This window comes from Myripristis murdjan, chromosome 4 (assembly GCF_902150065.1).
Source record: "Myripristis murdjan chromosome 4, fMyrMur1.1, whole genome shotgun sequence".
Lineage (NCBI taxonomy): Eukaryota > Metazoa > Chordata > Actinopteri > Holocentriformes > Holocentridae > Myripristis > Myripristis murdjan.
In genome coordinates, this window is record NC_043983.1 from 30,084,317 (window position 1) to 30,228,495 (window position 144,179).

The 144,179-nt window shown below is 41.6% G+C and overlaps 5 protein-coding genes across 15 annotated transcripts in view; 2 read left to right on the forward strand and 3 right to left on the reverse strand.

The window, feature by feature from the left end:
• Positions 1–6,538: 6,538 nt before the first annotated feature.
• Positions 6,539–49,079, reverse strand: LOC115358260 (AP-1 complex subunit mu-1). Its single transcript, XM_030050153.1, has 12 exons — positions 48,867–49,079; positions 47,008–47,164; positions 46,281–46,348; positions 44,824–44,954; positions 44,056–44,203; positions 42,929–43,055; positions 42,655–42,797; positions 41,556–41,627; positions 41,237–41,395; positions 40,225–40,350; positions 25,100–25,175; positions 6,539–7,973 (listed from the first exon to the last, which is right to left on the reverse strand). Exons 1-12 carry the CDS (start codon positions 48,906–48,908, stop codon positions 7,951–7,953), a joined length of 1,272 nt encoding a protein of 423 aa, XP_029906013.1. The 5' UTR covers positions 48,909–49,079; the 3' UTR covers positions 6,539–7,950.
• Positions 49,080–50,107: 1,028 nt separating this feature from the next.
• On the reverse strand, positions 50,108–67,740 carry cherp (calcium homeostasis endoplasmic reticulum protein). 5 transcript variants are annotated; one of them, XM_030049955.1, is made up of 20 exons: positions 67,552–67,740; positions 65,486–65,659; positions 62,686–62,724; positions 61,347–61,516; positions 60,083–60,220; positions 59,338–59,489; positions 58,483–58,594; positions 57,762–57,851; positions 57,414–57,663; positions 57,028–57,188; positions 56,318–56,578; positions 55,662–55,857; positions 55,315–55,553; positions 55,001–55,134; positions 54,410–54,496; positions 53,675–53,821; positions 52,785–52,898; positions 52,570–52,664; positions 52,201–52,386; positions 50,108–51,329 (listed from the first exon to the last, which is right to left on the reverse strand). In XM_030049955.1, the coding sequence occupies exons 1-20, from the start codon at positions 67,574–67,576 to the stop codon at positions 51,292–51,294; spliced, it is 2,808 nt and encodes a 935-aa protein (XP_029905815.1). In that variant the 5' UTR covers positions 67,577–67,740; the 3' UTR covers positions 50,108–51,291. The 5 variants fall into 5 exon arrangements, with proteins under 5 accessions (XP_029905815.1, XP_029905813.1, XP_029905814.1 ...); XM_030049953.1 differs by having other exon boundaries at positions 55,650–55,857; XM_030049954.1 differs by having other exon boundaries at positions 57,028–57,191.
• Positions 67,741–72,016: 4,276 nt separating this feature from the next.
• On the forward strand, positions 72,017–80,945 carry LOC115358305 (eukaryotic initiation factor 4A-II-like). Its single transcript, XM_030050217.1, has 10 exons — positions 72,017–72,060; positions 73,795–73,929; positions 74,758–74,895; positions 75,740–75,908; positions 76,735–76,844; positions 78,301–78,444; positions 78,985–79,122; positions 79,318–79,407; positions 79,585–79,664; positions 80,274–80,945. The coding sequence occupies exons 1-10, from the start codon at positions 72,037–72,039 to the stop codon at positions 80,416–80,418; spliced, it is 1,173 nt and encodes a 390-aa protein (XP_029906077.1). The 5' UTR covers positions 72,017–72,036; the 3' UTR covers positions 80,419–80,945.
• Positions 80,946–81,612: 667 nt separating this feature from the next.
• rfc4 (replication factor C (activator 1) 4) lies at positions 81,613–90,708 on the reverse strand. Of its 3 annotated transcripts, none has more exons than XM_030050219.1 (11): positions 90,523–90,708; positions 89,399–89,522; positions 89,034–89,112; positions 88,187–88,266; positions 87,853–87,972; positions 86,910–87,053; positions 86,702–86,822; positions 85,221–85,346; positions 83,747–83,827; positions 82,432–82,545; positions 81,613–82,032 (listed from the first exon to the last, which is right to left on the reverse strand). In XM_030050219.1, exons 2-11 carry the CDS (start codon positions 89,512–89,514, stop codon positions 81,937–81,939), a joined length of 1,077 nt encoding a protein of 358 aa, XP_029906079.1. In that variant the 5' UTR covers positions 89,515–89,522; positions 90,523–90,708; the 3' UTR covers positions 81,613–81,936. The 3 variants fall into 3 exon arrangements, with proteins under 3 accessions (XP_029906079.1, XP_029906080.1, XP_029906078.1); XM_030050220.1 differs by having other exon boundaries at positions 89,399–89,525; XM_030050218.1 differs by having other exon boundaries at positions 89,399–89,528.
• A 33,315-nt stretch (positions 90,709–124,023) lies between these two features.
• mcf2l2 (MCF.2 cell line derived transforming sequence-like 2) overlaps positions 124,024–144,179 on the forward strand; it is a 146,561-nt gene continuing 126,405 nt past the window's right edge. For all 5 annotated transcript variants that reach the window (XM_030050508.1, XM_030050507.1, XM_030050510.1 and 2 more), the window contains exon 1: positions 124,024–124,547. In XM_030050508.1, the coding sequence (XP_029906368.1) occupies positions 124,382–124,547 (166 nt within the window). In that variant the 5' untranslated portion in view covers positions 124,024–124,381. The remainder of the gene's footprint in view (positions 124,548–144,179) is intronic.

Sequence of the window (144,179 nt, forward strand, 5' to 3'; positions counted from 1 at the left end):
GTTTTCTCAGAGCAGAGCAGTGAACGCACCCTGATACTGGAAGGTTTGGGGGGTCATAACCCGGCTGAGTCACAAACAGGACCTGATGTATAGACGATTTCACTGGGCTTCAATAAAAGTAACAGAAGAGGAGCTCCAAAAATGCACCACAATGCACAAATGTAATGTAGTTAAAAATACAATATTCTCAAATGTCTCCAAATTTACAAATGCATGTTTTAGTGAAGTTATCCAAAAGTCAGTTGTCACATTTGTCTCATTTTTCTGAACCACCGCAGGACATTTTATTGTAATATTTGCTTTTTGTTCGTCCTATTTGTGCATCTATCACATATTTGTTAGTTTTATTTATGAGTGAGGGTGAAGATTGTGAGATTGACAGCCTGTTAGTCAGATTCGTTGACAGGGACCGTGGTGGTGAAGACAGCGCTGAGCCACAAACCAAAGATCTCAGTTTTAGAGGTAAAACTTGGTTGCGAGCCTCACCTGAGGTCCTGAACTTTGGGTGGCGACTGAACGAAAGAGATGAGATGGTGGAAACGAGAGATGTGACTTATCTGCGGTTTGCCGCTGCACACTGAGAGGAGCCGTTTGGGTTCACGCAGAAAATGATCTTTAATACACCTGTTTGATGGAATGACAGCTTAAGTGACATTTTCCTCATTTCACAGCAGAGAAAAAATGTTCTTTTATAAGCGTCATTTGCTTTTTATACCAAATCTAGGGTAGATTATCAGCGGAGTCGTTTGGATTTTGCCCCCATTTTATTTTTTGTTTATGATCGCAAATGTTTTCTTTTGGCTATGTGATAGAGGTCAGCATGAGCTTTCCAAACGCCGTATAAAACTCATTTTTATGGCTTCACGGGGGGGAATAAAGTCGGTTAAATTAGTTTGCTTTGTGCTTGATGAGTCCACTCACTCGCAGCGTATCAAAGCGCAGCCGTGACTGCAGCGAGGAAATCCTGCAAAGCCGTGGCTTGTAACGGCATGAGGGGGAAACAATTTGAGTTTGCTAATGGACTTAACGGACTTACTCGCTAACGAATCATAATTCTGACATTTTATGCCGGTATTACGGCTTTAACGTCGGCTTAAGTCGCAGCAATTATCGTGACTTCCGCGATGCGATGCTGTCAAAACAACCCGCCGCTCATCTGTCGCTACGTGGCTTCGGGCCTGCAAACGTCTCGGATAGACGGCGCATTCATCAGAGCAAATAAAAGCACAAAGACTGGATTTTCGGATTTCACAGGGTTTTACATCCAAGGTTTTTCTTGACAACGTGGCCCAAAAACCGCCGCTGCCTCAGTGAATTCAATGATTCAGTGTTGGCTCTGTGGTTTTGTGGGACAGGCTCTCGTGGAACTGAATGACGCTGCGTGAGAGGCCTCGGTGCCAGCTGCAGGGAAGGGCCGCTCGCCGCTCGGTAAACAATGACACAGCCGCCGCGCAGGGGGACCTTGACACGGCAGATAACGGCCAGAAACATGAAGATAGTGATGCATTTTCAATAAGAGGCAACACACACACACACACACACACACACACACACACAGCGTCCCGGGCCAGAAACTGACGGAGCTGGGACATAAAGATAAGAGCAGATCTATAAATACATGCACTCAACAGCTCATTTACCACGTGACAAAAAAAATATAGCTTTAAGTTTCAAAAGGCCAGCAAGGAATGAAAACGAGGACTGAATTTAAATCATGTGCTGAAATCAGGGTGAAAAGGATCAGGAGATTTTGAATTTCGTTTTTTAGCAACTTTTTTCTCACCAGTTATTTTCTGTAAAAAAGCAAAGTCCTTCCAATTACTGATGACCTGACAAAATAAAATAAAATAAATAAAAAATAAAATAAAATAAATAAAAATAAAATAAAAATAAATAATAAAAAAATAAAAAATAGTCCAATGCAAAAATCCAGTCATTCAAAATAAATAATAAATCAGAATAATTAAATAATAATAAATTAATAAAATATAATAAATGGACAAGTTTATTATTGTTGATAATATTGCTACTACTACTACTACTAATAATAATAATAGTAACATTAACAATAAATATTATAAATTACTAAAATTAAAGAAAATAATAAATTACACAGTTGGTTTGTGGATGAAAATAAAAAAATGGTTTTAGTTTAAAATCAGCTGCAAACACACTGCTCTTGCAGCTTCTCCATCTTTACCATCCTCCTCCTCCTCTTCCTCTCCTTTGTCTTCACGTTGCTCGGTAAGAGGTTTTCATAAAGTCCGGTGTGAAATATTGATCATGCGTCAGTGTTTTTACACCGTCTGGCAGCTGGTGTGTGTGTGTGTGTGTGTGTGTGTGTGGACTTTATTTAAAGGCTTACCTTCCTCGGTCCCGTGTGGCTCCACATTACCGCCCCGTGGAGGGCCGGCAGGATGGAAACAATATGTCGGGACCGTAAAGTGTGTTTTATGTGCCACCGGGCCTTTCGGGCAGGGCAGGGTTTCGTGCCGAGGCGCAGGTACAGTTTCACATGGTGACAGGCGTTTAGTGTCACTGCAGGTGAGGAAGCTGCTTCATATTTCCCCGCTGATGTGATTCTGCCCTTATAAACAGCATTCGGTGCGATCACAATGCCCCCATATTCCCCTGAGGTTCATGATTGTGTACATGAACATAAGAGCAGGTGGACGAGCCGTCATGTTCCTAATATAAAAGACCCTGAAGCTCTTGTCATTTCATTGTGTGAGGCTGAGAACAATGCGGCGCTATTCAAACAGCCACACAATATCGCACTTAATTGCAGCGCTGAGGTCTAGGAATGCCTGAACACAATGCAATCTACTTTTAGCGCTGACTTTTTGGTGTGTGTGTGTGTATATGTGTGTGTGTGTGCATGTCTGTGTCATTGAGTCCATCAGCCTCCACGCTGCGGCCAAACTTAAAATCACTTCCTGCGTTAAATTCCACTGCTGGTTTTCCAAATGCTGTACATTGGTGGCTCAGGATGTGAATACACACACACACACACACACACACACACACACACACACACACACACACACAGTATATTATGCTGTGAAAATAGCATTCAAAGGGCAACTGGCCGACTCTGTGGAAGGCTGGCTGACCTTATTCCTACACAGTATTCACTCTGGGGACTGAAATTAAAATTATTTTTCCAGAAAACCATTTAGATGCAGGTTGACAAGAAGAGCACGGCTCCAGCTCTTTGTCAGAATGTAAAGTTCCCTCATTTGTCCATGACCTTACATGGATAAAATGTAGAATATCCATTAAGTATAAAAATAACACGAGTTTTTGCTCTCCTTAACTACAAATTTAAAAAAGGTGCATCTGGTAAAAATCGAGGCTCAGTTGACCCAAAATATAAGCATGAAATTCATCAGCCAAGTTGATGATGAGAACCATGAAGTTCTTCTTTTTTATCAGTTGAATCTAAAGGGTCCTCACTTCAGTGCATTTTTAAATAGAGCACCTTTAAAGGACTACTCCAACATTTTGAGTGAAATTTCTTTTTATCAACTCTCCAGACTGAGACAAGATGTTTGACACCATTTTCACCTCCTTATGTCCACTGGTTCAGTTCCCATGGGTGGCATTTTGTGTTAGCTTAGCATAAAGACTTGAAGTCTATGGGAGTCGTTAGCCTAGCCCCTGTTAAAGTGAAAAAATAAACCTTACCGTAACTCCGAAGCTGGCTTATTTACACAGTGGATCATGTGGAAGTATAACGGCTGAACATATTTATCCTTCCGTCTATTGCACTGATCCGGCAGAAATTAACAAATTAAAAGCCTCAGAATAGCTGTAAGGTTTTTTTTCCCCCAGTTTGACAGATCTAAGCTAACGACTCCCATACACTTGAAGTCTTTATGCTAAGCTAATAGGAAACACTACCCATAGAAATCAAAACACTGGATTTCAGAGGTGAAAATGTCTCAGTATTCCTTTGAACACACTTAACATTTCGTGTAGAATGATTAACTTGAAGAAGACCTCTGAATGTGAACACAATGGAAAATAAATATTACGTTTGATGAATAACTAGTTGATTTTTTTTTTTTTTTTTTAAACTGAGGCTGACCAAATTCCATAATATCCCAGGACTCGTCCCAAGAATTGATTAAATCCCCTCATTTTCTCTGTCTGGAGAAGATTCTTCAGATTCCACGACTTCCATGAAACACACACACACACACACACACACACACACACAACACAGCTACAAACCCAAGATCGATTCCATAAAACTACTTTATTGACGTTTGATTTTACAGATATGATTTACAGACAGGGTAGATTGGCGGCGTCCGCTCTGCTGGCTCGTCGGCGTCGCCCCCTGGTGTTGCTGTGCGACGTCTGCACGCGTAACTCGGGGAGCGAGAGCCGCGTGTGTCTCGGCGGCTCCGCTCCCTCGCTAACACTGATGAAGATGCACGGCGTGAAATGATCGCTGGCCACCAGCCGAAGAGTAATAATTTCTTTTTCTATTTTTTTTTTTTTTTTTCAAATCTCTACTCTGTAAATTATTTCATCATTCGTTAGCCAGTGGCCACTTGGCATATATAGATTATTTTTTTTCAGTTTTGTGCCTTGAATACTATGAACACTGTCAGATATAGTAGCTCTTTCTGAAACATCCATTCTGTAACACTATGATGTTGTAAACGGCAACGTAACGCTGATGAAAAGCTGAGTTTGACGACAGGGAAAAGATTCACCATCTGCACTTTGATATTTTGAATTTTAGTCTGCTCTTTCTCCTCATCAGGAAGAAAAAAAAACTACTTTTCCTTCAGCTGTTATTTAAAAAAAGCCTCTGTGATGTTGGCACGCCTCATTAGACGCAAGGCGCAATCTAGCATGTTGGGCTGCGGCTCGTGACGCCCATGGGCTTCAATGAGGAATGCTAACAATGCTAAAGAGGCTTTTTTTTTTTTTTTGTTGATACAGGAACTGACCGCATCGAGGCAAATGCCGGGCAGGTAACAGACCAAAACACAAAACGGGAGGAGGTTGCTACTGCAGATTGTTCGAAGCAGCTGGTAATCGCTGCCATCGCTGCTGCTTTGTATCCGGATGGCGGTTCAACTTGAGCTGAGGCGACTCGACGTGAATTCGGTGAGATTGTGCCGTCATGTCGTGCTGCAGTGGCTAAAAACGAACGCTCAAGCTCGAGACGGAGAGAGACAACGATCAAAGTACGCGTATTTAACAAGCGACACGATACCAAAAAGCAAAAATAAATCAAGAACATTTAAATTAAATTGACGTGCAGACGAGAAAATGGGATTTAAAAACGTTCCTTTACGAGACATTCAGAGTTTGTCGCTTTGAATGTTTTTAACAGTCGACTGAAGGAGCGAGGTCAAGAGGTCGCTGTTTGGCGGGAAACGCGAATGAGGCGAGAGACATTCACAGGTACACTCAGTGCCTGGCGTACATTCAAGCTTCTTCCTGCTCGGGATTTACACACACAACGGGAACATTATCTGTCAGAGGCCGAAAGAGCACCGTTTATTCTCCACGTATTCGTTTTTGTTTTTTTTTTTTTACCGCGGGTGAATTTATGAGTCGGTTTAAGGGAATATGGTCATTTTTCTGCTTCTGATCGCATGAGAAAATTGGTGCAATTTGAGAAATAACCAGCGCAAACAACTGAACGAATGCAGCAAAAAAATGTTGTGTTCACTGGTGACCATTTATCTCCCAAGCACGACAGGAAAATGATAAATCCATCGAGTGTCTTTCACTCTCTGACAAACAATTTTGCTCTTCGGTGTAAATTCCACCTAACAAGTTGCTCTGTCTGGTTCAATACTGCCTGAAAGAGTTAGTGACGCTTTAAAACAGTAAAATCTAGTAACCAGTGCATGATATGTCTAAGTACTGAAGCAGTTTGCTGTTTGTTTTACGCTGAAGGAGTGACCATGTTGATAATGCAAAAAAGAGCAGATATCAGATTCTGGTTATGTTTCAATCACGTGGAAACAAACCGGCCAAAATTTAAGCCAATTGACCAAAGTGGACGCTTTTGACGATACACCGGATTAACGGCAACACACAGAAAAAACGCCGGATTATTTGGATTCACATTCACTTGAAATGTAACACTTGAGTTTGTGAAAGATCAGACTTCCAGTATGAACACTGCAAAAACTCAAAATCTTACCAAGAATATTTGTCTTATTTCAAGTCAGAATGTCTTATTTCTAGTCAAAATATCTCATTACACTTAAAATAAGACATGATCACCTCAGAAGTAACTTGTTTTTACCACTGGCACATTTTGCCAATGAAACAAGCAAATTTTTACTTGAAACAAGTGAAAACTGACTAAAAACAAGTTACTTCTGAGGTGATCATGTCTTATTTTAAGTGTAATGAAATATTTTGACTAGGAATAAGACAAATATTCTTGGTAAGATTTTGAGTTTTTGCAGTGAAGCACCTTAGAAACCGCCTGTTCTGCCTTGTAACACTTTCATTTCTCTCTTTCATCATCAGTTTGCACAGTTTTGCTTCGTAACCGTTTTTTTTTTTTTTTTTTTTTTTTTTTTTTTTAACCCAGTGTGATCGTCTTCACCAAAACAAAGTTAATCTGGATTTTTATCGTGTAACACTGTGTCATATTCAGGTTATTTCTACATCTGATGGATTCAAGATGTAGTTTTTATTGTACTTTAATTTAGAACAGAAACTGGACCAACACTGGGCTTTCCTCTGTCTTATCGCCCACCTTTTCTCCTAATTTCTTGACATATTTACAGACAAACTGACGCTGGGTCTGCTGCACCTTTTCAGCAGGTTAGATGCTCTGTGGAAAGACGACGTTAAGCACCTCTGATACTGGAAATTTTGAAATCATGGACGTGCCAAAGAGCTACATGAGTCTCTAGACAAACTGATTTAAATATCAAATTACTCCTGCAGAGTCGGGGTTAAGAGAAACCAAACGGCCTCAAGATGTCGCTGCAATCCAATTTGCATTTACTTGAATCTTTGAGTTGGAACAATTCAACACCTTGGAGGAAATCTTGACCACATTTTGCGCGGCAAGAAGCGCCTTTTCCTGCGACTCCTTCCTCCTTGAGGCAGATATACCCGTCCACGTCAAAAACACAGACGCTCAAAAAGTTCAGAGTGGATCCAAACGTCTGAGTTACTGATTCTCAAACGTCTTCGACAAGATTCCTCCAGAGGTTTTTGCGAGTTTTAACTTCAGACACGAGTAAATGTAAAGTAACTGCAGTGACAACTTAAAGCCGTTAGTAGAGAAGTGCTAACATCCTTAGTTCAGTGTTTGAGCTGATGTGAATCTTTCACTCCAGCCAGTTAAAAAGGTTTGAGAATGTATTCAGCCTTGAGGTAAGCGCAGTGTGGGGAATGCTTGTCGGCGACTGACCTAATTTGACCTGCAATCGAACTAATAATAATAATAATAATAATAATAATAATAGTAATAATGGCATCACTGCGTTTGGCGGTGAACTGTAACAAAACACAAGTCACAATAAAACGGATTCTTTTTGTTGCCACTTTCAGTAAATGTAAGTGCCTCGTGGTGTTTTGGCACCAAGGTTTTAAAACTCAAATCATGTGTAAAAAAAAAAACAGAAAAATGCTAATAAAACCGGTAAAAGAATGCTGATCATAAAACGTCCATAAAACACAGCAGGAGCCGGAGCAAAATGTGCATCTACGCTTCATCCATCCATCCATCCATCCAGGAACAGGAACAGGAACATGACATTTTTAACCCGACGTGACCCACATCTGATCTTTTTCCAAAAGATCAATACAGCCTCTTTAAAAATCTGACATCCCTGTTCCTGTGTGAACGCAGCCTGAGGTCCGTCCAAGGTTTTCATCCACCGGCGCCTTGCAGTTTCTCCAACCGTGTGTCCAGCAGAGGGTGACTGAGTCCGGGCCGGCCCGTCGTCACTACTGGGTCCTCAGCTGGTAATCTGAAACAAAACACAAAGAGTCACTTTAACGTCACCGTGCAATGACATCTGGTAACATTAAATGTAAAGAAAGTACATATAAATAAGATTACACTTGGAACCAGTTGCAGAAATCCTGTCCTGACGTTATTTACCAAAACATGAAGGTGCTTTCCAGGTTCATCACCACCTATTTGTCCACATCATTTGATTGTTTTTTTTTTTTTTTTTCTCTGTTTCACTTTCCTTGCGTTTTTCTAGAGTGAAAAACGAGCACTGGAAATGAAAGCATGTTGACAGGAGTAAGACCGTGAGGAGGAGAGAGGGGATGATGTGATTTTGTCGAGGAGAAGGGAAGGGAGAGGTGAGGTGGAGCTGCCAGCGGAGCCTTGATAAGAACTTCCATCACTTTTTCGTATCCAGGCCACTAAGAGCACTTTAATGACCTGAAAACGTTCTTCCTTCCTGGACGTTAATGTTGTTTTTTTCAACGACCTCTAAAGAGCTGAAAACAGTTTGGTTCCTATGTTCGCTGGGCTCCATCTAATGAACTCAAAGTGTCAAACAATCTCCTGCACTCCTATAATGTGACCCATTTATGAATTAAAAAAACAAAACAAAACAAAAAAACATATTCCCTGGCTTTCCCCGTGAATTTATCAAATTCCCAGTACGCCTCTTAAAAGTGGATACGTCTGAAATCCCACGTCATGAGAAGTCGCTTCCATTATCAACACCAGGAGCCAAATACAAGAAGACATTTACGATTCCCTGAGGACTGAGACCCACCCGCTGTTAAACCAACAGATCTGCACAGATAAGTAAAATAAAAAAAACAAAGTACTGATGAGACGAGGACAGGACGTAACAGGAGGAAACAAAGATGGAAACGGGAGCAATAAAACTCGCATCATGATACCAGAATCTCAACTTTTATACCAAGTCTCTTTCGTAAAAACTGAACTCTACGGTGATGCCGCAGTAAACAAGAAGGTCGATCGGGCAAAGCGAGCCTGACAGCTTTGTGGCAGATCTGTGGCCGGGTATTTGCTGGTCAACGCAATACATCCACCAATTTTGGTCCATTAAGTCCTTCCCAGTTCACAAGTTTCACAAAGTAGATACAGACCGGAGAACATCATGGTTTTCAGCACAAAGCTGAAAATTTGTTTTTGAGGATGTACAACAATGCACGTTTGTCTTGGTTTCACTTTTAACCAGTGTTGGGACCAATTACTCACAAAACTAATAAGTTACAATTACTAATTACTTCTGTAAAAAAGTAATTTTGATTACTACTCAATTACTGCTGCAGAAGAGTAATTCAATTACTGGGGAAAGTAATTTTTATGATTACTTTTTTCTTTTCTTAAATCCTCTTATGAATGCACATATTTTTGCGTTGCTGTTGGAGTGTGGACATTGCTGTCAAATTTCATCTATCATTGTCAGTGTTGGGCACGTTACTTTGAAAAAGTAATACATTACAGTTTAAAGTAGTGATGCCAGCTTGTCCAGGTGGGGAATTGAACCCCCGGTCTTCCGTATGGCAGGCGGAGATACTATCTGCTCTGCCGTCGGGGAACACATGCGTTCTTTGTAATTTGTGCTCGTTCTCTATGCATGTTGATAAGTTACAAAAAACTGCAAAGTCCGACCGGTTTGAAAATTGACACACCGCTTTTTCTCCACAAGACGAACATTTTTCGATTAGAATAATAAAATAATAATAATTATTAGTAGTAAGTAACAGCTAGTAACGGTGCATTTTATTGTCAGTAACGGTAACGGCGTTGTAACGGGGGAAACAGTCATTTCTTTGATTACTCGTTACTGATAAAAGTAACGCCGTTTCTTTGTAACGCCGTTACTCCCATCACTGCTTTTAATGCTTCTTCCCAGCCTCCATGGCTTTCAAAACTATTTTTTAGGGCTGCACCGGTGGCTCATCGGTTAAGAGCGCGTACCATGTACCAGGGCTTAGTCCCAATCGCAGCATCCTGGGTTTGCTGCACGTCATCCCCTCTCTCTCCCCTGCCTCTCCTGTCTATCTCCACTGAGACTGTCAAATAAAGCAGAAATGCCGAAAAAATAATCTTAAAATAAAAACAAAAACTATTTTTTAGCTTTGTGTCACCGCTCAAAATCATGTTATTTTTGGTCTGGCTCTACATTGTTCATTTTGGAGTTAATGGACCAAGCCTGGTGGATGTATCACAGAACAGATTGGCAAAGCTTTCTACAACTCTCCTTCATTTGTCTTTTAGTTTGTGAAATCACATGATCTAGATGGAGATTTGTGTCTCTGCAGCTCCTCATGTCATCTTCTGAACTTTTCCACTCTAAGTTGGTCATTTCCAGACAAACAAATCAGTTGCGAAAGTGAGTTTGTTTGACCTAACGTGGCGCTGTGTGGTATTCCACGCCAGTCATATGACGCCTCCTTGTTACGGTGTGTGTTTGCACGATCGGTCATTTCCACGCTTCCCGTTCGCTGTGTGTGTATTATTGCAGCGCTACGTTGTGTTTCAAGAGATGGGGTGTCACGTTGGCGTCTCCTGCGTTGCATTAAGTTGAGGTCTCGGCTACTTTATACAAAATACGGGCGTCCAGCGCGATTTGTCATCTCCGGAAAACTCCGGAGAAACTTTTAAACTAACCATCATCGATCTGGAATGAAAGCAGATTCAGCGACGGCAGGGTTCATTTCTCGCCTCACTGCAAAAACACAAAATCTTACCAAGATTATTTGTCTTATTTCAAGTCAAAAATGTCTTATTTCTAGTCAAAATATCTCATTACACTTAAAATAAGACATGATCACCTCAGAAGTAAATTGTTTTTAGACAATTTTCACTTGTTTCAAGTGAAAATTTACTTGAAACAAGTGAAAATTTGCTTGTTTCATTGGCAAAATTTGCCAGTGGAAAAAGTGAAAATTCACTTGAAATAAGTGAAAATTAGCTAGAAACAAGAAACAAATTTTGCCAATGAAACAAGCAAATTTTCACTTGTTTCAAGCAAATTTTCACTTGAAACAAGAGACAATTGTCTAAAAATAAGTTACTTCTGAGGTGATCATGTCTTATTTTAAGTGTAATGAGATATTTTGACTTGAAATAAGACAAATAATCTTGGTAAGATTTTGAGTTTTTGCAGTGCTCAAGTTTTTTCAGAAACACTTTTCTGTTAATTATTTCTGTAATATTAAAGAGTTTCCAGAAGAGCTGCCGTGTTGGTCCGGTTGGAAATCCAGGAGAGGACAGCCCACTGGTGAAGTGTTTGTCCATTCCAGTGAAGCTTGGAAGTGTTTACGCCGTTTTAGGAAAGAGGAAAAGTCAAACATGAGGAAAGGCCACGCCCATCGAGCGTCCAAATCTGGGAAGCAGAGGGACACCTAACGTCAAATACATGCCCCAGTGGACACCTACCAAATTTATCTTTTGGAAAAAAACAGATTCCTTAGGAGAAAAGAAGAAAAGTTCCTAATTAGACAAACCCGAAAACTGGAATTCAGTCTTTTGTGCGACACGTCGAAGGAGCAGCAAAACTTTTACAGCTCCTCTGGAAACGAATGGAAGTTGTGTGTCCATAAAACTTTCAGATGCTGAAAACTTTGAAAAGACCCGAGAAATCACAGACAAGGAGAGAGACAGAAAGAGAGAGAGAGACAGAGAGAGAGAGAGATCATCTCAACACCGTGGATCCATCTCTCCTCTCCTCTTCCCTCCACTGGTGTGTTTGTGCTGGAGCGGAGCTGCGTTGCCCTGCTGCTTTGCTTGGCGCTGGTGCTGGTAAATAAACATTTTAAATGGACAATAAATGTACAATAGGAAACGTAGTACAAACACAGACACACACACACACACACACACACACGTATATATACAGATCCAGCTGGGTTGAGTTTGGTGGCTGCTTGCCCTGGCCAAGATCTGACTGCCTGCTTATCTTTTGAGGAATCTAAAAGTTTAGAGTGAGGGTTAGCTCGACATCCGCACTTCCTTACACCAACACACTCTCTCTCACACACACACACACACACACACACACAGGTGTACATTAACACAGAGAGAGAGTCTCAAGGCAGGTTAAAGTATGCAGAACGGGCCAGATTTAAACTAAGATCAGTATGGCCTGTTAATGGAAACTGTTCCAAAGCCGCACTCCCCGGCCTAAAGAACACAAGCTATGATTTCTGTAATGATAACAATAACACACACACACACACTCACACACACACACACACACACACACACACATGGATTTTGTTATGGAAACAGAGTTGTGTGTGCTTAAGGTTAGGCAGGGGAGTGGTGAAACTGTTCGCCCCGTAAGCCCAGCGTATCTGGATTTCATTTGCCTTAAATCAGATCTGCTTTAAGAGCAATTAGAGACAGAGCCGATGGCGGGCCGGTGTTTCTGGGGTTGCTACGGGCAACCAGGGGCACTCTGGGAAACAATAGCACAGCTGTATAGTAAAATGTGCTGGCATATCTGTAATTCAGCTAACATGCGAAAGTGAGTTTACAGAAATTACCTGCCAAATTCTGTTAAGCGTGGCCTGTTGCATGCCAGATACCATATGCTGTTGTTGCTGCACGCACACACACACACTCACACACTCACACACACACACACAGACACACACACACATGCAGAGTACTTCCATGCTTATGAGGACCTTCTATTGTCTACACAGGTTCTGTAACCACTAACCCTAAACTACCCTTGAGTAATCTTAACTTTAATCAAAGAGAAAAGAAATACAACACACACACACACACACACACACACACAAACTCATCAGAGCGCCTTTGTGCCAACAGAAACTCCTGTTCGCCTCATAAAAGCTGCACCCAAAACACAATCTCTTCTTATTTACCAAATGTTCACGAAGCGGTCCTGTGCAGAGGACGGACCTGTTCGAGCTCACGGCTCTTCACCAAGAGAGCCAGCAGTCAAACATGGAAAAATAATTCACTCAATCACAGTGTGCTGCCTGCCAGAAACCATGTGGTGCCGGTGCCAAGAACACACACACACACACACACACACACACACACACACACAAACTACATTCAAGCACAAACATATCTGCACATTTTTAGATGGCAATTCTTGTTTGTTTTTCTAAGCAAGAATAAAAAAAAAAAAAAAAAACAAAAGATTTTCGTGACGGTTTAACCGCTGCTGCTGAGCGCTGACTCGCGTGGACCGGGGAGACACTTTGGACGTCCCTCCAGATTTTGATTCATCTCTTCCTGTGTGGAGGATTTTGCCACCAGTGGAAATGGAGACGCAACAACCGATACTGCCGACAGGGCCGGGCGATATATCGATGCTCGATCGATATTGTGATGTGAGACTGGTTATCGCCTGAGATTTTGGATTTCGTCATATCGCGATCTGACACCAGTGTTGTCTTGTCCTGGTTTTATAGACTGGAAACCAGTAAAAACGTGGCTTTCCACCGATCTGATCGGCTATATCGGACACAGATTGCATTTTATGCAATCTGTGTGATCAGCTGTACAGTTGTCCCTCGCTATAACACGGTTCACCTTTCGCGGCCTTGCAGTTTTGCAGACTTTTTTTAGTGCAATTTTGCATGCTTTTTTTTTTTTTTTTTTTTTAACACAGTGCATTGTGTTCTGCGTCCTGATTGGCTAAGGGACTGTAGACCATTGTCAATCAATCTCCTCCGTGCCGTGTCTCCTGTACAGTACAGAATGCGTTCATTCTATAATACTGGACTTATTTTTCTACAAAGGTTTGAACTTTGAGAGTTTAAACAAGAGAGAAAAGTGAGAAAATGTTAACGCCTGTCTGAGAAAAGTGTATAAAGTGTGTAGTGAGGGGTTTTACAGCCTTAAAACATCTATTATAATTGTAAAAAATAAAGCTGACTACTTCGCGGATTTCGCCTATTGCGGGTTATTTTTAGAACGTTACTCCCGCGATAAACGAGGGACCACTGTAAAGTCTTAATTCGCCGATCCGATCAATGACGTCATTGTCGTGTTGAAACTTTTTGCTCCCGTTGCTGTTTTATCTGTCTCATTTACTCCGAGGAAGTTCCACACCACCGCCATGTTAGTTTGGAGCCCTGCCACTATGGGACGGACAATAAAGTTTTTTGAATCTTGAATCGTTCGCTGTCGGATTCAAACATGTCGGTGGTGTGGGATTTCTTCAAAGTGTCTGAGACAGATAAAACTCAAGCTCAGTAAACGGTACATAAGTATATACAGTAAATAAACAAGTTATTTAAATAGACATATTGCGCCCTCATGTGATTGGATCGGTGATCGGTTTATTTAAACTCACTGATCAGTGATCGGCCCCAAAAATCCTGATCGTGTAAAGCCTAGTAAAAACATGATATTTTCTGAATTTATTAAACAGTTGTCGCTTTTCTATTAATCACCTCTACCTGCTTGGTCATCATACACACATTATATTAATGTTTATCAAAAATTGCTTGTGTTTCAATATCTTCTGAAAAGCACCAATAGTCAGCCCTACAATATCGACATCAAAGTATTTGGTCCAACATATTGTGACATTTGATTTTGTCCATATATATATATATGTATATGTATATGTATATATACTGTCGACCAACATGAGAGAGTGGAACGAGCCAACATGGTGAGCAGTCGTCCTTCTAATGCTGCATCAAACTCACCGACAAACAAGAAAACGAAAAGTTTAAAAACTAATTTGAGGAAATATTCTGCATCCCAGGCAGGTGGACAAAGCAACATAACAGACAAACAAAATCCAGCAGCAGCAAAAAGTTTCGCTCTTTTTCGACTAAAAGCATCAAACTGAGCCAAGCAGCTGAAAGACAGACATCCTGATCTATTAGACGAGTTTAGTTTCAATTAATGTCGTATAACAACGAGCATCATAACCTCTAAGTATTTTTATGAAGTACAATATCTCTGATGACTGTGCATTACAAAGCTGGTTGGCTGTATTTTGATAAAACTATTAACTTGACTAACTGCCGGTTAAATTGATTCTGTGTATTCTTCATAACAGTTGCACATAAAAGGTGTATCGTGAATGAATGAATGAATGAATGAATGAATGAATGAGTGATACTTCATTAATCCTTTGCAGGAAATTACATTGTCACGGCATCTTCATCACTTCATCACACATACAATTACACACTCATGCTGCACTAATTGGCCACTTTAAGTCTAATGATAATGAACAGAAAAATAGGGTTGATGAGTGGGTGAATGAATAAATAAATAAATAAATAAATAAATATGTACATCATACAGGAAGCAGAGATTAAAATCTAGGGTTTGGGTTAGGGTGAAGTACATAAAATTTATTCTTTTGGTGGTAGTGAGTATTGGCAGCAGCTTCCAAAACGGGACACTTTTCTCTGTTGTGGCCCCATGTTGTCGTCTAGACTGATGGCTCTGCTTTATGTTCACATGAAAAGTCTCAGAGAAGTCAGTGCACCAGTCAGAGGGCTAATCTACCTTCTTTTGTTTTAACCCTCCTGTTCTGTTCAAATTTACGAACATCTTTTATGTTTAGGGTCAATTGTTTTTATTGTGATATGGATCCCCTGGGTCTGAAATAAAGGGATAACTAACTAACTAATTTGACCCCAGCAGTTTAAGCCTCCACAAAATTATTTTAACTAAAACTGTTACCCAAGTTTATGAGTCAGGTACTTTATGTTTCTTTGTTGACGACCTAAATAGCCCTTTAAATAAAACATAACTCACCCCCACCCCCACTTATACATCCAGTATTTATATTACGCCACTATGGAAAAATATGCAAATCACCATAAAATCTCACTAATTGACCTAAAATTGGAAAGAAATATTAATTTCTGGTGTTTTAATGGCTTTATATTATTTCTAAGTTATTTATAACCAATGCGTTACAAAGTGTGTACAGGACATTGAAAACATATCATCATGTGAATTTCATGTTTACCCGGTAGTACCCATTACATTAGGAAAACTCATTAAATATGAAGCAAAAAAAAAAAAAAAAAATGATGTTAATCATTTATGTAGAGATGTTAAACACTGACCCCAAACATAAGAGGAGGGTTAAGATCATCTGGGCGACATTTCTGCTCATCTGGCTCAAACAAACAGAGAGAAGCGACAGGAAATGCGGAGGTGACACGACCTGCCTGCCGGCCCACCAGCGCTCTCTCTCCCCCCAGACTGCTCGTCTTTCTCTAATTGCAGCGTAGCGTGCCGTGCACACTTTGCTTTGCCGCGCCAGACAATGAATGGACCGCGGCGCTCTCCCCCCTCCTCTAACCGCCGCTTTAAAACTGCCTGTCCTGTAACCATCAAACACAGCGGCTGGTTTCCTACAGGGCTTTGGAGCGAGGGAACATGAAAGGGAGCGGAGGAAGACGGCTTGAGGTCCCCGCTGCTCCTCTGGATGTGGTAATGGACGGGTACAGCTGAGGGCTGCTGGTAATTGGTAGCTTGGTGTTTAAAGGGGGGTCCTTCGACTGAAAAACCTCACGGGAGGTCTTTAATTTACGCTACTAAATACGCCCCTCTCCCCCTCCGCTCCGAGTGCGGACGCATGCGATGCAGACGCGCGTGTGTGTGTGTGTGTGTGTGTGTGTGCATCTCCAGTTTGCTTTAGAGAGGCTTTGCTGACTCAAGCTGCTGGGTTTGGTATTGTCACACAGCTGCACACACACTCACACACACACACACACATAGAGACAGATGATGTGCCATACATGTGTACAACAAAGTCTCGACGGTTCAGGGGTGAAACCACGGGTTCACTGGAGTGGCGTCACCATGTCACACACACACACACACACACACACACACCGTCTGCCACGTGCCTCCAGCAGCAGCATGGCCCATTAGGCAGCTCGGCCACATTAAAGACGGACGGCCTCTTGGTGAATGTCCAATCAGACCGCTGGACTGTCTGCTGATTAAAGGGACAGTTTCTCAACTAATCAAACATTTCAGTGCGACAGGCTGGAAATAAAACAACATGTCAGATTACTGTGGATCAACTGCAGTAATCCACACTGTAATCCTAAATTCGAGCAGTCCTCTCTACGGCTCAACACATCGAATTTTTCCTTTTTTTTTTTTTCTCTCTCGGGTTAGTTGGATGATGACTTTACAGACGTTTCACTGTAACTTTCTGTTGGGCCGCCTGGTGGAGGAAACCTGATAAAAAAAAAAAAAACAGACTCTGCAGCGAGGTCACTGGGGTGAACCAGGAACAAGTGAACGACAGATATGAAAAGCAGCTGATCGGGAAGGCTGAGGCCACCCTGCACCGTCCTGCTCACCCACAAGAGGCCGCCGCTGAGTTCCTGCCTTCAGGACGCCGCCTTAAAACGCCAATCATTAGAGCAAAAATGAATAAGAAACATCCTGCAGTGTTTCCAATGATAAACTGCAATCAGTGCAAACTCCTCGCACAGCCACAGGTCGTCAGGTGCTGGAGGGCAGCAGGAACTCAGACAAACAGATCCTCCGCACACTGACGCAGACTTACTTAAACACTTTATTTAGAGGGAACAACGCGTTTCGCCTCAGCGTCTTCAGGTTCACCTCAAGTCTGACCTCATCATATCCAGGTGTGTTTTTTTAAAATGCTTATTGGTCACCTGACCAATCTCACTCTTAAAGCCCGACTCAGGCAGAGAACACACCACAGTGTCCCGTGGAAAATACAAGGTATAATACAATAGTCTGGAGCACCAAGCAAGAAGCAGAAAAATACTGACCATACTGTAAAGTTTCACAACATAGAAAAATATTTACATATAGACCATCAATGATATATTTGGCGAGGAAAAAGAATAGAAATATTAGAGAGTACTAGAAAGCACTATATCAGCTAGAGACCCCATATTTAGAAAATGATCAGGTCAGACTTGAGGTGAACCTGAAGACGCTGAGGCGAAACGCGTTGTTCCCTCTAAATAAAGTGTTTAAGTAAGTCTGCGTCAGTGTGCAGAGGATCTGTTTATCTTAATGAATAAGAAACACTTTTGTTCCTAAGGGTATTGAACTTGGTTAATTTGTGCATGAAACATTGTTCAGCTCTTTTTATTCCCACATGCACCTCGTCCCAGCAGATTTGCAAATTTACGACCGTACAGACGGCCCGCATGGCGAGTGTGTCGACTGCGCATGCTCCAGATGGATTATGAAGATAATTACCCCCCGACACACACACACACACACACACACACACACACGCACAAACACAGCATGCAGGGGCAAGGTGGAGGAGCACAAGGTGATTGTTTATGCTGAAGCAGAGTGAATTTTTATGGACTGTAGATTGCTGTTTATGGGAAAATACACTTAAAGCTGCGAGAGATGTAATCAAGATAGCGGCATTCCCAACGACGCATTAGCCTATGGTTTTGGAGGCATGCACACACACACACACACACACACACATGCAAACACCCTCTCTCTCTCTCTGTCATCACACACATCAGACCGGGAAATGTGCAGGCATGGAACGCCAGAGCAACACGGACCGTAAACTGTTATATAAATGAAAACGTGTGTGTGTGTGTGTGTGTGTGTGTGTGTGTGTGTGTGTGAGCGGTAAAAGTTCGCAGCTGTCCACGGGCTCAAAACGTGTTACGCATGTTCACGTCCTAAGCAGGAATGATGGCACTTGGCACAGCAGACCTCTCTGTTTACGCCACGTTTGATTGACTGCGTTGTGGATCTCTGCCACGTTTTATAGATTGTGATGATTTTATACTTTACGGTTCTGTGTTTTTAAAACGCCTCGCTGCAGACAGAACCCTCCTCAGGTCTGAGCCGAGCTACATTTAGCCGACAGTGTGCACGCTAAGACATCTGCTTCGAACCTGTGATTTCATTATGTTCTCTTCCATTAATTGATTTGTTGTATTATCTTCAATCATCTATTTTCTTGTCTGTGCAGCTGCAACGACCCAACTGGCCCACGGCGATCATTAAAGTTTCAGCTAACAAAATGTAATCAAAACAAAACAAAAGAGAAAAGAAAAGAAAAAAGACTGTTGCCGGAGAATCTAGCAGGATGAGGCAATATTTTAAGGGATGGTTATTATCATTATTATTATTATTATTATTATTATTGAACCTCTTAACACCCCTTTTCCACCAGGGCTGGTTCGGAGCCGGTGCCTGACTTAGCACCAGTTTTTTGGTTTTCCACCGCCCAAGCACTGGCCAAACTGGTGCCAAACTGGTTCCAAATTGGTTCCAAGCAAGCACCGACTCCGAGCAGGGGCTAAACGGGAGCCAGACAAAGAACCGATGACGCGACCCACCGCTTCATTGGTGGGCGGGGTTACAGACTCAAACGGGAGCAGCGATCGCTCTAAACGTAAAGCTAAACATATTCACCGTTCGTTCCGACCACGAATACGACGGGTAGCCGGCAATAATTGCGTTTTTCGCCTCTGGAGCGCAATGTAGGCTTGTAAACACACGAGCAGTATTTGCATCGCTACGGTGGGTCGTCCATGTTTGTTGTTGTGTTTCCGAGCGAGCGTCTCGCACACCGACGTGATCACGTTTTACGATGACGTCATGACGTGGCTCTGACTTGGCTCCGCTTGGCTCTTGGCCAGTGGAAAAGCAAACCGGTTCTTTGTTGGCACCAGTTAAGAACTGGCTCTAGCACCAGCTCCGAACTAGCACCAGGTGTTTTCTGGTGGAAAAGGGGCATAACTGAGGCCTCGTCCACACCACGTCAGGGAAATCTGAAAACGCATCTTTTTCCTCTGGTTTGACCTTCTGTCCACGCTGAGCCGGTGTTTTCCATCCACAAGATGAATGGGAAGGCCTGTTCTTTATTTATTTACAATTAACCAGTGGTGGGAAGTGACCACAACCTCACCTGCAACTTCAGGTAGGAGAAAGCACAAACTCACTCACAACTCAACTTCAACAGTCCAACAGTCCCTAAGGTCATCGGATCTCTCGCCTCTGGAATGCACTCCCAGTGACCTTATGTAGCACAGAGTCCACTGAAGGTTTTAAGAGAGAACTTAAAACTTATCTTTTTAGACAGGCTTTTCACTGTTGACGTCTCTGGGGCCTCTGTGAAGCTGCTTGCTGTTGTGCCGTTGTGTGTTTTTCTGTTGTTTATCCCTGTATTTTATTGCATTTGATCTATGCTGTAAAGCACTTTGTATCTAGGAAAAGTGCTCTAGAAATAAAATTTACTTACTTACTCACTTACTTATTATAAATGCCCTTTCTGAAAACGACTTGGACCTTAGAAAATGTGCTTTATACATTTTTGACCAGCGAGATCACGTGGTTCACGTTCAAACTCAGGAGAAATTAATTCTCTCATGAAGCAACCACCCTGAATTTTCCCCTACAGGTTAAAGACAGCGTCCATTTTCATGAATTGACAACAAACGCCATGAAATTTTGCAAATGATGCTCTGATTTCCACTTTCCAGTGAACACATTATGAGCTTTTGACTGATTTTTTTCTTTTCCTTCTGCCCATTTGTAACACAATTTTCCTTTTAAGTAATGGTCACTTGAAGTTTGAATTTGAATTTATTTAAACATGATAAGTTAATGGTAACATGCAGATTTTAACGTGCATATTAAAATCGTAAACCCCATTAGGGCAAAGCTAGTGCGACCTGTGAGTCTCAAGGAACTGAGATTTACCTCCAGACCTCATTTGCCATGATTTCTGCTTTATTATGATTAAATTTGAGATAGCTGCAGATTGGACCGGAGTGATCCACAAAACGAAACATGTTTAACTCTGCGTGGAGGGTCTTATGTCAGCGGGCGGCTCCACAGCGCCAAAGGCAAAGCAAACTATCGCGAAAAAGTTAAATAAACCGCGGGAGAGCGGCAGTCGTAGTTCAAACAATTAAAGGAACTTCTTTCTGAAACAAACCGAATCTCCGTGACATTCTAGCGAGGTAAAAAAAACAAGAGGAAGTGGCTAAATGTGCAACTACAACGCACTAAAACAATTTTTCATCGAGCTGCACCGTTTCCAGAGAGGGCTTTGAAGTCCGCCTCGCACCTGAAACAACACTTAGATGTCTTTCAACCTGGATCTTCACGAGCGACTTTGATCATTACGTCAATTGTGGTCTAATCTGTAATTTACACATCACACAAGTGTCAAATATGTATGGAATTAAAATAACCAGTCAAATTATTGCAGATAAGTGGACATCCAATACTAACAATACCAGTCTAGAGCAAAGAGAGCTCTGCATTACTCTCATAATAGAGAGCAGATCAGAGTATTTCTACACCAGTTTTCCCTCCTGGAGCTCCTTTTACTACCAGAACTGATAGGCGGAGTGATACATTAACAGGCTCCAATGTGTAATAGTTCAATTAGCAAAGTAGTTCCAAGACATAGCGCCTTTCCTAATGGGAGCGACAAGCACTGGAAAGCATTACTGTTGTTGCAATTTGTTGCAGATGGTTAATTTTTTTGGCTTCAAATGTTTGACTTTAGCTGACCCTTGTTGTTATTTATGTTTTTAGCTGCCTGCTCGCTCGGACTAAGACCCCGCCGTCATCTCCAAGCTCAGATAACGTCCCGCGTCGATATCATGAGCAGCACGGAGGGAGCAGGGAAATCATACCAACCTTGTGTCAATAACTCCAGACTTTCACTTTAAAATCATTAAAATGAGTAAAGTAAAAGAACACAGCAGGTTGGCAACTTCCTCGAGCGGTAATTACAATCTGCGCTGGTCTTTATGGGATCTTTCTGCGTTTACGGCGCAGCCTGTAAGGCCATCTGCTGAGCTGCGATGTGTCCAGAGATCCACCCACTGTTATACAGGCCTCACCTCCCCTGCATGAAACCCACACTCCACAAAATATTACAGGCATAAGTCATTTAGCAGGCTCACTTGGTGCTTATTTTACTAGATCTTATCAAATACTCGGAGCTAAAGAGAGAGAGAGAACGAGAGAGAGAGAGAGAGAGACCATTAAAAATGTGGCCTGTGTGTCCTGTTCGCCCCAGGTCCCGATTGGCCGAGGCAGAATTCCCCTTCTCACATGTGTGAGCATTCCTAAATCATTCCTTGGCCCAGCGCTCTGGCAGCGGCCCCGAGATGAGAGCTAACATAAACATTTAGGAGCAGGGCCGTGCACGGCCTCCGCAGGCTGTGCACGTGGTGCTCCCGGCGGGCTCTCCTACCTCCGTCACTCGCTGACCTGCGAGCGGGAGATTGGATGAAATTGCTGGCGGGGGGAAAAGCCGAGGAGTTAACAGAGCTTCACTGGCGAGCTCATTCTCTTCCTCTCTCCCTCCCTCTCTCTCTCTGTGTCTTTCGGTGGTATACGCTGCGTATTTTGAGCTGTTTCCTTGTGTAAAGCGTCACTTTTTAAGTAATAATCCCTGACATATTTGTGAAAACACACGTCCGCTCTGCTGCTCTTTTATCACTGCCTGATATAAAGCACAACGGCGATTCGACCAACATCCAGGTCACGAAATCTTTGACACGCCGCACAGGAAGAGACGCGTTTTACATTTCCGTTTTGTTTGGAATAAAGAGGAGGAGGAGGAGAAGAAGAAGAAGAGCTGGTTAGCATGAGCAGCCGCAAAGCAAAGAGCGCCACCTACGGAAACTCAAACTCCGTCAAGAGAAAACCCACAGGAGAGCGACGTCACTGTCCCGCCCACGCTGTTTGATTGACAGGTGATCTCTGGGAGGTGCCGTGCAGAAACACAACAGTCAGTTCTACGTCTACTTAGTCTGTTTTTTAATCTGTTTAATCCGTTTTTAATCAGTGTTTAATATTCTGCAACTTCACTTCCAGATCTAAGAAATTAAACTGTTTGGTGAACATTTGATTGTGTTTGTGTTTGCAGGTTGAAGAAAAAAAAGCAAATTTTATGTTCTGCCTCTTTAAAATCGGGGAAAACCGTCTTTACTCCCTCGCTTTGTCTCTTTTTTCTTTTCATTCTCTCTCTCTCTCTCTCTGCTGCTCAACATCCCTCACTCTATCGCTCTTGTCTTTCCCGGTGGACATGCAGACCTTTCCCCCCCTCCTGCGTTATATTTTTCTCTAATGTTTTTTCCTTTCCTTCAGTCTTGCAAAAGATTGTATCAATGTCAGAGTTGCAGCATCATTCTTTAACTACTTCAGCATGTGGAGAACCGAAGACTTATTGGCTTGGCTATATAGTTACACACACACACACACACACACACACACACACACACAACAAATGGAGCTGGCTTCTTCTTCTTCTTCAGCGATTTAAAACGTGGATTAAGGCTGCCATGCTTAATGACGGCTCTGCTCGATAGATATCATTAGAAACATCGTCTCAGTCAGTTTTTTATGATGTTTTTTAAAGTGAATTACATGGGGTCATCGACATGAGGTCGAGCTGTTTTTTTTTTTTTTTTTTAAACCGTTGACTCGGGTCCAAGTTCACTTCATTCTGGAGCTGAGATTTGATGGGCCAGGCTGGCTCTTTAACCCGCAGAGATCTGGCTCAAGCGCTGTTTGAAATCCTAAAAACATTTGGCGGGCGCTGAGCACCACATGGGACGGGTTTGCTGCTTTAAGACTTTATTCCAGTTTGGTCCAGTCGCGCCGGGGATCGCATGTAAAGCAAGACGAAGCCCGCAGTTGATTAAGTTCCTTTTTATGATGCAGTCGTTGGCCTCAGGTAGGACTGGCTGGTATGATGGCACACGATGGAGTGCAAAAATCTGTTGTACTTGAGTGTTTATAAGCTATTTTTTTTTTTCAGTGTTACCACTTTTGAGAAGAAAGTAAAACACCGAACACATCAGCTAGTCCGCCCAACTCGGGAAGAGGAAAGGGCCGGATTACTGCATGTAAACTGGGATTTTAGAGTCCGATTTTATCTGATTTCCAAGATCCACAGTGTGGATAATGTGTTATTGTCACTTTTTTTAGTAATCAGTCTGTGTGTGCAGTGTGTGCCCTCTCTCTCCTGTATGCACTTCTGTCATCAAGACCAGTTTAGACTGGAAAAGGCTTCCCAGCTAACAGGATCGCTGGTGTAACTCAGGATTCAGTGTTTCCTCCGCACACTGAAATCCGTCACAGCATCACGGATATTTTTGTAGATGCAGTACGAGAAGATGCAGGAGTTTGCTGAAACGTAGAATTAGGACGACTCGTTTTAACCCAGCTGCCATTAGAGTGTAACAACAGGTTATTTTTTATGTGTTATGTCTCTCACGCACTTTATTTTATCTGTTTTATCAATTTATGTACCAACTGTTGCCTAATGCTGCTGTATGAGAAAAAAAATGTTCAAAAAAAGTGTTCACTCCATCCCTTCATCCTCATATCAGGTATCAGGAATTGCATTAAGTGTGCAAAAACACTGAAAATCCACTGCTTAAGGTAATGATAGTCAAAATTATGAGTTCAAAATCTCAGCTTACATTTATCCTGTTTGATTTCCAAAAGGTTAAGCTCGTGCACGTTTTCAAGAAGTCGTCACGTGAACACACACGTGACAAAAACGCCCCCGCTCGAGTCAGTAAGAGCTCCTCGTCACGGCCCGACGTCACGGCCGAACATCAACAGCAGCGACCCCTGACCTTTGTCCCGCAGTCTGACCCGTGATGCAGACACAATACGCCGCTCTCGGACGCCACCCTCTCCGCTTTTTCGACGGAGAGGCCAAACAAAGTCACCGTCTGTCAAGAATCTGTCTGAGCGCGCAGAGTAATGTCTTCCTCTGCCTGATAGAGGGAGAAATGATTCGACCCAAAACACAAGTCACAGCCTGACAGAGTACAATGATGAAACTGTGTGTGTGTGTGTGCGTGTTTTTTATACGTATGCATTCATGTTTATGTGTGCGCAATCGACGGCAGGGCCAGCAGCAGCAGAGCCAAGAACAACGCTATTGCCTGTCTGCTTCCTTCCTGCCAATCAGGGTCGAGAAGGGGCGGGTCCCGGCGATAACCTGATCAGGAAGCCCCCCGAGAGCGGCCAATCACGGACATTATCACCGCCAGAGATGTTTGGATTCAAAACAATTTCAAACAATGATACTGAAAAGAATAGTGAGCGATACTGAGAGTACAGAGGGGGAGGTGTGTGTGTGTGTGTGTGTGTGTGTGTGTGTGCTCTCACCTCCATTCTGAGTGATGTACCTCACCCAGGGCAGAGCCTGGTAGCCGCTCTTCTCAATGATCTTCAGGTAGCGTACCTGCAACAGAGGCAACAAGGACAGGTGAGCGTGCAAATGCAATGCTTTTCTTTCCTTTACAACATTTTGAGAATCAACACACATTAACGTGGATTTAGCTGAAATTGTCAATGGCCCAATTTTGCGAGTGTTAACTGCTTCAAGATGGCTAAAAAAAAAAATAAAAATACATCTCTCTCTCTCTTTTTTTTTTTTTAACAAAGTGATTACATGTTTTTGCACCAAAGCAAGGCTGTGCAGGTGCAGGACAGATGTGCTGGAGTGAAAAGTGAAATTTTAAGGGGTAGTGAATTTTCAGCTACCTCAGAAATGTAATCGAATACGTCCTCGAGTAAAAAGGCACATCAGGGAGTTTCACACCTGCCCCGTTCGGCCCGTTCCGATCGAGCCAAAGTGCATTTTTACTCGTTTGGTCGTTGGTTCGTTTAAAGAGGCGAGAACACGCATTTAACCTCCAGTGTGGACCAAACAAGTGAACCATGGTCTGCATGAAAAGTCAAGACTCGATCTGCCTCTGAGTGAGCAACCATATGGTTTGCTACAAGCGAAAATGTAATCCGGCCCCAACACACACACACACACGGTGCATTGTGGGTTTAAAGTGGATGCTGACACCTGTAGCTGCTGGTCTGCCAAAATGAGTCTGGGATAAAACGTGGAGTAACAACAACGAGGCGAGGGCTGACGACGGCATCTCGCAAAATGCCTGTAGAAACACACTCTCGCGTCGCTCGTTAACGTTTAAACTGTTTTCATTTGGTAAGAACACCAAAGCCCTGTCGTAAAAGCCAGGACGTTCTTTCAGTCCTGCTTGTTGTTGTTGTTGTTGTTGCTGTTGCACTGATCCAGGATCGCCCCGTTGTTGTTGTAACACACTGTTGTCTCCGAGTTTCCCTTGTAAAATTTCAGTCTTCTGACCACATGCTGTTTCTTTACGGTTGATTTAACACAAGACCCTGTGAGTGAAAAATGCACAAAAAGTAGCCTGAATCACACTGAAGAAGGCAAACCACAGGTGGGAAAACCCTGTAAGGCCTTCACCGTACCTGGACGTGGATTATGAATCAAACATTTCACCTGTCAGCCGGCTGGTAAACTAAAATTAAAAAGCATCCAAACAGCTGAAGGTGGATTCATCTCACCATCTGGTTGTCCTGACTGTATGAAAGTAAAAGACCCACTGCAGAATAATGTCAATCAGTAGCCAATCCCATTCAAGTAATTATCTGCAAGATACCGTATTTCACCAATTAATCGCCCGGGCGTTTAATACGCAAAATCAACTTGGACCCCGGGCGTTTAAAAGAACCAGGCGGCTATTCGCTGCAGGCCTTTATTTATTTTTACACAGACCTGCAACAGGCCATTATTGTGATCACAGCTGCTGTCCAACATATTTATAGTCGGGCAATTTAAGATTACGGTGCACCCTTTTTTTCTAACGTTAGCTAGCTCTCTTATTTTGACAAAAAAACAAAAGTGCCGCACAGTTATTGTGCGGTTAACTGTTTACTTCTGCATAAATAAGGTGAATAGCCTTATTTTGGGTTACCTCATTATGATGCAAATAATCGCCTCGGCGGTTATTCGGGTGGGCGTTTAATACGCAAAATGGGTGCAGACCCCAGGCGTTTATAAGAACCCGGCGGCTATTTGCGGCCGGGCGATTAATTGGTGAAATACGGTAAATAAATGTCTGCCTTTCTATTCCCTATCAGTAGCTGCATTTATATGGACCCTAATATTCCACTAATAATCAGAATAAGAGCACAATCAGAATAAAAATTCCTCATGTGACCATCTCAATCACAAGAGACTGGAAGGAATTTTAAATCCGGTTGAAAGGGCTGATATAAACCTTTGATAATCTGTTCAATATGAAAATTTTAATGCCAAACAACCATGTAAAGTCTTAATCTGATGGTTTCTCTCTGGTTGGAATAAATCTATTCTCTCGGCACATGTTTGGCCCACATGGAGGGAACATCAGGCGATGGGACGAGTTTCAGGGTTCAGCAGAAACACAACTGGACTGTGGCTGATAACAGCTTCTTTGTTGTAAAGATTAAATCTTGTTGGATTGTTGGACTGGTGAACACCTCCACGGTCGAAAGGCTCAAAACCAAACAAGCTGTTTGAAATGACGAACAAAGCCGGGATCCACCGAACCATCAAGCAAATCAAAAACCTGCTGGAAAGGTTTGAAGGCTGCCTGGTCCAAGGCTGAAAGTCAAAATGACCCAGCCAGTTTTCATTTTTACAGCCGGATGTACGACCTGATGGGAGGAACCACCGCTGGCCAACATGATTTAGCCTGGATTATGTTTATATTTCTGGCAGATTAGACACTTACCAGCATTTTGCACATGTTAAAAAAGTTATAATCTGATTAAACACACATCGGAATCTCTAATCAGAATAATTTCAATCAGGTTGAACGAATGTTATCCATGTAAACGCAGCTACTCACTAAAGTACTCAGCCAGGTGCTTAGTTAGCATCAGCATCGATAGCCACCACGGCTGAACAGACAAGAGCGCCACCTACAGAGAGACACAAACTCCATCGACATGAAATCCAAAGAAAAAGACGGTCACAGTCCCGCCCACACCGTTTGACTGACAGGTGATCTCTGGGAAACGCAGAGAGAAAACACCACAGCCATGAGCCCTGAGCACCAATGTGTTTTGCAAATCCCAAAATTAGTGATCTTGAGGATTAGCACATGACGTTTTTCCCTTGTTTGCGCCTGCTTCGAGCCAGGTTTCTGGGAAAAGTTTAGAAAACTGAAAGGGGTACGTCACGTTATGCAACAAGCAGACGGCAGCAGAAACAAGAGTCTTTTCCCACGGAAGAAGCGGGCAGTCGGGCTGGTATGAAGAAGTGATGAAGAAACGAAATGATATTATTAAACCTACAAAAGGAACTGGCGTTTCTCAACACATTGGGAAATTTCATCAAGCGTCCTCTTGCAAAAGGATCATAAATTATCACCCGGCGCACTCAGCCCTCAGAGGGTACACAAACTGACAACGGCATAATGAACCATAACACATTTTTTTCCTTTCTTTCTTTCTTTCTTTTTTTTTTTTTATTTGCCAAATTGCACCAAACCGCAGGCTAAAACAGTCAGCGCTAGCACAAAGTAAATATCCCCAAGCTCACATCAATCTTCGGCGTGTCTCAAGGCTGTTGTGCCAAATTCAAATTGCAATGAAAACGTCACCAAAAGACAATAGAGGAGAAACACGAAGAGGGTAGGCCTGAGAAACACAGAAACACAGAGAGAAAGAAAAGGAGTAAGATACTGGAGATACCAGAGCGGCATGAAATACAAAAGAGAGAGAGATCAAGAAACAGATACAGAGAGGTTAAAAAAAAAATTGAACAAAGACAAAGGAAAAAGATACAAAAACACTGAGACAAAGAAAGAACGTGGTGAAAAGAGGGCTCGCGTCCTCAATCTTCACCAAAGTGAAAACTTAACCCGCCGTGAAAACATCATCAGTTACACCGAGGGCAATAAAGACAACGCAGACGGAGCGCATAATCACAGAGGGGAGATCGAGGAAGAGAGGCAAGAGAGAAAGAGGAACTGCGTCCTAAATCTCTGCCAGAGATAAAACGCTGGAACCAGTCGGTCAGGAAGTTACGGCGGTGGAGAGATGTGACATTATGTATAAATGGCCTCGGTACTCCCACAGCACAACTCGCATCACATAAATATAGTTGATATTTTTATCCGTTCCATATGGGGCCGGATGATTTTCAGCTCTGGGAAATGAGGCTCTTTAACGCCAGGAGAAACATCCATCCAGACACCGAGTGTAATGAAGTCACAAGACAAAGGCGAGATAAAGACTTATATAACATCTTCTTTATTATCTCGGTTCAAATCCATCAGCGATTATCAACGGCGTGCTTCAGAAAGAGCAAAGAAAAACACTTCAAGAGGATTTGTAGGTAAAAATTTCCTCATGTAAAAAAAAAAAAAAAAAAAAAAAAGAGGCAAACATGGCTGGAACTGTGAGAAAGTGTCGGTGATGGTACTGGTCTACATGGGGAACGCTGTTGAACCGAACCAGTAAGAGTACTGGTGCAAAAATACACATAAAGTAAAAGTTACAGTTAGTTTTCACAAAGGACAGTGTAAAATGGGACCACTCCTATGCAATATGAAAAAGGACAGACTATTAAGTTTTGAAAAAGTTCTCAAAACTTACAAAAGTTTTACAAAACTAGTACAAAATTGTAAAATCTGAATTAAAAAAAGAAGTTAAAGTGTGCAAAGTAAAGCCAGGTTACTCCTCTCTACCTTGCATTTGTACACTGTAATGAACATGATGAAAAATGTAGTGCAGAACAAAACTTGAGTGAAAATGAACTTATGTAAAAAAAAAAAAAAAAAAAAAAAAAAAAAAAAGAAATTATTGACGTTAAAAATATTCGAAACAGAACAAAGTCGTTAGTTATTTGATGCTATGAGCCGGGAGCCTACCTGCACGAGGCTGAGTGACTGAATGTCTAACGATCATTTTATCAAAAGTGAGAAAATGCAAACTTGTAGCAGCTTTAAAGCCAAATGGTAACTTTAAAGGTGTATTCCGTAAAATGTGGACGATGTAAAATCAACCATGATACAATTATCTTACATCTGTCCTACATTTTTCAAGTTGGCAAATTACCGTTGAACAGTTTTTATCTTGATGCTGCATGTCCTACAATCTAACCTCTGCTGAGTCTGTCAGTTTTTAAAGAAGTAGGATACAAAATATTGCCATATTGTATTGTTTATGTATTGTTTACCTGTTGTTTAAGCCTTGTTTTGTCCTCCATCAAGGACAACACCGGAAACAAGGGTAAGTATACTTTTAAGTGTTATCCTCTGGTAGGGCTGACCAATTAATGAAAATATGATCAAAATCTATACATCAATATGGTCAAGTGCAACATCCACATCGCAGGAGCTGAGATTTTTTGATAAAGCTAAAATGGGTGTAAATAAAGTGTCATGGTGCTGCAGAGACGCCCTGGCCTTATAAATTACTTTCCAGAAACCTAAGAAAACATGTTTGTTTTGACACCACCGTCATTTTGATAGCGTCTTCAGTGAGAATGAAAATTGTAATGCAAAAAAAATGATCATTCTGCTAAAATTGTTCATCGTAGCGCAAGTGCAAAATCCGCAAAATTAGTCACAATATGACTTAAGCATATCGTTCAGCCCTATCCTCCAGCATGAATATGTATTTTTTTACCCAATAAATCAATAAATCAGTCAATCAATCAATTCAACAGTAAGTGCAGCTGGCTCGCTACAGCCATAATCGTAAAAAAAATAAATAAATAAAATAAAAATAAATAAATGCACAGACGTTGAATACACGACTGCTCACCTGAAACAGTTTCAAAAATCCTTCACTACGTTAGTAAAAAAAGTTTTGGGCGCAACTCCTGTATTTTGAGCGTCTGAGTCTGAATCCGGTGTATAAACTGGTGAGCCCCCCCCCCCCCCGCCTCCCTCCACCCCCCCCTCCATCAAATCACATCACCGGCTAAAGCAACACATCATACATTCAGATGCATAAACACACACCTCGTCCTCCCTTTGCTTTCAGAATTAAAGCCGCGCCGGCTGTCTGGCCTGAAGCTGCCCTGCAGAAAGACAACACGAGGCTGACAGGCCGCGAGGATCGGCTGGCCTCGTTTAAGGGAAATATAAAGGGGCTGCAAACCCAGAGCATAAATCTGTCAGGGGTTCTGAAATATAGACCCGGTCATGGAGGCACTGATGTATCGTCCATATTGCTCAATAAATAATCCAGGATATACGCGAGCTGGACACCCAGAGCTGGACGGAGACTTGGAGTCCGTGAGATAAAAGTTTAAATAAATGTGACACAAACGATGGTGTGATGGAGCGATATCGTACAGCCACACACAATGTGGACGCAAAAGAATAATGCAGATACAAATAGACATGGATAGGCACATTTATATATCTATCTACACTACTCACAAAAAGTTAGGGATATTTGGCTTTTGGGTGAAATTTCAGGATGAAACTAAAATACATTATAACTTTACAGGTGAACTTAATGTGACCGTCTGTAAACTTTTGAATGCACATGTCCAACTGTTCAGTGTTTCAGTACTTTTTGCACAAGTTGCTGTTCTCTAACAAGGAGCTTAACGGCAAAATTCACATCAGGTGTTTGATGCTCCAGCTCATCGAGGTCGTATCATTAGGGAACGGCTGCTGGAGACTGGGGTACCTCAAATGGAGTGGCCTGCACTTTCTCCAGACCTGAATCCCATAGAAAACCTATGGGATCAGCTGAGTCGCCGTGTAGAGGCTCGGAGCTCTGTACCCCAGAACCTCAATGTCCTGAGGGCCGCCCTTCAAGAAGAGTGGGATGCCATGCCTCAGCAGACAATAAGTCGACTTGTGAACAGCATGAGACGTCGTTGTCAAGCTGTAATTGATGCTCAAGGGCACATGACAAGTTATTGACACTGACATTTTTTGTTGTGGTATATCCACCACTGTTGTTGGCTTTTGTTTCAAGAAATGAGATGAGGAAATCACCAGTGCATGCTTCTACTTAAATGCCCTACTTTCATGATATAATATCACTGTAGCGTGAACATTTTATATTTTCCATAAATTTCACCCAAAAGCTAAATATCCCTAACTTTTTGTGAGTAGTGTATATGTATATACACACACAAACACACACATGCACGTTAACAGATAAAACAGACCCTGCACGGTGATGTAAACACACAAAGCAAAAGTCAAACACAAACAAAATAGAAAACTGAAAGACTGACGTGCACTTACACACACTCACACTCACACACACACACTCCTGCACGCCGAGTGATGAGAGGATTATGAAGCATGTGAACGGTGGGGTTTGGTGAAGACAGAAGCCAGTTTACAGTAAGCCATCCGAGCTCTCCCTGTCAGCGGCTCTTTGATGTTCTCGGCAGGAGGAAGAGATTTGCCGTGTTGCTAAAAACAGAAACTCCCTCTAATCTAATCTACCAGATTCTAATGTGTCAGCCGTGGAACAATTACACAACTGTTTTGCTTCTTCTAATGACTGAACCCCTGCAGCGGCGGCCGATACGGGGTTTTTCAGCGCGGATATTTTTGGACTTGAAGCGGCCGACAATCCAAATTTACCACTGATGTTTGAAATGTTTGACCGTTTAAATGAAGTGGATTCTGAGTTCTGGGGGGGCTGTGACACATCTGCAGCATCATGGGACACTAAAACTCTCCACTGAAACCCAGATTAATAAACTTCTCGCAGGTGGGGATGAAGCTGATTTTACAGCGGCGTTTACAGACCAACCCTCCTGCAGCTGCGGACGAACATCAGATTCTCTCCTCCATGATATCAGCAGCGATCGACGTTGGTTTCAAAACTTCACATCCCCTTAAAAATAACTCTGATAAACGTACATCCTGATTTTAACAAAACTAGATTGTTTCAGGCAGCAATCACCAGGTCTGATTGTTGAAGCCAATGCAGAAGACCTTAAAGGAATACTCCAACATTTTGGCCCAGACTGAGACAAGATGTTTGCTTCCCCTAGGGCGGCGATATAGAGTACATATGGCAAGGAAAAAGATATACAAAGACTCTTTTATCCCAAATGCAATTTCCAATGTCAATAAATTATGGAAACGCTAGATGAAGGGGAGATGTAGACAAGGGCGCTATAAATGGGCTGGAACTGGTGCTTGTTGCCTCGTATCTGATGTGTATATTTGTGCGGGTGGGCTAGAGGGAGGGGGTACATGTGATGTGCTATATCAGCCTCGTGGATACATGTCTATGTTTAATGGAATGAGTGGGTCTTTTAATGTATTCGCTGTGTTTTATTTGTGAGACCAAAAACAATTTTCATGCAGGACATGATAATAAAGTATATTCTATTCTATTCTGTACCACGTTCACCTCTGTACGTCCAGTGGTTCAGTTCCTATGAATGGCATCGCCTGTTAGCTTAGCATAAAGACTTGAAGTCTATGGGAGTCGTTAGCCTGGGTCCATCATGGTGAAAAAATAAACCTTACACCAACTCTGAAGCTGTCATACTTACACCGTGGATCATGTGGATTTGAAATACACATCCTGGAAAGTTTTTTTTTTTTTTTTTCCATTTATTCTTCCATCTATCACAGTGATCTGCACGACGCTGAAAGTAGAGGAGGATCCACCACAAACTAACTTCTCCTAAAACGACTCTTATTAACAACTTTGGTAACACTTTACAATAACAGCACAACAATTGACGTTAGTTAACATTATTTAATGCCGTAATGGTTAATTAACTGTTAGTTACTGATTATTATGGCATTTACTAATATTAATAATATCTACAATAACCCTTAAATAACATATAAATTAATACCTTAGCATGAACAGCATTAGTACATGATTCTTAGACACATTAGTTAACGGTTAGTTAAACTGTTACTTAATGTTTATTACCTGTTACTTAATGTTTTTTACGGCATTAACTAACGTTAATTGTTGTACTCTTATTGTAAAGTGTTACCACAACTTTCATTTCAAATACACGTTACACTGTCCAGAGAGTTTATATTTTTACCCAGCTTTATCAAAAACGGTAAGGCAAAACTCGAAAACAGCTGTCCATTGTTTTTGTCGCATTGTTTTGTATTAATCTAAGAGCACACACACAGGACAAAGAAACAAAGAAAAACATACACCTCTAACACCTGTATTGAAGATGTTGTAATACTTTTTCAGGATTTTATAAAAAGCGGTAAAGGCTTTCGAGGAAGCGGCGGCTCCCTGCTGACGGCGAGAGAGGAGCCGCCGGGGAGACGGGAACGATTACCACCTGGGGGGACAGGGGGTCAAAGACTGGGGGGGACGGACCTGTGGATGAGCCCTGATGTGGCTTCTAACATACCATCACATAACCTCACACACACATGCAAAACATAATCACACACACACTTTCAAAAACACACATGCACTGCTCAAACCGCTGTTGTGGTAAACTTCCCTTTTCTATCACCGAAGGTTACATCTGGGGAGGGGGGGGGGCTTAATGCACATCTGCTGCTGCTTGTGGCTGTGTGTGTGTGTGTGTGTGTGTGTGTGTTTGAGCGTGTGTGTGTGTGTGTGTGTGTGTGCCCAGAAAGCAGCTCTTTTGATATGCTCAGATATACTCTCCTGTGTAATTAACAAACTATGTGGTTCCTCCAAAGTACATTAATACACTGACTGTGCTGAGTGTGTGTGTGTGTGTGTGTGTGTGTGTGTGTGTGTGTGTGTGTGTGTGTGTGAGGATGGAGGCACATGTGCATGGCAGGGAGGGTGAAGGCTGATAATCCCAGTAAATTAATTGAGTGAATACGGCGGAGCGACAGAGGAACATACACACTTGTTCACAACACCACCAGGAGCACTGAGTTCCTTAACATCACACACACACACACACACACACACACACACACTAACACACACTTAACCCACCCCTCTCTCCACACAGTTAAATGGCGTGCTCCCTTTAATAAGCGCAGCCCGCTTAAAACGCTCCCCTCACTCACTGGGTTGCGACCAGATCTCTGTGGCATCGTGTGTGTGTGTGTGTGTTTTTGAGTGTGTGTGTGTGTGTGTGTGTGTGTGTGTTTGTGGTGTTACACTGTGGTCTGTCTCTGCTGATTCAACCACGGGGGTCCCGATGCAGTTCAAGCAGCCCGAGAACACCACCAGCGATGAAGTGGTGGTGGTGCGTGTGTGTGTGTGTGTGTGTGTGTGTGTGTGTGTGTGTGTGTGTGAGGCCTTGGGGGTCTTGCCTCAGGCCACATAATAGCTGCTCATCACAAGCGCTCTCCCAGTAATAGCAGGCCTTGCAGCAGCTAATGGTAGCATCTCTCTAATGATGTCTCCATTGATCCAAGACGGTGCAGCTATTCTGGGACGTCCTGCGGCTTCCTCGCCTCCTCCTCCTCCTCCTCCTCCTCCTCCTCGTCTTCACAAGGTGCCATTACTTGAGGTCGATCCGGTGAGGAGGGGAGCGCGGCCGGCCGGGTCACAGAAGCGGATCGGGGTTGCGAAGCCCGTCCCGTAAACGACTCGAAAGCCTCCGAGCTAATTGAAGGCTGCTCCTCCGACTTTGTTCTCACAACGCGTCCCGCTGGGCTGGCGAGGTTTTGCGGGTTCGGCGCTCAAAGACAATCGACTCCCTGCAGTTTATTTTTACTCGCGTCCAAAAAAAAAAACCCAAAGAGCGAGACAATGGGTGTCTTGTTATCCCGTTTCCCCTAAACAAAACCTGAAAGCTAAATCATGTTAGCCCCCCGAAAGAGCGTGGCAGCAAAGCGATCCCTCCGACCGCCGAGGAGTCTGAGTCTCGAACCAACACAGCTGCTGGTGTCTAACCCTCTCTGGAGTGAAGTCATACCCAAGCTGCTCTTAGTGGAGTCATTTCCATTTAGCACACGGTGTTCCTAACTGGGATCGGCCAATTCCCGGCTAAAGTTAAGGAGTCTTGGTCGTGTTTGACCTTTGGCCGCGGCGGGTCTGCGAGTGCATTTCAGCCGGAGCCGGAGGAAACTCCAGGATTTCTCGAGCTCATGGAGAGCCTCAGTTGCCTTGCCAGGAACCAGCACCATGAATTGTTCAGTTTTTCTTTGTTTTTTCGTGAGGAAGGAAGCCCCGAACAATCTGTGCATTGCGTAACTCCAACTGCAGACGCGCTTAAAAAGCAAATATGAAAGAAAATTGAGGAAAAGAAAAAAAAAAAAAGAGCAATTCAGCAGGCTCTGGATCTGCTGTGCATCAAAAGCCCCAACGTGAAAGTCAAAGATCCCAAAGGTCCGGGACTTCGTAAGAAAGCCTTTGTCACGACCTCATGCTTCAGAAATCCTCAGGCACAAACAATATTCTTGGATCCCTCCGGGTTTCACATCTGGTTCAAGGTCTAAGTCGGGGGTTAGGTCTACATTTCAGCTCCTCTCGTCGTGGATCTTTGGCCTGAACTCAACTTTGATTCATTCAAGCTCCAACAGTCGCATTAGTTAAGAGGACAGTACGTCCTCATGTTTATAGATACGTTTTAATGTTGACACGCTTGAGACACAGTTTATCCTTTATATTGTTTCAGGTGTAAAGTTAATACAGTGTCACAAATCATGCTCACATATTGTAAATTATTAGTAAACGCTACACTTTGATGCATGCGTTCATAACGTTTTAAAGGCCATTTCTTATGAACTGAAATGTACAGGACTCTGACTTCTACCCGCTGCATAGTTGGCTGCAGCCCATTGGTTGAGAAAGCTTTAATACAAGCGAGGGGACTGGCCAGAACAATAAGCCAAGGACGCTGGGTATTTTTAGAAGAGTACCCTGTCATTTGACTTCATTGACAAAAATGACTGTGACTGAAATGATTCGAAAGTGCCTTTGACTAAATCCTGACTAAGATTACTGTAAAACACATGACTGAAATCTGACTAAAACAAAAACTATTTCAAGGGATGATGAAACGCAGAGCAAGTTTTTATGTGGCCCGATTACATACAAAGCCAATACAAAGACAAAAATAGACACAAATTTGCAACCGGGCGACACAGAAGATGCAAATATTGGCATCGCAAATGCATCATTTGCATGAGTTTACAGTATCATGTGTTGCAGCGGTGTAATAACATCCTTTTTCTCCTCACTTTAAAATGACATCGAGTCGCAACCACAGTAACGTCGCGTCTTGCTTTGACTGTTCTTGCTGTTCTGTTTGTCTCTACCTGCTTGGTCATCATGTCCACATTATAAATGACTGTCAAATATCTGTTGTCTGTAAATATCTTATGAAAGCAGCAACAGCCCATCCCTACAGGATCATCATAATATTGATAATGGAAGTGCTCAGTCAAAGATATGATGACATTTGATTTCATCCATATCGCCAAGCCCTAGTCTATGTTGTCTATTTAAAAATGATGTGGTAATGTGGTAATTTCACACATCAGCATATCCAATCAACTGTGAGAAGTTGGTGCAACTATCCATAAACGACTGGGGCCATGGTCCAGAAGATTTGTAGCCTCTATCTCATGTCTGGTGTGAATGATTTCTCCAAATTAGGACCACATTTTCCAAAAACTTTATGTCCTCCTCCTCCTCCCTGGTGTCTTTCACTTTACAAGACAAACATGTGGGAAGTAATCGAAGGGATTTAAACGATTGTTCCCACTGACCTTTCACTTCTTCAACCATCTACCACTGCCAGAAACTGTTAAAGCCGTAGCTGCGTTTGCTCTTAGGAGGCACGGCCTGTTTTTGTGCCGTAAAGCAGTGCAGCTTATTTCACGCCCAACATGACGAATCACCGAGCAGAGGCAGATATACCGTAACTACGTAATATCTCAAATGTCTAATGTCTCAAAAGTGAAATGGCAGGGAGTTATGTGAATTGATTTTCTTACAAATGGCATTTGATATATAAATGATATTAAAAAGATAAATAAAGTGAGCCTATTAAGGAAACGCTGAGGTGAATTTTCACTGCGGTCGTCAAAATCTGTGTGTAACGGCTTCATCTGGGCCGAGTCCAGCCAGGAAATTTACAGTGTGTATCTACTCCTGGTACCCGGCGGACACACAGGTGCTAGCTGCTGGGGTTGTAAAATATTATTACCAGCACATTACGGAGCTGTGGCTCGTTCCAAAACTCTCAATGCAACTCTTTTCCAAAGGTTTAATGGCTCTCACACGTTACAAGCAATCGCCTTGTGCCCCGAAGAAGATGAAATGTGTGTGTTCCCACAGTATGGCAGTTTTTGGACGTTACGCTGACGATTCAACTATTAGATGATCCATCAAAGTGTTTTTTTCCCCCCAAACCATGCGCATCAAAATGTCAGATAACCATATCCAAATCAAAATGTCATGCAAAATATCTCCACTGACAGGAGGAGTAAAACTTGTATCTCCACATTACTGGCCAGCACGAAGGCGTACAATATTATGGTTCACGTTAGACATCCCAGGTGCAAATTCGGACTCTGGAAAGGCTGCCTTACGGTATTCTGCACTTTACAACTGGAATGATTGAACGAAAACTTTAAAGTTTAAATGTCTCATTCCATTAGATGATTTTTTAAACATGTGACTGATTTATGTTTGTCTCTTCTATTGGAATAAAACAGCTGGGAAAGCATATCAAGCATAAAAACAGACATTATTTCCTATCAGCGGCGCTATAAGTCACAAGAAACCTCAAAAGTAAAAAAAACGGATGGAAAACGGGCTCGGAAAAGGCAGCCGACAGGTTACAACGCATTTCAGACTTGTCACTTTTCCTGGATGCTGCCCACCTGCTCTATTTCATGTCCACGAAACACACCGGGAGCCACCTTTTTCCCCCACTTTCTTTTAATGTGTCAGTGTTTTCTACTGTACATGATGTTGCTCTGCTCAGGTCTATCTTGAAAAGGAGATTTCAGTATCAATGAGATTAATGACATAAAAACATAAATGACCTCAGAAAAGCAGCCTTGTTTTCAGAGTGTCGATGACTGTACTTTTAGTTTATTTGATAAATTATGAAACTGTTTCGTAATCCTGCTGCTGTGATGCAGATTTTTTTCTGTCCATAGGGGACGAAGTAATCTTTCTTTTCTTTTTTCAATAAAAACATGAAGATCACTAAAATGACAGTTACATTGTTTTCTCGTGACACGGCGTTTCTCCAGAAGATTAGCTTTGTCAGCCCTAACCATAACACTTGAATCATTTCTAATAATGTATTTCTGCTGGATACGACTGGGCTGTGGGTAGTGACGTGTGTGACGTCATTAAAGGTTGATGCTCCTTTAGTGAGTCATCGCATCCCTCCTCTCTCTCTCTCTCTCTCTCTCTCTCGCTCTCTCACTTTCTCTCTCTTTCTTTCTGTCGAATGCGATGGTGACTCAAAGCTGTTCAGACCCAACCGGCCATCAGCTCATCACACAGACGGCAACAGTGATCAGATTAGATCCTGCACTTCTCAATCCTCTGCTGGCCGCTCACTACACCGCTGCCTTGACTTTGCTTTTCATTACAGTCTGTGGGTCGATCCTGCTGGGGATCAAAACTAAAAAAAAAAAGTATTTCTGCAAAAATACTTTGCTGAAGCATTCACTGTGTACAATTTTGGGAGAAATAACTACTTTAACTGCACTAAACATGTCAGCGTGTTTTTGCTCTGTTACATTTGTCAGCACATGCAGTTTCTGGTTATTTTAACGCACTAAGTTCTCATATACACACTTAGAAACTGTGCGATTTGTCAGCTGCATTTAAGAAGATTTGCCCCTTATTCAGTCACTGGTTAACAGGCATTCATACAAACACCAAAGAACTTACTACAAGTGAAGACATAATGAATCCCATACTATTATTCATAACGAACATTTTGCACTTTCCTTCATTATTTCTACCTTGTGCAAAAGCAGCAGGATAAACTTTACGGTTCAAAATGAGGAGGTGAAAAATGCTTAGCTGGGCCATCTGAGAGGTTCACATACATGGAGACCTCTGCCTGAGCCGTGCCTCTCCTAATCTATTTCTTTAACGCCAGCAGCATCCTGTGGCAGTGTTGAGTCATTACAGAGCCATTTATACTGATACTAGAGTGACACCTGCAGGATTACTAAGGAACTGCAACCCTGGCTATTTAGAAAGATACAGTAACGCACACTCTTGAGCTATTACAAGCTTTTTAAAAGGACCTCAGACCATTTATTTTCTCATATAGTGCAAAGTCAAAAGAACAATGTGTTTTTCCATGTAGGTTTCATCAGGTTAGATGGACTGACCTGACAAGTAATGCAACATCTGGACCGCAACTGCAACATTTCTGGTTTTCAACTTTTAACACGGTGCTTCTTCTGTCCCATAACGAGATATCTGCATTACTTGAGTCTTCAAGAGTTGCGTGACTACGATGGATTTGTGTTAAAAAGGGCCAAAATCTGGTACCAAACCTGAAAGTGAGGACTGTTCATTACCTGGATGCCAGAGGTGGTGAAGTAGGGAATCTCAAACTTGACGCTGATGGGAGGTTTGCCCTCCTTGTCCTCCGCCTCCACACTGGGCAGACCGAAGTGGGCTCTCATCAGGTATTCCTTACCACCCTGCCAGAGGAAAACACCACCGTATTTACGACAGTTTTTTATTTACACAAGACCTGTCTTTTGGCATAAACGTCCTTTGATCTAAGTCATATCATCAGTCATGTCAAACTGATTTAATCAAGGACTCCATGCATGAGATGCCACAACTTTGGTTGGTGAAAAGTTCAGGTAATAAATAAAATTCAAAATAAAAAGGTAGTTATTTACAGCCGCAGGTGTCAAAGGGCCTGCAAAGCCCTTCAAGACTGTAAACAATCTTTAAGGGGTGCATTTTTTGGGAATGTCCTGATGCCTTGGTGTTGGTTTCATGTCTGAGGTAACGTCTGGATGGTTTTAAACCACGGCTCCAGTGATAAGCACATGTCAATAACTCTGCCACAATGAATTTTGAGAACTGGATATGAAAGTTTCTCCTTTCTCTTTTAGCAAAACAGCTGCTTTTTTAAGGATTATCACCATCAGTGTTTTACAATTCATTAAATTAATCATCGGTAGCAAAATGAAACTAAGTATTTGCTAATTTTGTCATGGTAGAGAATTTCTACTGTTATAAATCGTTGTAGACTAATTTGTCAGTCAACAAGTGTTTTCGCCATTACATTGATACAAACGCCAATAGAAAAAGGTAACATGAGTTCATCCACCAAATCATATCTTATTTTTATTTTAGCTTTTATTTTAACTTATCTACACCATGTTTTTATTCAATTAATTTATTTGAACTATGTATTCCATGTTTTTACTTTTGTCTTGTGTTACTTATGTTTTGCATGTTTTTTGTCTTGTGCTGTTGATGTTTTACTTGACCTGACTGGATTAAATTTAACATTTAAACTGGTTTACTAGTGCTGTTTCATTTCACGAGCTGATCTCGTGTCTGACGTACCGGGAAAGACTTGATGGACCAGACGATCTCGCTGTTCTCTGGGATCCACTTGACGCTGCCCACGGTGGTCTTGAATTTCGGCGAATCGGCGTCGGTGGGCACTGGGATGTGGATCTCCACGTTGTTGGCTGTGGATCTCCTCTTGAACTGACTCTTGGCCTGTGGGAAGGGAGGAAAGAAATGGGTAAAAGAGAGAGGGAGAGGCAGCAGGCAAAAAGTGAGAAAAGGTAGAATCAGACGGAAAGAGAGAGAGGTGTGTGTGGAAGTCTATTTATTATTTTGAATGAATCTTTAGAAAAGACAAGGCCTGTTAGTTTACCTTGATCATGTACTCGATTCTGCTGTGTGAGTGTTTCTCTATGACGGACTCGATCCAGATCAGAGGCTTCACCTGAAGGCGGCAAACACAAACATCAGTTTATCTGGTCATAACGGGGCTGGGTGACATGGACAAAATCAGACATCACATTATTTTTGACCGAATACCTGGATATCGATATTGTGACATTATAATGTGGGAATACATGGGTATGAATGGATATGATGACCAAGTATGCAGAGAAAAAAAAAAAAAAAAACATTTATGGCACCATTTACTGTAATTCAGCTTTTAAAACAAGTGAAAGGCAACATTTATGTCGCATCACCGTATTACGATATCCAAAATCCCAGATGATATCTAGTCTTATATCACAATATCAATATAATACTGATATATTGCCCAGGCCTCAGTCATAACCTGTTCAAAAAGCCGCAGACAGACAACAAACACTGTCACTCTCACCAGTTAAAATGAATGGAGCAGGCAGCAATACGTGGGTTATCGTTCATAGTTTGGAAATCAAAATGCATTCAAAATATATTCCCCAAAAAAGACTTTGCATTTTAATATTTTTCACAATAAACTGGGGGTGCAACTTTCCTTTAATAGGCCAATAAAAAATATTACTTGTTTTACTCCTGTTTTACTTACTAATAACAATTATGATTTTGTTTTAATAACTTAAGGTTGACCTTGTCCTTTATAAGGCTAAAAATGACTACTAATTACTGCATAATTATATGGCCACAGCTAAAACTGTGTTCATGATGTTTTTGACATGCCATTTGACCCATATGAGTATAAAATACCGTGGATTGTGGATATTTGCACCATAGCTATAATGCAGTACTCAATATGTTCTTTGCTGGTAAAAATGAGAAATACTTGATCCTTAACTGAGAACCCGTCTAATCGATTAGTCTTACCTGACAATAAATATTCAACAGTTTGAGGTTTTTAGACCGAACGTGATCCAAACGTTCTCGTTCAGCATTACGAAATGAAACACCTGTGGTTCTGGTGTGTGCTCATGGCTCTCGGTGCAGGGAGAACCTGCCAACGGGGCGACCCTCGGTGTGTGTTCCTGTTAACGTACGTGTGTGTTGAGACGGTAGGACATCAGCTCAAACTCTCCGTCCGGGGGGATGAAGGAGATGGTGCGGTCGTTTTCGAAGCGCGACAGACGGACGCACTGGTGGAACTTGACGTCTTCCAGCTCCACCGACTTGCTCTTCCCTCCTGGAGAGACGGCGGCGGCGGCGGCGGCGATGGATGGGTAAAGAAAACGAGGGAAGAAAAGAAGATGAGTAAACACGTGTCTTCTGACGTCTGATCAGCTACTGGACGTGTGACTGCGGCGGGTGACTCACGTCCGGTGTTCTCAAACAGGACCTTGTCGTTGAGGCCCAGCCTCAGCTCCGGCATCCCGGACAGGAAGACTCGCATCTTGATGGAGCCGACGATCTCGCTGCGCAGCACGTTCCCGTTCGCACTCACCTGAGGAGGGCGAGGAGATGCAGGAGGAGATTTATCAGAACAGCTGGGAGCCAGATTCCTCATGTTACAATATGGTCAAAACTGCATCTCTTTTACTGTATTTAGTTTACTAACTTCTCTGTGATTTGGGTTTATTAGACGGGTTTATTATATTTCATTATGGACATGAGTCTACTCCACCTTTTTTCCCATGTTTCCCTTTTACCGCTCCTTTATCAGAGCAGGTAATCAGTGCGAGAAAAGTGACAAACGGCACTTAATTGTCAGTTTATTGTGTTACTGAATCTTTTTGGTTTGTTTGCTTCTAGTTAAAGCAAGCTGTTGTAACAAATTATACTTTGCTTAAAAATAAGTCTTTTTTTATTTTATGCTGGATCTCTATAGTCTTTCTTTGTACTGCAATTCAGAGGGTGTCTGACTGCACTGAACCTTTTCTTGCTATAAGGCAGGTTTGGTCTATGTCTGTTCAAAGCCTTTAGGCCGATTGGATATTGGGTAGATTTCGATTAGCACCAGTTTAATGTAAACAATGACATGGATGATCAACTGATTCAGTAAAAACACTAGTGCTGAACAATTAGTTGACTAGTTGATTAGTCGACTGAAAGAAAGAGAATTATCTGAATCTAATTTAGGCGATTGATTTTTAGTCATTTATTGAGTGAAAAAATCCCAAGGTAATCTTAGACCACTACATAGCTAAGGTTGTCTTCTTTTTCTCCGTTCAAATCACTATAAACTATTAATACTTTGTTTTATTTTGGTTTTTTTTTGGCTGCTGGTCAGACTAACGAAGAAGTTTTAGGACTTCACTTTAGGCTCTGCCGACTAACCCATGAGCTTTTGTCATTATTTATGATACTTTAAAGGCTATATGACAATTTTTTAATCAATTTGATTACATAATTGATTCATTTACCAGCATTTGGCAACTGCGAGTGTTAACTTTGGACCCTGCCTTGTAAAAAAAAAACACAAAAACAGGTCAACATGTTCTCACCAGCAGGTTGACAGACTCAATGACATCGAGGAAGACTTCGTTCTTCCTGTACTTGATGCCCTCGGACCTCCAGGACACAGCGTTGGTGACGGTGGCGGGGGGGCGGGGGGCGCCGGTGTCCAGCTTGTGGCCCTCCTGGGTGATGTACCTGACGGACGAGGACATGAGGAGGAGGAGGTGAGCTGAACTGAAAACCACAGACAGGACTCACAGCTGGTGTACGGCTCCAACAGTAACAGTGTCGGAGCTTTGATTCCCACTCAAACTTTATGTACTAAAAATTTATATTTGGATTAAAGCAAAGCATTTAAGATCAAAGTAGGGCTGTGCGATTTATCACTATTATACCCATATTCTGATATGAGACTGGATATTGACAGGGATTTTGGATATTGTAATACAGTAATATGGTGTAAATGTTGTCTTTTTCTGTCTTTTTGAAAGGCTGCATTACACTGAAGGGATATTTTTTCTGAGCTTGACAGACTGGTCTTGCTGTTCTATTATTTGCCTTTACCCACTCAGTTATTATATAAGCATTACTGATGATTATTTGCCAAAAATCTCATTGTGTGTTGTGAAAGCACCAATAGTCATCCCTACTTTGTCGCCACAATAATGATATCAAAGTATTTGGCCAGAAATACTCTGATATTTGATTTTGTCCATGTCATCCAGCCCTTGATTAAAGCCTTTGTGATCCATAATAACTACAACACTTTAAAAAAGAAAGAAACAGAGGTTATGAAGCAGCTGTGAGCCTCTTACTCCTGCAGGATCTTGCTGTCGGTGGTCTGAGGGTAACCAAAGTCCATCAGCTCGTCCATCAGCTCGTAGATGATGACGAAGTTGTCTCTGATGCTCTCCTCCTCCAGCTCTTTGAAGTACTCGGAGAAAACCTGAGGACATGAGAAAACAAAACAAAACAAAACGATAAAAATCACTCTGAGTCACGCAGCAGTGCAGCAGGTCAGAGCAGCTCTCCCTCTCCTGTGGATCAAACCTCCACCACCGCAGAGCAACTTCGGCTCATCTGGTGAGTTTGTTACCGACACATTTCCATTTGAACTGAGGTCACTAAAATGTTTTGTGCGGATGTTCAAGTCTTTATTCTGGGTTTCAAGACCTATTTGCCATTTAAACTCCCAAACTCTTCCATTCCTTTGCATAACTACCTGCCATATTTCCATGACTGTACTTCTGTGTTATAATGAGAACAGCAAACTTTGACAAATAAGGAGGTGAAATGAAACTGCAAGAAAAACATCTCTCAACTGTGACCGGCTGGTTGAAAGCAGGATTTTTGAGAAAATAAACATATCTTAACTGTTGTCAGTTTGTCAAGATTGTGGTGATTATTAAAAGATTTCCATGATTTTTTCCAAAACTTTAGGGATATTCAATCAGTTTTTAAACACTTCCAGGCTGAAAAACACATTCTCAAATTGAATGACTTCAATGGGTTCATAGAAACCCTGTGTATCTATAACAATTATGATATCTAATAGATGAAAACAATAATAATAATTGTAAATAAAAATGAAAAAATACACATATTTAAAGGTTTTCGTGTATTTTTATGCTTGGTTAAGCCTCTGAAGCAGCCGGTAAGCCATAAAGCATTAAAATCATCTTCATCTAAAGCCAATGCAGTGAAAAAAAAACCACATACTCCTGTATATTTGTCTGGAATCTGATCAAAATGAAATCAACAACAAAAATCAACTCAGGTTAACGGTTTCCCATATATGATCCATGCAGCACTGAATGAACTGGCTTCCTGAAAAATAATAATTATTAGTCACCCCGCAGGATAACTGGAAAGATTTCCTCGACCATTTATTACATCGGGCAACTTGTTATTGTTCTTTAATGTCTGCTAATGGCGGTCATTTGTCATCCTGTCCAAAGATACAGAGAAGTGGACAGGCGATACTCTGATGCAGAAACTTATTGTGCACTAATGATCATTAGTGAATGTTGCAAAGGGTATTTTTCTATGTCAATATGTCATTATTTATTTAGCTGCCACAGCTATTCATTACTCAAATTCCATATCAGCGCATTTTCCAGTGATTTCTACAGGAGGGTCGAGTCGCTGTAATCTCACCCCGACGATCACGGCACCGCTGCTGAGGACGAACACTCATTTAAACACATTTAAATTATTGCAGCTCGTTTCTCACGCCGTTAAGAAACACAGAAGCCTGAGGACTTTTGCTCACCTGGATAATTTTATAGAGGAAAGAGAAAACCAGAGAGACACAGGCGTTCTTCTTAGATGTCGCGACCACTGGAGACACACGGGTTAAGGTCAATGACCAGCTGATACGACTGAACATCAGATGTCATGGTTGGGCCGACGATGCACAACCAAAAACGCACCAACCGCTTAAAACCGAAGCTGTCAGCAAAATCAAGAAACGATGATGTGGCTTTAATACATTTCCAGGCCGAAAAACAGATTTTCAAATTTCAACAACACCAAAATCAAGAAACGACGATGTGGCTGCATTCCCCAGGATGAGTTTAGGAGGAGCTTTCACCAAACTGGTTTTTGCTGAGGTCATTTTCATCAAACATTTTTAACCAAATTACTTCTCGCCAAAAGGTGGAAAGAGGGATGTTTCAAAACAATAATTAATAAAAAATAACGGCGTTCACAAACACACAAACATGCATCTGTGTCCTCTGCGCAGAATATTCACTCTATTCAAGTAATACTATAAAATAAAAAAAATAGGTGTTGTGGTCGAACCAGAAAATCTCACAGTGATCACAAATCCATAATATCTGTTGGACTTTAGGGGACAGGAAAAAAAAAACTTGTTGATGATGCCTTTAGCTACTTTTTTTTTTTTTGTAAAACATCAAGAAGAGCATTTCTCGCATCCTGAATCACAGAAAATCTGAAATCCTGATCATAAAAAGTGCATGTGGTGTGGAGGATACGGTAGAGGTTGTTGTGCTTGATCCACATGAAGCGCACGGCTCCGTGGGCCAGGATGGGAGACAGGTTGCCCTCCTCCTCCTTGTCCATCAGGATGGGCATGAAGTGCTCGATCTCCGACATGTCGACGTCGCCCCGGTAGTTACGGCAGATCAGCACCTGAAACATGCAAGAGGCAGGGGTAGAGGGGCTCTTTATACGTCTTTCTTTCTTACTTCTTGGAGATTTTTAGGCCGAGGTCATGGAGAGAGAAGTGGAAAAGGCTGAACAGGGTCGGACGTGAAGCTGGGACGGTGAATGCAATTAAAAAACAAACAAACAAACAAAAACTGGCAGGACAGAAAACCAGAAGCTCTTTGAGTCCAGGACTGGACTTTACAGAATTAAAAATAAAAAAAAATCAAACTCAATGTGGCACCATGCAGCTTTGATATCATCCTATTGGTTTTTAAGAGGTTTTAAGTCATTAAGATAAGATAAGATATCTTATCTTATCTTATGTTATCTTATCTTACCTTAAGATGTTTTAAGTCATTTGTTCATTCAGTCCTTCATCACAGTTTGTCTAAAATCTGCACAACTCTCCTAAATCTTAGGGATTATCACTTGAAGCTTTTCTCTGCACTGACATGACCAACTAGGTTTTCTCTACTAGCACACTGATAACGGTTTTCATGTGAGTGCAGTGATACTGATTAAAAGATAACAAATCAAAATAAGCCATTCTGCAATACAGCTGCCTTGCCTCGTACACTTTGTTTATTAATAATCTAGGAGTGATTTTTGCCTCAGATCTTAACTTCATCGTACACTTTAACCACCTAAGACTTTTTTTATCAACTGAGAAAAACTGCAGATGTTAACTGCACCTGTAAATGCCCTTCAAAGACTAGACCACTGTAATGATCTTTTCTCTGGCTTTCTCAGAAGCTAAATCAAATTATTATTCACATCTCATTCAAACGCAGCTGCTTGCAAAATCACCACGACTGAGAAAACCTCATATGACCTGATGCGTTTCTGCCGTATCTGATTTATCATAACACATACGTCACGATACGACAGTATTGTGATTTTAAACATTCTGCAATTTGCTGACTGTTGCGATAACATATATTTAACTTTGTCAACATCAGTTTTATCTAATGAGACAAAGTTTCCATACTGTTTATCTCATGTTAATCACTTTTTTATTGCAGCAAATTGGGCCAGTCATAAAAACCCTGTCATAAATGCTGCATTGATACTTGGTGATACAATATTGATACTTCTCCGTCTATCAATACAATATTTCCACACAAACTATCACAATACTATGCTGTATTGATTTTATCCCCACCCCTAGCTGATTTTTTTTTTTTTTTTTTTTTATAGCTGTAATGATTACTTTAATTGCAAATACATCTGAAGACAGGACAGTGGCAGATGTCCAGTTTTATGGCAGATGACCATTCACAGTGCTCAAATATGTATTTATTTGGAGGTGCTTTGATGTGAAAATATGAGACCCCTGCACCATCATCATCATCATCATCATCTCCATCATCTATGATTAAAATGACCAGGTATTCTCTGTTTATTTGACTGATAAAGACCGGTTATCTCCTGGAATCAGACCAAATGTCCTGAAACAGCGTTGGGCTCCTGTGACTCTTTGATTTTCCACCGGATCCTGATGAGACTGAGGCTGATTCACCGCTGCTGTCAACTAACGTCACTCCTTCATTTATTAAACCCTCACGTCTGCCTCATTCACTGTAGCACTCCAGCTGCTGGTAAACAACAACAACAACAAACACAACAACAATCACTAGACAGGCTGCATTAGCATCACCCTGCTACCTGTGCGCCGCTAGCTTACCTTGCCTTTCAGGTCCAGCACGTACACCGCGCTGGCAGACATGTTGGCCCCAAAACGCTCCTCGACCGCTGCAATACGGGTTTAGTCACCCTATTTTAATACTGTTATTAAAAATTAAATGTATAACGGTATGATTTGCGTGCAGCTACGCCTGGTACGAGCTGCTGTCTGCCGCCGGACCGGCTGTTTGTGATGCATACGTCAAGAACAGGAAGCAGGATCGCCACCTAAATCCCCGACTTCCGGGAAAGGAAGGAAAAAAAAAAAAAAAAAAAACCTCTCCAAAGATCGTCTACTCTCAAAGATTGAGCCTCATGCAAATATGTGAAAACGGGTGGGATGTTGGGTCAAAATGAGTTTTCCCACGGAAAAAAACATGAATACTACGAATGATCATAATACATATAACTACTACTACCAATACTACCACTACGACTACTACTGATAATAATAATTAACAAATATATACTTGAAATTTTATTTCAATTTTTAGCCTTTTCTTTTTAATTCCACCCTGTGCTGTTTTATTCTTTTTAATGTTTTATTTAATGTGTTTTCAAATGTTCTTCTTTTTATTGTGAAGCACTTTGAGCTGCAGTTCTTGTATGAAAGGTGCTATACAAATAAAGTTTATTATTATTATACTAAAAACATAAAAAAAAAAAAAAAAAAGAGGAAATAACTGAACTCATTCCATAGATAAACAATTTAGAACATGGCATGTTAGAAATAACATTGGGAGTAAATACTAATACTGGTAATAATGGTAATAATAAATATACTATTGCTACAACTATTACTATCACTGATAATAATAATGGATGAAACTAATACGAGTATAAAAAAATCATTAAAAAAAAAAAAAAAGAATAGTTGAACTCATTCCTTAGGAAAAAAAAAAAACATGTAGAGCTAAATATGTTGACTTATGTGTGAAGGCCAGTATTTACAGATATGTGACAGTCTGCTGCAGTCATTACTTTGTGGTATGTGCTTATGAGCTGTGAGATGAAGCCCCTAATTCTGGTCACAAGTCTGAATTTGACTGAAACAGATGAATACTTCAAATATTACTGACAGTTTTGTCCAAGTACGAGCAAAAAAGTAAAGAAAAAAATGTATCAATGCTTATTGACTGGAGTTGAAACTATAAATGGAGAGTAAAAATCATAATATTGACCGTCTTTCTTCCATTTCTGACTGAAAAGTAATAAAACAGAAGGCACATCTGTGAGTGAGCGTGATGTTAAAATCCATTTATTCGTCTGTTCTGTGTTTTTGTGGAGACGAAACTAACCTGAAACAACAGATTTTATTTCATATTCATGCCCATTTTGGTTTTGTGGGATTTGTTTATTTTGTTTTTTTTTTATATACAAAAAGCCACAGAGTACTACAACTAAAATCAAAGACTTACAATATCACTGCATGTGAAAATATTACATGAAAAATGTATCACAATTAATTATCAGCAGTGAAAAAGCAACAACATTCAAAGGAAGAGCCACCATTCCCTGCTCTGTGATGATGTGTTTTTTCCTTCTTAATGGAACAAAGTGAGGGAGAAGCAAAATAAAAAATATATATTCATTTTTTTTAAACGGTTTCAAATACTTTCTCATTCAATTAACGGCCAGTGTGCGCACAGATAGAAAAAGACGATCCACATCAAAAACACTGCATTGAGGCAAACAGCAGTTCACTTTTTTGCTCTATATTCAGTGCCTGAGCATTTTGTCTATTGTGAAGTCAGCCTGCAAACTAAACAAGGCCTGGAAACCAGTTTTAAACACTGATAAATAAAAAAATATATATAACATAGAAACAAAGTCAGAGGTGGGAGACTAAAAGCTGTGTTTTGAGTGCGGACCATCATCGATGCTTGATTACTCTGTTACGGTTTCTAAATGCCGAAAAACAGTCTGCTGACTTGGAAAAGGTTTTTAAACTGTGTGTGTGTGTGTGTGTGTGTGTGTGTGTGTGTGTGTGTGTGTGTGTGTGTGTGTGTGTGTGTGCATCCACCCATTGTTGGTGCTGACTCTGCTTAATCTGCAGTGCTGTTAATTTCTGCTTGAACAAAAGCAGAAATCCAAAAATATTAGCTTTGCTCGTTTGGATCTGCTCATGAATGTAAATAAAAAAACAAAAACAAAACAAAACAGCAACACGGAACTGAAGCCGCTCCAGTTTGGGCACTTTCTTGATTGTGCAGAGCGAAAAGAGTTTGCACTTGTTGGAATATTTCACTAGTGCGGCGGTGCTGGGTCAGACCAAACACACTGAGTTCTGAGGGATGAGAAAGGACTCGGGCTTGGGCGAGCGGACATGAACGCTGGTGCTCGGGGTCTGAGACCGACGGTGGCTGGCAGGTCTGGATCCTGGCTGGACGCAGGGAGGTGGCGGCGGCGGCGGCGGTTTGATGACATCACTCAGTGGGAGGGGCCTCCTGAGGTTCCCGATTGACTGCAGCGAAAGAGGATTGTCATTAATGTTTAATGTTGTTGTGTGATTATTATTCCACTTGAAGGCATGTGGTCTCCAGTGAGGCTCCATCATAACAGTTTAATAAGTAAAGATATACATGGAAACTATAATAACATTATACAATATGAGTATGCATCTATCATATATATATTCTACTCTGTATTTTGCAGATATATTTCATTATACATATAGTCAATGCAAAGGTTAAAAGATGAAAGGTCTACCGATATCTATAGATACATTTTAGTATATTTTACTTTTTTATTGCTTTTACAGCGCATGCAAAGTTTTTTCTTTTTTCTCATGTTTTTTGTATCGAGCTACTTTATTTATTTTAATATTTGTTGTGTTTTATTTTTCTAAGGATAAAGATATATAATTCTCTCTTCTAATGTTGAGAGGGATATTTTGTGTGGCCTGCTGTCGTCCCTGTGTGACGTCTGGACAACCTGCAGCTGGAACACAACAATTTCCCAATTTGGGATCAATAAAGTACTTCTACACATACATATATTTGGTTGGTTTTCTCTGATCTGAACCTGAGAGGGAAAGCTGAATTATATTTTGGTATTTTGTTCTTAACAAGTAACAAGTGAACCAAAGCCTGTAAACTCAAGACAAGCTCTAAGGGTTTAGAGGATCGCTCTTTTTTCTGCAGTCTGATGTTCATATCATTTAACAACAAACGCAGGAACAGCTGATTATGAGCATCAAGAAGAGCTACAGCCTACCAGATGTCAACTTCTGTCCCGTAAACCCCTTTTTGGGTTCGTTTCCTGTAGTTTGTGCAGAGTATGATCTAATTTTTAAACAACTACAATCTAACCCTAGAAGAGCGCCGGTGCTGTACCTTCCTCGCGAGCCTTCATACGGGCAACAAAGTTGTAGCTCTTGTTCCTGCGGTAGTTCTCGTACGGGTCGTCCAGTGACACGCCCACTCCTTTATACTGGTCCCACTTGTCCCTGACGTCTCCGCCCTTGATGGGGTCCTGGATGCCCTGCTCCTTCGCCCCGAGACCGCCCGAACCACTCCAGCCTGCAGGACGGGACGACGGGAGAAAGGGGGAGAAAAGGGGATGGAGCCCCAGTTTAACCATCCAGATCAGTGCCAACAAAGTCCCACAAACAGCCTGTACATTTCTGTGAGGAAGTGACGCTCTGCTATATAAATCACTAAAAATACTTCTGAAAAGCATCCCCTGTCCCCTCCATGGCATACCCATTTTCATAAGCAGCTGGTGGCCCTTGTTTTCCTCTCCTAGCCGGGTGTCGGGAAGAGGTTTGGGGGGGCCGGTGCCCAGACCTGACGTGGAGCTGCAGAGAGATCAGGGGGAAGTTAGTGATCAGTACCCATGCAACAGCATGCACACACACACACAGCCGCTTGTCAAAGCCCGAAAGGAGGGTTAACTGATGGAAGTCAGGAGGACTCACGGAGGAGAGGTGCTGCGGGACTTGGGGGCGCGGCGTCTTTTGGTGGGTGAGCGGGACCGGGAACGGGATCTGGAGCGAGAGCGGCTGCGGGACGACCTGGACCGACTCCTGGACCTGAAGAGAGAGACAAGTTAGGACATGATGACACCGTTCGGCTGTTTTCAAACTGCCACCACCTTTCACCGCCTCTTCTTACAGTCAACAGCAAGAGGATGCATTGGACACTGCACCTGGCATCTTTCTAGACCAAGACCAGGTGCAGGTGAGGTTTAGATGATGCATTACATTTAACAGTTTTTGTATGTTGACCAATAACAGGCAAATAACAGTTTACAACAACAACCAGAATGAAAAGGAAGAAAGAAAGTTGTCTAAAAAACTGGTCTCTACGTTATTACTTTGCTAATAGTCAGTATGCAGCTCACAGACAGAGTCTGAAAGTCAGTTATAAACAAAACTTGTTTTACAGAAACAAAGTGCAAGTCATGCAACCCACTTTTATACATCATTAACACAAAACACAGCTGAACTCCACTTTAACAGAAAACTGGAGTAGTGTGATAATTATTTCTCACTCATCTTGTCTGTGACTTAAAATAATTTTCACAGCTTCTTGTGATGCCAGCAACATTTTGGCATTCAGTGAGTGACTTTACTCCTGTGTGACTCAATAAACACAGCAGGGCACTAGCAATGCCAGTGTTGGGGGGGTGGACTCCCACTGAATATAACAAGTGTATATCAAGTCTACACACCATTTAAAATGTTGTAATATTTACTCCCTTGATGTCTGAAATAAAAACATATTTGATTACATCTTTTTCTCCTGCTTTCACTTCATGTAGCCACCAGTTGCAACAAGTTGTGTGTGCGCATGTGTTTTTACTCACCTGGATCGTGAGTAGGACCGGGAGCGGCTGCGGGAGCGTGAGGAGCGTGAACGTGACCTTGAGGACTTGGAGGAGCGAGAGCTGGAGCGAGACGACGATCTTCCTCGGCTGCGAGAGCGACTCCTGGACCGACTGGGTCCACGGGCACTGGGGAGGGGAACAAGGGGCGGGGAAGAAATGAGGTTTTAAACATGTAGGTTATTAACGGCACAGCAATGTTCCATCCCTGACCTCAACAGGAGATCAATGTAATGTCAAAAATTATGCAGTCCCCCTCTAGACTAATCCCCCCATGGTTGAATAATTTATTGGGTTCTGTTGGGGCGGGGGTTAATTTGTTCCTCCTTTGGTCAACCAAATGTCAAAATAATGATAAAGGCTCATTACACATTACCAGAGCCCAAGCGATGTCATGAAACTGCATGAGAAGTCTGAGCTGCTGCACCCAGAATTTTTACTCGATAAATGAAACAAACGGTTGATTGATTGCCAAAATTACAGTCAAATGATTTTGTGTCTATCAACTAATCATTTCAGTGCTCCTGGAGTCTCCTGGAGTATCATGAATGTCTGACTGCAGTGTAAGAGATATTTCCGCAAACAAATCAATGGGCTGGCACCAGTTCCATAGCTCATCGTGCAGGACAAACACCAAGACACCAAACCGCAAGCAGTGTGAATTTAGTCGGAGAGAAGAAAATTGCACAAATAAAGACAGAGAAAAAAAAAACTCACCTGTTGCGTTTCTCCTGCCCCTTTTTCCTCCTGGCTCTCATCTTGGCTCTGAAGAACTCGTACAGGCCGTTCTGTTCCCAGCCTTCACTGGTGGAGGAACAAATGAATGAACATCTGAAAGTGTCATTTATGGAATTGAAGACTAAAATATTTACCAATCAGTGACTTTTTAAGACCTTTTGCTTTCAATTCGATTCAACAGCAAATTATTTCAGCATAAATGATGAAAATCAAAAATAAACAAAGCTGACCAAACAGCCTCTTCCAATTGAACATAGCTGAAGGACTTTCTACAACACTAACTGGGGGAATGAAAAAAACACAGCTAATGATTTCTAACAGCGCATGGTGTCAACCACTGTGTTTATTAAAGCAGATGCAATGGGGGAAAAAGGTTTTACAGACTACAACCACGGTGGAAATGCAGTGCAAAGACGGCTGTCACTGTTTAAATTAATAATTGTAATAACTTTCAGACTTGTTTAAAGCCTGGAGACTACCTGAATAAACAGGCTACCATATCAGCTGCAGCTTTTCAAAATTTCAGTTTGAACCAGATTTCTCTTGCAGTGTTGGTGCAGGAGGTTGTACCTGTTGCGGGGCCTGTCGTGGGACGGGGGGCTGTAGAAAGCCTCCACAGCAGCTAGTAGCCGATCACTGGGAGGCATGGGAGGCGGCAGCCGGATGTCTTTTGGATCCAGTGGCTTGTAATCATGGTCCTCAAGCTGAGCAGCACACAAAAGAGGGGACATCAGTGTTGACCATCAAAACTGAGAAAATGTACCTGTTGCAGGCAGTAATCAATCAGTCTTTTAAATTTAAGCCGTTGGTAAAATCTGTGTCTATGTGTCCCTGAGGCTGGATTAGTTATTTTAATGCTCCTGTGGTAAAATCAGGCGACTTACTTTAACCAGTGGAGCCATGAGGCCAGCTGGCAGGTCGAAGTAGGGCACGTTGGGCACCAGACTGGGGTCGTCATGGGCTGGAGGCTGCCGATGACGCATGTGCGGCGACTGACCGTTGAAGCCGTGGGGCGGTGGGCCAAACTCTGGGTGCTGGCCGGCGCCCCAGGGGGGGTGGTCAGCCCCCATGCCTGGAGGAGGAAGCCTCTGGTTGGGATGATGGTGGGGAGGAGGACCCATATCTGGAACAGGGAGGTGGAGGCAGTTAAACCAAACAAGATAACACACCGAAAAGAAAAAATGCTGCCCAAAATCATGTAGTAATTGTCAGTATCTACCTCTACCCTCACCTCCCGGATAGTCTCCCTGAGCGTAGTCGAAGCGGTGCGGGGGGTACGGCGGCCGGTCAAAGTGGTGTCTGGGAGGAAAGTCGTCCTGCATGAAGCGTGGTGGGAAGCGGCCGAAGTTGTGGGGCGGCGGAGGTGGCTGGTTGAAGGGAGGCGGCTGCTGGTGGGGAGGGAAGGGCCCTCTGAAGTGTGGAGGTCTCTGTAGAAAAAGTGGAAAGGAAAGATATAAAAGGAATGATAAGAGGACAAATGTCACCCAAGGCAAATTTGTGTATTAAAAGCTCAGTAAATCAATGTGGGAGTGAGAAACTGTCCTTGGTTTATAATTCACACAAAAGACAGTGGAAAAAATCATTTCCCGGTGGATCAGAGTAGATAATGAAGAAAAGATAGGAAACCGTACACTGCACAAAACAAAGAATTTACTCGCTATAAATAGTGTTATCAAATACAAACTCTATAGGGTTTCTACCTGTGCTACTTTATGTTCTCCGTCTATAATCAAACTGTAAATATATCAGTAACACGGTGACGAAAGAAAAACACAAGAGATTAAACTTAACTTCAGGAATGACACTTTAAGAACCCCCCAAGGTAAACATCTACTATGCATAAGGACAACAAATCAGAGGAGGACAAAGTTAATCCTCCCAATGTACCTGCATGCGTGGGGGGAACGGGGGCTCCCTCTGGCCCCAGGGTGGGGGCTGGTCGGGCTGGTTCCCCCACGGCGGCTGCTGGTCATACTGGGAGTTCCAAGATGGGGGGCCAGGGTCGGACCCACCCGGCCCGCTCCAAGGGCCTCCTTCCCTGGGTGGGCCTCCACTCCAGCTCCCTGGGTCCCTCTGGTCGTTCCACATCCCCTCGTGGCTGTTCCAGGGAGGGCAGGGGGGCGGGGGCTGGGCCGGGTCAAAGGGAGGCTGGGGAAGAAAACATGTAGGAAAGAACATCAGAGGAGCCTCTTGTTTCAAGTCCAGGCTTCAGGGTGTATATAGTTACCTGCAAAAGACAGAAATTTGATTTGTACCTGAAATATAACTGGTTCACTTTGATTCCAGTCATGGTCATTTACTTCAAGGTGTCTACAGGTGCAGGATGAGTTAAATTTGATGTTTTTCAATACCATTTTAAGACCGCTTTTTAAGATTGGCCATTTTTAAGTCAAATAAGCACTGCAGTTAAGTATAAAGGGAAGCACTTTATATTTGGTCCACTGCAGGGGTCAGTCTTAGACTTTAAGATTAATTAATCACTTTTATGGCCTGGTATTTATAAAAAAATATAGACTTTTTAAGGAGCTGCAGACCATGCAATGACAAAGCTGGAGAAAAACACACACATACACACACACACTCGAAGAGCCTCTTACCGGCTGGTTGGGGTTCCAGGGGCCCATGTGTTGGGGGTCGTACCAGGCAGGTTTGGAGGACGGGATGTCCGGTGGCCCGCTGGGATTACTGGGGTCTTGCTGTCTGGACGAGGCTCCGTCAAACTCACCTGGTGCCGGGCCTGACATGGAGCCTTTTACATCTGTTGCCCACAACACACACACACACCAATATATTACAGCATGCAGGAGACAAAAACACAAACACAAATGCACACGATAACAGTCTAAAGCATATAAATAGAGTAATGTTCCTCCTTAAAATTAATAAGGTGGTATGGCATTCAAAGGTTTATACAGCCTGTAGCAGGGCAGTGTAACACCTTGATTAGGAGTTGTTAGGAGTGTGTGTGTGTGTGTGTTCCCACCAGCTTGTGACGTCATGGGCGAGGCCTTCTCAGCCTCAGCAGGGGCGGCCAGCTGACCCACGGCGGCAGGCGGCGGCTGCTGCTGTTGTTGCTGCTGTTGCTGCTGCTGTTGTTGTTGTTGCTGCTGCTGCTGCTGCTGCTTCAGGCTGTTGACAAACTCATCATGCTGCGTCTTCAGGGCCTGGATCTGCTGCTGGAAGGCCAGCTGCACCGGCTGCACCACCGCCGCATACTCGGTGATCAGAGACGCCTGGCAGACAGCAGAGATATGGGTAAGAATGAGAGGTATTTGGGCGGTAAATGACAGGTTACATGGGAATGAACCCAGGTAAGTCTGTATGGTCTCACCTGGTACTGCCCCAGGCCCAGTGCTGGGTTCTGCAGCTGCTGAATGGTCACCTCGTCAAAGTAGCCGTTTTTCTCCCAAAGCTGCAACAGCTGGTAAAAGAGGATCATATAGAGCAAAAAAAAATTATTCCAGATCCAGGGACATTTATATCCATAAAAACATGACTGCGCAATAAGTAAACATGAAATGGTTACCATTTTTACAGTAAAATGGGATGAAATATGGCTGAATTATGTGAAAAAAAGTCATATTGTAATTCATTTTACAGATATTGCAATAACATATGATTTTTGTATCATATTTTTAATTTTCACAGAAAAAAAAGACAATAGTGTGACTTGCTAGGATACAATCTAAATACATTTAAATACAATATTTAGGCCAGGGCATCTCTGTATCACTACAATACTTTTACAACTATGTTTTGTCACTTTTTTTCCTTTATTTAAAAACTGCAGTTCCTGCAATTTGGATTGTGATTTCAATAATAATTCTATGGTTCAATACACTTGAGAAATTACACAATATTTTCACTACATTTTATTAATGCAATAATGTTCCCATCTCTGACAGTACGTCCACTTGCTCCGAATTTGTTTTATTATGGAATTTGAAAATGACAGAGTGGAATAAACAGAAAGTGCTGAGGGGACCGCAGTATATTCAATTAAACTGGGAATCTGTTTTGTATATTAGGGTCTATGACTTGTGTCTGTTTACCCTGGTGATCTTCTGCTGCTTGTCTTCCTCTACAGCCAGGAAGCTGGTGCAGTAGATGGGAACCACGACCTTCTGCAGGGCTGCCAGTAAGTCCCGCTGCTGCTTCCTCTGGCTGGGAGGACACAACACAACACAGCACACGTTATATTATATTTCATACAACATGAATACAGTTAAACATATCAATCCGCATGGTTTTTATTTAATTTGTCCACTGTTGGTGTAATAATTCATTCATTGCATCGATGTATCATGAGTGTTTTTTTCTTTTTTTTGGAATAAAAGTGTGAGTAATTCAGTTATGTGACTTATTTTTATATGATCCAAAAGGAAAAGTTTTGTCATACACTGTTGCATATTCAGTTAATGGAAATTTCTGGTTAAAACTGCTAAATGAATTGTGGTTTACAAACTCAAACTGAGTGATTCCAAAAAGGAAAAGCAGTTCTTGAATCAAATTGCTAACTGCTGAATTGTGAATCTGAACTAAACCTCTGATAAGACAAAGATCCACACCCTCAGTTAATGCCATTCAATGCAATGAAGCAAGCAAGGATGTTTACTGCTGACCAATCAGGAAATATTTTGTTGCTGGTAGAGAGCCAAACTAAACTTAACAAATGAAAACCCAAAGCTTCGATAATTCTTCAGTAATAATGTCAGTTCAATTTAATAATTTCAGTAATAATTCAGTAATAAATTAACAAAAGCAGTAACACACAGGAAGGAGAGCACTATTGCAGTCCCATTCCAACACATCATGACCTTGCATGTTACCGCTCGATTATTCTGCCTCTGCCAGGATCAGCAATGAACTGACTCAGACAATATTTCTGTGCATGTGAGCGTGCCCACCAGTGATGGAGGACGTCATTGGTCAGATAGATGAGGTGTAGGCGGAGCTCAAAGTGTGCAGAGTCGGCGGTGATGCGGTTGCGGAGGTGTGATGTCATCAGTTCACAGTGCTGTGGAGTCTTGGCGTTGGTGAACATCCAGTTCTTACCAGCCTGGGACAGAAAAACAGAGAGACAGGGTTAAAGGACCATACCACTGATTTTGAATGTTTGGCCAATTTAATACAATTTATCCTCATTTTATACTGCAACAAACTATTTTGCAAATCATACAGGGGTGCTAAAGATTTCACAACATATAATCAAAATCCCGGTTAACAAAGCTGCCACATTTATGAACCACAAAAGTGATACTTGGCTGTGTAAAGCAAACGTTTCCCCGGGGAAACTTCAACTAATCAAAACACAACAGTGCTGCTGCTTTTAGGAAAACTAATGCAGATGACTTTATTACAGCGATGGAATACTAGTGAGAAAAAAAGTCTCTGAAAGTTAATTTTCATATCATAGTGGTATGAATGGAAAACAACGGCTGGATAAAGGGTTGGAGAAATTATACTCACTAAGTCTAAGTATATACATTTTGTACATATTTCACAAAACAGTCGGAACCACTAATATGGTCCTTTGAGGTGAGACCTGAAAGCATCTCAGGAGTCATTTTCCACCTTTCTATCATCTATGCACATAACCACTGCAGACTTCACATTCAAATAAATAAATAATCTCAGATGCTGAGGCCTTACAGAGATTGCATCCTTAGTGCAGGTGTCTATGATGGGCTGCAGCAGGTTGTCGAACTCGGTGATGTCCAACTGCGTTTCCAGCAGCAGCTTCTGCATCTGCTGCTCCATCGCCAGAGAGATGGCTGCTGTCACTTGCTCCTGAAAAAAGAAGAGGGGAGAAACAGAGAAAAGACAAATGAGACTTTAAGCATAGAGTGTTAAAATTTTTTGGTTTGTCTCGTGGTATTTGCCTCTATCTCCAAGCAATAAAACCAAGAGTCATAAAATTACTCAAATGGCAAGACAGCTGGTGTGCAGTTTGACTGTATGACCTCAATTTATGAGTCCAGGGCTGTTAAAAGAGGGGAAGCTATTATTAATGACAGCGCTCATTCACTTTATGATCTACATGGACTGTCAAAAGTGTGTCGAAAACCAACCCGCAGACCATTTGTCCTTTCAGATATCCTGTTACTGAGCAAGCTAAGATTACAGGTGAAGTACCACGAGCAGGTAAATGTGCCATCTTCTACCTAATTATGTTGCTAAATGTGTAAATGTGCACATCTGACTGCAATGAGACTCAAAAATAATTTCCTAACAAACAAAAAGTAATTAATCAATCAATCAAGTCACATCACTTATTTCTCAGACATGAGAAAGGGAAAACTACACACCTTTTCTACTGCTATGTATTCACACAGTGATGTTCAGTGGATTTCAGGAGTTATTTTGAGATTATGTTTTGCTGCTCCGCGCCCCCAACCTGACTCATCTACCGCTGTGATCTCCTGTGTTTCCCACAATGCAGATGAAACTGCAACGAGTCATGTGGCTGTACTGCACTTGAGTCTATTTTCTGCTACTGTGGCTCGAAAAATGTGTTATCTCTGCCTCTTCGACAACGGATTCCACCCTGTTTGACTGTTGAACGTCAATTAAAAATGATGTGCCTTATCAATTTATTCGATTTATAATTTGCCTGAGTACATATTTACTGTAGAATTAACATCATACTACTATTATGTACTCAAGCTAAATTTACTGACCTTGTTTCTCTGCATGTGTTCATTAATGTGTCTTACTGACTAATATTGTGGGCTAGTGGTCTTTAGTGTCCCGTGGTCTAAGGGCTGTTTCAGAGGCTTTTCCAGATACAAAAATAAAAATCTAGGGGCAAAAAATGCTTGTACTTTTTTGGAATGAAAACTGTTCAGCAGTTTTTGATCTAAAAATATCAGCATTGTCCTTCACAAACCCAGGCGGGTCTCTGCCAGCTCTGTACCTGTCTGAGTGTGAGCAGATGCTGCTCCTGCTGCTGCAGGTTCCACTGACTCTGCTGGATGAGCTCGTCGATGGAGGGCGTGGCTGGCGGAGGGATCGGAGGGGGAGCGATGATGGACATGGGTGGCGGCGGGACATCGACCACATCTTTGGCACCCGGGTTGTACATATCTGCAACACAAAACAGCAGAGAGGGTGAGAGTCTGATGGAGGGGTGACAAAGCCTTGATTTCAGGGCTGCTATTCAAAGGCTTAATGTTGTACGAGTGCTGAGGCGTTATAGCCGCCCTGAGAGAAAAGATGTATTTATTGAGAATATCATGTAAAGGTGAGATTAATGTCATTTTTGCCGATGCCACACAAGCACTTTCCGATCTAAAGGACCTCAAAAGGTCAAACGAGATGTAAATAGGCTTACATACAGCAAGCAGATGATATTTTCCGGGAGCAAAGCAGAATAGTGAACAAAGGGGAATTATAGGACATGCAACTGGCAGCAACACGAAACAGTTTCCTTATTTTACTCCCCTGACTACTTCAGAAAAAAACTGATGCTGAAAAGGAAGACGTTGGCATTTCCAAAATCATTAAATAAAAGAAGCGACAAGGTTTCCAAAAACAGAGCACATGGATTAGAACAGACAACTACAGTAGGGCTGCACAATTATTTATAACAAAGAAATAAAAAACCCAAATTTAAACACTGAACGCAATAATTTCCACTTCCAATGGGTGAAAAGTCATTTTTACAGCCAAACATGTCTATGGCAGGCTATTTTACTAAGAAAAATCATTTATTACACTTAAAAAAAACACAGAAAATAATAACCTTATTCCACATTTTTGTCCCAAAAGCTGTGAGGAAAATTAGGCAGAAACCCATGTCCATGCAGACTGGTACTGTGATGCCAACATTCTCAAATCTTTTCTTGTGAAAATCGTGCAGCCCTAAACTACAGCTGCACTGAATCCCAAGCAAAAACAATCCAGTGTCTGATAAATCAACAAGGCCTGGCTCAAAGACAAATCAACAGACTGCACTTTGGTTTGACTGAACTATGATCAAATTTGACGTGATCATGTAGGAGCCACTCGGCACATTTTACCAGCACCACTGAGAAGATATCGCTGCGATATCTTCCTTCAGGCACTTGATCACAAACAGTAAAAATAAAAGAAAAACATACTAAAATGAATAACGCAAATGAGAACGAAAACAAAAAGCTCTCAAGCACGGGTGTGATAATGTCCAGCAAAAATATGCAAAAATAATAATAATAATAATAGATTTCCAACTGTTATTTCAAATTTATCTGACAAAGCTGGTGCCAAATAAATACCTTCAGCCTTATACTCCTCCCCATCGTGGGTAGAGGGATCTATGTGGAGAAAAGCAAACTTTAATGCATTTCAGTGGCATTACATGAGTGACACAAGAACTCTGTGCAACTTTGCAGAAGACTGCGCATTTATTTCCAAACTTTTGATTTCATCTGACCTCCATCAGAGAGGGCCAACATGCTCCTGCAACTACAAAAAGTTACGCTGCATTGACAATGTGAGCAACTCGGAAGACGATCACTTTCGTATTCTGTCAAATTGCGAGCGATGTGTGGGGCTTTGTTTGTTCTGGCCAAGAACGAGCAAGTTATTACCGACAAAGGTGCTGCTGATGGAGCAAGAGGGAAGGTCACAGGGTCACTGGTAAGGTTTCATCCTCTAGTGCAGTGGTTCTCAAACTTTTTTTCAATAATGTGCTGCATTTTAAATATTTTTACAGCCAAATGCTTGCTGACTGGTGCAAAAACAAAAAAAAAGTCTATACAAAGAGGTTCAGTCCAGCTCCATCAGTGTCTGAAACAACAACCTCAAACAGAGGATATTTTGTTGTTTGTTTTTTCTTCTTTTTCATTTTTTTCTCTCCCTGTTTTCAGCTGCTACATTTCAACCACAAATCCATTTTACTGATTTCTGTCTTGGCTGTGAACAACACATCTGACTCCTTCAGGAAACCCTGAGGGGAATGCTGAATATAAAATGTTGTTTATCAAACTTACATTCACATGTTCTTATTGAACGTATTATAGCATAGGATAATTACTTTAGGAATTATGCATGACTGGTAGTTTTAAATTAACTTTTTTTTTTTTTTTTTTTAAATCTCACATATGCCCTGCGGTACTCCAAAGTACCCCATCTGAGAACCACTGCTCTAGCCAACACAAACACTGTAACCTAATTCCACAGAAAATACCGAAGTCATTTTTGAGATATAAGTGTGCAAAGTTAAAAATGTGGACGGCTGGTAGCACTAAAGGAATCACAAAGGGGTCACACAAACTGCCAGATTTCATCCTCTAGCGAAAAGCCAACATGAATGTTATCACAAAGTCCACCAACAGACGTGGAGATGTGCCCCCCTGGAACTAACGGACCAACACACACAGTGACAAGCTATGTTTTTATAGAAATCATCTATTTTCACCACTTTGGTACTGCCTTTAAGAGTCTTATACTGTTTAATGAAATTAAGGGGCAAGTGCTAATTAAATAGCACTAACAGAAAACAGAAAAAAAAAAATACAATATTATTTCAAAGCTCACAAATGACCTCAAGAACAGATGCCATTCTTGTACAAGAATCGTTTGTGAGATGTTTACTGTCGCAGCAGAGATCAGCGATAGTTTCATAGAACTGGGAGTCTTTGAATGGCTGTAACTAACTTCTAACGCCTGGTCATGAGACTAAACTACATCGCTAGGAAAACAATGACTGTAAATGTGATCAGCTGTTGATGCCCAATAAACCGCTAAAGGATTGGCCATTGCTAACTTTTCTCAACCGACAGGCTTGTGGACCGTCTGCAGATCTACAGTTTCCCTGCGCGCTGAAGCTCGATGTGTGTGTTGCTCGTTGGGTGAACACACATTATTGGCATAAATGCAGCAGTGATTTGCAATGCAGTTGTTGCACCGACTTCTTTCTTCTTGTTTTTTTCGCTTTTTTTTTTTTTTTTTTTTACTCAATTGTTGTTTTTCCTGCTCCTGACTTAAGTGCGCAGACATTCTTGATTTCAGTGGCTTCACATTAAGCTACTCACACAAATCCTAGCTAGAAAAAGCAGAAATACAGGTGTCTATCAAGTGTGACTGGCACACAGACGCACAGAGCATCTCACTTGGTCCAGAAGACGACTGGCACCAAAAGTTAAGTCACAAACCAGGTCAAACTTTTGCGCCTACTGTTACAAATAAACAGATGTCGTCTTCAGTTCCAAGTGACATGCATTTCCTCTCAGCTCTGGTGAGCTCCAGCTGGTCCTGCTGTGAAAACGTGGCCTGTTTTTGGATTTTGGATGAATGGTAACTTCTGCTTATACTGCTGCTGCTTCTCCGCTGCAGTATAACACTGACGTAGACATTAAGCTAGCCTCTGCAGTGGAGGGCCTGGATGAGGTTGAAGAGCATGAATAAGCTTGGATTTGGCAGAAACACTACCAGAGGCTTAGAACACCCATCGGCAAAAGGGAAAATCCACTGTAAAACAGAATTCATATTTTTCCTGTGATCTCAGACAGTTCTGTGTCTTTCATCAGCGAGCAGTGCCTTCCAAAACAGGAAACAGCAGCGCTCCGACTCGCTTTATGAACGTGCTCCGTGTGCTTGGACCGGGTGACTGCCCTTTCAATAACAGCTTATTTAGGGCATGGCTTCATCAATTTTAATCACAATCTATGGGTTTATTTCAATATCAACAGCTGTATTCTAACTCACATTTTGCTCATTTGTTGAAATTAATTACCCATTTATGACAGCTACAGGCCTGTTCTTTTCTTTCAGTTTAAATGCTATGTTCCAGTGCTATTTTTAAGGCCCTGGAATACAGCAGAAAATCTATTTTTTAACAGGCAACACGTGAATTATTACTTTTTCTGTAAAAAGCACAGGTATCAGTACACAAAGTTACCAAATTTCAGTAATCATAAAGCAGCTACAGATTGTGTATCTCCAGGCCCTGACTGAGGGTTTAACCTGTGGGTGAGAGCTGATGACCGTCAACACCAAATTAAAACTGCAAGATGACAGGAGTGTCTCTGTGCGAATTCTGTTTTGGGGCGGACTGTCTCTTTATCTACATACGCTGCTGTTGCTCGATAGCAAGCTTGCACTTGTAGTAGCCGAAGTATTCCCCTCCAAAGAGAAAGGAGAACTTGGGGTTGTCCTTCTGTTTCTCCATCGTCATCTTTTCAAACTCGGGGCCATTTCGAGCGACAAACTGAGCCAGCTTGTCGATCACGTTCCTCAGCTCTTGATCTGCACCAGGAGGAAGAAGAAGAAGAGGAAGAAAATCATAAACAGTGGAGACAGTTGGTGGTCAGTCTTTCAGTGTAAGGAAACACAAGACAGGAATGAGTTTTAGGGTCATCTTTGCAAACAGTGGAGTGTATTCTAACCTGCAATATTAAATGTGAAAATGCTAATTCTTTCACTGATATATTTTATATTCCTTACATCATATGTGATAATTTGGGTGAAAAATTCACTTAATGCAATTCACAATTCCCACGCTAAATTATTAAAGCAGAACTAGCACAGTGCACAAAAATGTAAAAGATGTAACATGATATGGAAATGAGGTGCATAAATAATGACTCGACAGTGCAATATCCCCTGTGTGTATAGGTATACTCTTTACATATGCTCAATTTCTATTTCTGTATCTATTGTGGTAATATTTTTGCATGATTAATGCATGTATTTACACATAATACACACACTTTTTTCACAAGTAGGATTAATTCATATAGATGCACACTTTTTTACACAAATTTCTAATGCACGTGTTTTTCTATTTCTTATTTTTTCTTTTCTATTTCTTATGATTTCGCTTATGCTTATAATACATTCTTCTCTTGAGCAAAATTCTCTTGCAGCATTATTCCTTTTTCCTTCCTAGAAGTCCCGGTTCTCTCACCACGTTCTTGTTAAGGCACAAAATTTGTAGAAAACAAAAAGACATGAAGGGCTTTGAAGCGGCTGCGAAGGCGGGCAGAAGTTTAGGTAATTGCGTTGTTTGCACACATTTATTAAAAATCAGTGGACAAGGGAAACACGGGCAGATACAGGATTTTGATTAGAGATGATATTCTGATTTCATACGAGGGAGCTTGCTGATGGAAAGCTACCTTGAGCACATAGAAGAAAGATGAGCATCAATTTAACAGTTAATAATGTCTCATTACTTATTTATTTTTGTTCTGACAGTGATTCCTGATTTACGAATTCCTGATAGAGCATGGGCCCTCTGTCATTCGTATAATTATCGCAATTAAAAGGTTTATTGACGCTGATTGGAGGGGAAGTGGATTCCTTAAGAGGCTGAATCAAGGCGGTTAGTTCCTGAGTCCCAGTCCCGGGCGTCAGGTTCTGCCACTTGGTTCTTAGTCTCCTGGTTTCATACTAACTCTCCTTATCTATACAATCTATACAATCATGTATATACTTCAGTTCCATCTGTATATTGTCATATTCATTCCATATGTATATTTTCACATCTCGTATCTCTTTTCCTTAGGTTAGCCCTTATTGTATATTTTGAGTTTTTAGTCTTTATTGTATATATTTAGCCTTTATTCTTTCTTTTTTAGTTAACTTTATTGTATGTTTCTACTGTTGCTGCTGGAACACCAGAATTTCCCTGGTTGGGATCAATAAAGTATATCTATCTATCTATCTATCTATCTATCTATTAGTAGTTTTATGTTTTGTTTAGCTTTTTTAGCAGTTGTTACATGTTCTTTGCATTAAAATGTCATGTTCACTTGTGTGGACTCCAGGCGGAGTAGCTGCTGCCTTGGAAGTGACTACTAGGGATGCAAACAGATAAATAAATATGTTTTTTATGTGATTTACCTGGGATTTTATTGTATCAACGGCAAAAACAGAAAGTAGGACAACACAGTCGAGAGCAAATGAATGAGGGCTGTTTGCAGTCCTGCCCAAAACCTAACAGAATAATCCTTAAAACAGAAACTAACAGACCTTTCAAAACCACAGTAAAACACGCTCACTGACATATAATGGCTTATATCACCTGGGAGTGTGTAATAAAATAAAGTATGTGTCTTTTGAGCAGCTGGCTAACTGGCTAGCTGGCATGCTAACAGCAGCGGTAGCATGGCAGCCCGCCGCGGCGCCGCGCTCACCTTCAGGGGGTTTGGGGATCTCCATGTCCCGTCCGCAGCCTCAGCGAGCCGGCCCAACCGAAACACGACGCCCGGGAGCGGGTCTTTTTTTTTTTTTTTTTAATACCACTTAGTCGAATTATTGTACAAATGTCCTGAAAACAGTTGCATTCCCAAATCGTCCTCCGGAAGTGCTACAATGAACATTAAGAGTCGGACCGCTACGAAAAGAAGGTAGCAGTTTGTTTTGCACTCAGCGCCCCCTGTGGCTCGGCGGAGAGCGACAGCTCAGCAGTGTTTCAGCTCAGTGAGAGAGGGGCGCCCCTGAAATCATGATTTTAGAATTTTTGACGTTATTCTGGGTTTTTCTTCCATATAATATTCACGATTAAACACATTTTTGTGTACATAGTAATAACCACGGTTCTGTGGGGTACAGTAGTTTTCTAATTTTCTAATCATTGACCTACCTCTATGCACATTTTATACACCCATGCACACGGTTTTTTCTTTTTTCTTTCTTTCTTTCTTTCTTTTTTTTTTGCACATTGCTTTTTGCACACTGGGTTGTACTTAGATCTTATTCTGTTGTACTCAGATCTTATTCTGTTGTACTTAGATCTTATTCTTTATTTTTTATTTTTTACTTAATTAAGCTGTAATCTGTGGATACTGCTGAAAAACTGCGGGATGAATAAAGTATCTATCTATCTATCTATCTATCTATCTATCTATCTATCTAATTTGTCTGCAATACCGCTGCAGCCCACTGTGGCGCTAGTCCGCATAATGTGTCCGGAAAGGCGCTACGATAGAAAACTCAGTTATAGTCCAGTAATTTCAGGCCAACATTGGGGTCAAGCTAGGACAAATTGCAAGAGAAGCAAACTCAACTGATTTTGTATCCTCAGTTTGTCCTGAGTGAGGGAAAAAAAGTCCCAAGGAATCCCATTTGTGGAAAGTTTTGTAAATCACCTATTTATGACCATATAATACCAAAAAACACTTTTTAACACACAGGGGAAAGGAGTTCAACATTTTACTTTCAGATATCACTATAAAAATTCACAAGTTGATTACACACACAAAGACAAGAAAAAAAGTCAATTACAAGTTCTTTGAATTATTCTGTTTACACATGCAAGGAACAAAACACAAAAGACCAGGCTAAAACATATAAAACAAACAAAATGAAAAAGTCAAAATCAAAGTAGTAAAATAAGAAAGAGAAATTGAACAGAGTCAATTATGGGTTAAAATGCACTAAGAGGAAGGTTGAAGATAAATCAGTAGTGGACTTGACAAATACCATAGGGCAACCTCAGACTGAACTAAAAGTAAGAAAAAGGGTGGGGCTTTAATTTTTGAATTATATGCCTTACATTCACACAGTTAAACCAATTCACTAATTAAACTTTCCCCACTGCCAGGAAATACATAGTCATATACACAAATAGAAATTACAAATTAGAATATTATTGTAATTATTAAGCTTTCCCAAAATAAAAAAAAAAAGATAAAACAAGCCAACAAGCCAATATAACTCCATAATAGGTGTAATACAGTGTAATGCAAACAATGCAGGAGACCTGAAACTGCAGGTGCGGTGCACTGAAATAACCTGCATTCCAACAAAATGCAGAATTTCCACAAACACTCCCAGAAAAAGATCCCTTTAAGCTTCATCACTGCAATCGATTTTATGAAACTCAACAAAACAATACTGTGACTTCAAATGAAGAGTGTATACAACCTAAATACAGACAGGCGACAAATCAAAGGGAAAGGTCAGACATGTCAGAGATTTGGCTCCGGGTCAAAAGCCGGCTCATGAGCAGTTCTCATTTTTTTAAGAACTGCAATATTTGCAAGAAAAAATAAGAGGGTTCTATAGTAAAATGGTAAATTAATTATTAATGTTAAATTATAATAAATTAAATCGAGCCAGTGCTACAAACAATCCATCAGACGGAATTAAAGGAAAAGCCAGCAGGCTAGTTGCTGCATTTTATTAATTAAGCAAACCTGCTGACAAAAACGTGAAAGGTTGACATGAAATATAGAATTTTTCAAGAAAGATGGAAAGAATAGTTATTTTATTTTCTTCTGGGAGGTAAATGGCAAACCTGCATGCTATGGAATTGTTACATTTCTCTCTTCTGCTTCATGTAATTCTGCATTATGTGTTATTTTTATGTTCAAACATGCTGTTTGTCATTGATTGGTCGGCTACAAATTGACTGATTTAAAATAATAAATCAGAAGGTAGCCTAAAATATCCATGTGTTGACTCAGGTCATATTTTCAATTTTCAATTTCAATTTCAAGTAAATAAAAAAAAAAACTTTAAAATTATGTACAAAAAAGGAAGAAAATTTGTCCAAGTGAATGCCTTTTGGAACCCACTTCCCATTTCAGTTCAGTCACAGACACAAGACGACCCACGCCCACTGTAACTACAAAACCATAAGAACATCCACCAAGCAGCCCTGACAGCATCTGTCTCTTCACCCCCACATACCTCTGTGAAGCAGGTTTTTCCTGATACGAGTGCATTGCAATCTAAATTCTGTGACTGTGTAAGATAAGTGGGGAATAAGCCACTCCACCACTCTTATGGACACCATTCAGTGACAGTCATCTAACTGAAAATATATAAATACACTTACCACACACTGTAAAATGACAATAAGCTGTAAAGGGAAGCGATTCGTCATACTTTCAATAGGCTACACCGTTATAGATCAAAATCTAATCATCAAAAAGTAGCCTACATATCACTTGCCTTTTAATGTGCATTGTTTCTTTGATGCAAAATGTGTACTTTAGATAGCATTTGATGAATGCAAAAAATGCTAAATTTATCTGGAGTGGATTTAAAGTTCACTGATTAGTGGTTTGATATGTTTTGTGGATAAAATGTAAGTAAATTAAGACATGAGTAGCTTCATTGCTGTCATAACATCACCATCAGCCAGCCTGCTTAGAACTTCAGAAAAGCCGTTTTAGTTTTATCCCCATTCAAATTTATTGCTAGATCCATCCGCTACTGTATATAGGCCTCGCACTCAGCAACACATAAAGATCTGAAGCAGTAAGAATAATGACTAAAAAATATGTGCTTTTGGTGAAGTCGATATCATAGGTTTTTTTCTCAGTTGTCCTGCCATCCCTCTCTGACCGGAGGGAGGAGACAGAGCTGGGAGAGGCTGTGCTGCGTCCTCCGCCGTGCCTCCCTCAGTCGGCCTCTGACACATCAGTGCGAACATGTCCCACCGCGGTGACGAGTGCAACAGGTAAGGAAACACCCGCAAAAAAACACCGCTTTCTCAAGTGACATTTCCATAATGTTATCAAACTTCAGTCAGGGTGAACTGTGAAAGTGTATTGGAAAATTATCTATTTCGAAATCTGGCTAGTAGTGTTTGAAAAAGGGCTAGTAACACTAACATTACGCCGGTCCACCTGTGATTGACCGTTGGTTATTTAAACGTTACGCTGATGACAGCTCTGTAAATCGATTTCTTTATTTAAAATTAAATAATATCTCAACTTCTCGAGTGGAAAATCTAAATTTGACGATATTCAACTACGACAACTCTGTGTAGTAATTTCATAATTTAAATTTCATCTCAACTTTTCGAGTTCAATATCGTAATTTTATTGAATTTTAACGAAGTACGACAACTCTTGCTTTTAAAGCTATCTTTAAAAGTCATTTCAACGTTTCGCAATCGCTAAAGATATTCAAGTATGACAACTATATATATTGATTTCTTAATTCAAATTCCGTCTCAATTTCACGAGTTCAATATCTAATTTTTTTCTTCATTGTGTTTTCCATTTTACTCTTGGCCTTTATGTGCTACTCTTTTTAATCTTTGTACAATTGTATTGTAAACCTTTCTGCCACGATTGTAAAGCACTTCGGGTCAACTCCTATTTTTTTTTTTTTTTTTTTTTTAAATGCGCTATATGAATGAAAAATGACTTGAGTAATGAAAGTGACTTGACTAAATTCAACAATATTCAAGTGTGACAACTCTGTGTGATTTCTTAATTTTGATTTCATCTCAGCTTCTTGAGTTCAGTATCCAAATTTAATAATACTGAAATAATATTGATGAAAACTCTGTATCTCAGTTTCTTAATTTCAACTTCACCTAAACTTTTTGAGTTCAGTATCAAAATCAATCAACATTCAAGTATTAAAGACAAGTATTTTCTGTTACCACCTCACCTGGTAGCTTATCACTAGTCATCAGTTCATTTTAGCTGTCAGCTGGTGCTGGACCTGCAGTTTTGACAAGTTGCCCAACCTGTACTCAGATCAGTTTCAAAAACTAGTCAGACTTGTCAGGAAATTTAAATGACCCAGTGAGAAGATCGTCCCGCTGATGAAGTAGTTGGTGCACTGCTCCCACTCTTGTGTCCAAGCCTTATTTTGCCTCTCCTTTTTCCTGCCCTGTCATCTCTAGAGAAAAAGACCACGGAGGACCTGATGGCATGGAACCTGATACTTGTATTGAGGTGAGATGACCTGCACAACACGCGCACACACACACATGCACATACACAAACACACAAACTAGCGGCCTGTCTTGTGCACACCTCATTGCTTTTGGAATGAAACTAGTTATACAATGAGCACACACACACACACACACACACACACATACACACACATACATAAGGAATGTTTGGTGTAAGTTATAGGAGTGGAGCCCTGTAGTGTAAACCTGTACTAACCTGTTACTGGTAACCCTGCCATTACGAGGCCCCTGCATCTCCAAGAAAACTGGACAAACATGCTCACTTGACTGCACTGTATATGTATTAGGTGTTGTGGAATCTGTTTTCCTTTGAGATTTATATTGACTTGAGAAATGTTTCTATTGTCTTGCTTTGCCTCCAGTAATAACTAATGTGAAATAATGTGAATTTCCTTCAGGATGAATAAAGTATCTATCTATCTATCTATCTATAAGTAACTCTGGCATTTACTGGAGATTCAGGACTGTTGAGAAAATATTGTAGTTTGTTAGCACTCTAGCTGACACACAGGATCTCAGAAGTAATCCTTGGTAGTTTTAGTATTCATTATTTTTCTATCTACATGTTAGAGAAGTCACTATTTTAGATAGGTTTTTGATATGAACAGCAAACCAGTTGCAGAGATATAGTGCATGGATTGTTGACTATAAAGTGGGGGATGGGATCGATAAGGGCTCTGCCTCTGTTTTCAGCAGTTTGTCTAACAAGACAATATGGGTGTTCACAAATCATGTTTTGTAAGTAGGACTTTCTTAGCTTTGAATATACCAATTTTATGACCTACACATGCTACACAGTTAACCTACACAGAGTATAAATATCTTTGTGTACATAGGGAGTCCTCATCAGAGTCGATTATGTTGCATTGTGGATTTTAAAAAAAATAAAATCTAGTTTTCAAAGTGCGTGCATGCGTGTTTTCAAAATTGAATGATAAAAGACATTTTCTTTGCAATATGCATTTTTAACCAAGTATACTGTATAATATACTGTATTGTACTTAATGCTTATACTGTTTATACTGTTTATATTGTATATAGGAGTGTATATATATTTTCTATCTTATATTTATTTTTTAAATTATTTTTTATCTTACTTTTATCTTTAAATTTATCTAGGCTGTTTTACTTGCACAGTGCTGAGTAGTTGCCACCACATTTCACTGCCGCGGTACACGTACATTCATGCATGTGACAAATAAATCTTGAATCTTGGATGTTGCTGGTCATTTGCTGGTTATTGTGGCATCCTTTGCCTAATATATTGTAAGCCATGTCCTTACTATGTACATGCATGTGTCCCTCTGGGTGCTGCTCCAGAGAAACACATGTATAATATAATTACTGTAATTCCTTTGGTGTCTTGAAGTGGTGGTCTCCAGGGCTTGTAAAAGAATGTACCTTGTGGAAGGCTTTAAACTTGTATATGTAACTGATGTAACTGTTCCCTTTGCTGTTGCTTTGTGTGTTTGTTTGTTTGTTGTTTGTTTTGGTCTGTTTTAATTGTCTGTTTTTTACTTTTGTATTGTATTATAGTGTTATGTTTTATTGTTCAGATTTTTCTTAAAAAAAAATTCAATAGTAAAAAAAAAAAAAAAAAAAAAAAAAAAAAAAAACAAGGATGTAAAATGTGTATTTTTAACCAACTACTTTTGAACTGTGTTTGTTCACTAGTTGAACAGATGACTTAAAGCTGATTTCTGCTTTTCAGACCAACTGGTCAGAGGTTGTCAGCAACTTTGATGACATGGGCCTGAGAGAGAATCTTCTCAGGGGAATCTTCGCCTACGGCTTTGAGAGGCCATCTGCCATCCAGCAGAGAGCTATCCTACCTTGTATTAAAGGTAAGGTAACATGTATTAGCCTACTGTCTCCATGCAAAAATGAGTGTTGGGATCAAAAGGAATTCAACTATATTTGCACTTTTAATGTTCTTAGCTGCCTGCCAAAATAGTTTTAAAAATTCAAGACTTAATGCGAATTGACTACTTGCCAAAAGCCAGCAGCAAGTTTTCGTCTCCTTGAATGGTGAAGGAATGAATGCCGCTGTTGTTCTAGGAAAAAATGTGGACCGCCTGTTCTTCATCTTCATGCGCTCCTTCAGTGCTCTCCAGCGGGTGAAAGCCAACCCCAGATTCACTCTTATAGTGGAGCGAGTTTTTTCTGCTTGGCGTTGTGCCTCACAAGATTTCGTTTTTCTGTGGTCAATTTCATAGCACACACACCAACACACACTTCTAGTGGCTCCGAAGTGATGACTGAGAGGGATTATTTTTGTATGAATCTACACATTGCTTTTTTTAGGAAAATCCTACTTGTTCTGTCTTCAGAGGCTGATAAACTAGTAATAATGCAAACTGTTGCAGGCTTTGACCTTGTATGTGCCAGGAAGTGTGTTTTTATTGTTCATGTGGCATTCCTAGAGTTCTTGAAACATGCAGAAACCTAGACACACTCACAGAGATGTGCAGAGCCAGCTGAAGTTAAGGGTTTACAAGAATGGCAAAATTCAGGTATTCAGAGAAGCATTTCAGCTGATGCAGCCTCGGGGCCCGGAGCAATAGGAAGCAGAGAATCTTGAGTATTTTATCAGCTGTGTATCCATCACTGTCACCATTGTCACACCTGTATTGTTCTCTGTCTCCTAACCTAACCCACACTCCCAACCCAAGGATATGATGTTATTGCCCAGGCCCAGTCAGGAACAGGGAAGACAGCAACATTTTCCATTTCCATCCTTCAGCAGTTGGAGATTTCTGAGTCCTATACTCAGGCCATGGTCCTCGCTCCTACCAGAGAGCTTGCACAACAGGTAAGCCACAACCTTATCCATTAAGGCTGGAGCACACTACAGCCTTTATAAAAACATTTATTTCTCGCTACTGCACATAATGTAGACCTAAGTTAATGCTAAGTTTTTGTACATACTTTGCATTAGCATTAACATTTTAATTCACCTGCTACATCCAAAGCCAAGACAATTTTCTGGCCAACTCTTTGTCTGTGCTGTTATGGCACATCTTATACGAGATTGCACTTGTACTGTTGTCATAACTCCACAACCTTGTCCTCTATTTGTACTGTCCAGACAGTCTGGTTGGTGATGCTTCATGGTTTATGTCTATGGTCAGCTCAATCTCACTGGGTACTGGGCGTTAACAGCTCTGACTTCAGTTGCTGTTCCTGTCACACTATAACATTCTAGTTGTAAATATCAAACATGTTTTCTTGTAGTCTGGGGCCAAAGAAGATATAAAAACCACTCAGGTTCATGCCAAGACTAATAACCCATAGAATTACTGTAACACTTTTAAATGCCAGCCAGCCCCGAATTTAATATTTTGATGTTAAATGCATGCAGAAACATAATCAATGGAGTGTAATGCTCTTATATTTTGGATTGTGATGGGGTAAGAGGTGTCCTGAACTCCTGAGGTATTTTTCTAACTTCTATTCTTTGAGAAATGAGTGGCATTCATTATTCATTACTACGTCATTGCAAAGTGTGGTGCCCTTTTTTCTGATGTCAAGGTTTCATTTTATGACAGTTGATATAACACTGTCATACTTATGTTGAATAAATGCACTCCCATGGATTTTTTGACTTTGCTTGCTACCTTTCTGTGTCATTCTGTTGACGTCCTTGTGTTCTTCAGATTCAAAAGGTGGTCCTAGCCCTGGGAGACTACCTGGGAGTCATATGCCATGCTTGCATTGGAGGGACCGACGTTCGTGAAGAGATGCAGCATCTTCAAAATAAGCAGCCGCACATTATTGTTGGCACACCTGGACGGGTCTATGATATGATCAGAAGGAATTGTATCTGTAAGTAGGGAGCCACTCAGCCTGTATCGCTCACCCTGCATCACACATGTTCTGTAAGTTGAAAAACAGCATGCGCACGTCCTTGTGCCGACTGCTTTGGTGCTCTGTCAGAAACTGTAAACTAATTTCCATCAATTCCATGAAAAACACAAGAATGGCAGCACTCTGAAGAGCTCCTCAAAAAGAGGTTAGGATTAGACTACCTCAGTTACACAATAGTTTTATTAATGACAACATCATCAAACAGCTGAACCAGCTGCAACTTGGTGTAGTGCCATTGTGTGGCATCATTATAGAGTAAAGTCGTTGTACTGGGTGCTGACTACAGTGACGAGCTTTTTTGGCATATGGTAGATGTGTCTGCTGCATGCATTGACAATGTAAATCTTAAATGAAGAAACAGATGAAGTGTTCTTAATTGAGCATCCTGGCAGTGATGGAACATAAGAGTAAAAAATAAATAAATAAATAAATAATAAAAGAGAAAATTGAAACTGAAACTGAAACCAAAAAAGCAATGGAAATGTTGGTGATAGTATTGGAAAATCACAAAGTCTGGATAAAAGTGGATGGGTGAAAGTTTGCTCCTGGATTGGTGAACTGCTGACCACAGTGCAGTTACAGTAGTTACCACACAGTTAAAGCCTTGATCAAACGATACATGAAATTTACAGACAGCCCTGTCAAAAGCCTGACAAAAGCTTTATTTGACAGTGCATTTACTTTAAAAATGAATTATAGAAAGTACTATAGTATTAAGACTGCGGTGTGTGGTGAGTGCTTGTAGTTGATCCAATAGCTGGTTTTCTCTCATTCTGTTTCTCAGCTACTAAGAGGATCAAGATGTTTGTCTTGGATGAAGCTGATGAGATGTTGAGTCGAGGATTCAAGGATCAGATCTATGATATTTTTAGAAAATTGCCACCCAGCATCCAAGTGAGTTCAATTTTCACTCAAGATTTTTCTTGTGCTTTGTTCCCCTCTTTTTTCAACCCGTCTTTTGGCTGGGGCACTGGACCATAGAACAGGTCTCTTGGGTGCATGATAAAAGTTGGGGTTTTCATCTTAAATAGGAGAGATTCAAAGCATGCAAACACATTGCTGCACATCTGTTCTTTGGCTGTCAGCAAGCTAATCACAGGCTGTAGAGCTGTGGGTGTGGCAGAGAAGGATTTATACTAACTAGGGGTGAGCTAGTATATTTCACAACCCATCTCACCTGACACACCACCCTCTGTTAGGGATGCACATGTGAGCAGGTTGAACATTGTTTTTCTCATGGTGACCAAATAACTCCATTCTAACACCTAAAGCTTTGTCTTGCTGGCAGTGTTATCATAAAATGAGCTTTCGCTCAAAATTGCAGTTCTTCAGGCTTCTTGGCCTAGGTCAGCAGTGCTGTAAACAGTGTCTGCCCTATTTACCACTGAACCACCTCTGCTGTTTCATTCAGCTGTAACTAAATACAAATGAAAACACACCTTTTTGAAAGACTTACTGCTTTACTGTGTAAACAGGAAGTTGGCTTCTCTTCTTGGCATCAAGTTCTCACAAGGTGGCCACAGTTTGGTTTCTTTACGTGTGAAAAGGCTTGACTTTTCCATTGGGGATGTGATAACTATTGCAATATTTCCTCACAAAGCAATCTTTCTTGGACAGGAATTTCTTGTTGGTTTCTGAATTCACAAATGAATTTTGACTCTTTCAAGGCAGTAAAGAGATAATTCAAAAATGTCATTGACAGGGTTAAAGACATAGTATCTTAAAGACTCTTGCAGTAAGCTTTCCCTATTCATAAATGCGGTTTACCACCTCAGTTTTATCACCCTCACTGTTTTGGCAGCACTAGTTCTTTCTGATCGTTTACATGACCTGTAAGTGATTAATAAACACACACACTGCTGTAGGCCTACCACCTGTGCTGGCAAGGCAGTATAGCTGTAACTTAAATATTTTTTCTAAATTTGGCAATTAGTACTGCAATTTAGGCTGACATGTATGATCCATTTATTTACATAAGAGCCAGTCTCTTGGTTGTATCTGAGATGTAAGATAAGATAAGCTGTATCTGAATTCACTGAGTTCTTATATCTAGCTTGCAGCCCATTGTCCTTCCGTATGGGTGTGGATGATCGGGGTGTTAAATATGCAGCATTTTGACATTGATTTTCATTTGGTTTTTACCTGGGCCTTTTTAAAACTGAACAGATGTGCAAAAAAGATGCGCAACTTCAGATTCAAAGTAGAAACTGGCATTTCCATTTCACAGTTCTTGTTTCTAGGTTCACTCCTTTGATACTGAATATTTCAGTTTATGTTCACCTAAGTAGAGTGTTGTTTAACACCAGCTCAGTCTGTTTATCAGTCACAGTAAATCATACCTGTGCCTCAGGTGGTGCTGCTGTCTGCCACCATGCCTGCCGATGTGCTGGAGGTGACACAGAAATTCATGAGGAACCCGATTGAGATCCTGGTCAAGAAGGAAGAGCTTACCTTGGAGGGAATCAAACAGTTCTTCATTTTAGTTGAAAAAGAGGTGAGAGGAGGAGGATGGATGGAAACTTCATCTATTCCAATCATCGATATCACAAAAAATGTCGGAAAATGCAATGCCCTGTCATATATTATATAGTCTTTTCAACTGAGTATATTTTATCCTGTGTGAGACACATTTAAACCAACATAGAATTAAAGTAACAATTTTAAAATTTATTTAAAGCTCCATGAGGTAGCTTGATGTTTTTTGGCAAATGGCAGTGAGACAAGTAACTGAAACATTTGATGCTCATGACCCACCGCCAGCACTCATGGTTGGGCCACTAACCGGGCTGTGTTATTGTTTTAGATGAAAACATACCAAAGGGAGTGGAGTGGCAAAAATTTGTGAGTCCAGTTCTCTGGAGAGAGCCCTGCTTAACCCTGTTTTAAGAAAACGTTTGCATTTCTCCCTTAAAACAAAATTACATTTTTTATGATGAAAATCAAGGTTCAAGGTTCAGCACTCTTTGCGAGTGCTGTTACTCTACCAAAGGAACATGGACTCCATCTCGCTCTCTTGCTGATTTTCTTTACACAGGAGTGGAAGTTGGAGACTCTGTGTGATCTGTACGAGACGCTGACCATCACCCAGGCTGTCATCTTCCTCAACACGCGAAGGAAGGTGGACTGGCTGACGATGAAGATGCAGGAGAAGGATTTCACTGTCTCCGCCATGGTGAGAGAATCTGGCTTTTGCTAGCGTAAAGAGATGTTTCACTTTGCCATTTCATTCTTAAAATTAAGGTTAGGTGATTTATAGATATTGAAGTCTTAAAGAACCTTTTTTAGTCAGCTGAACACCTCATCCTGACATTCAGTGTGAAGAGTCTGCAAATGAGAACTAATCCAATAAATGTTTGTTTCCTTCCAGCACGGAGACATGGAACAGAAGGAGAGAAATGTGATCATGAAAGAGTTCAGATCGGGATCCAGCAGAGTTCTCATCACTACTGACCTGCTGGTATATACAGTACATACACACACACACACACATGGTGCTTGGCTTGCGTAACATTAAACAGTGGAAGCAACACAGCTGTGTTTACCTGAGTTCCATACAAACAGGTGTTCCCTCTGTGGAGCACACAGCCTGTCAGCCGGGCTCAGAAGCTGTTTCTAATGTTTGGTCTGTGTGCAGGCTCGAGGCATCGACGTGCAGCAGGTGTCTCTGGTCATTAACTACGACCTGCCTGGCAACCGGGAGAACTACATCCACAGGTGGGACAAAGCTGGACATTCAGAGGCAATGTGTTGTTATGAAACGCTTTGAGCTGATCCAGTCATGATTGTTCCAGAAATTTTTTTAAAAAATTTGTTGGTGTTTTTTGTCATGTTTCAGAAGAAAAAGGATAGTCCAACATTATTTCATGTGTTCATTAAGTTATATTAAAATTGGGTCCCTGAATCACATTGACATGAGTTGCTTCCAAAATCAACTCAAACTGTCTTTCCAAAAAAAAGAAAAAAAAAAAAAACAATTCTTCAATCAAATTCCCAATTTGTCTGTTGAATATAATGGATAATAAGCCAAAGTTTCTCACCTCTAAAGGGAGTAATTCTCAGTGTTAGTTGTTGGTTTTGTTGCCGTCAGTTTGTGTGAACCTAACAGCTGTCTTCCAGAGTGCCTAACTGCTTCTGGTACAGTACTGACTGGGATGACCACAGGAGGAGCTCGTGGATAAATCCCTTTTGTCTCTTCCCACATCAAAACATCAGCACTTTATTTTAGGATGAGAACAAACTTCGGGTGCAGCAAACTACACTTTTCCCTTTCCCTTGAAAGTGTCTACAAACCTTTTTTTCTGTTCTCTCTTTCCTGTCTGGCAGAATTGGCCGTGGTGGCCGTTTTGGCAGAAAAGGGGTGGCCATCAGCTTCATCACTGACGAGGACACGCGAGCTCTGCGCGACATCGAGACGTTCTACAACACAAGCATTGAGGAGATGCCGTTGAACATCGCCGATCTGATTTAGGATCTTGACTCCCCGGCTGGCCAGTTTTACTTGGATGCCTTCTGAATGCGTCGCCAACTATTTTGCAGAATAAACATGAGCATTGGGCTTATTTTTTATTTGTAGCAAGTTATCGAATCTCTTTCGTATGAAATGCTGTAAGACCATTGTGACTTCAGAGACTGTCTGAGGGAAGCTGGTGTGCACTGAGTGTGCAGCGTTGCTCCTGTGGTTTTGACTCCCAGGGAGACAGGACTCATGTCAAGGGTGATGGGCTCTCACGGGTGGTTGTTTATGCGATATTATTTTCCTAGGCCAATAGAGGTGTGTGTGTCGGATATTCTTCACCATTTGATAACTAACTTATGGACTAAAAGGTATAAGTGCTGTATTAAGTCGGCCGGCTACGTGAAGCTGAGGCTCATGAGGTTCCTGTAGGATCAAGGGGTCAGAGGCAGAGTGGCCTCCCATATCCAGCACTTTCTTAGCTACTAATCCAATTTGTTTGTGCAATGTATTTATCTTATTTAATCTTGAACAATTTAAAGTGTTTTTCTCTGAACAGCGTCTCCATAACAGGATACAATCACTCAAGGGATTTTGAAGTGTATTGGACAGGTTTGAGAATAAAAGGAATGCAGTTGTATGTTTTTGTTTTTTCTTGGGAAGCCAGTGAGGGAGTTTCTAAGTACATGGTTAACACACACACACACACACACACACAGAGTGAGAGAGAGAGAGAACTGCTTAGCTTTGCCACTCTTACTTTCGTCACTGAAGGAGAGACAAAGACAAAAGGTTTCCAGAACGTGATCAGCAGTAGAAACCTCACTCTGTTTTCACCAGGAGAGTCTGAATGAGCTCAGTGTCAGCAGTGCTGCGTCTCACACGTTCACAGCAGAGCAGAGGGTGCAAAATTTCAAGAAGGTGACTTTCCTACTGGCACCAAAAATGACATTTCTCCAAAAATGTAACTTGAGAATGCAGTGTGTTAAAATGGCATTAAGATTAAACACAGGAGCGATGTCAGCCACCATGTAGCTGCTGCCATGTGGCTTTTAGCTATAAAGTGTTTGGCCACAGACAAATGATACTGAATCTGGAGTGACAACAGTCTTTACCTTCCTGAAATCCTTAACAGAGGAACGGCAATCACAAATCACTTTTACCAAAACACTTAAGACATTAAGTTACATTATGAAAAGAAAATCTCAATGACTTTTTTTTTTTTTTTATTACAGCCCAAAACTACAAAATGTACAAAGTTACATGAAAGATACATAAAAAACAACAAAGAGCCACCCGACAGAAGCCGAAGCTGATTTACTGAAATTAATCGCTTGGCGTTATTTTGACCTGAAGCGCTCGTCGTCAGCGGGTGTGACGAGGCCACTTCTGCTTCTGGTTCAGCCTCTGAACAGAAAAGTGTGAAACCGCTGGCGTCCCATGCCGGTGCTGGAGTCACCGGCGGCGGGGAGACGCAGCGTGGAAGGATCTCAGTTCATTAGGGGGCGCCGTGCAACGTGCTGCTGCTGTGTCTCAATTGTTGAGGGCGGCCTGCTGCATGATGAGCGAACACAGACTCAGCATCTGCAGGTACTCGTCTGCACCGTCTGCCAGGCACTTGTCAACCACCTGGCACACACACCAAAACAAACACACACTTAAGTCCTACATTTTTAACTCTTTGATTTAACTCAGGTGTATTTCACAAAGCAGGATTAAGGGAGTTAGCCAGATAAGTTAAAAATGCACAGTCAACATGCCTGACATAAAGGGTTCCCACTCTGTCATGAAAATTCACTTTTCCACCACTTATCATGACTACACTGTTGAATTTCCGATAAAAAGAAAAAAACTCATTATTTTTTTCTTTGCACCATTTTTAAACATACTTTGATTCAGGTCGCATTAATCCAATTATTTATTATTCTGTTTTGAGTAAAAATTTTGAATCTGAAGTCTCATTTTCCACAAATAAATATCTGGTGAAGAACTAGAAGCTGACCTAAACCTGTGCATGACGTTACTTACCGCCATCTTCTCTGTGATGGCTGACTTCTGCTTGTCGCTCAGATCGTGTGCGATGATGCTCTCGTGCAGCTGGCAGAGGATCTGCGTGGCGGCGTAACCTTCGTCCACCATGTTCTGACACCACAGAGAGGAAGACACAGGGTTAAGGTGATGAAGAAGAGCGAGGGACTTTTACTGGGACCCAGACCGAGTGATCACATGAAGAGCTCGAGGATCGATCAGGAAGTCTAGTTTTGGAACGGATCTAACAGCAGCAGCGACTCACTCAGTGGCCACTTCATCAGCTCCACCTGTACAATCTAATCTAATCTAATCTAATCAAACTGTTGTGCCATAAAGTTTCCTTCTCTGCTGCCTATAATGCTCAGCTTTTCTTTTTATCACACTAATAGAGGTGTTCATTCACTTCTGTTTGGCACTGAACTCATAGTTAGTGCTGCTGTTGGACTGGACTGCATTTTACTGAGAGCTGTTTCCACTATTCTGTCCCAATCATCTATATTAAATAGGGAGGACAAAAAATTAGAAACACCTCTCAGTATAATGTAGTCCAGTACAAGACCTCTGCAAACTACAACCTCAACAATTAACAGAAATAAATCGACACATTCTCAAACAAAAAGTGAACATCATAAACTTTGTTAAAGAGCAATTGCACTCAACTGCATTGGACTGTTCAGGAGGATCTAATAAAGTGACCACTGAGTGTGTATCTGATGCATAATGCTTTTTTTTTCTTCCTTAAATCAAAACAGTCACAGTTACCATTTGATAGAGCTAAACGTAGCAAGATCAAAACAATAAACAGTAACATGCAGTACGCAAGAACAAAAGTAAACATTGCAAATAAAAACTGCAACAAGGAAAATAATTATGTTTAAAATATAAAAGTCCATTCGTTAAAATGGATAAAGCCTGTTGGAGAAATGAAAACAAAGCAGCAGGCATGCATGAAAAACAAAAAAGCAAATTGAGTTCCCTCATAATGGCGAGTAATCAAGGAATTGATTAGTCACGGCCATCCCTTATAACTGCTGTAGTATAACAAAAAAATATACAAAACAATCATCATAAACTACTCATGCTTTAACAGATATTTTGCCATTTGTACTTGGAAAAAATTAAGGGGAAAAAATATTTTTGATGTATACTTGGTATTTTATAAATGCATTTCTACAAATCTGGTTATAACAGTGAACCAGATTGAAACAGAAGATCGAGCACAAATCAACTTCAGTTCTTTTACTTTAAAAAACGTTTCCCCGCTCACGTGCGCTGCCTTGCCTTCACACGGGCAGGCCGGCGTGTCACTCACCCTGACAGCCACCTCCAGCTTCTCAAACGTTCCCTTGAGGCAGATCTGAAGCAGGTTGTCGATCATTTTGTCAGGGACGACCTGCGAGGGGGGGAGACCCACAGAGAGGAAACATGTCAGGCATTTAGGGAGGCAAGGCTTCGGGTGTTCAGGCTTTTTGTCTCCAGACGACATCAGAGGACTGAGAGCCGTCGCTGTCAGCCAAAACCTGGAATGTGACCGGGGCTGTCACCGCGTCGCGCTGTCACCGCAGGATTATCATGGAGCTCAACTGGGAGATAAACTGGTTTTATATGAACATCGCAACACAAGACTAGATACAGTCTGGGGTTTTGGATTTTGAGATACAGTGATATGACAGAGGTGCTGTCTTTCTCTGGTTTTTAAAGGCTGCACTACAACAAAGAGATGCATTTTTAAAAATTTATTAGACATTATATCAACATTAATAATGCTCTCGTGTTTAAATATCCTCTGAAATCATCAATAGCCACGACTGCAATATCATCATAATATTGATACGGACGTACAAGCTTAAATATATTGTGATATTTGATTTTGATTTGATCTGGATTTTGATCATGCAGCCCTATTCCACAATTTCTTGTGCAGACTGAAAAATTAAAAACAAAACAGTTAAGATCAACAATATCTGAATCAGGCAGAGGCGCAATGATCAACGTATTGACTCTGCAAAATCAACTACATCAATCTGCTAAAAGAAATAAACAGGCCGACAATTTATTACTGACTTTTGACCTCAATCAATATGAAATGCTTCAAACCAAATCACGTTTAAATCATAATTCACCTTTTTCTTTTTCTTTCTTTTTTTTTTAAATAAGGTAACATAAAGTATGTGATTCTGCACTGATTCAAACTGTTGACTTGACTCCCATCTTCACTTACAAACTCAAATTAAAGTCAATCATAAAAAAAACAAACAAAAAAAAAACACATAAATTAACGACAACTAAACTAACTATTAAACTTAATTTAATCTCTATTAAAACACAGATTTACCTCCCTACTGTCAAGTTATCTGCAGGTTTCAGAAAGCCAAACTGAGGACATCTTAAGAACCTTCCTAACATGCCTGGATCTGATTCAAGACAAAATTCTGGCAAAATCCAAACCACTTCTGACTGGACAACGCTATGGGAAGTACTGAAACTAAAAATGGGCAGAATAAGAAAAAAAACAGGGAGTTAGTTGTTAAGGAGGGACACGATGTCCAACTGCCTTAAATTAGAAAATTGATTTCTAAAGTTTTTCAGACCAGGTGTCTGAGTCTCACATATGAAGTAAAGCTGCATCAGTGGCTGTGTAAATCTGAGTATTAAATCATTCCTGTTATTAAGAGAAGTTGGTTATGAGTGTAAATGCGGTCGGTGATGTTTTCCCGGAGCCGGGGAAGCCCTGCTCGGTATTTCATGACGCGCTGCCATCAGGCGGGTGCAGGAGTGTGTCTCACCCCGGCAATCTCGACGACGGCGCTCTCTGTGACCTCCTTGTCGACGTTGAGGCGGGCGGCGCTCTGCAGGAAGGTGATGGCTTTCCGCAGGTCGCCCTCTGACACCTGCACCAGCGCCGCGATACCCTGCAGCAACACACACACACACACACACACACACACACACACACACACACACCCAGCAGCTTTATCGTCTCTTTATCACTGTCCTGCAGAAACAGTAAAACAAGATCCTCTCACTTGGGGTTTAGTGAGCCTCTGAAATCAAATCAGTTTGATTTGTGATGGAACATTATAAAAATCAAAGCTGCACAGATGTCAAAGGAAAAACGGAAAAGAAAATATCCAGTTTTATTTATTCTTTTTAAAATGGTAATACTCTACTCATTAATGTATGCAATAATGTAAATTTTAATTTTTTTGGTACATTCTGAAATCTCTTTAGGCCCTCTGGTTGGGGTGCTGGATCAGCCTGTTAGTAGAGAAGCTGGTGGTATCTTGCTAAAGGGCACTTGGGCAGGTGCAGCCACATTCTTGAAGACAGCAATAAAAAAAAAACTACAATTGGCTAAAGATTCTGGAGAAACTAAAAATAGAAATAGAAACTGACAACACTTCAGAGCATAGTCTCCATTCATATTTTAAAATGTAGTGTAAGCCAAGAGCTGCCATGCCTAAAGCAGATTATAGGCAATAATAATGACTTCCAACACTTTATTCTCACTGCAATATTAACTGATTGAACGTCTTTATAAATCATGTTGGCAGTCAGGTCTGATTCTCCCAGCTCAGGTGGGGATCAGTGGCTCTTTTGTGCATCTTTGATCAAAACAAAACTGACTGAAAGCAAAACTATGAGAGGAAACGACAGCTGAAGCCCTCTAGTGGCCAACCTGTGTTATAACTCTCACTCGTCTGAGCTCTGACTATAAATTATTTTAATAATAGAATACAGTCACATTACAAGAGCCAGTGCTGATCAGCAACCAAATGTTCAAATACACACACACACACACTCATTTCTGTGGGGTTTTTTTTGTTGTCAAAATACAAAAAGATGAGATGTTCTACTGAAAAGTGATGGTGTCAATCAAACATAAGAAAAAGCACCCAAAACAATTATTATTTAAAAAAAAAAAAAAAAAAAAAAAAAAGTTTTTTGAAGAAGTGCAGCCTTGTATGTTTTTGTTGCATGATTGATTGATCATAACAATAAATAATTTATTTCCATCACTCATCCTCAGACTGATGCTCCTCAAATGTCCATGACACATGAGGCTGGACAATAAATCTGTTACATTCCCCTCAAATGTAAAAAAATGTTCAATAAAAAGTCAAATTTCAACAAAATTATACATCACATTTGACATGCAATAGGAATAGAGACTGGTCCAGTTACACACCTGAGACACACACCCACACACACACCCACACACACACACAGTGATGTACTGTTTTGGAGGCGGTGGTCGTGGTTTTACCTCTTTGGAGTATTTCAGGTTCTCCTTCTCGCAGATCTCCAGCAGACGCTCCTCCTGCACCTGATTGGCCAGAGGCTTGAAGCGAAACTTGGAGCACCTGGAGGTCAGCGGCTCGATGATCCTGCCAAGCACAGGTGTATCACGGTCAGCATCGGTAAGAGTGTGTGTGTGTGTGTGTGTGTGACATGGAGACAGCGCGGCCTGCTACCTGCTGACGTAGTTGCAGATGAGGCAGAAGCGGGTGGTGCGGGACTCCTTCTCCATGGTGCGCCTGAGAGCCGCCTGGGCCGCAGACGTCATGGAGTCGGCCTCGTCCAGGATGATGATCTTGAAGGGAGGGCACGGCTTCCCACTGCACAACAACAACAACAACAACAATCAATAAACACAACACGGCCTGAACCACAGCAAACGAAACCCCTGCAAATGGGTACAAAAAGGTTTCCTCAAGACAGAGACAAGAACATCATCGATACACGAGACACCAATTACACCAGAGGAAGCAAATCCAATGTTTAGGTCATGTCAGAAGAATTATTTACATATATATTAATTTAAAACTTTTCTTTTTTAAACCATAATCAGCTTTTTACAGTAAATACAAGCTCCTCAGCCTCCACAGGTGGTTCAATTGACAACTAAACTTCCCTTTTGGAAATCATCTTTTGCTCAGACAGATTTTTCTGTGAAATCAGGCAAGTCCTCATGTCTAGTTTGTTTTTTCTTCCTCTGTTTACAACTATGTCCTTATCTAATTTAATCTGTAGTTACTGTTAAATGTGGTTTGCATTGCTGCAATCAGTTTACCTTCTACTCTTATTCTTTTCTCTTTTTTATCTCTTATTTTTAAAAAAAGCCCTTCTAGAAACAGGTGTTGTAAATCAGCATCCGCAACAAACACTTTGATACTTGAACTGGACAGCTGTGTCAAGTTTGTCTAAGCACACTGCGTCGGTCCCCATAAAATAAACTATAAATAAATTAATCCCATGAGAATCCCATGAGAGTTTGTAAAAGACAGAGAGGGGAGGGTGGATATTAGGGCTGCACAACTCCCTGCCTCAAATCGTCCATTTTCTCATCCGTCCAGTGATCAGCTTTGTGTTGACAGCTGCTGGGAAAGATGTCTCCTATAAAGTATCTGAACTCACTCTGTGCGAGTCCCAGCCACTGTGAGCTGGGCGAAGTTCTTCACCTTCTCCCTGACCACCTGGATGCCTCGTTCGTCGGAGGCGTTGAGCTCCAGCACCCGCTGCCTGTACAGCTCCGGGCTGCAGGTGAGACGAGGGCAGCCATTACAAAACACAGCAGACACATTAGAAAAACAGTAGAAATATTTTATCTCCACAGGTCTGAGGAGCACAGGTCCATCCCGAGACAGAAAATAAAATTTACAAAATAGATTACAGACATGAAATGGGCAAAAAGTTGTTTCTTAACCACAACATCATAAACAATATTAACCAAAGTGGTGATGCTGCTCACCCGAAAAGTTCTCTGGCAGCAGCTAAGATGGTCGAAGTCTTTCCAGTACCAGGAGGGCCGTAGAAGAGCAAGTTGGGAAGCTGCAAATCACAGACACACACATTTCAGATCATCAGGGACCATCAGGGAGGGAGCAGTGGCAGGTCAGGAGACAGTGATACTGCAAATTTCCCTGAAATATAAAACCAAGGGCACGTGGTGACGCCACAGAAATTAAACCAGTCTTGATTTTTTTAGTGGAAGCACCTCAAACAAGGTGGATCTGCACCTAATTTTCAAATGACACATCACATCTCACATCAAATAGTCAAAATGGTTCATCAAACTAAAGTGGCACTTGTTTTGACTGATACACACTAGTTACATGTGGTGAAATCTGTTAAATAATAAAGTGAGAAGAAAGAACTTTTGGTACTTAAGTCTGAGAGGTACTTGCTTGCCTGTAATATACCATAATGCTATTGTTAGTTCATTGATGCTCTCTTTTCTAACCTTTACAAAGGAATATCAGTGTATTGGCATGACTCGGACTCTGGTGTTTAAGTTATAAAATAGTCTTTCATGCAACTGGTTGTGCTGTGCCAAGATGACTCAGATAAAACAAACCCCAGCTTAAGGACGATTTGAATTCTCTTTTAGCTTCTTCTTTTCCAAACAGCTTTTCTGCTGTCAGAAAAAAATGCTTTCATGTGGTAAAACAACAGACAGCACGTTCACTGAGATGTACATCTTAAGCTATTTTGGTCATGTTTATTGCTTTTTAACAAATGTAAATCGTAACAGGATGATACTTAAAATGTACTACTCTCAGATCCATGCTGGCTGTAAAAACACTGGTATCACTCACATCTGCTCCTTGTAGAGACTTCTTCAGTACTGCTACCACCTCCTCCTGAAACGCTACTTCATCCACACACTTTGGCCTGCTGGGAAATCACAGAAACAGAGACAAGGCGTGAGTAATAGAGATATATTAATATAAAAATAGGTGCACTAGACAAGGCAACTCCCTTCGACTGTTTATTTATCTGATAATACAAATATGACATTGCCTGGTAAAGAGGGATTTGATCAACCATTTAGACTGATTACTTACATAATTTACACAGTTTTACAGAAAGTCAGAGATTCCTCTGCACCTGGTGCCTGGTTGTGATTCTGGTTCAGATCATGAAACATGAAAACAGATATACACCTGTTGTTGGGACTTACTATTTTTCCACCCAGGGGAGGGGCTTGGCTTTCTTCTCTGTGCTCGGTCCTGCTGCTGCCTTGTCTTTCTGAGGTTTGGTGGCTTGGACAGACGCTCCTTTCAAAAAGGCCTGCATGGCTCCTCCTGCTGCTGGGATGAAAACAGCAAAACACACACACACACACACACACACACACACACACACACACACACACAGATAAATCAATTACAAATTACTAATCAATTCACAAGCAATTACCTTGTAAGAAATGACTGCAAAATGTCTTGAAGTTATTTATAAATAACAAACTAAAACCAGGGACCAAATCACTGGGGTTTATTTGCAGAAGCTAAAAGTAGCTCAGGTTGTTTGTAACCACTTTTAAATTTTTGTCTCTGAGCAGCTGATCTCTGCCTAACAAGGGCGAGAGAAGTTTGACTGAACTTTGTCGAACACTTAACATCAACACGCCCCAGAGGCCAAACTCCATTCAACAATCTGGGTATTTTACACTTTAACGCTTATGTGCACTGACACACATAATTCACAAAACAAACTAAAACCTTGAGTCTATGATGAGAATCGTCCGATGAATTCGGCACTCAGCTGATGCACATAGCAGCACTTTATTACAATAAAATCTCAACTTTTGTAACTGGTTCTCACTGCCAGCAGCCGACCTCGCCTGTGTGTTTTGGTGCGGGAAAGCAGCTAACACTATTTTATAAATTCATAATCCTTCCAACTGAGCTCTGGCTAGTGTATTGGTGGTAGGCCGAATTGAAGAGTGGCTTCTTTGCATTAGAAAACAATCTTAAATCCTGTTCTGCGAGGTGTCTGGTTTGACTTTTAAGCAAAAAAACGTCAACCTGCCATATTTTCTAATGAGACCTTCGCAGTAACCGTCTCGTCCATATTACAGAAAAGCGAGTGTTTATATTGATGCTGTGATCAACATGCTAAACTTTAATTGTCACCATGAACGATAAAATACGCTGGAATGAATCCTGTCTGAATTAAAAACTAGTTAATCTAAGATAATCTGTGAGTTAGCCGCGGTGCTATGAGGCTAAGCGCACTGGCCCGTTGACAGTTGGCTAACATCGCTAGCTTGTGATTAGCAGACACAAACAGCTCACGTACCTTATTTAACCAACGTTAAGACAAACGGCAGCGCAAATATCCAGTAAATCTGCGTATTGAGTGCGAAAAGGCAATAATATCTCTCCTGAAAACTGTTTCCAGCGGTGAGTACAAACTATTTTGACATGTCAGATGTAACAGCAGGATGGGATAATTTCCCGCCCTGGAGGATAAGTTCACTTCCGGTGATGACGCTCCTTGTCGTCCAATCACAGGCGGCGGATGCTGAGTTTGTCCCTCCCTCTCCTCTCCTCTCCTCTCCTCCTCCTCCTCCTATCCCTTTTTCTCTTATTTTCTTTTTTCCCTTTTTTATTTTATATAACCTCAATCTCTCTTCTTTATTGGATTAAATTTAGGTCAGTGGCATGAAGTATATAGGTTACATACATTTTAAAATAAAAAAAAAATTACAATGATCAACAAATAAAAAAAATGTAGGGATAAGAAAGAAAGATCGAAAGAAAGAAAAAAAGGGAAAAAACAAACAAACAAAACCATTCAACGTCTGCTAACATATTGGAGTAAATTTGAAATGTCTGAGGCATTCAATCATTTTTGCCTGTTTGTGATTTCTGAATTTTAAATGTTCACCTGTAGCCAAATATGTTTTAAAATCAGAATCTCTAAAAATGTGATAGGAATTTTTTTTTTTTTTTTTCAAATGCAAATCATTTTATACATATAATACTCAGTCAAAATAATAATCAAATTAATTTCATAAGATTCATCTGCAGAAAAACTGAGATCATTAAACATGAGTAATGTATCAAGTCTTTATTAGAGTGAAATATTTGTCTAAATTTTTGGGACAAATTATTCAGTAAATCAAACCAAAAAGAGGAGCTATGAAAACAATCTAAGACATGTTCAGTCCCCCCCCCCCCCCCCCCCCCCCCCAAATCCTCTGCTTCCCTCTTCTTTTTGTCTTTTTGTCTTTTCTTTTTTTTTGTAACTGTTATTTATAAGAATATATATATAAACAGAGACTTGACTCAAATTTTACCAACATTTTCACCTGAATTTGGAATCAAGAACAAGTAAAACACACAGAAAAGAAAAGAAAAAAACATTGTATGATGACCCACAGACGACCACAGTATTGATTTATTGAGTCAGTCAACACGCACAGAACACACACACACACACACACACACACACACTGACTGTATGCTGAGGCCCTGGGGCCCTGCTGCTGCACGGCCCTCAGACAGCAGGCCTGGGACGGGAGGCAGAGGGAGGGTGAGCGGCTGGCAGGGCCGGGCCCGAGCGCAGATGTCTCCGGCTTAATGGCTGTCTCCCAGGCGACTGTGCACGCTCCCAGGGGCAATGGGCGCAGGGAGAGATGATAATGCCCCCGCCACGCGCGCTTGCCTCCATCAAAACATGGAGCAGAGCGAGTGGAGCGGCGGCCAAGGCGTGAAGATGGCGGTTAAGTGAGTGAGTGGAGGGTATTGATTTGTTTTGTTTGGGCTCAGCCTCTTGTCACTGCTCTGAAAATGACACGCCTCTTTGCATTTTGGTGTGTTCAGGCAGTTTACATTCATCTCAATGCCTCCTGCTCACCTGACCCCACACTAGGTGATGCATCACCTTTTGAATTCCTATTGTCGTTGTGGTTTATGTGTCCGCCATCACTCCATGAATGTATTTACAGACAGAAAACTGATGTGTTGAATAGATAAAAATGTAGATTTAGTGCATAATAAATAGATAAAATCATGCTCCGCTAGCTCCAGTCCATGTGTATCTCGTGCTCCGGATACCAGGTTTTCACTCCAGGACCTATTAACCTCCCCCTCCCTTCTCTCTCTCTCTCTCTCTCTCTCTCTCTCTCTCGCTCTCTCCCGCCCCCCTCCAGTCAGGTATAGCAGCCCTCTGATTCGTTTCCTGCTTTGTGACTCAGCTTCTTTATCAGAGCAAACAGAGCATCATCCCGGCATCAAAGCAGCAGCAGTGAGCCTCCCTCGGCCCCACTCTCTTCTCTCTCTCTCTCTCTCTCTCTCTCTCTCCCTCTCTCTCTCACTGGGTGGCTTGAACTGACTCACACCAACAGCAGTGTGATTACTTTCTGTTTTTTTTTTTTAAATTTGTGTTGTATTTTTTACTACATGCAGAGGAGCGTCCTGAATTTCCTCTCTGGAGTCTGGATTTTGCTCTCGAGGCTGGGCTGTGGTGTTGGTGTTGTTGTTGTTGTTATTTGGATTTGTTTGTTTGTTTGTTCATGAAGAGGACTGAGCACCTGCATTCGCTGCTGTTTCCTTCACAATTTATTGTTTTTGGCTGCTGACTCACTGGATGGCTGTTTCTCTCACTGGCTGACAAAGTAGTTTTTTGTTGTTGTTGTTGTTTACTGACTGACTGGATATTAATATTATTATTATTATTATTTTCATTGTTTATTCACAGGCTGGTTAGCTGGCTTTGTTCACTGATTGACTGGCTGTCAAACTGATTTGCTGGCTGGTTGGCTATTTTTCTGACTGTCTGACAAACCCATTTTCTATTTTATTATTATTTTTTCTCTCTCTCTGACTGACTGTGGTGTTAAATTCAATCCCAAACTGACAGGTTGACTGACTGTTTTATTCGCTGACTGACTGGTTATCTATTTTTCTGACTGGCTGTCAGACTAATTGCCTGTTCTCCTTCCTGATGGGTTATTTTATTCACTAGCTGGCTGGCTGCTTTATCCATTAGATGACTGGTTGGCTGTTTCTCTGAGTGATTCGCTTCACTAATTGGGTTTTTGTTCCTCCGGCTGACTTGGTGTTTCATTCACTTACTAATTATCTGACTGACTGTTTGATTCACTGACTGGACGCCTATTTTTCTGGCTGGATATGCAGCTGACTGGCTGTTTGGGTTGACTGATGGGCTTTGTTTGTTCACTGACTGACCGGCTGGCTCTTTTCTCTGACTTTCTGACCCACTAATCGTCTATTTTTCTTACTAACTGGCTGTTGACTGACTGGCTCATTTATTCACTGAGTATTGACTGGCTATTTCATCTGACCGGCTGACTCACTGGCTTTTTTTTATTTTATTTATTTTTTAAATGGCTGATTAGTTATTTCATTCACTGACTGACTGGCTGCTTTATTGTTTAATATCTGACTGAATGACTCACATCTGTTTTTTGTTCACTTGCTGACTGTTTTTCTGAGTGGCTGGCCGGCTGGGAGTGGCAGCATCACAGCATCGTGCTCGGGCTCTCCGGCTTTGTGTTTGTTTGGACTCGTAGGAGGTGTGATGATGATGATGGAGGGGAGGAGCTAAGAGACTAAGAGAGGAGAGAGAGAGAGACGCCGGTGGAGGAAAAACAAAAAAAAAAAAAAAAACAGAGGTGAAGAAAAGAGAGGGAGAGAGAGGAGGAAAGGTGAGAAGCGAGGGGAGAGGAAAGGTGTAAAGAGTGCAAACGAAGGGAGGCGGGTGAGGAGAGGGAGGCGTGGCACAGGAGAGAGAGAGAGAGAGGGAGAGAGAGAGAGAGAGAGCGTAGGAGAGGAGAGTGGATGCGACCCACACCCTGAGATGCTGTGCTGGCTGAGAGAAGACGAGATGTCGGTCCAGGAGCTGCTACAGAGGGTGGAGTGTGTCATCACTCACGTCGGTAAGTCACCTTCCTCACCCTCTTCTTCCTCACAGCTTACACTTCCCATCTTCACAATCCATAAAAAAAAAAAAAAAAAAAAAAAAAAAAGAGGGAGAAGACTGCTTTAGAGAGCGGTGTTTCCTCACAGGAGACGCCGCGCTCCCTTCCTTCTGTCTGTTAAGTTACACTCAGCTCCTTCAGTTTCACAGTGTGTGTGTGTGTGTGTGTGTGTGTGTGTGGAGGAGGAGGAGGTGGGTGTGTCGGTGGGTTGTGAAGCGGCGTCGCTCGGGTGAAAGTCCCTGGATTGCCTGGGAAGGTGGGATGAGAGGGAGAGCAGATGAAAGCAGAGCCTGGCTGCACATGGACAGAAACCCGGGAGAGAAGCGTCGAATCCGGATGAAAACAGGCTTCATGATGTTATAAACGTTGCGAGAGGACCGCTGCGTTTGATAGACGCCGGTACTCACTGCAATTTCCTCACTTTGGACGGGGGGAGCGCTCACAGATAAATAGATTGCACAAGGTCATTGGTGTCACGTTGCCATTCCCAATTTGTCAAAACGAGCCCTTATTTTGCAACAGGGTCCGGTTTTGACTGAGATTCACTTTGCGGGTCAGCGTTTCGTGAGGTTAAATTCATCGAAATGCATCTTTAATAAGAGCTGGGTCAGATTTTCTGTGTGTGTGTGTGTGTGTGTGTGTGAGAGAGAGAGAGAGAGAGATGTGGGATCATTTACAAGAGAAACATTAAGTCGTTTATTCGTTTTTCTAACGAGGAATAATGTGCAATTACACAATTTTCCGCTCTGATTTACATAATCAATATTTCATAGAGTGCAGTGTGTGTTACAAATCAGTTACAGTGGCCATTAGTTTCTTACTTTTGTCCTTTATTTCTGCTTTTATTCATCCTTCCCTCTTTCCTCCTTTTCCATTTCATTTCCTCCTCACCTTTTCCTTTTCCTTTTCCTCCTCTTTTCCTTTGTCCCTCCATTTCTCCATCTCTCCCCTTATTCTCTCCTCTCCTTCGTTTCTTTTCTCCTCCATTCCACCGCCCACCCTTCCCTCCGCTCTCCCCCTCCTCCTCTCCATTTTCTTCTTCGTTGGTATTCTGCGTCCGGGTCGTTTCCAGGCTGGTAGGGAAGTAGGTTAATGTGCCACGCTGGAGACTACGGCAGAGCATCCTCCATCGCTGCTGCACTTCCTGCATCGCATGTAGGAGAGGGAGGGAGGGAGGAGGGGAGGGGGGGGACATGGAGGCAGGCTTGTGCACAGCGTTACCATGGAAACTGAGGTAGCCTCTTGCAGTACAAGCGGTCCTGAATTGATTTATCGGGATCCAGGCCCCACATGGGATGCAGCCATTAATGTTTGCAGTGTTGCCGGTGTGTGTAAAGGTGTTGATTAATCTGGGTATTCGTTTATTGTGTGTGTAGGTGTGTGTGTGTTTGTGTGTGTGTGTGTGTGTGTTTCTTGCTATGCTTCATCCGGCCAATCTCTGCTTATTTTTTATATCTTACCCCTCATTTAGCCAGTCATTATTTCAAGAGACACTTGAGAAAATGATAAATAAAATGCAGAATTTAATTTAAGTCACATATTTCAGCTAAACAGTTGAACAGTCGGCAGCACAGATAAAAAAAAAAAAAAAGCATGAAAACATAAAAATATTAACATGGTGTAAAATGTGAGATGTCGTTTTAAATTCACTGAGGGGAAAATCCATTTTCACTTCAAACAGCTTTGCAGTTTGAAGCTGCAGGAGCTGCAGCATCTCAGTGCCCTGCTCCCTCTCTCTTTCTCTCTCTCTCTCTCTCTCTCTCTCTCTTTCTCTCTCTCTCGTTCTCTCTCCATGCCTCTGTCTCTGTCCTCTCTCCTTCCCGCCTCGGAGACCCAACAATAGTGCTGATTTTACACCAGCAGGGAGCTCACTCGCTCCCCGGTTGATCCACTCAAGTCTTTTTTTTTTTTTTTTTTTCTTCTGCAGAACCACAGTAAAGCTTCAGGCTCTGTCTTCTCCAGCAGAAGCTGTTATTCAAGCAAGAATATCAGTTCAGCATTTCATTTAGTGTTTGTGAACCTGTTGACCCCGCTCTAGTGTTACACTGCAAAAAATCACCATCTTAACCATTTAATCTGACAGAAAATTAAAAAAAAAAATCTTAAAATCTTATGGGCTGATCTGCTTTATTCTGCTTGTATTCTACATATTTTACTTGTCTGCAGAAAAAAACAGAAACAAGTGAAATTATATTGGAAACAAATGGGATTATCTCACCTGACTGACAGATTTTTAAGACTCATTGTGAGACAAAATGACTTGATATGATCATGGAGATTTTGGGCATTTGGGCATTAGACTTCCTTCCCTCTCTATGATTTTTTTTTTTAGCCGTGGCATCTTATTCAAAATAAAATATCACACTTGCAAAGTCTGGGCTTAGATGAGGTCAAATGAAAACAAGACTTTACAAACTGCAACCGATTATTCTGAATTATTGGATAGTTTACAGTGTAATCGGTGGAGAGCAGTGACCCAACAAAAGGACATCGGCAGTGACATTTCACATTATCCATGATGTTTACTATTGTCCTGTCCAGTCTCCAGGGGACTGCAGGCCCCTCTTCATTGTCTCGTTAGGCCCTCATCAGCGTCACGTCGGACAGACAGGGCAGCAGCAGGCCAGCAGGAATGATGAGACTTAATTGATGTAATGACCCCGGCTCTCCTCCTGCGTCTCAAATCACTGGAGACTCATCATCAGGCGAGGCTGCGTGCATGTAGAGAGACTAACACACTCATCTGACGCTCACATCACCACCAGCGCTTTACTGAATTTATTGCACACAGATATTTTTAAATGTTGGTTAAAGCATCATTCTGCGGCCTGATATTTCAGTTTGCCGAGGCTGTTGTCAGATCTGTTTCCTCTGCAGAGAAGCTTTCCCTCTTACCTGGAAAATCCACCGTTATAACAGCAACCCACCAAGGTGTGACACACCTGGCTTTTAAAGGGTGTGGAAGACGGCGCTCTGATTGGTTACTGCATGTTACGCCCAAAACACACCCATGATTAATAAAGAGACTAAGCACAACTCTTTTGAATCATGCACGTGGAGCAATGATCGTTTTTTTTCTGCCGGAAAAGTGGAGCAGTCCTCCAGTCCAGGCAGCGGGCAGCATGCAGCCATGAGAGCTGCCCGCCTCGGCTACCTGACAGCCTTGAAATGTCAACAGGAAAGCACCGCCCACATTTGAATCTTTTTTTTAATTGTAATGTCTTTGCTTTTGCTGCTGTCACGTTGGTATGGAGACAGTTAATATGTGTTAAAAAGCGAGACACTCCACTCCTAGGCGTCTTGGATTATCCCTTCAGGTCGCTGGGTACAGTGGCGAGTGGATCCAGCAAATCATCAGCCAATGTTTGATTTACTGCAAATAAAAAAAAAAAAAAAAAAAAAAAAAAAAAATGCAGAAATTAGCCATCTTCTCGAAACAAGTGGAAAAAAATCTGCCAGTGGGATGAGATAATCCCACTTGTTTCCAATGCTAATCAACTTGTCTCCAGATTTTTTTTTGACTAAAGTGTCATTTTCTTGATCCTAACAGGCTGACCTTATTCCTACTTAATATATTTATACTTGCTCACAGAAAAAAATCCTTAAATAAGTGAAACTGCATGGAAACCACTTGGATTACAACTTGTTTACGAAAAAAAAAAATAGGAGCGCATGGGCTTTAAGGCTGAACTTAAGCCTCAGTGTGTTAAGGATGAACATTTTGCAGCCAAACTCTTCATCAGTTTGGTGGTATAATAATGTCCTGAATAGCTTGTAGTGTAATGTATTTCCTGGATAAAAATAAGGTCTGCAGCAGTGGACCTGTTTGTCAGAAAGACTTGTCAGTTCTGTGTTTGCCTGTGTGTGTGTGTGTGTGTGTGCGTGTGTGTGGGAGTAATGGACTGCTGTCACCAGAGCCGCTAGAGCTTGTTTTTAGCCGTCACAATAAGATCCATAGGCGACTATTTTAGCGGCAAGTCTAATCACTACACGACACATTCTAATGAAAATACTATAATTTTTTTGCCGCTACATAAAACCTTCATGCATTCAAAGGTGCGAAAAGTACCCAAAGTCTTTATTTAAGTAAAAGTAGGCAGGATTACACTCTAAAAATGCGTCACATTTGCTGACTGGCCATCAGATAAATGTGATGCGGTGAAAAATACTAGATTTCCCTCTAGTAAAAGTCTCATGAATGGAAATAAAGTGCCACTAATTCAACACTGCACTGACGCATTGGAGTAAATGTGCTTGGTTACTTTCCATCTCTGCACACATTGCATATTACACATTTTGTTTTTTGTTTTTTTTATCCATACATGCGCATTTATTTACCTTTATTGAACAGCAGAGAGACGTCCTGTAGGAAGTTGCTGTCAAACGGTTTGGAGCTCATTTATTCACAGTGGAAGTTCTCAGAAACGGCCTCATCCTCACACTTGTCAACACACAGATGACTCACACAGCTGGGAATATCACATCTCTCTCCTGTCTCTCCATGCAAATGAGAGTGTAAAAGTAGAGCTTTGCACCGTGGGCTTTTATCAGTTGTCTTAGAAATCAGCAGGTTCGAGCGAAGGGATGAAAGAGGAGGCGGGTGTCAGCAGATTAGCCGCGGCTCTGGAGAGCTGTTTGGTTTAGCTGCTGTGTATTAACTCTTTATTAAGTGCTGAGAAGCCAAGGAGCTGCCTTATGAAGCTCTGTGTGAAACAATAATTTCACCAGGCAATCTGGGTCAACTTAATAACATAAGAGTCTATTTAGTGACAAACTAAATCATGTAAATATTTAACAAAACGCAGAAAAATATTTAACTACCTTGTCTAGGGATGGTACAAAATCTAAAATATTCCTACATAGACTCTTGGTTTGCACGTGGAATTCATTAATGACTTTATTGTGAAAATACTGGCATTTTTAATCTCATAATCCTCATAATATCTCTATAATACTCCCATAGAAAGCTGCAGTGTGTCTGTGCTGCTCAGAGTTATATTTTTCTTCATGGTATTTTTATCTGCTATTTCTGTGAATAACTTAAACATGCAGCAGCTTCACGCTGACACTGACATATTCTGCCAAATTAATTGGCCAAGAATTCTGCCAAATCCTGTGTTGAACCCAGTGGCTGAAGAGAGTACAGTCATGAATATGTTTTTACGGCAGGGAGAAATTTCAATGGTTAATTTGGTTTATATCGGCTGTATTGACAACCAAGTTGAAAATCCACATGTGCAGCTCTTTAAAATGTCTTAATCAAAGCACAGATTCCCTTAATTTTTTTTTTTTTTTTTTTTTTGTGGGTCTTAAGGCGTTAAAAGGAAGATCCTATTTTTTACTTTATTCATTTTATTCATCACCAAGACTTGAATCTGTGTCATATAAAAGATACTTTGCTATGATCTCATTATAGTTTATGATTTCATCCTTTTTTGTTTGGGTGCTTCTGTAGAAATAAAATACCCACCTCCCCCCATCACACACACACACACACACATATGCACCTCCTCTTTGTCACCGCTGATAAACCTGGTAACATGACTCACAGGCTGATCTCCTACTGGCCGACGGTGACATCACTCGTCACGACGGCACCGTGATGTGTAATTTACCGTAACGCCTGTGTCTCTCTCATGCATAATTCAAAACGCTACTCGCCACTTTATGGATATGCAGTTCAAAATGGCCCCCACACCCCCGTCCGATCCTATTGAGCCGTGCTGTCAGGATGATTAGTGCTGAGGCCGGCAGATAAGAGCTCGCCGCTCAGAAGGACAATTGAATTCTTGTTCACTTTAAAGCCTCCTAGAACCGAACCTCTCCTCCTCCTCGTCCTCCTCCTCCTCCTAAACCACTGCTTAATCAAAGGAGGGTGTGTTACAGGGACCTAATGGGGCGACCTTCAGAGTTTCCAGTCGAAAAGGTCAGGCTGCAGGGAAGGACGATGCTGAATGTGCTGTGTTTTGTTGCCCCGGGCAACCGAGGGAGGACGAGAGAGGACAAAGTCTCTTTGAGCGCACAGGGAAATCCCTCTGCTGAGGCGCAAAGTGTCTAAAATATGGATAATGGAGCTCATACTGCAGGATTAAAGGAGATGATGAACTCTATTTTGCACTGTCATATTTATAAAAAAGCATATTTTTTGTTTAAAGCTGCATTAACTGATATTATTAAATAGTTGTTGCAATGTGAGAGCCGTCATTTGTAAATCCACTGCGGCTCCATAAACCAGTTTGCTGTTAAAGCCAGGTTTCAGTGTTCTGTCTCTGCCATGCCAGCCGTAAGCCCCGCCCCCTCTCCTCTTTGACCCCGCCCACCCCACTCCGCTATAAAAGCCTCAGCATGCAGCTCCTTGTCTGCACATTACCACCTGCTTGCTATTAACTTTGCAGCGACTGAGGTGCAGACTCAAGTGGAGAAAAAAACAGTAACAAGTAGTGTATAAGCTGTTACCATACTGTAATATACAGTACTGTATGTTGTACTGCAGTATAGTACTGTTAGTATACTGTTGTACGCCAAGAGCATACCTCTTCACTTGTCATGGTGCTGTATCCTGCCAGTTGCGTGAATGATTCGCACATCATTTGAGTGTATTTACAAGCTTGTTTATTTTATTGTTTATTTCACAAATACTGATTACTATTATGATTAGTGTTTACTGCAGAACTTCTACCCCCATGCTACTGCGGCCCTGAGAGCTCAGTTCCCTGCAGCCTAAGAAAACATGTGCAAACAGACAAAACAAATTAAAAAAGCATCTTCATCAGTTTGACCACACATGCACAGCAGCCAGGAAACTCTCTGCAGATGTGCGGCTTACTCCTGTTGTAGACTGGTGACTGTCGTGCTCTTTCTGTGAGTGACTATTGAATAACAGATAAAAAAAAAAATATATAAGAGCAACTGATATCCAGATAATGTGGAGAGAACTTACAGTTTTATTTTAATTGGTGTGTTCAGAGGTGTGACAGAAAAAAACACGTCCTTGCAGCGTGTATCAGCTGTAAATACTGTAAAAAGATATCCGTATCAAGGAGGCTTGAATGAATGAATGATTGAATGAATGAATGCATGAATGAATGAAAGAATGAATGGCAGCCGTCGAGTGTTTGAGTCATCTGTTCGCAATGAGACTAAGAGGATTAGCATTAGCCGCACAACAGGCCGTGGAGTGGATGGAGTTCACTCTGAGATCTGCTCGGGACGTAAAGACCCGGCTTTACGTTGTGATCCTCCGCTCGCCCGTTCTCCTCACACACTTCACTGGCATTTTTCGAGGCACTTTGCTCACACGGCGCATCCAACAGCTGAGAGAGAGAGAGTGAGGGATTGGAGGAGAGAGAGAGCGAGAGAGAGAGAAGGAGGTCTAGAAGGGCTGGAAAACACATTAACATGTCTGGGTAATGGCTGCAAGATGTTGGGTTCAAAGGCATCGGGCGCTGAGCATATTTTCAACAGATGTGGAGGAGCTGCTGTTGACACAATATATAAGAAGAGGAATCTATAACATGAGATCACTCGTTTAATATTATGTCTGTGTGTGTGTGTTTGTGTGTGTGTGTGTGTGTGCCTGCACTTGTACATGATATGGCTTCAGTTAACTCGTGAGCTTAGCTGCCATCAGGCCCACAGCTGTAGATTGAGGAGAGTCTGCTGCAGCTTCTGTCCTTGTCTGGTTAACACCATATTTTACACACTGCTGGCTGGGTCGCACTCACAGAAGCTCACAGAGAAGTAGAATAAGCAACTGCTGGTATTTGTCTTGCTGTGCCAGAATCCTTCAGTCCACTGGAGATGAAGGTTTAGCTGCTCCTCTGTGGCCCGAGCGAGCAAGTGTCCCAAGGCTGGAGCCGAGGCCACAGATTAAAAAAACTCTTCTGCCTCTTTCTTTTGGTTTGAATTCAGCCTGGATAAATAATGCAACTATCTGAATTACTTCATCAAACTTTTATTAAAAGTTCTACGATGCAGTTTGAATTAAGATGAGAATGTCTTTAGTTCACAAACAACAAACGGCCTCGATGCGGCCGGCTGGTCCCAGGCCTGGCAGACTCCGTGGGCTTTGATTTGATTGGCAGACAAGAGGCGGGGTGAATTCAAACAGGAGAGACAATCAAAAACAACGCTCAAAATCTGAGCACCAATGAACGGAGCTTTTCGAGACGTAGAGGCGCTTGTACGCTTGATGGTGCTGCACTCAAAACAGAAAGAACGTTATTCTACAGTGGTGGAAAAAGGTTTTCGGACACCCCATGCATTTGTGAAATATTGCATTAAGAATCACTCTTAGGTCTTCAAGTGCAGTTTCTTTTAGTACAGTCACAGCCAAAATACTAAACAAATCCTAAAAAAGCCATTAAAAGCTTAAAATTGATTGGTTCTATAAAAATACATAAGAAATTTTGAGTATTGGGTCATTTTGGTACCAGTGATGAAGGTCGTTCTTTTTATTAAAAGACACAATTTTTGTTGCCAAGCTTCGTGTCTATACAGTACATGTGAGCTTTTTACTGAAAAGAATATATTCAGATGTAACCCCTTTGTTTCCCTTTGTTTACTCAGTAACCGATTAGAATTACATTTATTTTGTAATTTAATGACATGTAGCTAGATACTCCCCAACACTGGTGCCAGTGATTTGCTGTTAGGCGTCTGAAGGTTCTTGGTCACAGGAATCTTACAAAGACGCGACCTTTGCCCTCCTGATTATCGGTTGCTTGCGGGAATTTCAGCTCATTCCAAAAAGCCTCGGATGTGAAACTGAAATTGAAGTCATTCAACAGCCTCAAAAATTCCTGGACATTAATCAAATCCAAAAACCAAGGCCACTTTCCTTAATCCCTTCCAGGCTGCGAGAGGACGTTTCCAATCTGCCGGCAGAGAGATACAGGCCGATAAAACATCCTTTTCCATCTGGCGCAGGCGCAGCCAAAACGACAGTATCCGTTTATGCCCGCAAGCCGCACGGCCCAGACGACGACGCGAGCTGTTTGTGCTCGGTCCGTCAGCGCCGGCAGGCCGATCTGCTGTCTGGAGCCGAGGCCGGGCGGCGAGGCGAGGCGCTGTGTGTCTCGGCTGAGTGTCAATCCAGTCACATCCAGTCAGAGCAGGGCAGCATCACTCCGGGGATTCCCCTTGGCTTCCACACACACTTTGGCAGGGATGATGTTACTTGTCAGTTTTCATTTGGAAAGTTATTTTCTACCTGTGTCCCTCAGCTGAACTTCAGACCACTCAGGCCAATGGTTTTTAAAGTGGAGTTTAGGGACCCCCAAGGGTCCTTGAGGGTCTTCCAGGAGGTCCTCAGCAAAATAAGCTTTTAACACGCATTTAAACACAAGAGATCTGACTTCGATCTGGCATCATATTTTTTAATATATTTTTATTTAATATATATTTTAATTTAATTGTAATTTAATTTGTAATTTAATTTCTGCGATAATATTCTATTAATTTATTTTCTCATTTCCTGGTATTTGTTTACCTAATTTTCTGGAAAATTTCTTGAATTTTTTTTTTTTTTTTTTGGTGCTGTTTTCTGTTCAGTGTCAGTAATTGTTTTTGATTTTACTACTTGCCTTTTTTGAGGTTTCAGAAAATTAATTCACTAGACATTGCTCGGACACAAAATACATATGAGTGATTATTTGTATGTATGATGGAATGAGTGAGTGCTGTTTGCATGTAAAAATGACATCTTGACAGTTTCCATATTAATGCAAACCAAAATATCTTTTCATATTAAGAGTCCTGCGGGCAAAATCACGAGGGGCGTCTGCTCCTTAATGTCAACTTGGGGGCCCAAAACATGAAAAAGTCTAAAAACGTGTTGACTTAGATTAGATAGGCTTTGCAAGCTGCAAGTCATCTCTACTTTCCTGCGTCCACTGATGCCCGCTGGTTTCACTGAGTGCTTGTGATGCCACCGAATGCAGAGCCAAAGACAGGCCCTTTGATCTCATGATATATGTTGAGTGTTTGATGATGGAAAATGACAGACTCGAGTTGAAAATGTCCAGCTCTTCCGCTGAGTGGCAACGCTGCCAGCGGGGAAGATTTGAAGACTCTCTGAGGTCAGATAACAACATATTTATCTACAGAAATAAACCTGCTGGAGTCTATTCTGGTGAAAAGACGCGCGGCATTCGTCCAGAGTCATAACACAATCAAGGCAAAGAAAAAACAAAACAAAACAATCATAACATGCAGCTCACAGTGCTGCTGGGTGGACCTGCGCCACAGAAACACAGCAGATCCGGATGCAGACAGAAACAGTCTCAGCTCCAGCTCTGACAGGACGGCGGCTGAGACTCTGAGTTTTTTATTAGGCTGGGATGGAAACCCGGTGACACGAAAAGAACTAAAAGTAGCAACGCGCTCAGTCTGGCTCGCACCGAGGCGACGGCCCTCTGCCCCCGAACAAAGTGAGGTGAAGAATTTGTGTCCCTGCACGCTGCGAGGTGAACAATGGGAAGGTCAGAGGTCGCCGTCTCTCCGGCTCATCCCGCTGCCAGACAGTTGGGACAGATGGCTTCCTTCCTGCTCACTTCCTGGTTCCCTCGTTGCATCATGTTGGAGAAATACTCCAACAACAGCAGCAACAGCAACGGCACAACCACAAACCCAGGATGAACAGGCCAGGCATCCCATCAGCCAGTGCAAGCCAGTGTTTAGTCCAGATGTACTTTATTGATCCCAAACTGGGAAATCCTTGTGTTCCAGCAGCAGCTTCTGCAGACACTGCACAGGGACAATAGTAAACAATACAAAAATATACCTCTCAACTCTAGGACAAATATATCTTTAGAAAATTAAATACAAGTAACAAAATAAATATAATGGATCAATACAAAGAATATCAGAAAAAAGAAAAACATTTACATATCATATAAGACTAATAAAAAAAGTAAAATAAAACATATCTATAGCATACCTACAGACCTTTCACCTCTGAACCTTTGCACAGACTATATGTATAATGACATATATCCTCAAAATAGATGTATACTAATTTTAAGTATTAATTCCATGTGATAATCCTTGATGCTCAGTAGACTGTCAGACTTGGTTCAGCCTTATAGGAAACATTTAGTATATAATTCAACTTATAGGTATATATGGAATAAAATTGGATACATATCCTCCACAGATATTTAGCGGTGGAAATTTGGTATTGATATTTTAAAGTGTGTTGGCCGTACTGACATAAAATTCGCTGCCAGCTTTGCTCATGACCTCGTGACTTCTCCACTCTGGCCTCAGCCTCAGGCCGAGCAGCTGACTCAGTTCGACATATCGTTTAATGTGGGGTTGTAGGGTTTCCGATTCATTTTCCTGAGTGCACCAGTGCTGCCCAGTAAATGAACCTGATCGATTTCGGTGTGCCCGCGTCCCAGTGCACTCCTGCATTTACTTAAAACACCAACACTTAAATTTTGTAACTGCATTTGTGCTGCCGTAAAGAGGAATCCTGTCACATTTTATTCTATTTTATCCACTGTTTTGGTAAACGTGTCACATGTCTTCCTCAGTGAAACATGCACAACCCCGTCTCCCATCATGCATAGCACTCTCATTTATGCATTGTAATCTTCCGGAAAAGCCAATCAAAACCTCTCGTTTTTACTCCAGATTTCACAACAGGCAATAGACAACCTCTTATTTTTTTTAATTTACACGTCCGAGAGAGAGAGTCAGGCTGGGATCGATCCCATGTGGAGTTGAACAAGTCTGTGCTCGCCCTTGTCCACAATGCACTGCTCTCCTGTTTTCCTACCCAGAACCCTCCATGACCCCCCCAGGCTTTGTTGCTATGACGTCAGAGCTGTATTCTCTCTCCTTCCTCTTCCTGTCTCCGTTACTCGGGGAGGGGGCGGTGGAGCGGGGGTCCTCTCCATATCCTCTGGAAAGCGTTTGTGTCGCTCTCAGCCCCCTGTTGGACTCGCGCCATCCGACCAGCCCGTATAGACGGGACCGGCTCGCGGCTCAGCGGCAACACAATAGAACAATGGGATTGATCCACTGGGCCACAAGACAAATTTCATTTCAGAGACTATGGCCTAATTTTCTCACCGGGGAGATTTTTTTTTCCGGGCGAGGCAAATCCTGAGCCGATCAAGTCAGGGTCACCCGAGCGGCAGACTGACGAGACTGAGCTGAAGTGGTGCAGGCGGCTGTGCCAGACAGGACTTATATCAGGTTATATCAGACATGGGCATGGATTTGGGCCGAGACAAGGGTGCATGCACTCGCCACAATATTAGTTTAAGGAAAAACTGTCCCCAACAACTATATCTGCTCAGCTTACTCACTTTGTGGTTTTAGAGACAGCTTGGTTTTATGGAGGCAGATTTTATAGCTGATTTTAGTCACAAGAAAATGGGCTCCTTTCTCTAAATGCGTGAAAATTCTTCTCATTGTCTTTATGGACACACAACAACCAAATCTGACAAATTGGATTTTTTTTTCTTAAAGTTTGCCCTTCAGTTTAGCAACAATGCTTTATTGTGCACTGAACAATAATCACCTCACTCTCTCTCATACGCGGGACTTCTCCCATGCAAATTTGTATATTTATTTCAATCTTGCAGATGAAATGAGGAAAAACAGAGCTGAGTTCAGGCTGCTACGGCATGTCAGGGCGTTGAAATGGGTGCATCCATGTCTGGGCGCCTGGCAACAGCTTTAGCTTAACAATGGCTGTGTTTACATGCACACAATTCCTTTCCTAAATCAACCTGGGTTTGGGTTAGCGCCATGGGAATAGCGTAAACATCCTGAGATGCAATGTCCCAGATAATATGGAAAGCTTACAGTCATGTGTGAACCTGCTTTACTCTACTTTATTAAACTGGTGACCGTGACATGAGACATCTCACTGCTTACATCTCTGTTGTAATATACTAGTCATTAGCACCTCTGTGTCTTAATTAATCAGTCGTACACACACAGTGCTGTCCAACGTCTATCTGTGGTCATGTTATGGTGTTTGTATGTACAAAATACAGCGTAATGCGTCAAATGATATTGCTAACAGTAGCTTTTCGGACTCGTATGGGACGCAGCATAACTACTGACCAGAGGAGAGATTCAGCACAAGTCATTTAAGGCCTTGTTCAGACTGCACAAATCAGTTTTTTGTCATATCCAGACTGATTATTTGTAAATCAGACCCAGACCACACCTGGAGGTGGTTTGAAATGCGATTCAAATCTCATTTGTACAGATGTGTCTCAGTCTGGATGCTCTGGAAGCTCAAATAGGATTTCAAAGTGTCTCTTACGTCACTCGCAGCTGATCAGAGTCTGTGCAACTGCTAACAAAGCATTCAGGCAGCTTCTGGACATTTCTCTTGCTTCCATGTTGGAAAGCTGCATCACCAGTGCACATAGTTACTGACGCCTACATCGTTACCATAGCAACTGGTGCACAATGGACACCCAAATCCAATCTGACCACTTGCAAATCATAGTGTAGGCAGTCTGTCTTAAAGATCTGATTTGAGAGACAAATCTGATTTGCCTTCAGTCTGAACACGGCCTAAGTTTCCTCCCTGCTTTTCCAAGTTGGATGACTGGGATGCACAGAGACTTTCGACATTGTTTGCAGCACAGCGTGGCATGCAACTTAAATGCAAAATCAAAACCCAACATCATCTAAAGCCGCCCAGAGGAATGGCTTTTCTGTTTTGTAAGTGTGTTAGTTGATCTAATTGGCTCAGTGAGCGGGCAGTTTGGGGCAAAATCAGTCAAAGATCTATCAAAAACATGAAATTACTTCCACAAGAGCAGCGTAATTGTCATGTTCATGCCAAGGCTCATTCTTTAGCAGCAGGTTTCCGTTCCTGTTGGGTTGTTTTCTTACAGATTTTGCAGCAGTTATTTTCTCAGGTAACGTTGCTGCTGTGAGGAAACATGAACTTGCACCGTTTCCCTCTGCTGTCAGCTTGAACCCACTGACCCTGTGAATTACTGCACGTGTACATGTGTGTGTGTGTGTGTGTGTGTGTGTTGACCTGTGTGTGTCTGCATTAATGCATCTGTGTGCTCGCCCTGTCTGTACTGCAGTGAGTCTGCAGGTCTAAATCTGGCAGAGAAGAAATAACCTCCAGAGGATTCTGTGAGTTTCCTTGCACATGAAACTGACTTGACCACAAGATCAATAGCACTGCAGATTTCACTGCAAAACCCTGAATCTCATTATTTTTTCGATGCAGCACTTTCACTTTGCGACGTCTCCGGAGCGTGCACAGAAGCCCATACGGCTTTCCTCAGACGCCACACTGCAGTTTCAATAAGCTGCAGAGGTGGGATGAGTGAGCGCTTTTATTAAATATTTAGGCTGGAGGAGAGGCTCAGTTATTTCAGTTAAACTGCACTCAAGATGAGGCAATTATTCAAGAAAAGGAAACAGAGGAGCCCATTAAAATGTTACTCAAGGGAGCGAATGGGGGAATTCTGAACTGAAAAATGTGGAATTAAAAAAAAAAAAAGAAGTTTTTATTATATTAGAGTGCTAATCCAGGAGCATTTTGCTGCTTTATATGAATAACAAAAGGAGCGTGTTTAATGGCACATGGCATTCTGTTGAACAGCTCATGTACCAGCTAATGTCTTTCTCAGGAGAAGTTATCATCTTCTGCTGCTCATCAGTTTTTCCACAGAACAAAGCAGCCATAAACAGGGGAAATCACAACGCCTCAGCGTCTCTTATTATCCATAATATTCCCACTTATCATTATTACGGTTTCTTATGACCTTACAACATCACATCTACATGCACCAACTCCAAAAGCAGATTACCAAGAATATTAACAGGGTATCAGGCATCTAAACACAGGCGGTGTGAGCAGCATTTGGCTGACAGTGACAAATAATAATGCATTTTATTTGTGTAGCGCTGTTCTTAGCAATCAAAGACATTTTAAAGTAAAAGGGTAACACTTTACAATAAGAGTACAACAATTAACATTCGTTAATGCCGTAATAAACATTAAGTAACAGGTAATAAACATTAAGTAACAGTTAACTAACCGTTAACTAATGTGTCTAAGAATCATGTACTAATGCTGTTCATGCTAAGGTATTACTTTATATGTTATTTAAGGGTTATTGTAGATATTAACATTAGTAAATGCCATAATAATCATTAACTAACAGTTACCATTACGGCATTAACTAACGTTAACTAACATTAATTGTTGTACTCTTACTGTAAAGTGTTACCAGTAAACAAAATAAAACTGAAATAAACAATTCTACCACAAAATAAATAAATAAATGAATAAAGTAGATCAATTAAAGTGAATTTAACAACAACTTTTTTTTTTTTTTTTTTTTAAACAGAGGTTGTCTGGTTGCCACCTCAGTCCTGTGAAAACCCTGAGCTGACAGCTTTAACTGACAGCTAAAAATAAATAGTGATAATTATTTTGATGACACATCCAGTACTTGGAGTGTGCATGCTGTGCTGGAAATGTTCCATCATGGTTTTATGTTCTCATGCTGTTATATGATATAAAAAGTCTGATTTTTTTTTTTTTTTTTGGTTTTCCATTGCATTTAGCCATTGTCCTCCCTGTCTGTCTCTCCAGGCACCGTAAACTGTGTTTGTCACTCACACCTAAAGATATACAAACCCAGCACACCTTTCAGAAAAGGTCTAGACTGATAGCACTTATTGATCTGGGTAAAATCCTGTTTGGGAGGATGTCAAAGGGCATAACTGAGTGTAAATGAAGCAGCAGACCAAATGCATGCAAACATCCAAAAAATACCTATTTTGAGTTCTGGAATGCAGTTTGTGAGAAAAAAAATGAGATTACACAGTAAAAAAACAGTTTTGGAAACAGGTTTGAACTGATAGCAGAGAGATATTTAGGTCCTGAGTTCAGTAAATGACGCAGATAAGACTTTCGTCTAAACGTCTGAACTTTTATTTTTGCCGCCTTGTTCCATGTTTTTTCCAATCAGCATCTACTAAACATCCCCGTGCCTGCTGGGTTTGCACGTCCTGAAGGAGAGGTGCAGCTCGTTTAAGTGACAGCAGGGCAAAGCGTGGCTGAATGTAAAGCAGAAAACAACAGCTGTTCCTATTAGCTGTGGGATTTGTGGGAACATGCCGCTCATCAATTATTCAAAATGAGCTGCAGGCATTGTGAATGAAAACCTCAGCCACCGGCAGCAATCGTCATTATCACCGGCTTAAGTGTTTTGTTAGTCAATAGTCACTGATGGCACCACGCTGCAAACAAAAAAAAAAAGGGTCCATCAAAAGAAGCCATTTAACACTAACTTGGAGCTTAAAGCCTGATTTTCCTTAAAGTGAGTGCAGAAATCTGTGAATTGAAGAGACAATTTGCATTTGTTTTCATTTCATTTTGTTGAGTAGCACTGATACAAGTGCAGTAATCTGCATTTCCTCCTTGTTTTAAGACATTGTTACTTCTTCAAACAAGTGAAGACGGATTGGAAAGTGGATTTTTTTTGTGTGTTTCGAGAAAAGTGGGGTTTTAAAACTTCATGAGACTAAAAATGTCCTCATAGAGTGAAGCGTGCACCATGTAAGCCTGGGTTTGAATCCCGCCCTGACCCTTTGCTGCACGTCGCCCCGTCTCTCACCGCTGTGTCTGCTTAATACAGCAGAAATGTGCAGAAAATAATCCTAAAAAAACTTTCCCCAAAGCAGGAAAAGAGACTGTTAATCGTGCACAAAGGGGCAATAGAGGGCAGAAAGTAAAAAAAAAAAAAAGTGTTGATCTGAATCCCACCACCAACAGCACTGTGGCTTTAAACGGCTGCTTGGCCCCGGCTGCTGTGTTCCAGGCAGAGAAGGTCATTCCCAGCGCGTTCGCCAAGGCTCAGTGATGTCATCCACGATGTGAGTCAAGCCTCCTCCCTGCAGCTGATTTTCACTACAGAGACAGGCAGGACGGCTGCAGGGGAAACCTGGATTTGCATAAAGTTTGTATGTTTGTGTGTCCCGGGTTTTTATGCCCCAAAACTGCAGCGCCCACTGCCCCGGGATACCAGGATGGCGAACTCACTAACTAAAGACCTACGCTTTCAATCTGGCTTTTATTTTGGAGTAATGCTTAGCTTTCCAGTTTAATCATCAGTTTAAACATATTTATTTTTATCCCATATTTATCCTACATCCTTCATTCTATTTTAATTATATTTTATTGACTTGTGATTGATTTCATAGTTTTTATTGTTGTAATGTTTAGCCTATTAAAGGTGCTCTAACAATAAAGTTGAGTTGAGTTGAGTCCATCAAGCTGGGTTCAGGCCCCTGAAGTGTCCTTGAGCAAGGCACTGACCCCCTGCCAGCTGATCTCCCTGTTTCACCAAATGGAACGATTTCATCCTTTAATTATATATATATATATATATATATATATATATATATATATATATATATATATATATATATATATATATATATATATATTTAAATAATGTTTCTTTGCTGATTTGGAATAGCAGGCTTAGGCTCAGTGACTTCTATTACATCTCTTATGAAAACTTATTAAAAAAAGCCAACAATAAGCTTTTTAAGCCTCTTATGGTCATGTGGATGGGTGTGGGTCCTATTACCTGTGTATTTTAATATCTTTTAAATTCTTTTTTGGACATATTTTGCACAAGGACTCCTAACTATCTAGCTTTTCTGGCTCCATTGTGTAACTTTGTGTTGGAGTTCCTTCCTTTGACTTGGATTATGTGAGGCTTTTCTTTAATTTACGGCCTGTTATTGGTGTTTTATGTTTTTTCCCGCCTTACTGTAAAACATTTTGTAAGTAGGGTGACACATAAATAATGTCTTCCTTTCACTGGTATTGTTAGACGCCATTTTCCCTTGTTTTGACATCATACTGCTGTCAAGTGTGACACGCTGAGGATTTACTCTCATTATGTAACGAGCGTGAAATGTAGAGGGGATCTCCACCTCGTCCTGCGCTCCCTCCGCCCTTTAGGGTTTTGTTTCCCTCCAACGTGTCTTTTTCTTGTAAAAGCCTGCTGCTTTCTCTCTCTCTGTGTGTCTCTGCGGGAGCTGAGGTGGCCTGCAGGCTCAGGAGGTCGAGGCCCGGCGTGCTCGGGACACTGTGGGGTTTAATCTGGTTCATGACCTGCCCCGCGTGGCGTTGTGCGTTTTATCCTCTGGCAAAACGCCGCGCGGAGGAATTTCCTGGCATTGACATACAGTACGCCCTGCACGGCTGCATTGTGTTTGAGAGGGGAACGATGCACAAAAGCCGTGTGTAAACATCCCCTGTCACTTCTGTGTTTCACACACAGCGAGCGCACCAACACCCAGCTAATCAACAATCAACCACAAAATGTAATGATGCAATGGCATGCAGGAAAATGAAAGAAATGAAAACACAACAAAACACAAAACACATAATCACTTGTTGAATGCACATAAAAGGCCAACCCATCTCACCTGGCCAGCCTAATGGAGAGCAGTGAAATGGACTTTAACTGGTAGAACTGGTCTCAAATTTTTCACTTGAGCAACAAGGAGTACATGAAATATGACTCCAATCCACAACTTAAAGAAATTAAATTAAACTTTTGCACACTAGTCCAACCAGAAAGCATGGGAAGCAATCATGACTTCTCTTTTGAAATCAGCCATCATCATCCTCATCATTTGTAAGCAGAGTTAGGCGTACTCGTGGGAATATAAGGGAATATAGTGGGAATATATTTTGGTTTCTATAATCTCAGATTGCTGATGTCCCTGGATCTGCTGCCGATCTACAATAATTCCCTATGTCCAGTGTCTCATATGTCCTAATTGTAATTATGACCAGGTAGATTTGAACAGTTTCTCCCAGGTGGCATCGTATTTACAGCACAGTGTACTTGCATTGTATTTGCAGTGTATTTGCACTGTATTTGCATTGTATTTGCAGTGTATTTGCAGTGTATTTGCAGTGTACTTGCAGTGTATTTGCAGTGTACTTGCAGTGTATTTGCAGTGTACTTGCATTGTATTTGCAGTGTATTTGCAGTGTATTTGCAGTGTACTTGCAGTGTATTTGCAGTGTATTTGCAGTGCGTCGTGCAGAATCAAACCCTCTCCGGTCGTGTCTTGCGTTTCTGAAACCGTCGCAAGCCGATCTCAGATTCTCTCTTCTGTCTTCCACTTCCTCTGGTTTCTATCTGAGGCTCACTCTTACTGTCGCCCTGTCTTACTGCCAACATTTAGGAGAAGAAACTGGAGAAAATCAATGGTCAGTGCAGTGAAACGAAAAACTACTTCCCTGACCGGACTGACAAAAGCCGTGTCTAGACTCGTATCGATTGAGCGACTAAAACGGGGGCGCTCCTTTGAATTTGACTCCATAAATATTGCATCGCCTGTTATTGACACTCCATATGTGAGAGGTTCTCCATATGGAGCGGAGTGAAGAAGGCAGCTGGAAGTTGTGGGAGTAAACAACACGGCTAAATATACAGAACAACCTTACAACAGCCTCCAAATAGACCACAGTAAGAGGATTAACTGCAGATAGTAACCTGTGGGGAGACAAGTGTGTGTGTGTGTGTGTGTGTGTGTGTGTGTGTGTGTGTGTGTGCAAGAAATCCAGAAATGACCCAACTAATACTACGTCTCATTTTGTGGCGAGAAACAAGTTTTATTCCCCTGCTGCAGAGTAAACGTCATAAAGCATCATAATTTCATCATAAAATCTGAAAACTGAAGTTAATCATATAGGAAATCGTGAAATCAGAATTGGAGTTGCAAGGTTTTAACCCACAACACGTAAGCACCACAAAATATCCAATGCTGTTTTTTAGTTTGTGCAGTATGCATGAAATTTAATCTACAGATTTGTGTCCATGAACAGGAATTGTCAATTTTTTGTGTGTGTATGGAGACGAATTTTCCTTTAGTGGAAGTGGCTCAAACTACTACAAGAAAGGGATAGATTTGGGTAACAAAAACACACATCCAGGTGGGGAAAAGTGAAGTTTAGGCATCAAAAACAGAGACTGGACACGGTTTTGGTCGATGAAAACAAACACCTGTCCTACCTCGGACTCAAACACGTGTCGCCTGGGTGAAAGTTGTGTTGACTGACCGTTCACCGCCCCGCCTTCCTACTCATGTGAAGTTTGCAGCTCTTTACACCAGCTAAAGATGTGCGTTACAGGCACGAAATACACTTCCAGTTGAAGTAGCCTACTTTTCTTCTAACGTCATGCCTGGTGTCAGGGAAAAAAAATGGACAACTCGCGTGTATAGTAATCGATCACAAAGTGCCTGAAATATTACAAGCAAATGTTTTTATCAGCATTTCACTGAGCTTTTTGCAATGGACTGAGCTCCATGCATGTGTTTTTTTTCTTAAAACAAGTGAAAATCTGTCAGTAGGATAAGGTAATCCCATTCATTTCCAGTGCAGCTTCACTTGTTTTGTGAGTTTTTTCTGGGCACAAGTATAAATCTGTTGAAACACGGCAGAATAAGATCGGCCCACCAGGATCAAGAGAATGCCACGTGATTCAAGAAAATTCCTGAAATGCATTGACTGTCTTGGGAAAAAGGGGGATTATGTCATCTAACTGGCAGATTTTTTTCACTCGTCAGAATAAAAAACAGATTTTAAGGCTCAGCGTGAGGGTCTTGAGGTGGAGATTGTTTTGCAGAGCTCTCAGCTGCATATTTATTTTTGTTTTACAGTTGGACAGCAAATGTGACAAACGTGAATCGTGTGTGATGAAGCGCAGTTTTGAGGTTTTTGCTTTTTCCAGTGTGCAAGTTTGATTAAAAATTTAAAGCGGTGACGTTCAGCGCATAAAATCCAAAGTGTTCCCCAGCCTCTCTCCTTGATGTGTCTCAGTGTTTTTTCATTCCTGTGTGAGTCTTCATCCCGCAGAGCTGCATTCACTCACACCAGACACACAGGCAGCGCAGCGACAACAGAGACGTGTGGACCGCTGATTTATTGAGGGAAAAGCTCTATTTTCAGTGACAGGGCCTCTGACGCAGGTTCGCCTCAAGACAGTCAGGCCGGCCGGGAGGAAGAGGTGGAGGCAGCGGGGGGAGGGGGGTGGGGGTTTCACAGGGGGAAATAAAAACACAACAACACAACAAACTAAAAACAAAACAATATAGCAACCTCTAAGAACAGAACTGTGCTGCAAAAATAAATAAATTAAATAAAATTAAATAAAATGTAAAAAAAAATCAACATCATGTCATTTAGTCTGATATTCAGTCTTAAAATCTTGTATTTTAATTTCTTAATTTTTTTTGACAAGCACAGAATGCAGTGATAATATAGAAATAGCTCCACTTTTTTTTATTTATTTAAATTTTTTTTTTTTTACAGCATACAGCAAACCCGCCCATCCATCCCACCCACCACAGCACACATACTTGGAGGAGCAGAGGAAAAATAAAATAAATAAAAATAAATAAATAATTTTTTAAAAAATTGTAAATTTATTGTATAAATAAAAATAAATTAAATCAATGGAAAAATACTGAATGATAAAGAAATAATAAAATATACAAATAAATTATAAAATAAGTAAATAAAATCTTGTTTTGTAAATCAGTGAAATCTGCTAGGATCAACCTTCCTGTTTCCAGTAATAATCACATTTGCATCCTGTAATGTAAGCGTTGAATATTGTGTGTACACTGCAATAAATTCATCTTAGTAAGTCTTAATATCCTGTTTTTCTTTAAACAATGTGAAAAAAAATCTGCCAGAGGGATGAGATAATCCCACTTTTTTCCAAAGCTAATGAAGTTGGCTCCAGATATTTCTTTAATCAAGTGTAATTTTTTTTTTTTTTTTTTTTTTTTATCCCAGTGGGCTGATCTGCCTCATTCTGCTTTGTTTCAACAGATTCATGCTTACTAGAGAAAAAAAAAACCTGACACAAGTGAAACTGCATCAGAAACAAGTGGGATTATCTCATCCCACTGGCAGATTTTTCTTCACTTGTTTCCAGAAAAACACGATTCTTAACACTGAGCATGAGACTAAGTGACTTGTAAATGGAGATTTATGACAGTGTTCAGGGGAAATTGGATCAGTCAGAAGAAGAAAAAGAAACAACTGCTGCTGAAGTTGAAGGATTACTCACAGATAAAGTGGGAAAACACACTGAATATTTCCGGCGGTGACGGAAAAATCAGCCGGGCTTTCCAAGAGTTTGAAGGGCAGGGAAAATACTGGAAATGATGTTTCGAGGGGGAAGGAGGAAAACGGGCAAAAACTGAAGGAGAGAAGGAGAATCGGGTTGTAAAATTCCCCAGAGGAAGCTGCATGGCTCTGTGTCTCTGTCACTGTTTAATCCATCTGTCCTCCGCTGTAATCTAACAGCACAAAAACACACAAAACCCAGGTGGAAATGCATTAAAGAAAACACATCTGATAACTGAAACTTTCTGCAGAGGTGGTCAAAGATGCGTTTATGCACATTAACAGCAAGTTTGAATAATCTCTCCACACAGAGTGACTACTGGGGATTACTGGTGCAGGCGAGCCAGGCAGCTTGGACGGGAAAATCAGAGTCAAAATGGAGTGACAGGAGGCTGGTGGACGGGGGACAAGAGACACAAAATGTTTAGTATCAACCATAAAGGATGTTCAGTTGTATGACAGGAAGTGACATGCGGGGAAATGTGCATTTTCTCCCCTGTGAGAGAGACAGAAATGCCCATTTAAACGCCCAGGATGAACCTAATCCACGTGGAATGTTTCGAAACACAATCCAGATTTGATATGCATGTCCAATGTCAACAAAGTCTTCTAGGAATCACGTTCCCATACAACTAAACTGCATCCTTAATTACATTTTCAGAGAGGCGTGTTTTTGTCACGGATTATGTGATATCAGTTCAATATGCAAAATAGGGCAGAGTTTGCACAGAATAAGGATACAGCATAGCAGCAAAGCTCGTGAGTTATAAAGTTAGCTCTCATCAAGTAATATCCAAAAAGCCTTCCACAACTTCAGGAAATAGTTTTAGGAATCTGAATTTTGCTGCTGCATATCAGCTGTGGAAAGCATTCAACATATCTTGTATAATGTGGCAGTTTTGTATTTTGTAGTTTTGACATAAAAACCACTTGTAACGTAACATAATGTAATGTGTGCAACAAACTTGGGTCGTCTAGGTGAAAGTTTTGTTTGACCCATCCGCCACCCCGTCTTCCTCCTAGCCTGGATTCAGACTGAGAGATTACAGATATTCTTGTGATACATGACAGCAAACGTAATCTGCAACAAAATACGTTCCCCTCGAAACATGAGAATGCAGTTTAAATCTATGAGAATGTCATTTTTAGGAAACCTTTCACTTTTCGTGACTTTTTCGTGACTCAGATTAAGATTAGACATTCCACCATGTCAGTAAAACTGCAAACAGTAGCCCTAAAGTCTAAAATGGAATGAAAATGAAGGTGAAGGAGCAGAGAAAGGAATATGCCGCAACAAAAAAACAAATTTCTCTCCATCTCAACCTTTCCCGTGGTCTGATTTTAAGTGTTAAAATCTTGTTTTTCTTCCAACAAGGCAACAAATCTGCCAGTGAGATGAGATAATCCCACTTGTTCCCAGTGTAGTTTCACTTCTGGCAGCTCAGTCCATCAGGATCAAGACAATGACAATTGATTCAAGAAAAATCTGGCCGTAAAGTGGGATTATCTCATCCCACTGGCAGATTTCCTTTTACCTTGTTTGAGGAAAAACAATTTTTTTCCACTGGATATGTTTGTAAATGATGAGATTTTTTTCAGAAAGGTGTTTCAGTCAAAGGTTTAGGAGGAGAAGAAGGAGGGAAAGAGAAGGAGGGGGGGAGGAAAGGTGGGATTGAGCGGGGGAAGGATGCCGAGGGGAAGGGAAGTCCCTGCTGCCTGATGGGATTGTATTGTTGAGGATATTTGTGTAAACTGTGGCAAGAACTGAGCCGCTCAGCTGGTCACAAGGCTGCTGGAGAGGCTCAGACCGCTGGCCGGACAAAAACACATGCTCACACACACACACACACACACACACACACAGGGACAGGGGCAGACACTCCCTCTCCCTGTGTTTCTCACACACTCTGACACAAAGAGCAGAGCCCGGCCAGACGGTGCAGGCAGCCTTGAGGAGCGGACGGCTGTGTCAGCGGACCCGTGTGTGTTTGTGTGTTTGTGTTTGTGTGTGTTTGTGAGTGAGTGTGTTATGCCGGAGAAGACGTCCTTTTTCTTTTAGCCGCTTGGATCGGCCTCCCTCGTGTGTGTGTGTGTGGATTGTTTCGGACCCAGAAAACCAGCAGCATGGGATCAGTAATGTGTAAGTGACACACATGTTCACTATCTTTTTTTTTTTTTTTTTTTTTTTTTTTCACTTCTAAGGGACGATGACAGTGTGAGTGTGTAGGCTGCAGTGTGTGTGTGTGTGTGTGACATTTATATCCTGTATATGACTGTAAATGACAAGAAATTAATCTCATCAAGTCTTAAAATCTTATTTTTCTTGAGATAAAGTGAAAAAAATCTACCAGTGGGATGAGATAATCCGACATTTTTCCATCACTAAGCAACTTGTTTTCAGAATTTTCTTGAATCAAAGTTCATTTTCTTGATTCTAGCAATCTGATCTAACTTATTCTGCCTCATTTCTACATATTTAAAAAAAAGAAAACCCCCCCAAATTTAAACTGTACTGGAGACAAATGGGATTATCTCATCCCACTGACAGATTTTTTACCTTGTTTGAAGAAAAGCAAGATTTTAACACCGGATGAGACTAAAAGGATTGTTAAGATGGAGATTTTATTTTATTTTTGCAGTAATTTGTCCGTGCAACAGGTTGGTTAGTTATATAAATGGCTATAGGAGCTCTTGCCCAGGGGCTCTTTGGCAGTGTTGGACACTCTTGTCTCTGGGAATCAAACCCCTAACCTTCTGACAGCTAGAGAGGTGTGACTGCGAGGAAGTGCATTAGTCAGAAATGAGGCCTTTGGATTAAGTCGACTGCAGTAACTCATTAAGTCACTGCGGTGCTTAAGGCTTAAATATTCACCAGTGGGGCTCAACCTGGGGTTTGGGGACCGCCCAAGGGCACATGAGAGGGTTTCACCGGCTCCTCTGGCAAACTCAGGAATAATTAATCTCTCTGTCATTTATTTCACAAGATACTATACCAGAGAATATTTAAGAATGGCTATTTAAGTCACAGGTTTCTCTTTCACCACTGTGACCTCCCCTTGCACGATTCAGCACCAAGAGCACATCCCTGTGTAAATTTTAAACAATGCTCCCTGGCCTGACATGTCGATTTGGAGATCCAACACGCTGTTTAAAACCCCTGAGTCTAGAAATTTCCAGTCTTAAGGCTTTTACAGCAGAAGTGAAACAGGACCGGAATGCTGGAATCTTAAGTACGGGGGGTCGCTGCGGTCATGAAAACCCTGGAAAAGTCATGGAATTTGGGTTGGAAATTTTTTGGAAAAAAGTCGTGGAATTTTTTTTTTGCAATGATTGTAATCTTGACAAATTGAGCTACAACCTAAGGAAACCAGCCAGTCAGAGTTAATAGACGTGATTGTTGTTATGAGATGTGTTTTACTTGTCGAGCTGTGCACCTTTACACTGCAGAACTCACTCGGTTAAATTTATGTGTGTGTGTGTGTGGTATGTGTGTGTGTGGTATGTGATTATGGAGAAGTCATGGAAGAGTTTTGTAATTTAACTGGCGAGTGAGTGCAGAAACCATATAAATAGAGTCACTGAGCGAGTGAAGACAGTGCGCTGGGTAATGTTCTACTTTTTTCAATCATAATTCTCTGTTTCATCAGCGAGGCTCTTATCCAGGTGTAAAACAGACCTCAGCATCAGAGAAATCACGAGCAGTGAAGCTACTTGTTCACCTGAGCTGCTTTTTAAATCAGCCAAGCTCTTTTTGTCCTGCCAGCTCCCCGTAGTGACGACTGCAAACTGGAAAAATGAGCTCTTTCACTGGATGATGGGATGAATTCATGTTTCACATTTGTTATGACGTTTTAATGACTTTGCATTACTTTTGGTTTTACAGTCTGACTGAGTGATTAATTGATTGATTGATGGATGTAGTAACTGTGGTAGTGGTGGTTGATCAGGTTCAGTCTGCTCTTCACTCTGAATATGACACGCAATTATTTCTTTCCACGTTATTTATAACAGGATAGTTTGTAAAAGTGCACCTTATTAACAATTTAACTTGTCAAAATCAGTCAAAATCAATGTGAATGTCCTGTTATTCTTCAGCGTTCTGTGATTCAGTGTTAAATACTAATTACTACAAATCTGAAGGCATGCAAAAGAGCTATTTATATTATTATTGCTAATTTTTTGAAATTTATTCATATGTCAGACATTTAGGTTGAGGCCAAGAGTAAAACAAAAAGTCTTTCACACTGTGCACAAAATATATGTAGATTGCTTAATTAAATTCTTCAATTCTTCTTCAGTTTGCTCATTAGGTCTGTGAACAGAATGCTAAAAGAAATCCAAACTGGTGCATCCAGTTTACCTAACTAAACTTAGTTACACATCAATTTGCTGTTGAGGTTTAAGTGAGTTAAACAGTGAGGACTGTCTGCCTGTTTGGGTGCAAAAGGTGACGTTTCTATGAGGAGAGACCTGCAGTAAAAATGGTCATTCATTAACCTTGATGTTTTATATGTGTGTTGCTGCCCCTTGGCCATGTCCCACCTGAGAAAGAGATTTTGTCTTTACCTGGTTACAAAAAGATAAAAAATAATAATAACAATAAAATAAAAATAAATAAATAAATAAATTAAATTAAAAATACTAAATAAAGATAAAAATACAAACAAAAAATAAAATGAAATTATATAAAAATTAAAAATAAAAAACAATTAAATAAAAACAAAATAAATAAAATAAAATACAATTAAAATAAAATAAAATAACAATAATGAATAAAAAATAAAAACAATAAAGTGAAATAAAATAAAATAAATAATAAAAGAAAAGAAAAGAAAATTAGAAATGAAATAAAATTAAAAATAAAATAAAATAAAAATAATTTTCATCACATAATTCATTTTGTGATAATGGCTATTAAAGTGTCAAGGTACGGGATGCAAGTGCATGCTGGATTTTTAGCTTGCAATTCACATTCAAATGCATGTGTGTCTAGTTTGAAACAGCTGATCAGGGGCAACCAAAGTCTACAAACCTTCAGCTGCGTCGCTCAGCAGATTAAAACAAGCTCTGACACTGGAACAACTCCAGGTCTGTGTTTTTAAGCCGGCACGTTATTCCCATAATGACATAACAACAGTATAAGAGTGAGCCCTCTCTCCCGTGTTTGCCTATCTTGTGACCGCCGCGGCCCTCCTGCTGTCCCGCTCACCTTTAAACAAACAAACTCAGTATGAAGTGATGCAGAGATTTGTTATTGAGGAGCAAGGAGGTTTCCCTCACTCCGGCACGATGCACCAGAGGCTCTGTGTGAGTTAAGCAGCTGTACAATGTGACCCAAATAATACCTTGTAAACATTAAGCTTTCACTATGGAAAGCTAACAAGATGTTTTTATGCTCACTGAAGGGCAAATACCAAGTTGATGAGCTCAGATCACTCAGGGCAACACAGAAAATTGTCTTTATAAGAGGAGTCTGGCTTTTAAATTTGGACTGTATTCATTTTATTAGAGGAAGTCCTGTTATTTTAATCATTATCAGCACCATCTGCAATTTAATCCAGAATGAATCAGCCCCCAAAAAACAATCAGGGGCAAATTATGCTCTGTTTTCTGGCAAGCTTAGAGATTATCTAATCATAGTAACCTCTCTGCGTAATGTAATAACATTGAAAGTGGATGTGGGCCTCCTGCAGCGATCTGGGGGACTCTCACTGATCCTTTGGCTCGACAAAACCTCCCCATGTAGATTTAACATAACCACGGCCAAATCGAGACTCCTCCATGCCAAACCCTGCCCTGTCAGCCTCGCTGTGGTGAACCCGGGGATGTCCTTGTTACCATTGACACTGTCACCCTCAGCCACATCATCATCACTGTGCTTCTGGTTTACACACAAGCATATCTGAATGGTCATGTGAATTCGTTTTCAGGCGTGTTAATATGGGCGGAGATTATTTCTGATAAGATGCTCATGTGGACATGCTCATGTGTTTTAGTTTTAAAATGCCATTTTAAGTCCTTACTGCTCCAGCATAGGTTCAACCTTTTGCTGCATGTAACCCCACCCTGCCTTTCCTGTCTCTCTCATATAAACGCCAATAAACTATCTTAAAAAATAATTTTTACAACAAAAATGTATTAGTGTGGATGTAGCCTAACTCTTGATGCAGTTTAAGCCAAGTCTTGACTCTCCATTGGTGTGTTCAGTACGTCCCAATCTATATCTATATCTATATCTATATCTATATCTATATCTATGCCTGTATCTATATCTATATCTATATCTATATCCATACCTATGTCCATATCTATATCTATATCTATATCCATATCTATATCTATGTCTGTATCTATCTGTGTTAGTTTCTGGGTGAAGTGTTCCTGTGCAGTGAAGCAGGACAGACAGACCTTGGCCTTAAATCTCTATTCAAGGCATGACTAATTTAAATAAATTTCACTATCCTATGCAAAGGGAGCTAAATCATTAACGAGGTCTACACTTAAAACGAGCCGCGTGCAAATAGGTCTTTTGATACGAAACTCCATATTCAGCCTCTCCAGTGCGAAAAATGTCACATCACATGCCTGTCATTGGAAAATTTTAAAAAGTCCTCTGCTTTAAACGGATGCACTTTCACACTATTACACACTATTACACACTACTACACACATGAAAATGCACCTAACTGCTGTGTATCTAATGCCATAATCCTTCTGAATATGAACCATTCCCACTCTCCTCTTCTGTAGTCAGTGCACACATCCACTTTACTCGCAGTTTGTTTGTTTTGTGTGTTAATTTAATGTTGACATCTGCACTGAGAGAAATTCCCTGTTCACCTGGTACTTGCAGAATTAAGTCTCTGATTCTGATCTTATTCTTGGCAGCCGGATGCATCTCCACTCAGCTATAATCTGCGGACAAAAAAAAAAAAAAAAAAAGACTACCATGTTTATTTTACCTTTTATTCCCTCCCTTGGAGAGCCAATGGCAGCTGCGTCCAAAATAGCGAGTTTATGAGGCTTTTTTTATTTCTTTAAAGTTAAAGGAAAACACCACTTTGGCCAGGGAACGTATAACAGAGGAGGGCTGATGAGTTCGACCACAGCAGTGAGCCTTCTAGCAAACGCTAACTACGGCCATACGCGGCCAAGGTTGGTGGGAGTGGATCGTCCTCGGCGTTCTCAGTAAGGATTGCTAATTTTAGAGTGCACCGAGGCTCTTTTGTGACTAGACTAAATCTAAACTGCATGATTTTAAACTTTGGAGAGATGGATGCATTTGCACGCCACGTCTCAAAATGCATCCCAGCAATCCCATTTTGAATCCGTCTTCTGTGCACCTTCACACACGAGCATTTTTATGCGGATAAACCCTGTCCAGGTATAATCCAATTGTGCAAGATGCATGAAACAACCGGGTTTAAACGGGGTATAAATCCTTAAGGTAACACAGTGTGACACTGTGCAGAGGAATGCAGCTGACAGGAGTAAAATTAACCACCTGAGTTTCAAGTCCCTCGATCACAGCAGGTTGGGAGGGGCGGGGGATAAGCAGAGGCTACTCTAATAGGCTTTGGTGTGTATGTATAGAGATTATGACGGAGAGAGTGTGTGTGTGTGTGTGTGTGTGTGTGTGAGAGAGAGAGAGAGAGAGAGAGAGAGAGGCAGGAGGCACCTTGTTGGCTTCAAAGGGACACGATAGCGTCGCTGGAGGAGGTGAAAACTGATTTAGTGTGTGTGTAAAAGTATTTCTACGTTAAAAAAAAAGGCAGCAAAAGCATTGAGGGAAGACAGACGATTCCAAAGAGAGGAGCTGAGAAAGAAGCACACCCAGGAGAGAGATGGACGGACAGACAGAGGGGGAGAGAGACTTCTTTCTTTGCCATGCTACCTCGCTGTCTCTCTGCCGGTGTGACCTTGCCTCGGCCGGCCTCCTCCGCCGTGCCGGGCTGCTGTGCAGAGCTGGTGAGCAGGTTAGATAAGACAGACAGACAGACGGGCGGACAGACAGACAGCTGTGAGGGGGGATGGACGCCTCAGACAGGCTGCGACACCAGACCCTCCCGTCCCGCTGTCCCAGCTGCGGGACATACGTACGAGCCTATTCCACCGTGCGGATCTCCACCGCCGAAATGGAGTCCTACCACCACTTCCTGGGGGTGTGTGAGCAGGCCGAGTCAGCCACGCAGAGAAGTACGTCCACTCCTCCACCCCTCCATCCCTCCATCCCTGTTCATTCCCATAATTACTTTGGTTTTTGTATTTTAGTGTGTATATCACCATAGAGGCTTGCATTTGTTTGGCACATGTGTGAGCAAAGCTGTGCCGCCGTGGAGGCCCACTGGAATATCACCTGTTAAAAATATATTTTAAAAAAAAGAGCTAAAAAAGAGAGATATATTTCAAACAAAAGTCATAGTGTACATCTATTCACTGAGTAAAAGTTAGATTTGTTTGCATATTTAAGCAACTGTGACCGAGCAAAACTCTTGAATTTCCTCCTGGTCTTACTTACTCTAACTTTTTTTTATTAAAGTTGCACAACATGTACGTGCAAAAATGTGTATTTTTATACAGAGAGAGAATATGTTTTTAGTCCTGTAACTGTGTTAGATGTATTTATGGGGAAAAAGGACATTTGCAAAGAGTTTTATGTTAACAAGGCCACAGTGTTTACACCTGGATCTGAGAGTAGCAGCTCAGAGAGGAAGCCACGCCCCTTTATTTGATTGACAGCCTAAGTTGTAGGCGTTTCATGTCGCCATGCCAGCTTAATCACCCATCATTTAGCCTACTTTAGTTTCCGGTTCAGTAACACACTTTCTCCACTTTGACAAAAACAAAATGCACTTTCTCTAAGACGATTTGGACTAAATAATGTCATAAAACATAATGTAACTCCTAGAGAGTCAGTGGAGTCCAATAGTGAGATAATAGTGACCTTATTGCACTGAACATTACATCTCCTTTGGCATCACTATAAGATTATTTTAATTTGGCATGTAGTGAGCCTACAGTTCCAGTGTGAGTAAAAAGCGTCCTTATTATACTTTATGGTGCTATGCTTTTATCATATTATGTAATTTTGCTGTGATGTGTGTATTGCATCACTATAAAAAAAAATAATTTTAAGGTTACCATGCAGACTTTAAGAGTGTTAATAAACAATTTGGTGAAAAGCAAAAGAGAAAAAAAATCGAATTAACCGACTGTGTTAGACTAATTCTTCATAAGGGTCTAGGAGTTTTAAAAAGAAGCTTCCAAGTGTGTGTGCTCCTCATTACTGAGTTTAAAGTGACTGTATTGTCGTCGGTGGTATTTTTTATCTGCTATAGGATCTTGTGTGGTGGGAGTTTTTACGGCGCAGCGGCTCCATGATGCTTTAGGTTTTTTATTAGCTGTCGTCTTTGTCCCCCACACCGTCCCTCTGAAATGCATTATATGATTACTGCGGTTGTTTTGGTGAGGCTGACGAAGACTACAGTGGATGAAGGGTCACGTCTTGCACCACTTAGTTTGACACATCTACAAATAATTCCTTATGAATAGTCTTTGTAAAATGACTCTATGAAGACATTTCTGACAGTCGGGTGATGTCAGTCATGTCATTTATGGGCCAAAGTATTATTTGATGCTCATTTTTTTTTTTTTTTTAATGAAAAAGAAGAATTTAGGATTCAGCAGTAGATTAAATGCCTGTTAAGATGGATATTTTTGTTTCGCAGTGTGTGTGTGTAATTCAGTTTTATGAGCTGGCAGTGCCTCCAACATGACGTGTAAGCACAGTCCACAGTTTTAGAGTCTCGTACTTTCTCCCTGGGCTGCAGCATCCTGCACACCGAGCAGCATTCACCACACACACAGGCCGAGGCTGTCGTAAGATGTGGGGAAGATATCGGAGTGGACAGTCACATGGGAAAACTATAAATGCTGACAAATGATGAGATGTAATTGCAGTTGTTTTGGAGGGAGGCTTTGAGGGGGAAAACAGATTCAGCGTGTTTGTGTGTCGACTTAAAGCATAGTCGGCCTCTCTCTCTCTCTCTCTCTCTCTCTCTCTCTCTCTCTCTCTCTTTGTCACAAAAGTGCAGCAATGCCAAAAAAATGTCCTTCCCAAGAGCTGTGGTGCACTGACAGTATTTGTTAAATTCTTTAAACTACACGGCACCACAAACCCACAATACCCACATGGCTTAGTGCATAGTGTGTGTGTGTGTGTGTGTGTGTGGCTGTGCGTGCCTTCGAGTGCCTGTATGTGCAGTACACAGACGTATTTAAATAATGTATGATTATCCCTCTGAAAGGAATGTGAAAACTTTGGCCTATTTTGCCCAGACGCTGTCTGCTTTATCATACTGAACGTTAGAGCTGAGCAAATAGGGGCAAGTGAGGATTCAAATGTATTAACATGCAAGAGGAACAAACGAAACTAATCAACAGGTGAAATTAATCAAAGTAAAGTACAAAAATATTAGCTATGGTGTGCCCTGTAGCTCACCTGAGTTGTCACTTTCTGGACGAGCAAAAAAAAAAACAGACTTTCAACAACAAATTTCAGCTCAGAAAGTGACTTGAGGTCATCTAATCTCACATCTTGGAAGTGAAAAATCCAGGTTTCTGGGTTAACGAACTGGCCCTCAGATGAAACACAAGACCCGTTTGAGACCCAGCCAGACAAAACAGTCGTCTGTCAGGCCTGCCGGGGCCTGCAGGGGTCAGAGGTCAGTGCCCCAGAGGAGTCTGGGAGGTGGCCGGGTGATTCAACACCAGCTCTGATGTTCAGCTGTGACCTTTCAGAGAGAAAGCACTGATGAATATTACGTGTTACGAGTTAGAGCATCATCTCTTTCTGTGATTGTATTCTTTTGAAAATGATAACTGAGTAAATGTTTTGCTTGGGTCAGTCACTGATCGGTGTAACACGGGACGGATTCAGACCGTACTCCTGTTGGAAACACACACTCTGCGTCTGGTGGCTCTATTCTGAGAAAAAAAAAAAAAAAAAAAACATCTGGTGCACAGGAAGTGTTGCGTTTTATGTTCCTGGTTTGTTTAGAATAAACAGAGGAAGAAGAATTGAGTTGTGAGCATAAACAGCGAAAACCCAAGTCCCGCCCACACGGTTTGATTGACAGCTGATCTCCGGGAAGTGCAGTGCAGAGACACTACAGATGTTAGAACTAGGACTACAAATTAAAATATGCATACAGTTCTTAGTAAAAAAAAAAAAAAAAAAAAAAAAAAGACACATATTCTCTAACATATTAACAAACTGTGATTCAACTCAAATTGGTTTGTTTCCCTTTAATGAGCAAGAATGGAGATAAAAATAATAATAAAAACACTCAAAATAGTAATTCTCACATTATGCTTTCATTATGCTTTTCCCACCTGAAACTTTGACCCAGATTCCAACATAAATCGACGGCTTCGCTGCTGAAACAGATTTAAAAAGGTCCTTGTGGGCTTTATGAAAAAAAAAAAAAAAAAAAAAAACTCTTGTACTTGGAAGCGACTGGATTCATGTCAGAGGGCATGGCGGAGCGCTCCTCGCTCCCCCAGCCACGATCAAATACTTTGTGGATATTTTCCGCTCAGGAAAGGCATTTGGAAACGGCTCCTGACAGGTAATCTGACAAAAGCACACTGCCAGGTAATGAAAGCCCTGTTTTGGAAAACAGTCATACGTAGTCGTTTCAAAGCATCAGAACAGATGGAATGATGTTTGAAATGTAGGTTAATAACTCACGTGAAATAATGATTATTACGATCGATTTATCATTTTTAAATCGGCTGTAAAGCACTTCACGTTGCATTGAAAAGAGATAAATTCACAGCATGGTGTAAATCACAGGAAGCCTTGAAACATAAGCATCAAAAACAGCAGGAAGCTCAAAACATAAAGGCAAGGAAATAATGTTGTGTTACTGTACGCTAACAAAACAAATCTGTGATGTCCAGTTGATGTAATCCACAGACGCTGACGGCCATAACTACAGCAGAAATCTGAATGAGACACATTCAAAAAATTATGCTACTTTAACTACTGCTGAAATACACTTCTCACAGTGCAGTAATATGATATTTTTCAAAAGACTTTTGATTTTCAGCATGATACTGATACAAAAGTTAAGTAAAGTTCTGAATACTCCAACGTTTTGGTCAAAATACCCTTTTCCCCGACTTACCCAGGCTCAGACAAAACATTTAATACCATTTTCCCCTCTGTACGTGCACTGGTTTGGTTCTTATGGGTAGCATTTTGTGTTAGCTTAGCATAAAGACTTGACGTCAATAGGAGTCGTTAGCCCCACTCTGTCCAGATGAAAAAAGACAGCTTCAGAGTTGCTGTAAGGTTTATTTTTTCTACTTTGATGGAGCCAGGCTAACAACTCCCATAGAATTCAAGTGTTTATGCTAAGCTAACATGAAATGCTACCTAACTAGTGGACGCACAGAGGTGAAAATGGTATCAAACGTTTTGTCATTTGCACATTTTGTGCAAAATGTTGTAGTATTTCTTTAAAGCTGATGTATTTTTCCTATTGTTGCTGTTCATGGCTTTGTCAGACCCTTTGATGATAGTTTTAAAGCCCATGCGTGTCTAGATTTATGGTGACAACAACAAAGAGGACACACATACATACACATACACACACACATATGTTCATTCCATGGAAGGATAATGACACTCATTGGGGTGAGTGTGTGAGTGTGTGTGCTGAGTGTAAAGGCTGAGTCATCCCGTGAGCTTTGTGTTGAGACGTATAGCCGTCCTGCCTGTGTGTGTGTGTGTGTGTGTGTGTGTGTGTGTGTGTGTGTGTCATGATGGGATAATGATATTCATTTGGGCAGCGTTTAGTGTGTATGTGTGTGTGTGTGTGTGTGTGTGTGCATATGTGAGCCCTGTTATCAGCCCCTAAATGTTCCTGTCGTTACACATCCTCTGATTGTCTTCTCGCACTGACGCCTTTTCCTGAGAGCCAATAGGAAACCCGCTTCCCCTGCTGCATGAGGAATGACCACCCAAAAATAACACAAGCTGTTTACAATGTGTGTGAGTGTGTGTGTGTGAGTGTGTGTGTGTGCGTCCATTATGCGAGTCTACAGTGTGTTACACGTGATGACAGTCTCTCTATCCACATCTGGCGACCGTTATTGAGTTAACCTGCGTCTTTCACAGAGATTTTAAGACTCACCAACTTTTCCTAACTAACCAGAGTTTCTGGTTAACTAGTAGGTGTAGTTACATGAACTCCCCACAGCTGACAATTTGGTGGTCAGCACGGCATTACAATAGAGACTATTCTCAGCCGATGAGTCAGACTTTTCAAGAAAATTGTAGACGGTCGACTAACTTGTAAATTGCACTTGTCCGACTGCAGTTTGGAGCTGCTTTCCTGCCTGAGTGAGACTCTTACATAACATGAGCCTCAGCCTCCGTGCCCGGTGAAGATTTAGTTCATTGTAACACTGAAGGTTTTGAATGTGAAAAGTTCCCATGCGCCTATAAAGTGAGACAAAGACAGATAATGTTAAAGGTGCAACTATATTTTTTTGTACAGTTGTCCCTCGCTATAACGCGGTTCACCTTTCGCGGCCTCGCAGTTTTGCAGATTTTTTTTTTTTTTTGTGCAATTTTGCATGCTTTTTTTTTTTTTTTTTCACTGGACTTATTTTTCTACGAAGGTTTGAACTTTGAGAGTGTTTAAACAAGAGAGAAAAGTGAGAAAATGTTAATGCCTGCCTGAGAAAAGTGTATAAAGTGTGTAGTGAGGGGTTTTACAGCCTTAAAACATCTAGAATAATTGTAAAAAATGAAGCTGACTACTTCGCGGATTTCGCCTATTGCGGGTTATTTTTAGAACGTAACTCCTGCGATTAATGAGGGACCCCTGTATATGTATATATTTTTTTTCAGTTTCAATGCCTGGCCTGGTCTTTCCATATTTAAGTAAAGACTGAGTTATCTCATATATTGTAAAAATTATATACTTTATGTAAACCAAAAGCTAACCAAAAGCTGCTTTATTCACAAAACAAGCCGTGCTACAAAGTATCACTTATTTAAGTAACAATGTAACAAAGTCACTCGTGTAGCGCATAGTTTCCACGGCAACAAGTCTGTTTACCGTTTAAAGAAGCTGCACATTAACGCTGATTTGTGGTGTTACATGGCTGGAGCTTGTCTGGCTCTTGTTTCTGTGGCTGTGTGAGTGCTGACGGTCTCGCCGGATGACAGGACGTGAGGCGAAGCGGCGGCTCCTCGTGTCTCCATGAGTTTTCACCGCCGTGTTCGGCAGCTGCACCTCCGTGGTGTCGGTGGTTTCAGCAGGTCTTCAGACGGTTTGATGAGCCAGACTGCTCAGATGGATCCTCTCCAGCTCCTGCTGTGGTGTTGGTCTGGCGCAATTAACTAGATCAGAGCAACTAAACCGGAAATCGCGGCTTTCTGTTGACTTTTCATTCATTCTTTTGGTCTGAATGCACCGTAAGGATGGGTTTGGGGGTGTTTTAGCATAAAGGTGCACTTGCCGATTTTGGTCAGAGCACCCCCTAGTGTTTGAGGTAAATAAGAAGCACCTCTCCGTGTCATCTTTGCTCTCCTTACCTCAGTTACAGCTGCAGAACTTCATTTTGGTGGAGAGTTTAGATTCTGTAACCAAAACTGAGGAGTGTGCCTTTGAAGGTAGAGAGGCTGAGCAGCCAGAGGGATGCTGACGGGTGTTAAGAGTGCCCTTGAGCAAGGCATTGCTCTCTGATGAAATGCACATGGCTCGGTGTCTCTGTGCGTGACTCTTGGTGGGATATGTTCAAGTCAAAATCACAGTTTTTCCAACAATTTGTCTCTATTTTTTGTCTCTATGCTGTGCTGCACCTGCCAGAGATCAGCTGTCAATCAAACAGTGTGGGCGGGACTTGGGCTTAATGAAGAATCTCTAATAAACAGGTTTTGCAGTAGTTATCAAAGGATCCGTGCTGCACATTAGCCGAAATATCTGTCCTTTAGTTAAAGGGATAGTTCACAGATTAATTTCAGACAGTTTTGTGTAATTTTAGTTCCCTAGATTCGTCTCTTTCCATGTGTTTGTGCACAGTTTAGAGTCATCTTAGGCGACCTCAGCTCAGTTGTTGGATGATCCACAGACATCCAGGAGTGGCGCAAAGCGGGGCTCATTTTTCTGAGCTTCGCCTGAGGGGAGGCCCTGAACCTTCGCTCTATATCAATCAGTGACAGCGAGTAGGAAAACAGACCTTTATTTATGTGGAATGTCAAGGATTATTATTTTCAAAGACTGCAGTTACTTATAAAAGTTGGCTGGTGTGTTTTTTTTTTTTTTTTTTTTTTTTTAGCTGTGAGTTTGTTTTGTGAAATCTTCAGAAACTTTGGCTGAGCAGCGTCTGTCACCTGAGTGTAATGGCTGTTTCTGCTGGCTGCCGCCCACATGTTCCTGGTTATTACTCCCCGAGGGAGGAGTGGAGTGCCGAAAACGCTTGGCCTACTTCTAAGAAAAAAAAGAAAAGAAAAAAAAAAAAAAACGCAATACTGCCTCTCTCTCTTTTATGGACTGAAAGCATGCAACCATAACTCACTTCAGAGCTCTGTCTTTCTCCTTCTGAAGCACCATTAAACTCTGCCTTTGTTCTGCGTGGGAGAGACTCGCAGCTACCGCCGATGAAAACGAAATCACAAGGCTGGCCGAGGCTAAAGGGCGCTGCGACTGATATTTATGCATTTTTAGTATTTCTGTGGTTTCGCTTGTGCCTCTTGGGTCAGCAGTGGATTATGTGAGAGTGATGTAACGCTGCGGAGAAGCTGCTAAAACACATTACTGTTTGTGATAATGTGGCATAAATGAGACATTATTTCTCATTTTTATGTCGCCTCTTGAGTTTTTATGGCCTTTATCACATTTATGAGGCGAGAGATAAAACAGCAGAATGGAAGACAGCATGCAGTTGCTGTACACACACACACACACACACACTTACTATTGATCAGTGATGGAGAGAGCACTACAAATTGCTACTCAAGAGGAAGTACTGTCATTTTCCTGACTTTTTACTTGAGTAGTAACTGTGTTAGCTGTGATCTTTTCCATGCAGTCAGAAAAGCAGGAGAGAACACATTCTTTAAAGGGACATTACACTAAACTGAAGTGAGGACTCTGTAGGCTCAGCTGATGAATGTGGAATAAGCACACACACAGGTCTCATATTATTCCCTCTTTTCTCCACACGAAGGCCACATTTTTTGCCAGTGGAGTCTAAATGGTCCTCACTTCACTCCGTCAACCATCTGCAGTTTTTCATCAAGCAGCTTTTATTGTGAAATTTGGAAATGACAAACAGTAGAACCAAACAAAGTAGAAGCAGCTTCCTCCTCTCGTCTTTGCTGAGCGAGCTTTTATTGTGAAAGGTTCCACAATCTGACACTGATCATTTGTTCTCTGTAATGGATCTGATTTAAAATGTAGTGAAGGACAAAACTCAAAAAAATGTACTCAAGTAAAAGTAAAATTCCTGTCTTTAAAAAAAAGTACAAGTACACAAAAAAACTACCCAGTTACAGTAACGTGGGTAAATGTACTCAGTTACTTCCACCTCTGAGTTTGATGCGCTCAGTGTCAACATACTGTTGTTATTGAGATGGTGTGCATACATGCATGTGTGTGTGTGTGTGTGTGTGTGTGTGTGTGTTCATGCATGCGTGTGTTGGCCAGCCTCTGTACGTGTGCATCAGTTCTATGCCTCCTGGGCTGCTGTGCATTACTGCCGACATGTGTGAGTGTGTGTGCGCTGTTGGTGTATGTGTATATGTCTGAATGTGTGTGTGTGCATGTGTGTGTGTGTGTGTCTTTGTGTGTGTGTGCTGATGTCCCTGCTTTGGCGGGTCATGAGACGTTCAGGCCTCGCAGGCGTGGTGTGGAACAGTCACATGTCGACTGCAGGAAGAAACTCCCCCGCAGTTTATTTCACTCTTCCTCAGACTTATTTAACCTCATCAGAGTATTTTCTGAATATTTTCTGTGCTGTTTTTCTGTTTTTTTGTCTCTTTCATATTTCCCCTTGCTTTCCCTGTAAATTATTCTCGATAGCAGTTGTAAAAAAGAGCCTGTCCTGTGCTCATGAGTACCTCCGTGGTGCTGATGTCACCGCGGTTCCCCACCTTATCGCCGCCGTAATCCCTGGAAGAAACGCTGTCCTGGCTGTTATTGCTGTACTAAGTGCTAATTTGAAAGATTAAACTGAATATTTCATATGACATTTTATATAAAGCTTCAAGTAAGAGCTAATAGTGGACATTTCCTGACAAGTCCTGATGCACACAGCTGCTTTATCAGGCCGTCAAGGTGTTTGCTCTCTAACAATGAAATATGAATGAATAATTAACTAAGTAAACTAACTAACGACGTTCCCACATTACAAGGGAAATGAGCTGAGGAGGGTGAAGGTGAACTTTAAAAACCAGGAGCTGGTCCCTCTGTCCACTCTCTGACCTTGGATGCCTTTGATTTGGGCTAAAGCATGCTGACACACACACACACACACACACACACACACACACACATGCTGTCCTCATTAGCGTCCACTCCTGCTGCAGTCTGTAATCTGCACAGCTCATTTAGTCCGCCGAGCGTCTCTGCCCTCTGTAAGTTAGAGAGCAGTGGAGTTTCTATTTGTGGACGCTGCTGCCGGAGACGTGACCCCGTCGCCTCGCGGCCTGCAGGCGGCTCACGTCACACGACGGAGACAAGAACGAGAGAGGAGAAGAAAGAAGGGAAGGAGAGACAGAGATGTTCTTGTCTCCTCTGTGTCTGTTTCAGTCTTTTATCTCCGTTTTGTTCCTGCAGCTCCGACTACGTTTACATGCACAAAATATTCAGTTTTTTGCTCCTGTTCTGAAAAATATCAAACAATCTTCCTGCTAAGCTGTTTACATTTGTAATGGAGATTGACAGAGATGGGGACTTGAGTCATTGCGACTTGGACTTGAGTCGACTCAAGTCGCTGTTTTAATGACTTGTGACTTGACTTGACAAAAAATTAAAAACTTGAGACTCGACTTGGACTTGAGTGTTTAAGACTTGGGACTTGACTCGACTTGAGACACGATGACTTGAATGACTTGAATGACTTGAATGACTTGATTGTTGTTCATTTCATGTTTTCAGTTTGAATATAAAATATAAAATAAACATCTATAGCCTGTAATATTACCCGGTATACGAGCGCACGCTGGGAATGGTGTTGTAATGATTGGATAAAGACCCTGTCAATCAGTCACGCCCTCTCTACTCCCTACCTTACGTTTTGGAGAAACACGCCCCTCATATCAGACGGTCATCATCATGTCGGCGGTCCGTCATTTGAAGAGCCGTTCTGCCGAGTCAGTGCTTGTAAATTAGCTAATAGCCTATTACCCTGTTAGTCAATAGTCAGCTTAGCTAACGTTAGCTTGATACAAGCATGGGTACGAGATGGTTTGTGTGATTTATAGTCTCTTACTGACTATTGGCGAGTTAGTGCATGACATGTAGGGCCTGACTGACGCTAGGAAAGCAGATCAATAAAACAGAGTAATAAAGCAAAAAGTCATATTTTTTAAACAGGTTAACTCAATTGGCCGATAATATTATTTGATAGTTACTAATATCTTAGATTTTCTCTTTATTAAGACTGGATTCTGCAGGTAAGATTGTAATAATGTGACTTGACTTGACTTGACTTGACATAACCTGTGACTTGACTTGAAAAAATTACTTGGGACTTACTTGAGACTTGAAGGTTAAGACTTGAGACTTACTTGAGACTTGCACATGGGTGACTTGATCCCATCTCTGGAGATTAATATTACACTAATATTCCTGCTGACATGCAGCCGGGGTCAGTGCCCTAACACGTCTGCTGTCACATCAAATTATGGAAGAGTGGAGCAGCTTGAGCGATTTTGCTTATTTGAGTCAAAATAGGATTTTCTTTTTGAACTTTTCCACCAGTGGTGAGCACAGCCTCCCGCTTCCATTCATTCAGCCTCCGTACTGAAAAGGTCAGCGTTGCCATGTTTGCACACATCCATAAACCAGTTTGCATCCAAGTATTTTACAGTGTTTAAAAGTAGGTTTTGAGGGTTAGAATTACACGCTGGAAGCTCAGACGTCATTTCTGAGCTTTTTCGGAGCATCGCTTTTTTTCCAATTTCAGTTCAAGTGATGTCACAGCACACAGAAGTGAAAGATAGAAAACTGTCTTTTGCTGTGAACGCTGAGAATTTAATCAATTTCAGACTTTTTTGGGGGGTGTTTTAGCACATTCTGCGGCACTTCTTGGAGAAAAATGCAGTTTTTTTTCCTTCTTCTTGGCTGCCCTTATTCCCGGGTTGACGCCGTGAACACAACTTCGTCCCAGGAGGAAAAATTAAAACCCTAAAAGCGGCTGGCAGCATCGAATACAGACAACAAATTGGAATTGAGGATCGTGGCAGGGCGTCACAGGAGGAGCACATGTGCGACCATGAGTCATGAGTCAGCTCTTTTTTCTTTTTCTTTTTTTTATTTTAATCAAAATCAGTGTAACTTGGCCTTATGATGAGGCGATGTGTTTGTCAGGCTTGCCAGCGGGCCAGCCGCGGGCCGGCGTGTCGGCGTCTCGGTCCTCGGTGCGATCGGCCTGTTATGTAAGTGTTTTAACACAGGGCCCGTTGTTGAGTGTGTGTGTGTGTGGGAGGCCTGCAGGTCTGCTGCCAAGGGAACACAGCAAGGTGGACAGCAAACACACCAGAGACAGGAATACACACACACACACACACACACACACACACAGTCACACAGCTTTCTATTTCGATTGTAAATGTGAATATTGCACTCCACTTGCAATAAATATTACTTGAAAGACTCTGGTATGGATCTTAGTACGTTTACATAGTCTTGTTTGGATTTCTCCCTTTTTGCATACACATATAATAGGTAATATTTTGATTTATTGAAGAATGACTGAGTCTTTTTTTTTTTAATATATTGATGCTGCCGAAACCTGAAATTATATGTAATAGCTTTTGGAGGAGGCAGCAGTAAACATATGAGCAATGAATGAATGAAGTTAGTCCAGTTCTGTGTGTGTGTGTGTGCGTGTGTGTGTGTGCGTGTGTGTGTGTGTGTGTGTGTGTGTGTGTGTGTGACTGACAGCCAAATGACTAAATACAACCCGTCATTATCCCATTAAGCCATTATAAATCTAGAGGCTGCCTTGTGCAACAGAGAGTCCCTATCACCCCCCCTCCCCCGCACCCACCCACCCACACCCACACACACACATACACACACACACACACACAAAGACACATAAATGGAGGGAAAGACACAGACAACTTTTTATGTTTTGCAAGAAAAAAGGGAACATTGTTGATTTTATGTCTCATGTCTAAATATAGCCCAGTGGAAGTTTTTCTTTTCCTTAATCAATAAATAATAAATTAAACAGGGACAGACACAAACATAGAAGCAAATCCAGATAGAAGCAACCCTGTGATAGTGCCACCAGATTCACTTTTATATTATATTCTTAGTTCATTAATTCATGAAAGCGTAAGGAATGAATATCTGCCTGATTTTGCTGATTCACCGAGAATCTGTGTCCCCCAGTTCAATTTCTGTTAACACACATGAACCTTTATCATGTTCCCATATATACATTTATATATATAATAAATATTGGGAACATAAGACATGTAGATCAGCAGAGGAATACCAGCATGGTGAGGGTTGGGAAAGAGTATTTTTTTCTCTTTCTTAAAACACCTTTTTTCCATTTTCCATTGTTTTTTTTTTTTTTTTTTTTTTTCAAAATCACTTTATAATGGCATGATCCATCATGCAGGGGACTGGCACCGCTCAGGCTGCAACATTCCTGATTTTTTTTTTTTTTTTTTTGGTTTTGTTTTTGTTTATTCAGAAAAGCCTATTGGAGGAACAAATAGGATTTTTTTTTTATCCATCCATAACCTGCCAAAATAATGCCGTTCTAGCTCCATTGGTGCTGTAATATCTCACAGTGTCCGGTAGGTACGGGGGTCCAGTTGTGTTTTATCCAGTCAAGAGCGACTTCTGCTGCAAAACAAATCTCCGTTTGAGCCGAGTCAGTTCGTTTTCTTCAAGCAAGGTTAGAAAATCTGCCAGTGGGATGAGATAATGACACATATTTCCAGAATTTTTCTTGAATCAAGTGTCATTTTCTTGATCCCTGTGCATCCGATCTGCCTTATTCTGCCTTATTTCAACATGTTTATACTTGTTCCCAGAAAAACTAAGCCAGCATTCGAAACAAACTGGATTATTTCATGCCACTGGAAGAAGAAAAAAAAAATGCTTTAGTTTGGAATTAGAGATTAAATGACTTGTTAAAATGCAGATTTTTTTTTTTCAGTGTGTAGAGAAAAGAGAAACAGGAAGCCGAGCCTTGTGATAGTGTCAGCAGAAGAATCAGCTGGTCTATAAAAGTGATTAGCTCAGATAGTTCACACACGACAATTCAATGAGAAACTCATGAAAATTTTATAGTCACACACACACACACACACACACACACAGAAGCACATGGATGAAAATAAAAGTCAGCTGGTGAGCACTGAGCAACAACAAACACAACTGCAAACAAAAGCAACGAATCGACTGAAGACTGCATTTTATCCCCTTTCTCTCTCTCTCTCTGTCTTTCCCACACGCACACACACTCACACACACACACCCACACACACACATGCTGAGTCTTTCCCCTCCCTCTCTGTCTCCTGATAGGAGCAGAGTGCTGTTTCACTACAGCTGGAGCTGGAAAAACTGACCACAGACATGCACACACAACGACTAAAACATTCTCTCTCTCTCTCTCACACACACACACACACACACACACATCAAAACACCAAAGCTAAGACTCAGCTGTGTGTGAGAGAGGGAGAGGGAGCGAGAAGAAAGGGAAAAGTGAGCGAGAGAGAGAGAGAGAGAGAGAAAGAGGGGGAGAAGTGGTGAGTTTTGTTTAGTTGTCTGGACGTCGGCTGAGGATGATGATGATGAGGGTGGTGATGATGATGATGATCATGAAGGAGCCGCTGTTGACAGACTGGGTTTGCAGCTGGATGTCGGGTTCCGCTCGCTGCATGGGATTACTATGAGAGCGCCGTAATTTGTCTGGATTAACAGTTGTTTGGAGCGGGGGAATTTCTCCACTTTTGCCTGTGAATGTTTTTATTTTTTGCCGGTGTGGAGTCAGGATGAAGACGGTCAAAAATGTCATCGGTAATTTGTACACACACACACACACACACACACACACACACACACACACACACTGCTAAATATAAACAGAGATGCATGCTATGGTCTCTCTCTTCTCATTTTACGTTTTTTTTTAACTTTTTTTTTTTTTTTTTTTTGCCATGGCTGCTTATCAGAGTTATAAAAAAGAAAATAATCTGGTCTTTCACTTTCATTTCTTCTTTGCTTTTGAAGATTTGCAAAATTACCAAAGCTTTCTCTCTCTCTCTCTCTCTCTCTCTCTCTCTCTCTCTCTGTGTCTGTCTGTCTCTCTCTCTCTCTTTCTCCCTGAATTCATTGTCTTCATGCATGTATGTACGTGTGTGTGTATACAACACACACTGCCTTGTTCTCTAGTGGTGTGTTTACACAGCACAGCAGACAGTCTCTCTCTCCCTCTCTCTCTCTCTCTCTCTCTCTCTCACACACACACACACACACACACACACACACACACACACACACACGTTCATTGTCAGCCACGCTTCCCTCTGCCCGCCTGCTGTCGCCTTGTTTCCATCTCGCCCCGTCTTTTCCATTACACTCTGCCGGTGCCATGATTTACTCCACCAACTATTTCCTGCCACTTTCAAAAAGCCGACGAGGAGATTTCAGCTCAGCCTTCACACCACTAACCCTGAAATATCTCAAAACCTGACGGGAGCTTGTAAATGCCTCTGTAAAACGTCTCACAAAGCCTTTTCCTCTCAGCTCCTCCAAGTGTCTCGATGCCTTAAAAAACCCCTGAATATCAAATGAGGCAAATGAGGTTTGTGCTTCCTACAGAGCTTCAGACGGTGATTATACGTCTAAATTTAAAAAAAAAAAAAACACTGTCTGGACTGTGACTCAGCGACTCCTGTGATGTTTATGGGGCATACAAATAACTTTCCTATGGCGTTGTCTGCTTTTATTTCTTAATAAAATTATAGATATTGACGGTGGTGGCATCTTTGCTTTGCAGAGTCAAAAAATTATGAGAAGAAGATGAGGAATAGACAAAGTTTTTGGGGAGAATGTGGAAAATTACCGGTCAGCTTGTTACCTGTCATGTGATGGAAGAAAGAGGAGACACAAAGTCACTCCCTGGTGCGACTAATTTCCTTGTTTCCATAAGAACCGGGTGACGGGAGAGTACCTCCAAATAGATTTGAATAATCATGACTTTATCAGCTATATTGCAGTTGTGATATTTCTTTTTTTTGACTTTACGAATCCATCAGTCTCCTTCCTTCAGTGCTGCGGTATCACTCAATCTGCTAAAGTGCTGGAGCAGGGACACATATTTTTTTAGCATTTAACTTTGATAAAATGCCATGTTGTTGTATGAAGTGTCAGTCAGAAACACCGGCGTGGACGGGGCGGAGGTGTGCGCCGACACTTCAGCATTACCCAAATCAGTTTGCATCAAGGCTGCGGGTGTGACTCTGTTCCCTCACAGCCAGCTGGCCAGAAGGTTCAGGCAGCTTGTCCTCATGTCATATTCACTGATGTGTGTGAGAGACAGGTGGCAGATGAAAAACCAAGCGACACCGTGAGATGGCAAGGAGGGGTTTGACTAGCTGCTTAAATTATCTCAAACATATCTGCTCCAAGATGAAGATGGTAGAGGTGTGACAGGGATTTATGCTATGGGATTTATGTGTTGAATTCGGTGTTGTATCAGTGAGGGCCAACAAGGCTTTATTATATTTACATCATGCATCATATGTTCAGTACTTGTGTAGCTTTCAGTCCATGATATTTTCAATTCCAATTAGTGGGAAAATGCACATAATAACATCCATATTTCCCACATCCCAACATGTTTCCACATTTTCCGTTAAGGGGCCGGCTAAGAGGCATCAAGAGACCCACACTGCTGCTTATCGGTTGCTTTATCGTCTTTTTCGCTTCCTCTGCAGCACGTACTGTAGCTGAGTGTTGTTATTTTGCACCTGTGGCATGCCTCCCTGTGAGAAAAACAACAATAAAACTGTGGTTCACTGGGTTTCTGACAGCGACATGTAATGCCCTATGCTGGTAAGGCTTGAAAATCAAGACGTTATTCTTTCTAGGAGCAGTGTTTGTGGGTGTTGTTGACATCGGATGGACGTCATTACAGGAAACTGTTCTGTGGATCCTGAGCCTTTCACCCTTTGCCTGCACGCAGCACAGTGCGCCTCATTGTAGAGTGAATGTCTTCGGGTCAGGTTACAAGACGGGTCACCATCTTGAGGCCAATGAGAGCGGCGACATGGTCAAAATGGTCAAACCGCGTGAAACTGGGACTCAAACGGCCCTGAAGCGTTGCCACAGCATCGCGGCTTTATCGATTTTTTTTTTTTTAATGTCGTGCTTGTAGTGAATCGCGTTGTGTGTTTTTGATTAGGGTTCGTTTCCAAATGTTGTGTTTGTGAAAACCCCAGGCGGCGGCACCGACAGTGTGCGAGTGCCTGCTGCTTAATCCTCATAAATTTAGAACAGATGGATGGAGGTGACAAATCAGGTGCCTGCACCGTGTGTGTGTGAGCGAGTGTGTGTTGTGGTGCTGGATGAGGGGGGTCCGGTATGAGCGTTACCATAGCAACATGGAGCTTTGTCACCCGACACAACTTGGCAGAGAATCGCCCATGTGTGTGTGTGTGTGTGTGTGTGTGTGTGTGTGTGTGTTGCAGCTCAGTCAGTGGATCTTGAAGTAATCCGCAGATTCCTCGTGTTGTGTTTTCAAACCCTGCAGTGCCAGTGATGTTTCCCTGATCCTGTTGCTTTTTTAATTTATTTTTATATTTTGGTGTATGCATGCTGTGCCGCCACCAAACTTCCAAAAAAAAAAAAAAAAAAAAAAAAAAAAAAAGAAAGTGCAAAGAAATAACTCCCTTTGTCCCACTGAGGAATGTCCCGACCACTCGGAGGCCCTTCAGGGTCTCTGGCTGCAAACAGAACCCATTTTTCTGTGCATCCCTTAATTCTTTTCATTTATGTGGAACATTTTTTTTCTACATGGGACCAGAATTGTGGTTAGAATGAATGGGAGTCGCCCAGCGTAGAAAATTGGCAATTAGCTCGGCTTGAAACTAAAATGACCTACAATCTAGCGCACAAGCTGTCACTTTATTTCCTAAATGCTAGCGTTCATTTCTAAACTGGATCTCCCATCGGCGTGTTTACACTGGCGAGTCTCTGCCCGTGTGATGCAGCTTGACATGTGTTTAGAATGGTGCTTCCTGACCCCCCGGCACCCCCAGACCCCTGTCAGTTTCTAAAAACCGACCCTCGGACCAACACATACATCACGTCTGTCGGCGCCGCGCCTCTCCACTTTGATGTCCCAACAATACAGAACATCCTTCCTGTCTTAAGGGCCAAGCTCCGGTTACATAACTGTGATGTTCAAAATGTTCCTGGAGAACAAATCCTAGATCCTCCGCTCCATCCTCCTCTCAGTACAGCGCGCGTTGACCGCTTTGCACTTCTGGCTTCATTGTTTTGCCTTTGTGAAGTGAATTTCTGTGTTTATAATTAGCGATAATGTGCCAATAGTGGCTCCTAGTTGGGTGATTTCACTGAATTGGATGATTTTTTTTTTTTTTTTAAATCTGGGGTCTTCATCTGTGTTTTTTATGTGGATAATGTGGTTATGTGGAAACATGTTGCTTGGGATGTAGGACAACTTTCCAAGCGATTGGACGGAGTCAGTCCTGTGTTTCCAGGGTTGTTTCTTCTCAGGGTCGCTGTGTTTCCAGGATCCTGATGTTTCCTGGGTCCTACGTTCCCAGGCTCCTACAGGATATTTCCAGGGGAGAATGGTTTCCAGGATCCTTTGTTTTCCAGATCCTATGTTTTCAGGATCCTATTGTCCCCAGATTTATGTGGCACATAATGGGAACATAACAAAAAGATCCTATGTTCCCATCGTCTTGTGTTATCAGGGTACGATGTTCCAGCCAGTCCTATGCTCAGGGTCCTATGTTCCCACTGGTCCGGTGTTTCCAGGATCCAAATGTTTCCTGGGTCCTACGTTCCCAGGGTCCTACAGGATATTTCCAGGGGAGAATGTTTCCAGGATCCTTTGTTTTCCAGATGTTTCCAAGGTCCTATACTGCCAGGGTCCGATGTTCCCCAGATTTATATGGCACATAATGGGAACATAACAAAAGATCCTATGTTCCCATCATCCTATGTGATAAGGATGCAATGTTCCAACCAGTCCAATGTCTCCAGGGTCCAATGTTCCCACTGCTCCGGTGTTCCCAGCATCCTATTTTCCCAGTGTCCTATGTTTTGTGTGGTCCTATGTTTTTTTTTCCAGGATCCTAAATTCCCCAGATTTATGTGGCACATAATGGGAACATAACGAAAAGATGCTATGTTCCCATCATCCTGTGTTATCAGGGTACGATGTTCCAACCAGTCCGATGCTCAGGGTCTGATGTTCCCACTGGCCCGGGGTTCCCAAGGTCCTATGTGTCCAGGGTCCTAAATTCCCCAGATTTATGTGGCAGATAATGGGAACATGACAAAGGGTCCTATGTTCCCAGGATGGCATGTGGGCTAGGGTTAGGGTTAATTAAAGGGTTAAAGTTTACATGCATTAACAGAATATTGAACTGGGGGACACAGGACCCAGGGAACGTTGAGTTCAACAGTAAATTTATATAGTATTGTGTTGTATTGTATTGTATTGAAAGGGTTTTGACTTGGGAGAAGGCTCCCTCTTGACATTGCGTCCCAACAACATCTTCAGAAGCACAATCGAGTCAAAACAAGGTGACATATTTGTTCTTCTCTGGATCAAAGTCGTTCCTGATGGATGGCATGCTTCCCGCTGTCGTGTCACTTACATCCTGCTGCTCTGGCAAAGTGAGATTTCACGCTCAAAATGTACCGTATCGTACCAATGCGGGCACGGTCCCTCTTTCCTTCATTCATCATCTGGCTCGTGTATCTCGATTTATCTCGGACAGCGTTTGATCAGATCGGATCAGGTCGATAAAGTGACATATTTGACGAGGGGGGCGGCATCCATGCGGGGCACCACGCTCGTCAAAATGCCGGTCCCGCCTGAGGCTGGGAGGATGAAGGGGCTCGGCTTTAGACAGGTGGCGGGAGATAAGACGGCAGAACAGGGTTTGCTTTTCTTCTGCAGCTCTCCTAAGATGTGCTGTCTTTATTTTTACCCCCGCGGCTTCGAGCAGGATAGAGATAGGCATCAGAAGTCAGTGTGTTAACATGCTCTTGACGCAGATCCCCTTTCCATTGTACATTGTCTGTGTGTGTGTGTGTGTGTGTGTGTGTGTGTGTGTGTGAACCTCTGTCAGGCTACGCTTACATGCAGGCATGTCTGCTCAAACATATGTATGTGTGTGTGTGTGTGTATGTATGTGTGTGGCTGCATGTAAAATATGGGAGTGTCCTGTTAGTGTTACGGTGTTGTACATTGTGTCTTAATGAGGTCATTTTCCAAGAATACTTGACGTGACATTATTTTGGCGTTCATACAGCAGACAGGATCATGATCAGACCTGTCTGCTGA

Coding starts and splice junctions, on each gene's coding strand:
- LOC115358260 (XM_030050153.1), bottom strand. CDS start 48,908: ATGTCTGCCAGCGCGGTGTACGTGCTGGACCTGAAAGGCAAG. Junction 41,628..42,654: donor CCTACCGTCTCAACACACAC/GTACGTTAACAG, acceptor TGCCGCCTTCAG/GTGAAGCCTCTGATCTGGAT. Junction 7,974..25,099: donor GTACATCACTCAGAATGGAG/GTGAGAGCACAC, acceptor GTTTTGTTTCAG/ATTACCAGCTGAGGACCCAG.
- LOC115358305 (XM_030050217.1), top strand. CDS start 72,037: ATGGAACCTGATACTTGTATTGAG. Junction 72,061..73,794: donor AACCTGATACTTGTATTGAG/GTGAGATGACCT, acceptor TCTGCTTTTCAG/ACCAACTGGTCAGAGGTTGT. Junction 75,909..76,734: donor GATCAGAAGGAATTGTATCT/GTAAGTAGGGAG, acceptor TCTGTTTCTCAG/CTACTAAGAGGATCAAGATG.
- cherp (XM_030049952.1), bottom strand. CDS start 67,576: ATGGAGATCCCCAAACCCCCTGAAG. Junction 62,725..65,485: donor TGCTATCGAGCAACAGCAGC/GTATGTAGATAA, acceptor TTCTCCACATAG/ATCCCTCTACCCACGATGGG. Junction 54,497..55,000: donor CACGACAGGCCCCGCAACAG/GTACAACCTCCT, acceptor TTCCTCCACCAG/TGAAGGCTGGGAACAGAACG.
- rfc4 (XM_030050219.1), bottom strand. CDS start 89,514: ATGCAGGCCTTTTTGAAAGGAGCGTCTGTCCAAGCCACCAAACCTCAG. Junction 86,823..86,909: donor ATCTGCAACTACGTCAGCAG/GTAGCAGGCCGC, acceptor TGTGCTTGGCAG/GATCATCGAGCCGCTGACCT. Junction 83,828..85,220: donor CCGTCGTCGAGATTGCCGGG/GTGAGACACACT, acceptor CCCCCCTCGCAG/GTCGTCCCTGACAAAATGAT.